General features: G+C 45.1%; 2 protein-coding genes across 2 annotated transcripts in view; one reads left to right on the top strand and one right to left on the bottom strand.

Moving 5' to 3' along the window:
• The window catches only part of rtf2 (replication termination factor 2), a 177,066-nt gene extending 149,558 nt beyond the window's left edge, over window positions 1–27,508 (bottom strand). Inside the window, exons 1-2 of the mRNA XM_078555501.1 lie at window positions 27,339–27,508; window positions 6,905–6,999 (exon numbers count right to left, since the gene is read on the bottom strand). Of these exons, the coding sequence (XP_078411627.1) occupies window positions 6,905–6,999; window positions 27,339–27,407 (164 nt within the window). The 5' untranslated portion in view covers window positions 27,408–27,508. The remainder of the gene's footprint in view (window positions 1–6,904; window positions 7,000–27,338) is intronic.
• A 16,966-nt stretch (window positions 27,509–44,474) lies between these two features.
• On the top strand, window positions 44,475–142,595 carry spo11 (SPO11 initiator of meiotic double stranded breaks). The gene is made up of 13 exons (XM_078554721.1): window positions 44,475–44,731; window positions 49,918–50,031; window positions 54,397–54,485; window positions 67,567–67,633; window positions 71,745–71,853; window positions 72,963–73,049; window positions 74,633–74,669; window positions 80,942–81,051; window positions 86,178–86,277; window positions 89,178–89,215; window positions 95,992–96,068; window positions 138,891–139,002; window positions 142,476–142,595. The coding sequence occupies exons 1-13, from the start codon at window positions 44,475–44,477 to the stop codon at window positions 142,593–142,595; spliced, it is 1,317 nt and encodes a 438-aa protein (XP_078410847.1).
• Window positions 142,596–144,179: the final 1,584 nt, after the last annotated feature.

The raw sequence follows: 144,179 nt of genomic DNA, 5'->3' as shown, positions 1-144,179 counted from the left end.
TCCTCAATCTGGCGTGACCATAAGACTGAGCTGCTAATAGAGACCAGGGCCTCTCAGTTAATTCTTTCACAGATTTACAGAATCCCAGAAAAAGCAAAACAGGACTCAAAAACACCCAAAAATAAAAATATATTTCTGAAAAGGTCTGTCATTTCTAAAATTTCTCTAATGGATCCTCACCCAATCTGATTCAAAGGGAAATTTACAGGTGCAGTCACAATGGGTAGGTTCTGAACCTATGCCAAGGAAAACATACAGATTAGAGTTACTCCTCAACTGATGACAGATATGGTTTGAGGTCTGCAGAGACTACAGCTCAAAACTGGATACCCATGAGGCAATGTGGCTATCAGCAGCAGCAGAATTATATTCAACCACAATCTGTAGCCTCATTTGCCTGGCATATCCTTCACTCTTCACTGCTCAATGAGGAGTGTAAGAGCATGCTAGGAGCAGCACTAGTCTTACCTAAAAATGAGGTGCCAATCTGGTGAAGCTACATGCATGTTAGACATCAGATGTAACATGCTACAGACATTGCTAAGTATACCTATAACCAATGGATCAGGCTCTGGAGTCCTGTCAGTCAGTTGTGAATGGTGGTGTACAATTAAACAACTAACTGGAAGAGGGAGCACAAACATCCCCATCCTCAATGATGGGCAAGTCCAGCACATCAGTGCAAAAGATGAGGCTGAAACATTTGCAACCACCTTCAGCCAGAAGTGCTGAAAGGATGATCCATCCTGATTTCCTCCCAAGGTCCCCAGCATCACAGATAACAGTCATCAGCCAATTCAATTCACTTGACCTGACATCAAGAAACAACCCATCAGACTGAATATGGCAAAGGTTATGGGCCCTGACAATATTGTGAGTACAGTGTTAAAAACTTGTACTCCAGAACTCCTATAACCAAGCTGTTTCAGTACAGTTACAACACAGACAAATATCTGAAAATGTGGAAAATTGTCCAATCACATCCAGTCCATAAAAAGACAAATCTAGTTTGGCCAATTACCGCCCCATCAGTCTATTTTCAATCATCAGAGTGATAGAAGGGTTTGTCAACAGTGCTATCAAGTGGCACTTACTCAAAAATAAGCTGCGCACCAATGCTCAGATTGGGTTTTTCCAAGGCCACTCAGCATTAGACCTCATTACAAACTTGGTGTACAGTCGACAGCATGGACAGAAGAATTGAATTCCAGAGGTGAAGTGAGAGTGACTGACCTTAGCATCAAAACGGTATTTGACCAAGTGGGGCATTAAGGAGTCCTAGCAAAACTGAAATCAATGGCACAAAGAAAAATGGTTGTGGTTGTTGGACGTCAATATCTAGACAACATTCAGACTTGAGCTGACAAGTGGCAATAGCATACACACCACACAAGTGCCAAGCAATCACCATCTCCAACAAGGGACATTCTAACCATCTCTCCTTGACATTCAATGGCATCACCATCGCTGAATTCCCCTCTATCAATATCCTTGGGGTTACCAATGACCAGGCACCTAACTGGACCCACCATATAAATACTGTGGCTACAAGGGAGTTCTGCAGAGAGTAATTCATCTCCTGACTCTCCAAAGCCTGTCCACCATCTACAAGGCACAAGTTAGGAGTGTGATGGAATGCTCTCCACTTGCCTGGATAAGTGCATCTCCAGCAAGACGCACAAAGCTCAACACCAAAGTTAAACAGCGCCCCATCTATCATCTTAAATAATTACTCTCTCCATCACCATTGCACAGTGGCAGTAGTGTACAAGTTCACAGTGCACAAGTAAATCTACAAAATCAGGGTTCAAAATACACTGGAAACGGCGGGCAAACTCACACTTAAAAGGCCCCAAAAAGACCACGAGAAATCAATGGTGGGGCGTCAAATGAGAGAAAATGTGGGAGACACAGGATCTGTGAAAGGTGCTCCTCAATCACAGATTTTGTCTCTCCTATGCTCACTGCCCCAGCTCCTCCAATCACAGGTTCTCTCTCTTTCACTATTGCTGCTCCTCAGGAGACAGAATCTATGATAGGAGGAGCAGCCGGAACAGAAGGAACCCGTGGTTGGGGGAGCTGAAGCAGTTATTCTGGCTGGTCTCACTGCCGTCATCATGCTGAAACTGAATTTGGTTGTGGGAGTGCAGGATCTGAACAAGCAGCAAGCGGCCTCACTCAGTGGCGCTCACCCAAGGTCAGCCTGGTTGGGTGTGGGACCTGGTTCAGGGGTGGACAGGCTAGAGTCGGGGATGCAGGTGGGGGAGGGAAGCAGCAGCTACAGGAGGGGCACTCACAGGTCGCGATGATTGAGAAACAGTGGGGCCTCCACCAGAATAGAATTCTACTGTCTCACTCTCAAATTCTTTAAAGACACCGACAGCTCCGCCTGCAGAGGCACTCTCAAGAGGACTACTGACTGTGACCCTCTGTGCCAGGTGGAGCAGGAGTGAAGCCGCATTTAGAAATAGAGGTTTTGAAAGGTTTTCTGTGCCAAACAAAGGGCAATAGTGAGTAATTCAAGTGATAGAAAATCTCACGGAAGTTGTGGCTGCCTGGTGATTCAATGGTGGTGCTGTTGGCTGCACTGCTGCCGGTGAATTTTCTCCTAACGTTTATTTTGCTTTTCTTTCTTTTTTGGTATTTTACTTGAATTAATTGTCAAACTTACCTTAATTCAACCTCTGACTGTGATGGGAGTTGATTTTAATAAATCACAGATAATAATACTTTGCAGCAAGGTGTGAAGAATTGGATAAATATCCAAAGGAAAGAAGTTTTGCAGCGCCATGGGGGAAGAGTAGACGGGAGTGGGGGACTAATTTGATAGCTCTCTCCCAAAGAGCCAGCACAGGCCCGATGGGCTGAACTGCCTCCTTCTGTGCCATGACATTCTATGATTTCAGATAGCCAGCATGCCTCTGACTGTTTTTACATTTCTGTATAGACTTTCAATGTCCATTATAAAAAGTATGGCATTGGAGGGTACAGTTAGTGAGTTAAACACCTCTAAAAATGGCATTCATCTTAAATGTCACTGGGGTGTTTCTGTGCTGAAGAGTTCCAATCTATGTTTCATTAAAGCATGGATGATCATGTAAGGAGGTGCATTAGCTTGGAAAAACAAATCACTGAAATGAAATATATGTGAATTACACCATTCATTATCTGATGGGTTAGCTTGGAGCTACAGAATTAATTTGTGTGTATTCCCCTTGTTGCACAGTTGGGCCTTTGGAAGTCAGTATCCTGACGTGTTTGTCAGTACTGACTTTAAGCAAAATTATTGAGGGGAAAGAAACTAGAAATTAGCGAAACAAAATCTAAGGATGCTGAAGAGTACTAAAATCTTGCAATTAATTTTTAAAAGATGCTGTAGAGGTGAGTTTCATTCCCAATAAATTACCTTTTGCCAAGTAGAATTTTAATTTTGTAAACTGAGTATGGGAGAAGTGAACAAAAATATTTTAGTTGTTTGGTGGAACAGAACTTGAGTATTGCTGAAAAAAAGTGACATGTCAAGCTTTTGGTCCTGCACTCATCAGGACACTTCACAAGTATGCCAACATAAGGGGAAAACAACAATTTATACTGTATGTGAAGAGAGTGCTGATTAGTTGGCAAGTGGACTCGGATTGGTAGAGGCTTTGCCATGGAGAATGCACCAGTGATGGTGACTGACTGTTAACTGCCAAGCATTGTTTGAAATTTAAACCAGGAAGCTTGATGCTTATTGGTCAAGGTATTGCCCTGAGGAATGAGTCAGCAAATGGCTTTCACTTATTTTGTGTCGTTGAAACAAGAGCAATGTATGTACACGTTCTTTCTGCCTTCAAGGGACAGGGCGTGTGTATTAATATATGTAGCTTCCAGTACACTTAAATGCGCCACACTGCAAGCCCGACTGACAATCTTAAATTGGTTGTCAGCGTAATTCTTAGCACCCTGAGGATTATTTAGCAAGCATTGTCCAGTTGCAGAAGCACATCTAATGTCAGACACCGTGTTTTGAGTTTTGCAAGCATGGGCTGGTTGGGTAGGGTTTGTACCTTGACCATTGCGAATAGGGACATGCTGTTTGATACGATCCGCCAGTCTTTGAGACACATGGCCTACATACCTAGCATCACACTAGCACTGAAATTCATATACCACGTTATTCATTTGTGTGATAGACAGGACGTCATTTTGGCTTGTCGGCAGCTTCCTGTTAGTGGCAAATACCAATCATGTTGCTACTGCTTAGTAGCAGCGTGAGACAGCTAGCTTCACCTGTTGCATTGTATATCACGCAAACTCATGAATGGGCCTAAGGCTGTCACTTTCGGCCCAGTCTACCTCAGATTACCCTGGAAGGGCAAGGTATCTCAAAAATTTGAGCAACACATGAAGCTAGCCGCTACTACGCAATAGTAACACAAGTGGTATTCGCCACTAGCAGGAAGCTGCCGTCAAGTCAACAAGACGTTCTGCCTTTCACACAAATGAGTAATACAGTATATGAATTTCAGTGTAATGCTAGGTATGGACGTCCCAAAGACTGGCGGATCGTATCAAACAGCATGTCCCAGTTGCTGTTCGCAACGGTCAAGGTACAGGTGGTACCCAGATAGCCCATGCTTGCAAAACTCAAAACAGTGTCCGACATTAGATGTGACATTAAATGTTGGACAACATTTGCTAAATAATCCTCAGTGTGCTAAGAACTGAGCTAACAACCAATTTAAGATTGTCAGTCAGGGTCACAATGTGGCACATTTACATGTACTGGAAGCTACATATATTAATACACAGGGCCCTCTTCTTTGCAGACAGAAAGAACATGTACACAAATTGTGCCTGTTTCAGCTAAACAAAATAAGTGACAGCCATTCGCAAGTTCATTCCTCAGGGGAATGCCTTAACCAATAAGTATAAAGCTGCCTGGCTTAAATTTCAAACAATGCTTGACAGTTAACTGTCAGTCACCATCACTGGTGCATTTTCCGTGGCAATGCATCTACCCATCAGAGTCCACTTGCCAACCAATCAACAGTCTCTTCTCATACAATATAAATTGTTGCTTTCCCCTTATATTAGTATTCTTTTGAAGTGTCCTGATGAGTACAAGATGAAAAGCTTCAGCAATACTCAAAAATATTTTATTTATAGATTTCAAGTTAAAAGATTTAATAATATATAGTCTTTGGTATTTATGCTACGTTATCTATCTGAAGGAGGAAACGTTAAAAATATTCAATATCAATACAGTAAATAATGTTACTACGTGACTGCTTTGCCTAATAAAGGGGTTCATGAGGATGAAAAAGGGGCATTCGAAAACCAAAAAGTAGCTCTCAAGAAAACCTCAAGAAGAGCCAAGGCTCCTTCAACAGCACCTTCCAAACTCCTGAGGAAAGGCTGAGCAGGTTGAGCCTATACCCATTGGAGTTGCCAAGAATGAGAGCTAATCTTATTGAAACATATAAGATCCTGAGGGAACTTGACAGGATGGAGGCTGAGAGGATGTTTCCCCTTTTGGAGGAGTATAGAACTAAGGGACACAGTTTAAAAATTAGGGGTCTCCCATTTAAGACTGAGATGAGGAGAAATTTTTTTCTTTCAGAGGGTTGTTAGTCTGTGGAACTCTCTTTCTCAGAGCTGTGGTGCTGGTTCATTGAATGCATTCAAGGCTGAGTTAAACAGATTTTTGATCATCTGGAAAGTGCAGTTGAGGCCACAATCAGATCTGTCATGATCTTATTGAATGGAGGAACAGGCTCAGGGGGCCGAATTTCCTATACCCGCTCCTAATTCTTGCATTCTTGTGACCTCTACCACCTAGAAGGAAAAGGGCAGCCAATGCATGGGAAACACCACCACCTGCAGGTTTCCTCCAAGTCACACACCATCCTGACTTGGAACAACATCACCATTCCTTCACTGTAATGAGTCAAAATCCTTGAACTTGTTGCCCACCAGCACTGTGGGTGTATCTACATCACATCAACCACTGTGATTCAAGTGAATCACCACTAGCTTCTCAAGAGTAATTAGGGATGAGTAATAAATGCTGGTCTTGTCAGCTATGCCCACATCCCATGAACAAATAAAGTTGTATTTTAACTCACCCAAAAGTTACCTCTAAATTTAATACTTTTCCCAGGACTCCACGAACAGTCTGCCAGCCAACCCTCATTACCACTGCCTGCCCACCCACCTAATCCCAACTAAACTCTCCAACAAACCCCTCAAGCACATCTCCATCCTTCGTACCACATTAGCTTCCAGGTCAAAAGGACGAAGTTTTACATTTTACATTTAGGGAATTACTTCAGACCACCACAGAGAAGCGTGTCTAACCTTGGCTGACTTTCTACATGCTAGGTGAAAGCTCCTGAACCTTTGGCTAACTTGGGTGAAGTTGGGGCTGGAAACAGATTATGGTGGGCCTCGGAATTTCAAAGAGATGGTAACCTTTCAGCTGCTGGAAAATCTCAGAACATTTCCTCAAAAATAATTCTGTTGCTGCTCCTGGGCCATACTTCAAGAGTGACTGCAGAAACTCATCTTCAAGAAAATTTCTTTGATTTTCACTCCTTGAAAGATCCATTTAATCCTGGTGTTTTTATATTTTAAAATCCCTCAGGAAGAGAAGGGGCTGGATCAGTGTTTCTCATTTGTGATAATATAAATTGATCAATGCAATGTGAACAGTATGCCAATTCTTGCCACCATTGCTAAAGAAATTCTATCCAAAATATCTGACCAAAAATTACATAGCGAGAAAATATTCACAGGGATGCATCATAGGCAGGTGTCAGTAAGTGTACAAAAATCTGCTGCCCACAAAAAGCATTTTGGATTATAAGATAATTCTGCTAAATACACCCAATTGATTATATTCTCCTAATTTAGCTCCTACCTTCCAAGCTCACAAGCGACAATGGGTTTCCTCAGTGGTCTCTGACTGATAGCACAGTAATTCCAGCGGGCAGCCAATGCGGCATTTTTATCAACCTGAAAAAGAAACACAAATCTATAAATATACAGAATGGCAAAGTTGTTTCACAATAGGAGAATGAAATCTATTACACAGGTCAACATGGATTCTTTGCAATAAAGGTATGAGAGAAGAGGCTTTGAATTGACTGAATTGAAAATGTCCTAAAATTAAAGGAATTGAAAACTCTAATGCAGGAAAATCATGTCAATTACGCATAACATCCCTCTCCATCTGCCTTCCCTGTTCCACTCCCAACCAATGTTCCCTCTAAGCTGTGCAGCAACCCAAAAGTTCTCTACAAGCCATGCACAAGTCGGCCTTTTAAGTGATCGAATGTTTGCATCTGCACAAAAGCCTTTTAAGGGACCATGCACTTAAACTAATCGTCCATGCACGCTAACGAAAAAAATTAGAGGGTACATCGTTTGCAGCCCAATTTCCTTCTGTATCTTCCTCTAGAAAAATCTCTCCCCCAAATTACTTACAAGTCACTTAGATCAAAATACTACAGAAAAGTCAAATACGCACAGAACCGAATGGACTACCCGGTATCAACCTAGGCACCAGGAACAGCAAATGCACAGCCCAGCCCAATCGATTCTACAGGCCCTTCTCACTAACATCTGGGGGCTTGTGCTAAAATTTGGAGAGCTGTTCCACAGGTTAGTCATGAAACAGCCCAACATAATCATATTTACAGAATAATCCCAGACAATATCCCAGTCACCACCATCACCATCCCTGGTGGGACAGAACATACTCATTAGGGGTGGCGGTACAGTGACATACATAGGATTACATGGAATGTACAGCACAGGAACAGGCTGTTCAGCCCGAACATTCCATGCCATTATTTATGCCCCACTGACAGAGTAAAGGGACGAACAGAAAGGGGACTATGCTGCAGTGAGGCATAGGCAGTGTGTGTCATTGGGAATTTGGTTCAGATGGGAATTTGGTGCAGAGGAGAAAAGAGGTGCCGTTTTCTACTTTTTTTTCCCGCCTCCAACAATTGGTGAGTTTTCTTCCTTGCCTCCAAGCTATAGGTGATTGCAACTTTCTATTCCTTTATCTGTATAAATTATTAACTAATTGACTAATTAAATAAATAAGGTTGTGCTGAAATGGTGTGCCATAACTGCAGCTTGTGGGATTCTGTGGAATGTTGCAGGCACTGCAAGGCATTAGGGAGGGGGAAAAGAGTTATCTGAACACCTTGCTCCAGGAGGCAATCACAGCCCATAGGTTAGGCAGAACCTTAGAGTTGGTCAATGGTCAGGGACAGGAGGGTGTGACTGCAAATCAGGCAGGTATAGGGAATCAGGAGCAGTGATGGAGGAGCCTCAGCCCTTGACTTTGTCCAACAAGTATGAGGTGCTTGCTACCTGTGTGGATGAGGAGAAGGACTGCAACGTGGATGAGTGGATTGGCCGTGGCACCATGGTGAAGGGTGCCATTCAAGTGCAGGAAGTGAAGAAGAATGTTGTAGTGATAGGAGACAGTATAGTCAGGAGGATAGATACTGTTTCTGTAGCTACAACTGGGAGCTCTGAAGGTTGCATTGCCTGCCTGACGCCAGGATTAAGGACAGCTTCTCGTGGCTGGACAGGAACTTGTCATGGACCATGTGGGAACCAACGACATAGGAAGAATCAGGAATTATGTTCTGCTAAGAGAATTTAAGAAGTTAGGGACCAAATTAAAACACAGAACATCAAAGGTAATCATCTCTGGATTGTTACCTGAGCCATGTGCCAATTGGCATAGGGTCAAGCAGATTAGAGAATTATTAAACATAAAGCCCAAAGAATGGAGTGGGAAGAAGGGGTTTCGAATCACGGGGCACTGGTATCAAACACTCAGGGAAGAGTGAGCTATTCCATGTGGATGGGCTCGACTTGAACCGGGCTGAGACCAGTGTCCTGGCCAATCGTATAACTAGGGCTGTGGACAGGGCTTTAAACTTTCGAGGGAGGTGCGGGGGGTGGGTCAGGGGAGAGTTTGGGTGAAAAGAGATTTCTAAATCCAAAGAGAAAGGTCAAGGCATCAGAACAGTATAGCAATATGGGTAAAGGCAAGCAAAATGGGGCAGGAAAGGAAAGTTTAACAAAAATTGTACATCGGCGAATAAGGACATTGTGGGGAATAAAAGTAAAAAATTGAAATTAAAGGCTCTTTATCTGAATGCACAAAGAATCTGCAATAAGATAGATGAATTAGTGGCACAAATAGAAGTAAATGACTGAAATTTACGGAAACATGGTTACAAGGTGATCAAGGTTGGGAAATAAATATTCCAGGATACACAATATTTCAGAAAGACAGAATGGCAAAGGTGGAGTAGCCCTGATAGTAACAGATGAAATAAGGACATTAGTGAGAAAGGATCTGGCCTCAGAAGATCATGAAGTAGAATCAGCATGGGTGGAAATTAGAAATAGCAAGAGTCAGAAAACATTGGTGAGAGTACTTAATAGGTCCCCTAACAGTGGTTATACCATTGGGCAGATCATTAAACAAGACATCACTGGAGCTTGTAACAAAGAAAATGTGTTATTTTGGGGGAGTGAACAGTGGGAACCATTTTAAAAACAATTCAAAATCTTTAACAAAAATAATTCCATTGAGAAACAAAAACTCAGTGATAAAGGCCCATCCATGGCTCACTCAGGGAGTTAGATTAAAAGAAGAGGCTTACAATGTTGCAAAAAAATAATAGAAAGTCTGAGGATTGTGAGTGTTTAGAAACCAGCAGAGGGCTATCAAAAATATGATAATAAGGGAAAAAATAGAATGAGAGAGTAAACTAGCCAGAAATATAAAAAAGATTGTAAGAGCTTTTATAAGTATATAAAGAGGAAGAGAGTAGCTGAAGTAAACTTTGGCCCATTAGAAGCACAGACAGGAGAAATTATCATGGGGAATGGGGAATTAGCAGAGGCAGTGAACCCTTTTTATACTTATAAAAGTTCTTACAATCTGTTTTTATATTTCTGGCTAGTTTACTCTCTCATTCTATTTTATGCATCTGCCTTCACAACAGAAGATAAAAGTTCCATACCAGAAATAGACAGTAACCTAGCAGCTAAAAAGAATTAGGAAATTAATATCAGCAGAGAAAAGTATTCGAGAAACTTAAGGGAATAAAATCCAACAAATCCCCAGGGGCTGATGATTACACCCTGGGGTTCTAAAAGAGGTAGCTGCAGAGCCAGTGGATGTGCTTCGCTATGATTCTGGAATGGTCCCATTAGATTGGAAGTTGGCAAATGTTACACCACATTTTAAGAAAGGAGAGAGAAAAGAGTGAATTACCGGCCAGTTAGCCTAACATCAGTTGTTGGAAAAATGCTAGAATCTATTATTAAGGAAGTCTTAATGCACTTAAAAAAACATAGTATGATTAGAATAAGTCAACATGGTTTTTTACTAAAAGGAAATCTTGTTTGACAAATTTATTAGAGTTTTTTGAGGACGTAACCATTAGGGTAGAAATAGGGGAACCAGTACATGTAATATACCTGGATTTCCAAAAGGCATTCAATAAGGTGCCAAACATAAGGTCAATAGGCAACATAAGGGCTCATGGAATTGAGGATAATATTTTAGCATGATTAGAGGATTGGTTAACGGATAGAAAGCAAAGAGTGGGCATAAACAGGGCTTTTTCAAATTGGCAGGCAGTGACTAGTGGAGTGCCGCAAGGATTAGTGCTGGGGCCTTTTGTATAAATTTACAATCCATGCTAATGACTTAGATGAAGAGACAGAGAGCAATGTATCAAAGTTTGTTGATGATACCAAGCAAGGTGGGAAGGTAAGCTGTGAGGACGACACAGAGAGGCTGCAAAGAGATATAGACAGGTTGAGTGTGTGAACAACAAGATGGCAGATGGAGTATAACGTAGGAAAGTGTGAAGTCATTCATTTTGGTCGTAAGAATAGAAAAGCAGAGTACTTTTAAAAGTTGTGAAACTTGTAAGTGTTGATGTTCAATGAAGCTTGGGTGGCATTGTACAAGGAACGCAGAAAGTTAGCATGCAAGTGCAGCAAGCAATTAGGAAGGCAAATAGCATGTTGGCCTTTATTGCAAGGGGATTGGAGTGCAAGAATAAAAGAGTCTTGCTCCAATTGTACAGGGTTTTGGTGAGACCACATCTGGAATATTGTGTGCAGTTTTGGTTCTCTCATTTATGAAAGGATATACTTGCATTGAAGGCAGGACAGCAAAGGTTTACTAGATTGGTCGCTGGGATGAGGGGCGTGTCCTACAATGAGAGGCTAAGTAAATTGGTCTTCTCTTCCCTAGAGATTGGAAGAATGAGAGGTGATCTCATTGAAACATTCAAGATTCTGAAGGGGCTTGGCAGGATAGACACAAAGATTGTTTCCACTGACTGAGGAATCTAGAATACAGGACACAATCTCAGGATAAGGGGACGATCATTTAGAACTGAGGTGAGGAGAAATTACTTCAATCAAAGGGTTGTGAATCTTTGGAATTTTCTACCCCACAGTGTTGTGGATGCTCCATCATTGGATACATTTAGGGCTGGGATAGACAGATTTTTGGTCTCTCAGGGAGTTTAGGGATCTGGAGAGAGGGCAGGAAAACGCAGTTGAACCCCAATGGTAGCCATGATCATATTGAATGGCAGAGCAGGCTCGATGGGCCATATGGTCTACTCCTGTTCCTATTCCTTATGAAGCTTTCTCCCATCTTTCCTCGCCTAAATCTATCATTGTAACCCTCTCTCTTCTCCCTCACATGTTTGTCTAGCTTCCCTTAAATGCATCTTTACTATTCATTTCAACCACTCCCTGTGATAGTGAGTTCCACATTCTCACCACTCTGGGTAAAGACGTTTCTTCTGAATTTCTTATTGGATTTCTTGGTGACTATCTTATATTGACGGCTTCTTCCCCACAAGAGAAAACATTCTCCATAAGCTTTCTTTTTTCAAGAGAAAAGAGACCCAGTCTGTCAACCCTTTCTTGATATATATACCCACGTATTTCTAGCACCATCTTTGTAAGTACAACCTGGAAGGCATCTACCCAACAATTTGGAAAATTGGCAAGGTAAGTCCTGTCATCTACTCAGCAATAATCTGCTCTTTGATACTCAGTTTAGATTCCACCAGGGGCACTCAGCTCCAGACTTCGTTAAAGCCATAGTCTAAAAATGGACAAAAGGGCTGAATTCCAGAGCTTCACTGAGGGTGACTGACCTTGACACAAAAGCAACATTGGCCAGAGTGTAGCATCAAGGAGCCCAAGCAAAACTAAAATCAATGGGAAACAGGGAAAACTCTCCATTGGTTAGAGTCACACTTAGCACAATCTCGGTCGTTGTTATCATCTCAGCCCCAGAACATTGCTGCACATGTTCCTCAGGTAGTGTCCTAGGCCTAACCATCTTTAGTTGCTTCATCATAAGGTCAGAAGTGGGGATGTTCGAAGATGACTGCACAATTCACAAGTCCTCAGATACTGATGCAGCCTGTGCCCACATGTAGCAAGGCTTGGACAACATGCAGGCTTGGGCTGATAATTGGCAAGTAACATCCACACCACACAAATGCCAGGTAATAACCATCTCCAACAAGAGAGAATCTAACCCATCTCCCCATAATGTTCAACAGCATTACCATCACTGAATCTCCCACCATTAACTCCTGGTAGTCACCTTTGAGCAGAAACTGAACTAGTCATATAAATACTGCACCCACAACAAAAGGGCAGAGGCTGGGAATTCTGAGGCAAGTGACTCACTTCCTGACTCCTAAAACCTATGCACCATCTACAAGGCACAAGTCAGGAGTGCAATGGAATCTTCGCCACTTGCCTGAATGAGAGCAACTCCAACAACACTCAAAAAGTTTGACACCATCTAGGGCAAAAAAGCCCGCTGGATCAGCACCCCACCCACCATCTTAAACATTCACTCCCTCCACTACCACCGCATCATGGTTCGAGTATGTCCCATCTACAAGCTACACTGCAGGAACTCACTAAACCTCCTTAAATAACACCTTCCAAATCCAAGGCCACTGCCAGCTAGAAAGATAAGGGCAGCAGAAGCTTGGTACACCACTATCTGCAAGCTCCCCTCCAAGCCACTCACCATGCTGACTTATAATTATACCGTTGTTCCTTCACTCTCACTGGTCAAAATCCTGGAACTCCCTCTCTAATAGAACTGTGGGTGTACCTACACCACATGGACTGCAATGGTTCAAGAAGGCAGCTCACCACCACTTTCTCAAGGGCAATAAGAGATGGGCAACAATTTTGGCCTTGCCAGTGATGCACAGATCTCATGAACGAATTTAAAAATAAAGGGAGTGTACCAGTCATAACATCTTGCAATCTGAACTGGATACTTGTATCTTTTGCACTTTGTGCTTCTTCAGTCTCTCTGAAAGCAGCCTGAGTAACACTGGAAAGACGATATTCGTTACAACTTATTGCAGTTTTATTTCAAAGCATATGAATATTCAATTCCCCACTTACGATTGAATTCAATTATTTCAAATCAGTAGAACTTGCCTACGTAATTATGCAAAACATTCAAAATGCCATGCTCCCCCAGATGGGTCATACTGCTGAAATTTTGCTACTCTCCTGTACTCCAAAATTCTCATAGCCTTCGCTAGACCTCATTATCCAAATAGTTGTCTGATAAAAAAAAAATGACTATCTTTGCTGCACCTTACTGGCTGCCTGTCTCTTGGTTTCTATTTTATCCCCCTCTACTGACAGTCCAAAAGGATCAGAGGCTTCTTAACACTAGGGGTAGCAGTGCTAACAAATTGGTTATTTACAGTACATGGACAACATCAAAGATTAGCATTTTAAAAACCTTACATCATTTAAAAAAAATTCTGCACTTTGCTCTAAGATTCCAATATTCGTTAATAATAGTTTTCGCCAAATGCTTTTGTGGAAAAACCTTTTTAAAGAATTGAAAACATGACAGTGGGGTTGATCGCTAAAAGGACATGTGTTGGGTCTAATGGTTCTAGCTCCTAAAAACTTTCATGCTTTGATGATTTTCAAAGAGCAATTGTGACTCAAGGAATCTACAGCTACAGGGACCTGCTACCATAAACTACACCTAGGCCCAAATAACACAGTGAATTTTTTTGTTGTTATTCACTTTTGAGATGTGAACATCGCTGGCTATGCCAGCATATATTGCCCATCCCTAATTACCCTTGAGAAGATGGTGGTGAGCTGCCTTCTTGAACTGCTGCAGCCCATGTGGTGTAGGTACATCCACAGTACTGTTAGGAACGGAGTTCCAGGATTTTGACCCAGTGACATTAAGAAATGGCATTATGGTTCCAAGTCAGGATGGTGAGTGGCTTGTAAGAAAACTTCACCGAGATCACCTTTCATTCTTCTAAACGCCAGAGAATATGGACTCAATTTACTCAGCGTCTCATCACAGGACAACTCTCTTATCCCAGGAGCCAATCTGGTGAATCTTTCTTGTACTGCCTCCAATGTAAGTATATCCTTCCTCAAACATGGAGATGAGAACTGTGCAGAATGCTCCCAGTGTGGTCTCACCAAAGCCCTGTAAAGTTGCAGCAAAACCTCCTTGTTGTGCTCCAATCCCCTTGCAATTGTTAGGGGGAAGAAAGTAAATGAGAATTTATGGTAAGGGAGAATTAATAAGGGAATGAATTACTTAAATTAGAATCATAGGCAGGCCAGTGCAAACCAGTAAATCAACAATTAAACAGTTAACCTTATACACTCTCAAACTTTGTACACCCTCAGGGTTTGCAATCACCAGCAAGGTGCTGGGAGTTAGACTGGAGACTTAGGTTGGAAAACAATGAAAATTAAGTGTGCTCTTCAACAGATAGGGGAAGAACAGATGGTCCTAGTTTAGGTAGGAGGAAAGGTCTCTAACCTGGGTAGAAAATATAGGGATGTACTGTGCACGTACTTGTTCCCAGAGATGTCTGTTTAATGTAAACCTATAAGTTGATGAGATCGGAATCTGGAAACTGTTCTTGTACGTGACCAATAATGTATAAATATACTGAACACTTGTAATTTAGCAGAGTGCTATCTCAAACTGCATTGAGATGGTTCTCCCCTTGCAATTGCTCGAATAAACGATCGTGACCTGTACCTGAGACTCCCATGGTCCCGTTTGTCAAAGTGACCACAACACAATAAAGGCCAATGTGCCATTTGCCTGCCTAATTACTCGCTGTACCTGCATGGTGATTTTCTGTGTTTTTTGTACAAGTGCACCCAAGTCTGATGTCAACATTTAGAAGTTTCACACCTTTAAAAAAAATTCAACGTCACTATTTTACTACCAAACTGAATAATCTCAAACTTCCCAACATTATACTCCATCTGCTACCTTGTTGCCCACTCATTTAACCTGTCTGTATCTATTTGCAGTCTCTTTGTGTCCTACTATGGCATTCCGCAGGGAGGATGACCCCAAGCCAGGCGGCCAGCAGCACCTAGAGGAAAGTGCGAGAGGAGGACCCCAAGTCAAGCAGTCAGCAGCACCTAGCACCTAACATCACAGGAGAAACATAAGTTAATTGGTTGGTGAAAAGCTGCTGCTAGGGAGTGTCATCAAGTAGCTGAGAATTAGAAAAACACATTCTTTTTAAATGAAGGGGCTACTTACATTTAAGTAAGAAACACAAGCAATAGGGAAATAAAGTTAAGTCGAGGCCAGGTAAAATAAAGTTGCATAAGTAAGCCAAAGTAAAATAAAGTTAATGCAAGAGAAGTAAATTGAAGCCATGGCAGGGCAGCTTGGCTGTGTCTTGTAACATGTGGAAAGTTGTGGATGCTACCAGTGTCCTGGACAACCACAGGCAGGATGTGTCACCAGCCAGAGGTTGTGGTCCACATTGATACCTATGACTTAGGTAGGAAAGGGGATGAGGTCCTGAAAGTAGGGAGCTAGGAAGGTGATTGAAAAGCAGGATCTCTAAAGCAGTAATCTCAGGATCAGTCCCAGTCCCACATAAAAGCAAGGATAGAAATAGGAGAACTGAGCAAATAAACACATGGCTGGAAATCTGGTGTAGGAGGGAGGGGATCAGATTTCTGAGGCATTGGGACCGGTTCTGGGGAAGGTGTGACCTGCACAAGCTGGACAATCTACACCTGAACAGGACTGGGGTGAATATCCTCACAGGGAGATTTGCTAATGCTGTTGGGGATTTTAAACTAGATTGGCAGGGGAATGGGAACCTGAGGGCAAATTCAGAGCAGGGAACAGGAGATGGAGAATTAGTGAGTGACTCTGAAAGACAGAAGCAGCACAGGTTACAAAGTGTACAGTATAGGAATTTGGCAGTGTTAAAAGGTATATATGTAAATGCAAGTAGCATAGTAAATAAAGTCGATGAGCTGAGGGAACAAATAGACACATGGCAGCATGATATCGTCGCCATAATGGAAACTTGGCTTAAGGAGGGGCAAAAATGGCAGCTCAACATCCCTGGGAGGGGGATAAAAAAAGGTGGGGGTGTAGCATCAAATAAGGCCATATGGGTTGAGCTCAGAAATAAAAAAGCAGCCACACTGCTAGGAGTGTACTATAGACCCCCAAATAGTGGAAGAGAGTTAGAACAGCAAATTTCTGAATGCAAAAACAATAGGGCAGTATCATTGGAGATTTCAACTACCCTAATATCAATTGGGATACGAACAATGTGAAGGGCACAGAGGGCACAAAATTCTAGAACTACATTCAAGAGAACTTTTTTTAGCCAGCACGTAACAAGCCCAATGAGAGGGGGCACAATTCTAGATTTAGTCTTAGGAAATGAAGCTGGGCAAGTGGGTGAACTAGCCGTGGGGGACCATTTTGGAGAAAGTAACTAATAATGTTAGATTTAGCATCATTATGGAAAAGGACAAAGATAGAACAGGAGTAAAAGTTCTAAACTGGATGAAGACAAATTTTACAAAGCTGAGAGGTGAGCTGATGAGAGTGGACTGGATACTGCCATTAGAAGGAAAAACTGTGTCAAATCAGTGTGAGGCATTCAAAGGCGAGATTCTACGAGCACAGTATAGACATGTCTCCATAAAGAAAAAGGGTAGCACTGCCAAATCTAGAGCCCCTGGTTATCCAGAAGCATACAGGCCAAGATAAAAGAGAAAAAGAAAGCTTATGGCAGTCACAAAAGACTTAATGCTGTGGAAAGCCTAGAGAAGTATATAAAGTACAGGGGTGAAGTAAAAATGGAAATTAGGAAAGTAAAAAGAGGTTATGAAAAAATATTGGCAGATAAAATCAAAAAAAATGTTTTATCAGTATTATGACACAGACGATAGTAAAGGCCGAGTTGTTTAAATCCCAGAGGAAAACTTGAATCAACTGTCATAGCCCATTTTTGCAATTTGTATGTTTCGAGATGCAGGTAATAAGACCACCGAGTCTCAAGAGGTTTTTTATAAAACTAAATTAAACATTTATTAATACAAGAAAGATTGTAAACACATACATACATCTACAAAATTGCTACTATAATAACTACAAAAATCCCCTAATTATTCTGACTCTCAGTTACACCCCCATTAAGGCAACAGTAAATCTCAGTTAAAGAGACACCTGGCAAAGCACACCCTGGACAGTCGCATTCAAAATTAGTTTCTTTCAGCTCTGGGTGCTTACAGACAGACTAGAGGCTTACAGGGTGGAGGCTTCTCACACTTGTTGGATCTTAAAATGCCTCTACCTTACACACAAACTTCTTTCTCCTTTACACATATCTTTCTCTTTGAATGTAAGTTTTCCATTGTATCATTAGGCTTTTGACTTTACCTCTTCTAACAATATCTTCAAGCAGAGCGGGGCTGTAAAGAGCGAGACTTCAGGGAGCAGAGCCGGGCTGTAAAGAGCGAGACTTCAGGGAGCAGAGCGGGGCTGTAAAGAGCGAGACTTCAGGGAGCAGAGCAGGGCTGTAAGGAGTGAGATTTCAGGGAGCAGAGCCGGGCTGTAAAGAGCGAGACTTCAGGGAGCAGAGCCGGGCTGTAAAGAGCGAGACTTCAGTGAACAGAGCGGGGCTGTAAAGAGCGAGACTTCAGGGAGCAGAGCGGGGCTGTAAAGAGCGAGACTTCAGGGAGCAGAGCGGGGCTGTAAAGAGCGAGACTTCAGGGAGCAGAGCCGGGCTGTAAAGAGCGAGACTTCAGGGAGCAGAGCGGGGCTGTAAAGAGCGAGACTTCAGGGAGCAGAGCCGGGCTGTAAAGAGCGAGACTTCAGGGAGCAGAGCGGGGCCGTAAAGAGCGAGACTTCAGGGAGCAGAGCCGGGCTGTAAAGAGCGAGACTTCAGTGAGCAGAATGGGGCTGTAAAGAGCAAGACTTCAGGGAGCAGAGCAGGGCTGTAAAGAGCGAGACTTCAGGGAGCAGAGCCGGGCTGTAAAGAGCGAGACTTCAGTGAGCAGAATGGGGCTGTAAAGAGCGAGACTTCAGGGAGCAGATCCGGACTGTAAAGAGCGAGACTTCAGGGAGCAGATCCGGACTGTAAAGAGCGAGACTTCAGGGAGCAGAGCCGGGCTGTAAAGAGCGAGACTTCAGGGAGCAGAGCCGGGCTGTAAAGAGCGAGACTTCAGTGAGCAGAATGGGGCTGTAAAGAGCGAGACTTCAGGGAGCAGAGCCGGGCTGTAAAGAGCGAGACTTCAGGGAGCAGAGCCGGGCTGTAAAGAGCGAGACTTCAGTGAGCAGAGCGGGGCTGTAAAGAGCGAGACTTCAGGGAGCAGAGCCGGGCTGTAAAGAGCGAGACTTCAGTGAGCAGAATGGGGCTGTAAAGAGTGAGACTTCAGGGAGCAGAGCTGGGCTGTAAAGAGCGAGACTTCAGGGAGCAGAGCCGGGCTGTAAAGAGCGAGACTTCAGGCAGCAGAGCGGGGCTGTAAAGAGCGAGACTTCAGGGAGCAGAGCAGGGCTGTAAAGAGCGAGACTTCAGGGAGCAGAGCCGGGCTGTAAAGAGCGAGACTTCAGGGAACAGAGCCGGGCTGTAAAGAGCGAGACTTCAGGGAGCAGAGCCGGGCTGTAAAGAGCGAGACTTCAGGGAGCAGAGCCGGGCTGTAAAGAGCGAGACTTCAGTGAGCAGAGCCGGGCTGTAAAGAGCGAGACTTCAGGGAGCAGAGCCGGGCTGTAAAGAGCGAGACTTCAGTGAGCAGAGCGGGGCTGTAAAGAGCGAGACTTCAGGGAGCAGAGCGGGGCTGTAAAGAGCGAGACTTCAGGGAGCAGAGCTGGGCTGTAAAGAGCGAGACTTCAGGGAGCAGAGCCGGGCTGTAAAGAGCGAGACTTCAGGGAGCAGAGCGGGGATGTAAGGAGCGAGACTTCAGGGAGCAGAATGGGGCTGTAAAGAGCGAGACTTCAGTGAGCAGAGCGGGGCTTAAATTTAAGGAAATAGTCTTTTAATTAAAAACAAACAAAAAGTATGACAAGGGATCTCAGCCCCGTGTGTTGTACGGCCTGCAGCATGTGGGAATTCTTAGACACTCCTTGCAGTCTGGATTACCACATGTGCAGGAATTGCCACTGGCTTGACCAGTGAGAGCAATGGGTTTCGGAGCTTGAGCTGAAGACACAGCGGTGCATCCACAAGACTGAGGGTTACATGGATAGCACGTTTTTAGATGTGGTCACTCCGCAGCTTAAGGAAGTGCAGTCATAGAGGGAATGGCTGACTACCAGTTAGAAGAAGGGAGGCAGGCAGGTAATCAGGAAAGCCCCAGAGTGCATCTCACTCAAGAACAATTTTTCTGTGTTGGAAAACGGTGAGGGTGAAGGTTCCTCTGGAGAGTGCAGCCAGAGCCAAGTTCACGGTGCTGTGGGTGGCTCAGCTGTACAAGGTGGGAGGAGTAAGAGTGCAAGAGTAATAATGGTAGGATACTCAATAGTAAGGGGTGCAGACAGGCACTTCTGCGACCGTGGATGTGACTCCAAGATGGTGGGTTGCCTCCCTGGTGCCAGGGTCAAGGATGTCACAGAACGGCTGCAGGGCATTCTGAAGGGGGAGGGTGAACAGTCAGAGGTCGTGGTTCACATTGTCACCAATGAAATAGGTAGAAATAGGGATGAGGTCCTGAAACAAGAATTTAGGAGCTAGGTAGCAGAGTAAAAAGCAGGAACTCAAAGATTGTAATCTCTGGATTACTCCCTGTGCCACCTGCTGGTGAGTATAGGAATAGGAGGATAGAGAGGGTGAATGCGTGGTTGAAGAGATGGTGCAGGTAGGAGGGCTTTAGTTTCCTGGATCACTGGGTCTGCTTCTGGTGAAGGTGGGGCCTGTACAACTCAAACGGGTTGCACCTGAACCGGAACAGGACCAACACCCTTGCAGGGAGGTTTGCTAGTGCTTGGGAGTTGGGGGGGGGGGTGGAGTGGTTTAAACTAATTTGGCAGGGGGATGGGATACAGAGTGGAGGTACTGTAGAGGGTGATGCACAGCCAAATATAGAAGAGAAACTAAGTCAGTCTGGAAAGCAGAGCAAATATAGACCTGTTAAGGCACAAGGGAATAATACAAGGCTGGATTGCACCTATTTTAACACAAGGAGTCTTACAAGATGAACTGAGAGCACTGATTAACACATGGGAATATGATATTGTTGCTATCACAGACACATGATTATGGGAAGGGCAGGACTGGCAGCTCAAAATTCCAGAGTATAGAATCTTCAGGTGTGACGGGGTGGGGTGTAAAAGAGAAGGTGGCATTGCATTATTGATCAAGGAGTCAATTACTGCAGTAAGGAGGGATGGTATCTTAGAAGGTTCCTCAAATGAGGCCATTTGGGTAGAACTTAAAAACAAAAAGAGGGCAAACTTCGCTGGGAGTGTACTATCGGCCTCCAAAACAGTCAGGGGGAGATAGAGGAGCAGATATGTAGGCAAATCTCAGAGAAGTGTAAAAATAATAGGGCAATAATAATAGGGGATTTCAACTTACCCAATTTTAACTGGGATAGTCTTAGTGTGAAAGGCTTAGAGGAGGTGGAATTCTTAAAGTGCATCCAGGAGAGCTTTTTGAGCCAACATGTAGAAAGTCCTACAAGAGAAGGGGCGGTACTGGACCTAATCTTCGGGAATGAAGCCAGGCAAGTGGTAGAAGTGTCAGTGGGGGGACATTTCGGGGATAGTGACCATAACTCCGCAAGATTTAAGGTAGTTATGGAAAAGGACAAAGATGGACTGGAAATAAAGGTCCTGAATTGGGGAAAGCCGATTTCAATATGTTAAGACAGGATCTGGCCAAAGTGGACTAGGAGCAGCTACTTATAGGAAAGTCTACATCAGACCAGTGGGAGTCATTCAAAATGGAAATAGTGAGAGTTCAGGGCCAACATGCTCCCGTAAAGGTGAAGGGTAGGACCAACAATTCCAGGGAACCCTGGATGTCAAGGGATATAGAGGATTGGATAAGGAATAAAAAATGGAGGCTTATGGTAGATACAAAGGGCTGCAAACAGCGGAAACCCTGGAGCAGTATAGAAAGTGTATTAAAAAAATAATTAGGAGAGCAAAGAGGGGGCATGAAAATACGCTGGTGGGCAAGGTAAAGGAAAATCCCATGGCATTTTATAAATATATTAAGGGCAAGAGGATAACCAGGGAAAGAGTACAGCCCATTAGGGACCAAAGTGGCAATCTGTGCGTGGAGCCAGAGGACGTAGGTGAGGTTTTGAATGATTACTTTTCATCTGTGTTCACTATGGGGAAGGACAATGTAGGTGTAGAAATCAGGGAGGGGGACTGTGATATACTTGAACAAATTAGCATTGAAAGGGAGGAGGTATTAGCGGTTTTAGTGGGCTTAAAAGTGGATAAATTCTCAGGCCCAGATGAGATGTATCCCAGGCTGCTATGTGAGGCAAGGGAGGAGATTGCAAGGGCTCTGACACTAATTTTCAAATCCTCTCTGGCCACAGGGCAGGTGCCTGAGGACTGGAGGACAGCGAACGTGGTACCATTATTCAAGAAGGGTAGTAAGGATAAACCAGGTAATTACAGGCCAGTGAGTCTAACATCAGTCGTAGGAAAACTATTGGAAAAAATTCTGAGAGACAGGATTAATCTCCACTTAGAGAGGCAGGGATTAATCATGGATCGTCAGCATGGCTTTGTCAGGGGGAGATCATGTCCAACAAATTTGACTGAATTTTTTGAGGAGATGACTAGTTGTGTAAATGAGGGTGTCGCAGTTGATGTAGTCTACACAGACTTCAGTAAGGCTTTTGACAAGGTCCCGCATGGAAGAGTGGTAAAGAAGGTAAGAGCCCATGGGATCCAGGACAATTTGGCAAATTGGATCCAAAATTGGCTTAGTGGCAGGAAGCAGAGGGTGATGGTCAAAGGTTGTTTTTGCGATTGGAAGCCTATGACAAGTGGTGTACTGCAGGGATTGGTGCTGGGACCCTTGCTGTTTGTAGTGTACATTAATGATTTAGATGTGAATGTAGGAGGCATGATCAGTAAGTTCGCAGATGACACGAAAATTGGTGGTGTTGTAAATAGTGAGGAGGAAAGCCTTAGGTTACAAGGCAATATAGATGGGCTGGTAAGATGGGCACAGCAGTGGCAAATGGAATTTAATCCTGAGAAGTGTGGGGAGTACTAACACGGCAAGGGAATACACAATGAATGGTAGGACCCTAGGAAGTATGGAGGATCAGAGGGACCTTGGTGTTCATTTCCATAGATCCTTGAAGGCAGCAGGACAGGTAGATAAATTGGTTAAGAAGGCATATGGGATACTTGCCTTTATTAGCCGAGGCATAGAATATAAGAGCAACGAGGTTATGCTGGAGCTGTATAAAACATTAGTTAGGGCACATCTGGAGTACTTTGTGCAGTTCTGGTCGCCACACTATAGGAAGGATGTGATTGCACTGGAGAGGGTTCAGAGAAGATTCACCAGGATGTTGTCTGTGCTGGAGCGTTTCAGCTATGAAGAGAGACTGGATAGGCTAGGGTTGTTCTCCTTAGAGCAGAGAAGGCTGAGGGGGGACCTGATAGAGGTAACAAAATTATGAGGGGCATTGATAGGGTAGATAGGAAGAAACATTTCCCCTTAGCAGAGGTGTCAATAACCAAGGGCATAGATTTAAGGTAAGGCGCAGGAGGTTTAGAGAGGATTTGAGGAAAACCTTTTTCACCCAGAGGGTGGTTGGAATCTGGAACACACTGCCTGAGGGGGTGGTAGAGGCAGGAACCCTCACAACATTTAGGTGAGCACTTGAAATGCCATGGCATACAGGGCTACGGGCCAAGTGCTGGAAAATGGGATTAAAATAGATAGGTGCTTGATGGCCAGCATGGACATGATGGGCCAAAGGTCCTGTTTCTGTGCTGTATAACTCTCTAACATCCTTTCATCCCACCAATTTTATTAGTAAGCTGAAAAAAAATAAACACATTGCTTAGCATCTTCTAGCTAGGTGTAAGATTTCACCAGCAGTCTTAAATGGTTTCTTTTAACAAATGCAAATTTATAGTTTACCTTCTACCCTCCTTACGTTTATCTATTTAACATCTCAAAACTACTATACATCACAGCACCCAGACTAGCTGGCTTTAATCCAATTAAGACACACATAGACACAGATCCCACTAGAACAAAGCATTAAAATAATTTCCAGTAACATTCTTATATCTTCTTGACACCAATACATTAAGAGCAAGAGAATAACTAAGGAAGAGGTAGGGTATATCAGCCCTACAGTACATGGTAACTTGTGCATTGATGCTGAAGATGTGGGCAGGGTTCTCAGTGAGTACTTTGTCTCTGTCTTCACTAAGGAGAGGGATGATGCAGACATCCTAGTTAAAGAGGAGGGGTGTGAAATATTAGATACCATAAACATAGTGAGAGGGAAAGTACTGGTGGGACTGACATCCTTGAAAGTGGATATATCACCAGGGTCAGATGGATTGTATCCCAGGCTGTTGAAAGAAGCCAGGGAGAAAATAACAGATACTCTGAGGATCATTTTCCAATCCTCACTAGATACAGGCGAGGTCCCAGAAGATTGGAGGTCTGCAAACGTTGTGCCATTATTTAAAAAGGGTGAAAGGGATAGGCCAGAAAATTATAGGCCGGTCAGTCTGACTTCAGAGGTAGGAAAATTATTGGAAACAGTTCTGAGACAGGATAAACTGTCACTTAGGAAGGCACATATTGATCAGGGATAGTCAGCATGGTTTTGTTAGGGGAAGATCGCTTCTTACTAACTTAATAGAATTTTTTGAGGAAATAACAAGGAGGATTGATGAGGTTAGTGCAGTGGATGTTGTCTACATGGATTTCAGTAAGGTATTTGACAAGGTCCCACATGGCAGACTGGTCAGGAAAGTGAGGTCTCATGGGACACAGGGGAGGTTGGATCCAAAATTGGCTCAGTGACAGGAAACAAAGTGTAATGGTCGATGGATGTTTTTGCGAATGGATAACAGTTTCCAGTGGTGTTCCACAGGGCTCAGTGTTGGGGCCCTTGCTGTTTGTTGTATATATTAATGATTTAGACTTAAATGTGGGAGGCATGATTAGGAAATTTGCAGATGACACAAAAATTGGCCATGTCGTTGATAGTGAAGAAGATTCCTGTCGACTCCAGAATGATACCAATGGTTTGGTTGAGTGGGTGGAGAAGTGGCAAATGGAATTCAATCTGGAAAAGCATTTGGGGAGGGCAAACAAAGCAAGGGAATACTCAATAAACGGGAAGTTATTGAGAGGGGTTGAGGAAGTGAGAGACCTTGGAGTGCATATCCACAGCTGCTTGAAGGTGGCAGGACAGGTAGATAAGATGGTAATGAAAGCATAAGGAATGCTTTCCTTTATTGGGCAAGGTCTCGAATACAAAAGCAGGGATGTAGTGCTAGATCTGTATAAAATGCAAGTTAGGCCACAGCTGGAATTGTGTGCATCGTTCTGGTCACCACATTCCAGGAAGGACATAATTGCGCTGGAGAGAGTACAGAGGATATTTACAAGAATGTTGCAAGGGTTTGAAAATTGCAGCTATGAGGAAAGATTGGATAGGCTAGGGTTGTTTTCCTTAGAACAGAGGAGGCTAAGGGATGACCTAATTGAGGTGTATAAAATTATGAAGGGCCTAGATAGGGTAGACAGGAAAGACTTGTTTCCACAAGCTGAGGGGTCAATTACCAGAAGGCAGTTGGTAGAAGGATTAGAGGCGATGGCATAGTGGTATTGTCGCTGGACGAGTACTCCAGAGATTCAGGTTTAAATTCCGCCATGGCAGATGGTGGAATTTGAACTCAATAAAAATCTGGAATTAAAAGTCTACTGACCATGAAACCATTGTCGATTGTTGTAAAAACCCATCTGGTTCACTAATGACCTTTAGCAGAAGGAAATCTGCTGTCCTTACCTGGTCTACATGTGACTCCAGACCCACAGGAATGCGGTTGACTCTTAAATGCCATCTGAATTAGGGGGCAACTAGGGATGAGTAATACATGCCGGCCTGGCCAGAGACACCCACATCTCACGAACAAATTTTTTAAAAAGGCAACAGGAGGAAGGATTTTTTCACTGCCTAAATTAGTTGAGGCTGAAACGCTCAACTAATTTAAAAGGTACCCGGATCTGTATCTGAAGTGCTGTAACCTGCAAGGCTACGGACCAGGTGTTGGAAAGTGGGATTAAAATGAGCGGCCAGTTTCTTTTTTCGCTTACTGGCCGGCACAGACATGATGGACTGAATAGCCTCTTTCTGCATCATAACTTTACTATGGTTCTAGTCACAGCTTGCCAACTTCAAAATGCCCCATTGATCCCTGCTCTCTGCTGCCTGTCTGTTAGTCAATCCTCTATCCATGCTAATATATTACCCTCAACTCCATGAGCCCTTATTTTGTGTATTAGCCTTTTATGTGGCACCTTATCGAATTCCTTTTGGAAATCTGAGTACGCTACACAGACTGGTTCCCCTTCATCTGCCCTACCAGTTACATCCTCAAAAAACTCTAATAAGTTCAAGAACCATGTTGATTACATCTGATCATACTATGATTTTCTAAGTGCATTGTAAGACTTTCTTAGTAATAGATTGCAACCTTTTCCCAACAACTGTCCAGTGGCTCCACACGGTCTGGGGTTTCCAACATAGGCATGAAGCTGCAACTCTACATGTCCATAGTAGTACCAACTGCAATCTATGCCAGTGAGACGTGGAAAGGTGTCACACAAGTTGGACATCTTTCACCAGTGTTGTCAAAGTAAGATCCTAGGAATCACATGGAGAGACATCACCAACCAACTAAGAGAACTGATCAGAAGCGCCTACAGGACATTGTGTCAGAGAGACAACTGAGACTGGCAGGACATGAATTTCACCTCCTGGATGCATGTCAGAGTGGCAGTAGAATAGGGACCACCAGATGGAGAAAGAGGACAGGGTCGGCCAAAGAAAACCTGGTGAAGTACATTTAAGGAGAACACTAAAGTGCCGGACTGCACTTGGGCTTGAGTGAGAGAAACTGCAATGGACTGGGAATGGTAGCAAAGTCTTGTTGCCCATAGTTCCTCTGATTCTGTGTGGGACAAAGTCTAAGTAAAAGAGATGTCAGGCTAACTGGCCCAGTTTTCTCTCTCCCTCCTTTCTTGAATGACAACGGGGCTTCCAATTTGCTTGGACCATTCTAGGATCAAGGGAATTTTGGAAAATCATGACCAGCGCATTCACTATCTCTGCCTACCTCTTTTCAACTGCTAGGCTATTTTCCATTGCTCCAATGTCCTACCCACAACAGGGTGCTCAGAACATAAACCACAACTGTGGAGTTATAACTAGACTCTGGCTCCCATACTCCCAAAAGATTACTCAATTTAAGATGACAACACCACACATAACAGTGTCAGCGTCCTTGCAACAAGTTAAATCGCGAAACTAGGAGCTCTAAGCTCACTACCGTTGCCTTCCAGTCTCAAACATCTAGACCAACACTAGAGCTGAGATGGGCATTGGGAAAAATTCGAAAATGTAAACCCATAACATCTGATTGTTCACTCACTCCTTCCCCTCTAGTCTAGTCTCTCCCCTACAACCTTCCCTATCTACGTAACCCCCTCCAGCTCCTATACCTGAGGCTTCACCTTAGGTCCAGGCCTTTATTGAGCTGATTCAGCAAGCGGAGAGCACGGGCCCTGTCCCACCCCTGCATCGGGCTAAAACTGTCACCTCTCGCCCGCAGCCAAGCCCTGGAATCATGGCAGCTCCAGCTGGCGGACCGCTCTGAAAGCCTGGCGTCACCAGGCCTTGCCCAGCACTGGCAGCTGACGGGGGTTCAGTGGGTGGGGGGGGGTGTTATTGCTCACCTGCTCCACCTTCTTGGGCCCTTTCACCAGCTCATGCCTCTTAGGGATGGTGCCTCCATCACAACCCATCGCGTCCCGGACACTCGAAACAGAGCGGAAAGACAACGGCAAAACAATCCACTGTGCGCATGCGTGCTCCGCTAAAACACGCACTCTAACCCCGCCTCCCACTGACCACGCCCCTTACTGACCCCGCCTCCAACTGACCACTGTCCGCGCCTCCCACTCTAATCCGCCTCCCGCTCTGACCCCGCCTCCCACTGACCACGCCCCCTACTGACACCGCCTCCCACTGACCGCGCCCCCTGCTGACCGTACCTCCCACTAACCACGCCTCCGACTTACACCGCCAACTGATCGCACCGCCCACTAACCTCGCCTCCCACTGACCCCCATCTACAACTGACCCCGCCTCTCACTGACCCTACCTCCCACTGGCCCCGCCTACCATTGACCACGCCCCCTAGTGACCACGCCTTCCACTGACCGCGCCACCAATTGACACCTCCTCCCACTGACCACACCTCCCACTAGCCCCACCTCTCATTGACAGAGCATCCCACTGACCCCGCCTCTCACTGACCCCGCCTCGCATTGGCCGTGCCTCCCACTGACCACGCCTCCTACTGACCCCGCCTCTGCTCTGACCGCGCCTCCCGCTCTGACCCCGCCTCCCTCCACCGCTAATCCCCAGTTTCCAATTCTATTCCCATCCCACAGCGGTGGAACTAACCACACCTGGTGTGGTATTTTATGCCCTCGTCCATGGTAATTTTGGAGGCAGGAAGGGCATTTAATCAAACAGGATGGTGACAGACCAGGGGGTGTATTTCCTGCAGCAGCCACTCACTCGGTGTGGCACTGCTGAGCACAGGAACTGCAGCCTCTGATTGGCTGACAGCTCTCAGCGGGTGCAACTCTGTGACTGTACTCGAAAGAAGTTGCAATCTGTGACTGTTGGTAACTCGAAAGAGTTTCCTGCTCCCAAAGGGCCAGATCCCATGAAAGGCACATCTATGGCCTGTTAATTGCCAGATTAGGTTGCAATTCGATGGGTCATCCCCAAAGGAGGCAATGTCGGCCTCTCACTAGCTCTCCAGCTGGCAGTCGAGTCCCAATCACCTCCATAAAATTCCCCTCACATTTGCAATATACAAGTTTTAGACTGTTTCTCCTGCTGTGACTAATGCTCTCTTTCAATCCATATAAAAGTCTTCGTGGGAGTTGATATTCATGTAATACCTTATACTTAAACAGAAAAAAAACAAAACAAAAATTCTGAAGTAACAAAATCCTGGATCAGATCTCTGTGCATTTGAACAGTTTAGCATTTCTATGCAAAGATACATAGACACAGGAGTAATCCTTCAGCCCTTGGAGTCCATTGTGCCATTCAGTTAGGTTGTGGCTGAACGAAAGGGTACAATCTTAAAATCAGAGCTGGGTCATTTAAGAGTATAACTAGGGTTCACATTTTCACACAATGGGTACTGGAACCATAGAGCCCCCTCCTCCAAAGGAATCATAGAATCATGCAGCACAGAAAGGCCTTTCATGCCTGAGCTATTTTTCTGGAAGAGCTACTCAGTCAGCACTACTTCCAAATTTCTTGTCCATAGCCCTGCAAAGTTTCCCTTTTCAACAATATATCCAATCCCTTTAAAAAGTTACCAATGAACCACCCCTCACCACCCATTCAGTGAGTACATTCCAGGTCAGAACAACTTGCTAAAATATGTCCCCTCTTCTGGGGAAGCGCAGTCTGTCCCCATGCACATCTGGTGCTTGTGAACAACAATCATCATATTTATATTAGGCAAAGGTATTCATATATGGTTAATATTGTTGCTGGCCAGATAATGTTAAAACTAGAGGTATTAGTGGTGATGCATGCAGAGAATTATTTTTCAAGAAAATATATTAAAACATGCTAAAGAAGCCAAATTTTTCAGTCTTATTTTAGATTGTTCTCTAGATTAAGTCATACTGAGCAACTTTCATTTACAATAAGATTTTTAGATGTAGAAGATACTTTAGTTAAGGAGCATTTTCTGAGCTATAAGCCAGTTATAGATACAACTAGAAAATGATTGCATGATAGGATACTTGATTTCTTAAGAGAATGCAAGTTGGACTTACAAAACCACAGTGGTGAGGGATATAATAACAGGTCCAATATGAAAGGAAAAAATAATGGAGTTCAGGCACGAATCTTAAAAGAAAATCCACGAGCAGTTTATATGCCGTGTGGATGTCATTCTCTGAACTTAGTAGTTGGGGCTAATGGTGCTAGTTGCCTGGAATCGACTTCATTTTTTGGAACTCTCCAGGGCATATATGATTTGTTTTCTGCCTCTGCTGTGCAATGGCAGAGACTAAAAAAAAATGTTTAATGTCTCACTACCAAACCTTTATGAGAGAACTGATGGGAGTGCAGAATAGAATGTCTCAAAGCTATTAGATATGAAATTATTGGAATCTGAGATGCACTTTATGAGCTTTCAGAAATGCCAATTTCTGGTCGTGTGATGTGACATGAAGCAGGAACTCTTATATCACAAATAGAAGATTTCAATTTTTTAGATATAATGTGTCTCTGGTATGATAACTTACTCACAGAAAAAGAACACTTGGCTAAGCTAGAGGAAGTCCTGAAACGATTTTTAGAAACAGGAGTGCACCTGAAAAGGGAAAAATGCACTTTTCAAGCAAATGAAGTTATTTATTTGGGCCACCAGGTAGATGCCCAAGGGTTACACCCGGTTGAAGAGAAGGTTAAAGCAATAAGAGAGGCACCTGCACCCAAGAACACCTCTGAACTTAAATCATTTTTAGAGATGATACATGATTATGGGTTATTTCAACCAAATGTACCTACAGTTCTAGCCCCTCTATATTCAATGTTAAGAAAAAAACTGTGTTGGTTTTGGGAGACACTCCAAAAAGAAGCCTTCATGAAAGTAAAACAGCTCTTACACTCTTCAAATTTGTTAGTGTATTATGACAGAAAAAGGAATTGGTGCTAACCTACGATGAATCCCCCTATGGAGTGGGAGCGGTACTATCTCACAAAATGGTCGACGGCACAGGAAGGCCGATAGGCTATGCATCCAGGACATTTACCACAGCTGAGAAAGGATATTCTCAAATCGAAAAGGAAGATCTGTCGATTATTTTTGGTGTAAAAAAATTCCACCAATACGTGCATGGGCGACATTTTAGGATAGTATCAGACCACAAACCACTTTTGGATCTATTTAGAGAGGAAAAGGCTATGCCTCCCATAGCTTCTGCACAAATTCAAAAATGGGCCCTAATTTTGGCAGCATATCAATACACCTTTGTACATAGACCAGGGATTCATATAGCAAATGCCGATGCCCTAAGTCACCTTACTTTGCAAGAGAATGATGAACATGTCCCAATCCCGCAGGAACTTGTATTAGTGATGAATTTTCTAGATTCCTCACCAGTCTATGCCAGGCAGATAAGAAACTGATCCAGTCCTGTCTCGAGTGAGAGACCAAGTGTTACATGGTTGGTCCCAGGAACCAGTATCTGATGAATTGAAGCAGTTTTTGAACTGAAGATACGAGATGAGCAGTCAAGATGGTATTCTATTATGGGGTTCATGGGTAGTAGTTCCTGCACAAGGAAAGGAACCACTTTTAGTAGAGCTACACAGTGCCCATCCAGGGATCTCTTGAATGAAGATGATAGTGCAGAGTTATCTTTGGTGGTCGGGGATGGTTGGTGATTTTGGAATGTGGTAAAACACCGTGTGCAATGTCAACAGCTACAAATGTCGCCGGTGGCAGCTCCATTACCCCCAGAGGAATGGCCTGGTAGACCCTGGGTGTGAGTGCACATTGACTACGTAGGTCCTTTCCTTGGAACAATGTTTCTGCTGATTATAGATGCTCATTCCAAGTAGTTAGACGTTTATGAGGTAAAGTCGCCAACATCAGGCGCTACTATAGAAAACTACACCAGAGCTTCACCATCCAGAGATTGCCAGAGGTAAACGTCTCAGATAATGGTACTGCATTTATGAATGCTGATTTCCAACAATTTGTCAGCATCAATGGTATCAACCACGTGAAGACTGCACCGTACCATCCGTCATCAAACGGACTGGCAGAAAGGGCAGTGCAAACTTTTAAGGCGGCAATGAAAAAGTTAACAGGTGATTCGTTGGAGACCAAACTTGCTCATTTACTACAAAAAACTACTGCGGATGCTGGAAATCCAAAACAAAAACAGAATTACCTGGAAAAATTCAGCAGGTCTGGCAGCATCGGTTCAGAGCTGGAAAAACTCAGCAGGTCTGGCAGCATCGGTGGAGAAGAAAAGAGTTGACGTTTCGAGTCCACATAACCCTTCAACAGAACTGAGTGTAAAGTGTTCTGTTGAAGGGTCATTTGGACTCAAAACGTCAACTCTTTTCTTCTCCACCGATGCTGCCAGACCTGCTGAGTTTTTCCAGGTAATTCTGTTTTTGTTTTGCTCATTTACTATTTCACTACAGAACAACCCCCCACACTATGACAGGAGGAACACCTACAGAATTACTGATAAGGCGCCATCTTCGAACAAGACTAAGCCTGATACTTCCTAATGTGGAGGAGAAGGTGGAGAAAAGTCAAGGGAACTAAAAAGCGACTCATGATTTGCATAGTTGTGAGCAGCAGTTTACTGTTGAAGAAGCAGTATATGTAAGGAATTTTGGTGGAGGACCGAAGTGGTTACCTGGTACAGTGAGTTCTGTGACCGGACCATTGTTGTACCATGTGGAAGTGGAGGGTCGGATCACCCATAAGCACGTGGATCGTTTAAGAAAAAGAGAGATCCCCAATAAAATGATGTAGCAATTGCTGAACCTGTGGTTCCTGTTGAAGTTACTCAACCAAGGACAGACACGCCCGATGTCTCTATCGGAGTGGAAGACAAACTGCCTGTGCCTAATGAGGTACCTAATGTTAATGCAGTTCCAGAGAATGTGTTTCCTACAAAAGAATTGTAAGTCATGGAGCTATAACATTCCACACAGATCAGGAAACCACCTGAAAGACTGAACTTGTAATTTCATGATCTGTGTAAATATTGTAATGTCATGAGATAAATATCCTTGTAAATACAAAATGTACGGAAAAGTTAAAGGGGGAGGGATGTAGTAATTATAGTTTTGGGAAATGTAGGACTGTAGCTTTAAGAATAATCCTGTGTTGTAAGATCACATGATCTGTGTAAACCAATGTGTTAGCAGCATGGGGAACCTCTGTAGGAGAGAGCTCTTCTTTAGTTATAGAGTTTGATGCACACGTGTAGTTGCTGCTGCTGTCTTGTAAATAAAATTAAATGTTTCCACTAAAAAAAAATTGTCTGAAGATCAACTCTATAACAGTGTCGAACTTCTTGAGTGTTGTTAGAGCTGCACTCATCCAGGCAAGTGGAGAATATTCTGTCACACTCCTGACTTGTGCCTTGTGGATGGTGGACAGGCTTTGGGGAGTCAGGAGGTGAGTTACTGTCCGCAGAATTCCCAGCCTCTGACCTGCTCTGTTAGCTAATATTCATATGACTGATCCAGTTCAGTTTCTGGTCAATGGTTGTTGATAGGATGTTGATAATGGGGGATTCAGTGATGGCAATGCCATTGAATGTCAAGGGGAGATGGTTAGATTCTCTCTTGTTGGAGTTGATCATTGCCTGGCACTTGTGAGGTGCGAATGTTACTTGCCACTCATCTACCCAAGCCTGGATATTATCCACGTCTTGTTGCATTTGGACAGGGACTGCTTCAGTATCTGAAGAGTCGTGAATGGTGTTGAAAATTGTGCAATCATCCCCGAAAATCACCACTTCTGACCTTATGATGGAGGCAAGGTCATTGATGAAACAGCTAAAGATGATCGAGCATATGACACTGCCCTGAGGAACTCCTGCTGTGATGTCCTGGAGCTGAGATGATTCACTTCCAAAAACCACAACCATCTTCCATTGTGTTTGATTTGACTCCAACCAGCAGAGAGTTTTCCCCCTGATTCCCATTGATTTCAGTTTGCTAGGGCTCCTTGATGCCACACTCAGTCAAATGCTGTCTTGATGTCAAGGGCAGTCACTCTCACCTCACCTCTTGAGTTCAGCTCTTATGTCTGTGTTTGTACCAAGGCTGTAATGACCTCAGGAGCTGAGTGGCCCTGGCAGAGCCCAAACTAAGCATTAGTGAGCAGGTTGTTGCTGAGTAACTGCTGGTTGATAACACTGTCAACGACACTTTCTATCACTTGGCTGATGATTCAGAGTAGAGTGATGGGGCAGTAATTGGTTGGGTTGGATTTGTCCTGCTTTTTGTGGACAGGATATGCCTTGACAATTTTCCACCTTGCCGGGTAGATGCCAATGTTGTAGCTGTTGTGGAACAGCTTGGCTAGGGGAAAGCTAGTTTTGGAGCGCACTACTTCAGTACTATTGCCGGAATGTTGTCAGGATCCATAGCCTTTTCAGTATCCCATGCCTTCAGTCATTTCTTAATATTAGGTGGAGGGAATTGAATTGTCTGAAGGCTGGCATCAGTGACACTGGCGACCTCAGGGGGAGGTCAAGGTGGATTATCCACTGGGCTCTTCTGGCTGAGGATGGCTGCAAGTGCTTCAGCCTTGTCTTTTACACTGATGTGCTGGGCTCCCCCAACATTGAGGATGGGAATATTTGTGGACCCTCCTCCTCCAGTTTGTTGTTTAATTGTCCACCACTATTCACAACTGGATGTGGCAAGGCTGCAGAGCTTAGATGTGATCCATTGGTTGTGGGATCACTTAGCTGTCTATCACTTGCTGCTTCTGCTGTTTAGCATGCAACTAGTCCTGTGTTGACACCAGGTTGACACCTCATTCTTAGGAACGCCTGGCGTCTGGAAGATATAGTAATTTTCATAATGTTATTGGAATTTATTGTGAAGTAGTGCAATAGTGGGGTCTGTGTCTATGGGTCTGTGTGTGTGACTTAATTGAATTAAAGGCAGCTGGCCTGAAGGCTTTGCTGTATCAGAAGATAAGCTACGTTTGAAATGTTAAGTAGGTAAACATGGGTGAAGTTTTAATGTGAGGTGTAAAGGGAACATTTGCATATTGAAATAAGCCAGACAAACTTGAATTCAAAAGAGGGGGTGAAATATTTCACCTAGCCAGGAGAAGTTAAGAAACAGTGGCCAGAATATAACGCTCGTCGGGCGGGCGGCACCAGACCCGACTGAGTGTAAAACGATGTGCAATGACGTCAGGCGAGCATCCCAACATCATCGTGCACTTGTACGATATTTTGGTTGGCGGGCGCTCATAGGAGTCGGCAGTGCGCCCGCCAACAATTAAAAGGTTTATTAAGGCCATGAAAGTTAGAATTGAAAGAAATTTTTCACTGCCCATCCAACCTTACAGTTGGCGGGCAGGCAAAAAGGCCATGCGGCCTTTGCATTTTTTAGGAAACGTCATCCATGGGCAGGTTGAGGTTTCCGACAGAAAATAAAAATAAAATATAAATTTTAACATTTCATTAATAACTTGTCCCTGCTCATGTGACAGAGTCACATGAGGGGACATGTTTTATAACATTTTAAAAATCTTTATTTTTAGTGTTCAAAACTCTTCATCTCCCGAGTCAGCTCTGTGCCTCAGAGAGCTTTTCCAGCATGCACCCTAGCGCATGCACTTCCCCCTCACACAGGCAGCGCTGAGTACTGCCGCACGCGTTTCACGCTGGGTGGGCCTTAATTGGCCGGCCGTCGTGAAATCACAGTCCGTCCCCGATCGCGGGCGGCGGTCTGCTCCCTGATCACCCCCGTCCATCCCCGCCGAGCCCGTCTGATAAGGGAAAAATCTTCCCCAGTGTGTTTATTTTTACCAAAGATTACTGGTAAAATTGTTACCGTGATAGATTTTTATTATTAGAGAGGTAATGTCCAAAGTCATAGTGAAACAATGGGAATTTGCATTCAAAGGGGAAAATATGTATGAAGTAGAAAAGGCTGTGTGTAAGGGAAGGCATTCTAAGATCTAACAAGTGTGAAAAGCCTCTAGCCTCTAAGCCTCAAACTGCTGTCCTCAAGAATTGAAGTTAAAAAAACTCACTTTGAATTCGACTGTTCATGGTATCGTGTTACTTAGCCTGGGTCTTTTAAAATATACGTGTTTTACTGTTGCCTTAATGGAGATGTAACTGGGAGTTAGAGTAATTACGGGAGCTAAGAGTTACTATAGTGGTAATTTGTAAACCTATCTATATGCTTAAAATAATTTTTTTTCTATTTAATAAAGGTTTAACTTAGTTTTGTAAGAAACCTATAAGACTCAGTGGTCTTATTACTACAGAATTCAAATCACGCATTTCGAAATACATACAAATTGCAAAACAGTTGTGGCAGTTGTTTCAAGATTCTGTTTGGGATTTGAGCAGTTCAGTATTTACCATCAGTTGTGTCATAACATGGTGCTGTTCCTGGCTTGCCCTCTTGCACTCTCACTGAACCAGGCTTAATCCTCGGCTTAATGGTAATGGTGGAGTGGGAGATATGCCAGGCCATGAGGTCATAGATTGTGTATGCATACAAATCTGCTGCGGCTGATGGCCCGTAGTGCCTCATGGATGCCCAGTTTTGAGCTGCTAGGTCTCTTCAAAATCTATCCCATTTAGCATGGTCGTAGCGCCACACAACACGATGGAGGGTATCCTCAATGTGAAGATGGGACTTCAGCTCCACAATGACTATGCGATGATCACTCCTACCATACTGTCATGAACAGATGCATTTATGACAGGTAGATTTTTGAGGAAGAGGTCAATTAGGTTTTCCCCTCTTGTTGGTTCCCTCACCACCTGCCGCTGGCCCAGTCTAGCAGCTATGTCCTTTAGGATTCGGCCAGTTCAGTCAGTGGTGATGCTACCGAGCCACTCTTGGTGATGGACATTGTAGGTCCCCCACCCCCCCCCACTAACCCTGAGTATTTTCTGTGCCCTTGGCACCCTTAGTGCTTCCCCCAAGTTGTGTTCAACATGGAGGAGCATTGATTCATCAGCAGGTGGTGGGGGGATAGTTGCTAACCAGCAGAGGGTTTCCTTGCCCATGTTTTATTTGATGTCATAAGACTTCATGGAGTCTAGAGTCGATATTGAGGACTCCCAAGCCAACTCCCTCCTGTCTGTACATCACTGTACTGCCACCTCTAGTGGCAGGGATAATGATGGTGGTGTCTGGGACATTGTTTGTAAGGTATGATTCCATGAGTATGACCGTGTCAGGCTGTTGCTTGACTAGTCTGTGAGTCAGCTCTCCCAATTTTGGCACAAGCCCCCAGATGTTAGTAAAGAGGACTTTGCAGGGTCAACTGAGTTGGGTTGAAGAAATTGCGAGGGGACAGGCAGTCAGCAACACCTAGAGGAGAGAGTGAGAGGAGGACCCTGGAAAAAGCAGTCAGCAGCACCTAGGGGAGAGTGCGAGAAGAGGACCCTGGGACAGGCAGTCAGCAGCACCTAGAGGAGAGTGGGAGAGGAGGACCCTGGGTTAGGCAGTCAGAAGCACCTAGAGGAGAGTGCGAGGGGAGGACTCTGGGAAAAGCAGTCAGCAGCACCGAGAGGAGAGTGCGAGAGGAGGACCCTGGGTTAGGCAGCCAGCAGCACCTAGAGGAGAGAGTGAGAGGAGGACCCTGGGACAGGCAGTCAGCAACACCTACAAGAGAGATTGAGAGGAGGACCCTGGGCCAGACAGTCAGCAGCAGCTAGAGGAGAGAGTGAGAGGAGGACCCTGGGACAGGCAGTCAGCAGCACCTAGAGGAGAGTGCGAGAAGAGGACCCTGGGACAGGCAGTCAGCAGCACCTAGAGGAGAGTGGGAGAGGAGGACCCTGGGTTAGGCAGTCAGAAGCACCTAGAGGAGAAAGCGAGAGGAGGACCCTGGAAAAAGCAGTCAGCAGCACCTAGGGGAGAGTGCGAGAAGAGGACCCTGGGACAGGCAGTCAGCAGCACCTAGGGGAGAGTGCGAGAAGAGGACCCTGGGACAGGCAGTCAGCAGCACCCAGAGGAGAGTGGGAGAGGAGGACCCTGGGTTAGGCAGTCAGAAGCACCTAGAGGAGAGTGCGAGGGGAGGACTCTGGGAAAAGCAGTCAGCAGCACCGAGAGGAGAGTGCGAGAGGAGGACCCTGGGTTAGGCAGCCAGCAGCACCTAGAGGAGAGAGTGAGAGGAGGACCCTGGGACAGGCAGTCAGCAACACCTACAAGAGAGATTGAGAGGAGGACCCTGGGCCAGACAGTCAGCAGCAGCTAGAGGAGAGAGTGAGAGGAGGACCCTGGGACAGGCAGTCAGAAGCACCTAGAGGAGAAAGCGAGAGGAGGACCCTGGAAAAAGCAGTCAGCAGCACCTAGGGGAGAGTGCGAGAAGAGGACCCTGGGACAGGCAGTCAGCAGCACCTAGGGGAGAGTGCGAGAAGAGGACCCTGGGACAGGCAGTCAGCAGCACCCAGAGGAGAGTGGGAGAGGAGGACCCTGGGTTAGGCAGTCAGAAGCACCTAGAGGAGAGTGCGAGGGGAGGACTCTGGGAAAAGCAGTCAGCAGCACCGAGAGGAGAGTGCGAGAGGAGGACCCTGGGTTAGGCAGCCAGCAGCACCTAGAGGAGAGAGTGAGAGGAGGACCCTGGGACAGGCAGTCAGCAACACCTACAAGAGAGATTGAGAGGAGGACCCTGGGCCAGACAGTCAGCAGCAGCTAGAGGAGAGAGTGAGAGGAGGACCCTGGGACAGGCAGTCAGCAGCACCTAGAGGAGAAAGCGAGAGGAGGACCCTGGAAAAAGCAGTCAGCAGCACCGAGAGGCGAGTGCGAGAGGAGGACCCTGGGACAGGCAGTCAGCAGCACCTAGGGGAGAGTGCAAGAAGAGGACCCTGGGACAGGCAGTCAGCAGCACCTAGGGGAGAGTGCGAGAAGAGGACCCTGGGACAGGCAGTCAGCAGCACCCAGAGGAAAGTGCGAGAGGAGGACCTGTTTCTACCTGTCAGAGCTGAAGTGTGACGTCAAAGGAAAACAGGTAGGTGATTGGTGAAACATCGGCGTGACATTAGTCGTCTCAATTTCTCTGCTCCTCTCACCTACTCTAACCTGTCTCTCTCTGAACTTGCTACACTCCATTCTCTCAGGTCCAACCCCAACATTGTCATCAAACCTGCTGACAAGAGTGGTGCTGTTGTTGTCTGGCGCACTGACCTCTACCTCGCAGAGGCTGAGCGTCAACTCACAGGCACTTCCTCCTACCTCCCCCTGGACCATGACCCCACCACTGAACATCAAACCATTGTTTCCAGGACTGTTACTGACCTCATCTCCTCTGGAGATTTTCCTTCCACAGCTTCCAACCTCATAGTCTCCCAACCTCGGACAGCCCGCTTCTACCTCCTACCCAAAGTCCACAAACAGCACTGTCCTGGCAGACCGATCGTGTCAGCCTGTTCCTGCCCCACGGAACTCATTTCTCGCTATCTTGACTCCATTCTCTCTCCCCTTGTCCAGTCCCTTCCCACCTACATCCGTGATTCCTCTGACACCCTACATCATATCAACAATTTCCAGTTCCCTGGCCCCAACTGCCTCCTCTTTACCATGGACGTCCAATCCCTCTACACCTCCATCCCCCACCGGGATGGTCTGAAGGCTCTCTGCTTCTTCCTCGAACAGAGGCCCGAACAACCCCCATCCACCACCACTCTCCTCTATCTGGCTGAACTTGTTCTCACACTGAATAATTTCTCCTTAAACTCCTCTCACTTCCTCCAAATAAAAGGTGTGGCTATGGGTACCCGCATGGGCCCCAGTTATGCCTGTCTCTTTATGGGGTATGTGGAACATTCCTTGTTCCAGTCCTACTCCAGCCCCCTCCCACAACTCATTCTCCGGTACATCGATGATTGCTTCGGTGCTGCTTCATGCTCTCGTCTGGACCTGGAAAAATTTATTAATTTTGCTTCCAATTTCCACCCCTCCATCATTTTCACGTGGTCCATCTCTGACACTTCCCTTCCCTTCCTTGAGTTCTCTGTCTCAATTTCTGGTGATAGACTGTCCACCAATATTCATTACAAGCCTACCGACTCCCACAGCTACCTCAACTACAGCTCCTCACACCCCGCTTCCTGTAAGGACTCCATCCCATTCTCTCAGTTCCTTCGCCTTCGTCACATGTGTTCTGATGGTGCCACTTTCAAAAACAGTTCCTCTGACATGTCTTCCTTCTTCCTTAACCGAGGTTTTCCACCCACGGTGGTTGACAGGGCCCTCAACAATGTCCGGCCCATCTCCCGTGCATCAGCCCTCACACCTTCCTCTCCCTCCCAGAAGCATGATAGGGTCCCCCTTGTCCTCACTTATCACCCCACCAGCCTCCGCATTCAAAGGATCATCCACCGCCATTTCCGCCAACTCCAGCATGATGCCACCACCAAACACATCTTCCCTTCACCCCCCCTGGTGGCATTCCGCAGGGATCGTTCCCTCCGGGACACCCTGGTCCACTCCTCCATCACCCCCTACACCTCAACCCCCTCCCACGGCACCTTCCCATGCAACCGCAGAAGGTGCAACACTTGCCCCTTTACTTGCCCTCTCCTCACCGTCCAAGGGCCCAAACACTCCTTTCAAGTGAAGCAGCATTTCACTTGCACTTCCCTCAATTTAGTCTCCTGCATTCATTGCTCCCAATGCGGTTTCCTCTACATTGGAGAGACCAAACGCAGACTGGGTGACCGCTTTGCAGAACACCTTCGGTCTGTCCGCAAGCATGACCCAGACCTCCCTGTCGCTTGCCATTTCAACACTCCACCCTGCTCTCATGCCCACATGTCCATCCTTGGCCTGCTGCAATGTTCTAGTGAAGCTCAACGCAAACTGGAGTAACAGCACCTCATCTTCCGACTAGGCACTTTACAGCCTTGCGGACTGAATATTGAGTTCAGCAATTTTAGATCATGAACTCTCTCCTCCATCCCCACTCCCTTTCCGATCCCCCCTTTTTTTCCAATAATTTATATAGATTTTTCTTTTCCCACCTATTTCCATTATTTTTAAATGTATTTCCATCCATTGTTTTACCTCTACCTTTTAGCCTATTTCGATCACTTACCTTCACCCCACCCCACCCCCACTAGGGCTATCTGTACCTTGCTTGTCCTGCTTTCTACCCTTAACTAGCACATTCCTTAGATAATATCACCACCTTCAACACCTCTTTGTCCTTTTGTCTATGACATCTTTTGGCTATCTCCACCTATCACTGACCCTCTATCCAGCTCTACCTGTCCCACCCATCCCCCCCTCCCCCCTTAAACCAGCTTATATTTCACCTCTTTTCTATTTTTACTTAGTTCTGTTGAAGAGTCATACAGACTCGAAACATTAACTGTGTTCCTCTCCGCAGATGCTGCCAGACCTGCTGAGTTTTCCCAGGTATTTTTATTTTTGTTCAGGTGATTGGTGAGTATATCTTCCCTGTCTCTTTTGCAATGCCAAGTGGTTTAAATCAGGAGATGTTATTACAGCTTAAGAGTACAGTTAAGAAATTCACTTTTAAAATATTTAACATCCAAATTAATTAATTAAATAGAATAGAGATGGCTGGGCAGGCGATGTGTTGCAGCTGTAGTATGTGGGAGCTGGTGGACACCGGTGTGACCACATCTGCAGCTCGGGGCATTTCTGCTCAGAGTTGATGAGCTGAAGTCCGAGCTGTGGACACTGCAACACATCAGGGAGGGGGAGAGTTTCCTGGACACTGTGTTTCAGGAGACAGTCACACCCCTTAGATTAATTGCGTTAAAATTTGGACCATAGTCAGGGACAGGAGGGTGTGACTGTGAGTGAGGCAAGTATGTAGATCCAAAATTTAGCTTTGGAGGAGCCTCAGCCAGTGCCCTTTTCCAATAGGTACAAGATTCTTGCTCCCGGTGTGGGCAAGGGCACAAACTGCAGGGAGGATGAGCGAACTGACCACAGCACTGTGCTACAGCGCACCATTTGATTTGGGGGAGAAAAGAGAAAATTGTAATATGGGATAGCACAGTTAGGGGAATAGATACTGTTCTCTGCAGCACAGACAGAGAGTCCCGAAGGCTGTGTTGCCTACCTGGTGCCAAGGTTAAGGACATCTCTTCTGGGCTGGAGAGGAACTTGGAGCAGGAGGGGAAGGATCCAGTTGTTGTGGTCCATGTAGGTAGGGGTAGGAAAGAGGTTCTGCTGAGGGACTACGAGTAGCTTGGGGCCAATTAAAAAGCAGAACCGGTCCTCCGGATTACTACCTGAGCCACGTGCAAATTGGCAGAGGGTAAATAAGATTAGAGAGGTAAATGCGTGGCTCAAAGATTGGTGTGGCAGAAATGGGTTCTGATTCATGGGGCACTGGTACCAGTGCTGGGGAAGGAGAGAGCTGTTCCATTGGGATGGGCTTCATTTGAACCATGTTGGGACCAGTGTCCTGGTGAATCATATAACTAGGGTTGTAGATAGGACTCTAAACTAATTAGTGGGAGGGAGGGTTCAATTGAAGGGAAATTTTAAAAATTAAAAATAAATAAGAGAGCAGTGGTGAAGGGTAGTGAAGTGGTGAACGATAATCAAAGTGCAACAGGAAGGGGCAGAAAATATAAGCAGAAGAGTGCAACAGAAATCAGAACCAGATGAGTAATAATGCTAAAAAGTCAAAGCTTAAGGCTCTTCATCTGAATGCACACAGCATTTGTAATAAGATAGATGAGTTGATGGCACAAAAAGAAATAAATGAAAATGACTTGATAGCTATTACAGAAATGTGGTTGCAGGGTGACCAAGGCTGGGAATTCAAAATATAAAGGTATTTGACGTTCTGGAAAAACAGGCAGAAAGGTAAAGGAGGCGGTGTAGCTTTGTTAATAAAGGAAGGTATCACTGTGGTGCTGAGTAATGATCAGGTGCAATAGATCATGATGTGGAATCAGTTTGAGTGGAAATAAGGAATAGCAAGGGGAAGAAGTCACGGGTGGGAGTCGTCTATAGGCCCCCAAAGATTTGCCTCACTGTAGGACAAAGGATAAATCGGGAAATAATGGAGGTATGTAAGAAGGGAGCTACAATTGTCATGGGTGATTTTAATCTGCATATTGACTGGACAAATCAGATTGGCAGGGGTAACATGGAAGATGAATTGGTAGGGTACATCAGGGATTGTTTTTTAGAGCAATACATTGCAGGACCTACCTGGGAACAAGCTATTTTGGATCTAGTAATGTGTAATGAGGTGGGGTTAATAAGACATATCGTAGTTAAGGATCCTCTAGGGGATTGTGATCACAACATGGTAGAATTTCAAATTCAGTTTGAGGGCAAGCAACTCGGGTCTCAAACCAGTGTCCTCAACTTAAATAAGGGCAATTACAGACGTATGAAGGAAGAGTTGTCTAAAGTGTGCTGGGAAAATAGATTAAGGGGAAGGTCAGTGGATGAGCTTTGCCAGACATTTAAGCAGATATTTCATAACGCTCAGCAAAAATTGATCCCGGTCAAAAAGAAGGGCTCGATGAGAAGGATGAACCACCCGTGGTTAACAAAGGTGGTCAAGGAGAGTATCCAATCAAAAACTTAGGCATACAAAGTGGCAACAACTAGTGGTAGGCCAGAGGGTTGGGAATGTTTTAGAAATCAGCAGCGGGTGACTAAAAAGCTAATAAATAGGGAGAAAATTGATTATGTAAGTAAATTGGCAAGAAATATAAAAAAAAAGAGCAAGAGCTTCTATGTGTATATAAAAAGGAAGAGAGTGGCTAAAGTGAGCGTGGGACCCTCGGAGGATGTGATTGGGGAATTGATAACGGGGAACAGGGAAATGGCAGATAATTTAAACCAATATTTTGCATCGGTCTTCACAGTAGAGGACACTATAAACATCCCAAAGATATCAGGTAAGCAAGGAGCTAATGGGAGGAAAGATCTTGTAACAGTCTCTATCACAAAGGGCAAAATATTTGACAAACTACTGGGACTAAAGGCAGACAAGTTGCCAGGACCAGATGGCCTGCATCCAAGGGTGTTAAAGGAAGTGGCTGCAGATACAGTGGAAGCATTGGTCAAAATATTCCAGATGGATTCTGAGAGGGCCCCAGCGGATTGGAAAACTGCTAAAACTGACGCCCCTGTTCAAGAAGGGAGGGAGACAAGAGTCAGGAAACTATAGGTCAGTCTGCCTTTCATTTGTCATTGGGAAAATGCTAGAGGCCATTATTAAGGAAGAAATAGCAGGACATTTAGAAAAGCTTAACGCAAACAAACAGAGTCAACATGGTTTTGTGAAAGGGAGATCATGTTTGACAAATTTGCTAGAGTTCTTTGAGGATATAACAAGTAGAGTTGAACTGGTAGACAAAGTGTATTTGGATTTCCAGAAGGCATTTGATAAAGTGCCACGTAAAAGGTTATTGCACAAGATAGGAGCTCACGGCATTGGGGGTAATGTATTAGCATGGATTGACGATTGGTTAACACATAGAAGACAGAGAGTTGGGATTAATGGGTCTTCTTCAGGTTGGAAAGACGTAACTAGTGGGGTGCCACAAGGATCAGTCCTTGGGCCTCAATTATTTACTATCTATATTAATGACTTGGGAGGAGGGGCAGGGTGTAATGTATCCAAATTTGCTGATGATACAACAATAAGTGGGAGGGCATGTTGTGATGAGGACATAAGGAATCTGCAACGGGATATAGATAGGTTGAGTGAGTGGGCAAAAGCTTGGCAGATGGAGTTTAACGTAGGAAAGTGTGAGGTCATGCGCTTTGGTAAGAAGAATCAAAAGGCAGACTATTATTTAAATGGAGAGAAATTCCAAACAAGTGCAGCACAGAGGGATCATATTCTTATGGGTGTGCCATTGTCATTCCTGGTGCCTAGGTCAATGCCTGGTGGTCCATCTGATTTCATTATTCCTTTTAGGCTTTGTAGCAGGTTGATCCAACTGTGAGGCTTGTTTGGCCATTTCAGAGGGAATTTAAGAGTCAAGCACATTGCTGTGGATCTGGAGTCGCACGTGGGCCAGATCAGGGAAGGATGCCAGATTTCCTTCTAATTGAGGCCAGTTGTGCGCATGCGCAGTTGGTTTGGCGGGAACGGGCCGACTGCCGCGCATGCGCAGTTGGTTTGGCGGGAGCCGGCCGACAGCCACGGTGCCATTCCTGGATGTCCCTCGCGTTGTCACCGCCCTTCAATGGAGCGTTTGCTGCAAGTCGCCGACTTCGGGGTGATGGAGCGGCACCAGGCGGTTCTGCTGCAGTCCTTGCGGACGGGGACTGAGGTTCCCGGCGCCGGGCAGCAGCAGCTGGTGCGGGCGAAGCCACTGGGCAGGTAAGGGGATTGGACCCGGAGCCAGAGCAAAACCTTTCCCTTCAGCAATCCCTGTGATTTGAACAAGTGATTGCAAATTGTCAAAAGGCCAATCTCCACAATAACTGGACACGGCGGCCCTTTCTGCATTGAGGGGGTGAGGATTAGACTTTAGAGTTGTTAGTGACTCGGATCAGAACTAATGGTTTGGATCCACAGTTAGTTTTTAAAGAAATGCAATCTGTAGTCAATCGTGTGACTTTACTGTGGTGGGTCATCTTGACTTAAACAGACCAACTCTTGTCTGTCTTGCATTTTCATGGCTTTCTGACCTTTTGCTGCCAGGCTACCTTATTGTCTTAAATTCTGACTTTAACTTGGTGTCAAAACGCCCTCCAGTAATCATGGCAGATTTTAATCTTCATATAGTTTGGATGAATCAAATTGACGAAGATAGTCTGGAGGATGAGTTCACAGTGTACACTGGGGACCGTTTTTTAGAACAATGGGCCATAACTTCCTCAGAGTGGCAAGCATCGTCGGATTGCCACTCCTTGCCCACTTACCTACTCCAAATTTCTTCCGTGCCTGTCTCACCCAAACTTCCGACTCAGGCCAGGCAAGATCCAGGCGGTGCATCTGCCTGTGAAGCCCAGCGTCGCAGTCCAGCACTGTCTAATTAAAGGAGGACACGCCCCCTTTTTACGGCACTAGCTGCTGTAAAATGGGTAAGTTTAAAGGTCTGAAATTGACAGGTCATGGAGAAGGTAAGTGGATAGCATTTTGGGGATGGGGGGGGTCAGACATCGGGAGTGGGTGGAGAGTTTCACACTTCGTTGGGGAGGTAGGGTTGGACATTCAGGAGGGGGTGGGGGTGTCGAACATTGGGAGGGAGCTGGGGGGGTCGGACATTTGGGCTGGTTTGAATTTCATGGGGTGAGGGGGTTTGGGTGAGGAGTCCCATGGGAGGTCAGGGAGTAGGGAATACCATGATGGGGTGGTGGTAGTTAGTTAGGGGTGGGGGAGTCCAGTGGGGGGCTCGTTCTGAGTGTTTACAATTGTTACCCAGACGTTCGAAGAGGTTTTAATGCTTCTAACATTTTCTGGGTAACTATTGCCGTAACCCTGTCGGAACCGCCTGAGATTTGAGTTTATAATCACATTTTTGGATGGTTCCCAGCGCAGCGCAATTGCTTAGAGGAAGTGTGCACTTCTGGCCAATTGCCGTGCAAATGCTTACCTGTGAAGTTCCGAGAGGGATTCCTCGCCGCATTTTTGGGGTACTTCCCCAATCCAATACCAGAGAGCTTGGAAGTTATGGCCCGATATGTTCTGGAACCAACCAGTGAACAAGCTGTACTATGCCTGGTAATGTGTAAAGAGGCAGGATTAATTAATGACTTCATGAAAGATGCTCTTGGTAAGAGTGACCGTTACATGATGGAATTTCACATTCAGTTTGGGATGAGAAATGTGGGTTTCAGAGTCTTAAACTTAGAGATAATTACAATGGTATGAAGACAGAGTTGGCTAAAGTGGATTGCAAAATAGGTTAAAAGGTAAGATGGTAGAGAAGCAGTGGAAGACATTTAAGGAGATATTTCATAATTTTCAACAAAGATTTTTTGTTACAATTATGAGGTTTATAAAAGTGTTGTGCTTTGGGACTGTCTTCAGTTTTGGGTTAAATGAAGGGGTTTTGTGACCTGTGCTGAGGTTTGCCTGACAGCAAGCCTGAGTGGTTTGATTTTTAGAGATTAAAGGAGCCCCAGATTGTTTTACTGAGAAGGTACAACATATTTACACTTGGAGACAATTGCAGCAGCCTGTATGCTAATAGTGGAGACTGTGAACCTCCAAAGCCCCAGAAAAGTGTTGAGAATGTCATATTGTAAACAGTTGTGCTTTAAACTGTCCATGTAGTTCTAAGATGACAGTTGTGCTCTTGTGGAAAGCTAATCAACATCTCTACCTGGATACGTGAGCCATGTGATTCATTTTGCCATGGAAATGGGCTTTGAGAGGGGATGGATTTCTAAAATATCTTTGAGAGGGGATGGATTTCTAAAGTATTCCTGAAAGCTCACAGACACAGTTAGTCTGCTACTGTCTGGGAGAGAGAATGCGGCTTGGGGCTGAAGGTCTCTATAGTTCACTGCACTGGAATGCTTGCACTCGGATTGGAAAGGCCAAATTTGTGTGGAGTTAAAATGTTTTGCCTAGCTTTGTCCAGAAGAATTTTCCAGGAAAACTTGCACTGTGAAAGACAGTACTGGAGTTAAAAGATTCTATGCTGAGAAAGGAAAAGAACAGAAGCTAAGAATCATTTTGAACTGATTCTGGGAGAATGCAACGTCTAATTAAAGGACAGCGTAACATATAACATAGTGTTTTTTCCTGGTTGTGGTGAAAAGTTTTGTTCTATAGTTTAAAGTACAAGTTGCCTACAAAAATAGTGTTTCGTCAACAGTGCTTTTAGTCTGTTATTATCCTTTCAGCTATTAACTGGCTGTTCAAATTTCTTTTCTTAAATGTTATCGGTATCTATGGAGATCATAACATATTCTATTGAGGAAGAAAGACTCTTTGAGAAGGATTCATCATCTGTGGCTAACTAAGGAAGTTAAGGATGGTATTGAATTGAAAGAAAAGATGCACAATGCTCCAAAGATTTGTGGTGGGACACATTATGAGCTCGACTGATTACCTTAAATTGGTTTGTTTCTCATTTATGCTTGCTCAAAGTGACATACATTCATACACGGGGGCCTGTTCTCAATAAACGAAAGGAATATGTTCAAACCTTGCACCTTTTTTGAATTACCTGGGAGCTTGGGGAGCCTATGGTTCCCCGTGTCCTACATTGCTCTCTCCATGGCAAAGCCTCGGCCAATCAGTTAACTTGCCAACCAGTCAGCACCCTTTTCTCCTGTAGTATAAATTGTTATTGTTTGAAATTTGGCATTCTTTGTGTTGTCTTGATAAATGCAAGATGAACAGCTTCAACAACACCTCTCCCTTTCCAGCAGTCGTCAAGTTCTGTTTTACCAATTGACTGTTTATTGCTGGACTAGTAGTTCAGAAGCCTGGACTAATGGTCCAGAGGCAAGAGTTGAAATCCCACCTCAGCAGCTGGGGAATTTAAATTTGATTAATTAAATAAATCTTGAATAAAAAGCTAGTATCAGTGAATGTAAAGCAATAAAATTGTTTTTCAAACCCATCTGGTTCACGGGTGTCATTTGGGGAAGAAAATATGCTGTCCTTACCTGGCCTAGTCTATCTGTGACTCTAGATGCACAGCAATCTAGTTGACTCCTAACTGCCCTCTGAAATTGGATCCAGCCGCTATGACAGAGTCTAATAAAAGTGAAACAGGACAGATCAACCTAGGCAATGGACATGAGGAAAGGCACAACCACCCTAGTCAACATTGCAAAGCCCTTCTCACTAACATCTGGGGACTTGAGAAAATTTGGGAGAGCTATCCCAAAAACTCAACAAGCAACAGCCTGGCATTGTCATACTCATAGAATCATACTTTACAACCAATGTTCCAGACTCCTCCATCACCATCACTGGGTACATCCTGAACCACATGCCTACCAAAGGTGATGGCACACGGGTATATGTTGCGAGGAGATGACCCTAGGAGTATCAAGATTGACTCCAGATGCCGTAATGTTTTGTGGCATCTGATGAAACATGGGCAGGGAAAGCTCCTGCTGATTCCACCTAACACCCTCCCTCAGTGATGAATAAACCCCCATTTGGAGAAGCATCGAGGATCGCAAGGGTACAAAATGTACTCATTGTGGGGACTTCCAATGTCCATCACTAAGAGTAGCTTGGTAACACCACAGCTGACAGAGCTAACTTAGTCCTGGAGGACCTAGCAGCCAGAATGGCCTGTGGAAGATGGTGAGAGAAACAATACGATAGAGAAACCTACTTGATCTTGTCCTCACCAAGCTACATCTGCAGATGCACCTCTCCACAGTAGCATTAGGAGTGTTCAATGCACAGTCCTTATGGAGATTAATCCAGTCTTCACAGTGAGAACATCCACCATCATGTGTGCCACTGCCACCGTGTTAAATGGGTTACATTCAGGATAGATCTAACAATGCAAAACGTGGCATTTATGAAGCACTGTGGGCCATCAGCAGCAGCAGTAGGATTGTATTCCACCACAACCTGACTTTATGCCCTAGCATGTCCTTCACTCTACTGTTATGATCAAGCCAGGGAACCAATCCTTGTTCAATGAGATGTGTAGAAGTAGCACCAGGGGTTCCTAAAAGTGAGGTGCTAACCTCGTGAAGCTACAATACAGGACTGTATGTATTCTAAACAAAAGGAACATGCTTTAGACAGAACTAAGCGATCCCACAACCAATGGATTATATCAAAGCTTTGTAGTCTTGCCTTATCGAGTTGTGAATGGTGATGGATAAACAAGATCGGGAAGAGCAGCCTCCATGAATATCCCGATACTCAATAATGGCAGACCCTATCACAACTGTGCAAAAGTCAAGGCTGAAACATTTAATTGCTAAATGGATGATGCATCTTGGCCTCCTGAGGTTCCTACCATCAAAGATTCCAGTCTCAAGCTAATGTGATTCACTCCACCTGATATCAAGAATAGCTGAGAACACAGGATACAGCAAAAGACCCCAATCACATCCTTTCTGTAGTGCTTTAATGTAGCCCCACCTGTAGCCAAACTGTCACAGGTACAATACGGATCTACTTGACAAAGTAGAAAATTGCCCAGGCAAGTCCTATTGTTAGGTGCAGGACAAATTCAATCCAGCTAGTTATTGTCCCATCAGCTTATCTCAAATTTCAGCAAAGTGATGGAAGCCACCATTGACAATAATATCAAGTGTCACTTAACTGCTCATCAATCATTAGTTTAGTTTCTCCCACAGCCATTTGGATCCAGGCCTCATTACAGCCAAACATGGACAAAAGAGCTGAATTCTCGAGATGAGGTGAGAGTGTTAGCACTTGATACAGAACGCTCAGGAGTGCAGAAGGTAATACAGAGCTGATGCTTTATAAGATCTTGACAATACACCAGATGGCACTTTTGAGTTTTCATACCTTATTCAGAGTATTGCAATTTCAGTATGACAATTCCATTGCTGAGCACCGTTTCTATACAATAAACTTACTAATTAATGTCACATCTCTTTCAGTTCAGATGTTCTTAAAGCAATTGAAAACATTATCAAAGAGACACTCACCTACCTTGCGAAGGGAGAAGCCCCAGTTATTACTTTTGGTAAACGATCATCCTGGGAAAATATTCGGTATGTTTTTATTTTATTCATGTAAACCTCCCAAGTATTAAATGCACATCTGAAAAATGAAATGTCCTATCTGAAGAATCCTGCTTTGGACATCATGAAGTAGGCTTCCAGTCTGGAGTATATTAACAACATGTCTTTATTAACAACTCATGACTATGTACATATTTACAGTGGAAGGTACAGGTTTGGAGCTGACCCCATTCTAGGTCTTAACCCAACTGTGTTCATCTCCAGACTGACCCTGGCTCTGGGTTAGGTGTCTTCTTACAACAATGTATGGGCGGTACTGTACTCAGTCCCACAGTAACCCTTTATTTACCAGACCCTTCTACTACACCTCCCTCCAATTCTCTATCCCATAGATATAGAGTTACTTTAGTTACTTCAAGTCTTACATTGTTAAGCCTTGTCCATTAACCTTATTGTTACAGCCTTGATGCTATTCTAACATTATTGCTATTAAAATATTAACATTAACAACATTCTCACTACCCCATCTCCCCCCTCCAAGTCCTTGAAGTTAGAGGTTCGGGCAACCTGGAGGCCTTAAATTCCTTCCACATCTCGTTCGCCATTCTGTCAGGAGAATGGTATGCTCTGGTGTTGCTTGTCCTTGTTGTTGGCTTGGAGGTTGGATTGGTGTTTGGGTATGGTTTCATCTTTCATTGCTTGAGATTAAACCATGCCTGGTTGGTTTGGTAGAGTATGGATGTTGTCACTCTTGACTTTCTTATGGAGTGATGAAAAATGTGTTCATCTACTTGGCGGTGTTCTTTCATCCTTCTCTGTTTAGGCCATCTGGAAGCTCGCTGAGGCTGAGGAAGCGTGTTCCTGTGGCAAAAAGATTGAGTAGCATGCTCACCTCTGCTTTTTGTTGTTGATGGTACGCAACTGCTACCAGGTTCCAGCAACCCTCGTGGTTTTAGCATGCTGGCTCGAAGTTGCTGTGTGTTCACAGTGGTTGGTATGCCTACTGACTCTACTATCATCGTAGTTGGAGGTGGAGGCTGCTCAGACTGTTGATCCTTCTCTGGTACCACTTCCACTGGAGGCAATGGTAATCTCGTGTGCAGTAGTTTGGTCTGACCGTTGGGGATTTTCCAAGACCTGGAATGAAGATGAGTAAACCTGCTCCACAAAAGAAAAGAAAGATCACAGGTGAAATCATAGCCTGAATAAACTTTAGTGTTCGAGGACTCAGGACCATGCTCTTCTGGCCAACTAATTACTGGTAGTCTTGACATCTTCTGTTGGCTGGATAAGGTCGAGGGCTACGCAGACGCTACTGCTCAGAAGAGAGGATGGCTGATTGTGGACAACATACATCAGCTCAAAGATTTGTTTGTCACCATACCTCAATAGTTCAAGGATCATGTCGATGATCGGGAGTCGGACTCCTCCTTCTCCATACAGTAGAGTGACTATTGTCCAAATTCAATGACCTTGTAACCATGGTTCCTCGTCTGATAGGACTGTCACGCTGGCACCTGGATCTAATTTAAAATCGGTGAGATAACTGTTTACCAGGATATCAGCATTCCAAAATGAAGAGCCACATTCTCTGATGTCCCCCAAGAAGAATGGCTGGGGCTTCGATCTCGACCTCATGGATTATCTTTGGAATGTCTGTGCGGAGATGGGATTTTGACTTGCACAGTTTACCAAAGTGTCTCTGCCTTTGTAGTGGAAGCGTTAGGCAGTGGTTGCAGGACACTGATGTTTCCTGTGAGGGCGCTTCGCACCGCAGTGCAGGCAGGGCCGTTCTGCTGGGCAGTTCAGGGGTTGTTTTGCCTGACTTGGGTGGTCCCTGTGTTTCTGTGATCTGATATGGGGGATTGAGGTAAAAACAAAATGCTGGAAAGAGTCAGCAGGTCTAGCAGCATCTGTGGAGAGAGAAACAGAGTTAATGTTTCGAATCTATATGACTCTTTCTCAGCTCTGATAAAGAGTCATAGGGATTCGAACCATTGACTCTGTTTCTCTCTCCACAGATCCTGCCAGACTTGCTGAGTCTTTCCACCATTTTCTGTTTTTATTTCAAATTTCCAACGTAGGCAGTATTTTGCTTTTATTATTATGGTGGACTGAAGGCTGGTTTCTTCCCCATGAAGTGTTCCCTCCACTAGGGATGGTTCTGTGTTGTTCACGTAGCTCAGACCGTCTAGCTAGCTGGATTGCCTTGTCGAGGTTAAGATCATCTTTAGCTTGTTGGAGGTCAGAGAGTGAATCGTCTGCAACACCCACCACAATTCTGTCTCAGCTGAGCTCAAACATTAAATTGCCATATTCACATCCTTCAGCCACCCTAAAATGAAGTAATTGACAGGTTCTGCAGGGAGCTGGACCGTCTTATTAAATTTAGCTTTCTCCAGTATTTTATCGCATCTCAAGTTGAAATAGACATCGAAAGATTTCAAAACGTCATCAAATTTGGCAGATGATTCATCAGTAGCTTGTCATGAAATGAATTTGTCTGCGATTGGCCCAATCGAGTAAAGAAGTGTACTTGTTCTGCCTCAGATTTCTTTATTGGGACCTGCAGCAACACTGTATCTTAAAAATCCTCTGCTACAAAGACTCCACTTGTGTGACTGGTGTGGGTCATGGGTGAATCCCAGTTGAGCTGGAAGTGTGGAATTGCAATCCATTTTTGAAGATTTAAAAATGTGTGGGTACAGCTTAAAGAGATTACAGACTTCAAAATGGCATCGCCAGCTACTGCTGAACAAAGAATCTTCTTGTGCTTGCCGGTTTTTGGCAGGCTTTTCAAAATGGTGGTGGCATGCTTATGCCTGAAGAAAAAGGGACCACAGTGGCAGTGGAGGTTGGTTGGTTGCCAACTTAATTAACTCGGCAGTATCATATTATGTGTTGGGGCTCTTGGAAAAGAACCGCAGGCTTGCTGATTCTGAACCTGGACAGCTGCGAGGTACCTGGAGTGGACGAAATGAATTATTAACGATGATTCCTTTTTTCTTGCTGCGCCAGACTCTGGAGCCATGTGCCATGACTCGGAGCCTGGAATCGGGTTTCGTGACAAGTTGCTTTCAAATGGCGCTTATGACTGAACAACTTGAAAGGGGTTTGTTAGGACTAGCTGGACTGGAATTTTAAAAATTTTCTCCCACCCTTGCAGGCTGTGAGCGCTGGACTTCCAAGGGGGATGCAACGGAGTCTTCTGCTTGAGTAAAACTTCTACCCATCTTATCTGCATCCAGGCTCTTGTGTATCTGGAGCTTTTTCTTTCTGGTGAATTTTCTCAGCGTCTGTAGCTTCATTTGGAAGTTAGGATCAGTGCAGAATGCGTTGAAGGTGCCCTTCTTAGTTTCTCAACATTCTTGTGAGGATGGGGTTTGTAATCCCGGGGCTTCCCTCATGAAGAATCCTGCTTCGGACATCATGAATAGGCTTCCAGTCTGGAGGATATTAACAGCAAGTCTTTATTAACAACTTATGACTATGTACATATTTACAGTAGAAGGTACAGGAATGGAGCTGACTCCATTCTAGGTCTTAACCCAACTGTGTCCATTTCCAGACTGACCCTGGTTCTGAGTCAGGTTTCTTCTTACATGACTCTGTGGGTGGCACTGTACTCAGTCCCATATTAACCGGACCCTTTTACTACAGATCAATCTTATAGAAGTGAAGCAAGTCACACTGATTTGGGGCTTCTCATGAATGCTTAAGTACTTAAGGAGCTCTAATCAATAATCCTTTTTTTCAGTAAACATATTCTGAACTAGTTACCTTATCTTTCTTTAGAAATGCAATCAAAAGTAAAATAAAATTTGTTGATTACAAAGTGAATAGCAGTACTGGGGTGTGGTGAGATTTAAACAAGGAGGTCACAGTAGAGTTGGGTGCAAGTCTAGTAGATGACAACACATTCAAGGAATTTTGAGATAAAAGGGAGGTTAAAGATGAAGTGGTAGATGATAACATGAGCTGTTGGTGCGGTGGGTGGAGGGTTGTAAATGAAGGCAATTTTAAAAAGGAGAGGGACATTGCCTGACAAGAGGGAACCGCTTAAAATATCCGATAATATAGGGATCAGAAAATGAAGTTAAGTGGTCATCATGATAGACATGATGAGTTCAGAGAGGGCATATGGCAAGAGAGAAATAAGGGTTTGGGGCTGTTGTGGCATAGTGGTGAATCTTCACATGACAAGATTCTGATTTTACTATCTTCCACCATGTGACACTGAATGGGGAACATTAAGGAGGGAGGTGGCAACTAAACATTGTGATTCGCAAAAGGCTGGGGGCTTGACATTTTGACCTGAAAAGGTGTGTAACATGGGAAGTCATCAGAGGAGGCTAATAAAAAGCAACACCTAATATAGATTTTGCATTTTGACAGATTTGATGATAATGTTGGCTTGCAGATGGTATCTGATTGCACTGTCAGCAAAGTGAGGTGTGAGTGCTCCAAATCGATCCACAGGTTTGGTAAGTAATTATTGCAGTGATTACTGCTGATATAAATACGGACTGATTACTTGCAAGGCGTTAGCAGCCCTTTGGTGCAACCAAATGGGAATCATCCTGCTCCCTCACACCAGAGCTGCACATGCGTGTCTCATTTGTGGCTGCCCATGTGCCTAGCCAAAGCCTGCGGCCTGAACCACATCTTCCCAGCTACCTTTTGGCCTGATGGAGACATAAAAGTCTGGGGAGTTGTGGGGTGAGAAGAGAAGGCCTGTAAACTAGAGGGAGGGGAAGCTCAGGAACTTGGAGGTGGGTGGTGCAGGTGAGGTAGGAAGAATGAGGAGAGGCAATATAACTCAATAGTACAATTTTAAAAGGGGTGCAGGAACAGTGAGGCCTGCAGGTGTACCTAAGCACACCTCTGAAGATGGCAGGACAAGCAGAGAAGGCTGTTAAAAGGCTTACAGGATCCTTGCTTTAATAGAACCATAGAGTACAAAAGCAAGAAAGCTCATGCTAAACCTTTATAAAAACTGGTTAGGCTTTAGCTGGTGTAACTGAGGCCAATTTTGGGAGGATGTCAAGGTATTCGAGGGAATGCAAAGGAAATTTAGTAGAATTGATTTGAATAAAAGATATCCGTTATATAGAGACTAGAGAAACTAGAATTTTTCTTACATAGATTACATCGGATATATGGCACAGAAACAGGCCAAACCCATCTAGTTCACTGATGTCCTTTAGAGAAGGAAATCTGCCATCCTTATGTGGTCTGGCTTACATGTGACTCCAGATCCACAGCAATATGGTTGACTATTAACTGTCCTCTGAAATGTCCTAGCAAGCCATGCAGTTCAGTGGCATTCAGGGATGGGCAACAAATGCTGGCTTTCCCAGCAAAGCCTATATCCCATGAAAGAATTTTAAAAAGCCCATGCTCCACTTGGACCTCCTCCCATCTTTCCTCTAAATCTATCATTGTAACTATCTATTCCCTTCTCTCTCATATGCTTGTCTACCTTCCCCTTAAATTCATCCATACTATTTGCTTCACCCACTCCCTGTAGTAGAGTTCCTCTTTCTTGCCACATGGTTTCTTCTGAATAATCCTCAGAACTTAAGGGCTTATTCTGTGTTTTACCAACATGCATTTCATTACATTTATGTGTTATTTTCCAGATGTGACTATTCCAGTGTTCCCCTGGTCAGTGCCCCATCTTCCACCCTCAAGAAGCGAGTTCGCCTAAAGTTCTGCGACACGTGGCTCAAAGATTAGTGTGGGAGGAATGGGTTTCTGTTCATGGGCCACTGGCATCAGTACTGGGGTGGAAGGGAGCTGTTCCAGTGGGCTGAGCTTCACTTGAATCGTGCTGGGACCAGTGTCCCAGCGAATCGAATAACTAGGGCTGTAGAGAGGGCTTTAAACTAAATAAGGGGTGTGCGGTGGGGAGGATTCTGGAGAGGGGATACGTAGGCTTACAAAACAAAAGTATATGGTGGCATGGCAGGGCAGCTATTTAGGTAAAGCTACCCAAAGTGTGACAGGAAGGGACAGTGTGTACAAACATAAAAAAAGCAGCAAATAGGGTCAGAGGGGGAAAAATGGTAAAAAGGCAAAATTACTGGCTCTTTACTTAAATGCTCATAGTATTCAGAACAAAATAAATGAATTAACGGCACAAATAGAGGTTAATGGGTATGATCTTATAGCCATTACGGAGTCATGGTTACAAGGAGATCAAAGCTGGGAACTAAATATTCAGGAGTATGTGACTTTTCGAAAGGTCAGGCAGGAAGTGGGGTAACTTTGTTAGTACGAGATGGAATACGTGCGATAGCAAGAGCGGATCTTGGATCGGAAGATGTGGAATCCACATGGGTGGAGGTAAGAAATAACAAGGGGAAGAAGACACTGGTGGGAATAGTCTATAGGCCCCCTAACAGTAGCTATACTGTAGGACAGAGAATAAATCAGGAGATAATGAGGGCATGTAAAAAAGGCAGTATATTAATCATGGGTGACTTTAATCTTCATGTAGATTGGGAAAATCACATTGGCAGAGATGGCCATGAGCAAGAAGTCATAGGGTGTATTCGGGACTGTTTCTTCGAACAATATGTTGTGGATCCAACCAGGGATCAGGCTATTTTGGACCTGGTAATGTGTAATGAGGCTGGTTTAATAAATGATCTCAGAGTAAAAGATCCCCTAGGAAACAGTGACCATAACATGGTGGAATTTAGTGTTCAGTTTGAGAGTGAGAAACTTAGTTCGGAAACAACTGTGCTAAACTTAAATAAGGGTAATTAACAAAGGAATGAGGGCAGAGTTGGCTGGAGTGAACTGGGAAAGGAGTTTAGCAGAAAAGACGGTTGATAAACAATCGCAGACATTTAAGAAAATATTTCATGACTCACGACAAAGATATATCCCAGCGACGAAGAAGGATTGTAGGAAGGGGATAAACCAACTATGGTTAACCAAGGAAGTTAAGGATAGTATCAAAGTGAAAGAAAAAACATACAATGTGGCAAAGATTAGTAGTAAGCCAGAGGATTGGGAAAGTTTTAAAAACCAACAGAAGATGACCAAAAAAGAGGGAGAAAGTAAACTTTGTCGATAAATTAGCAAGTAATATAAAAATGGACAGTAAGAGCTTCTTTAAATATATAAAAAGGAAGACGGAGGCCAAAGTCAGTATAGGTCCCTTAGAGAATGAGGCTGGGGAAATAATAATGGGGAACCAGGAAATGACAGAGGAGTTAAATAAATACTTTGCATCAGTCTTCACAGTAGAAGGCACTACTAGCATACCAAAAATACTAAATAATCATGGGGCAAAAGGGGGACAGGAAATAAATACACTAATTATCACTAGAGAAAAAATACTAGAGAAACTAATGCGGCTAAAGGCTGATAAGTCATCTGGACCTGATGGGTTGCGTCCTAGGATATAAAAAGAATTAACTGCAGCAATAGTGGATGCACTGGTAGTAATCTTGCAAAAATCCTTAGATTCTGGAAAAGTCCCAGAGGATTGGAGAACTGCCAATGTAACACTCTTATTCAAAAAGGGAGGGAGACAAAAAGAGTTAACTATAGGCCAGTTAGCTTGACATCTGTCATTGGGAAAATGTTATAGTCTATTATAAAGGATGTAATAGCAGAGCGTTTATAAATGCATAATATAATCAAGCAGAGTCAGCATGGTTTCATGAAGGGGAAATCATGCCTGATAAATTTATTAGAATTCTTCGAGGAGGTAACAAGCAGGATAGATAAAGAGGAACCAGTAAATGTAATATATTTGGATTTCCAAAAGGCGTTCGATAAGGTACCACACATAAGGCTACTTAATAAGATAAGAGCCCATGGTGTTGAGGGTAGTATATTAGCATGGATAGAGGACTGGCTAACTAATAGAAGACAGAGAGTTGGGGTACGGGGGCATTTTCAGGATGGCAACCTGCAACCTGGAGTGTCACAGGGGTCAGTGCTGGGGCCATAGTTATTTATATATTAATGACTTGGATGAGGGAAATGAATGTATTATCGCCAAGTTTGCAGATGACACAAAAATAGGTGGGAAGGCAAGTGGTGAGGATGACACAAGGAGTCTACAGAGGGATATAGACAGGTTAAGTGAGTGGGCAAAAACATGGCAGATGGAATATAGTTTGGGAAAATGTGAGTTTATGCATTTTGGCAGGAAGAATAGAGGAGTTGAACATGACTTAAATAGAGAAAGACTGAAAAATGCAGCAGCACAGGGGGATTTGGGGGTCCTCTTGCATGAATCACAAAAAACTTGCATACAAGTTCAGGTAATAGGTAAGGCAAATGGAATGTTGGCCTTTATTTCAAAGGGAATGGAGTATAAAAATAGGGAAGTCTTGCTAAAACTATACAAGGCACTAGTTAGACCACACCTAGAATATTGTGAACAGTTTTGATCCCCTTATCTAAGGAAGGATATACTGGCATTGGAGGCAGTCCAGAGAAGGTTCGCTAGGTTGATCCTGGGGATGTAGGGATTTTCTTATGAGGAGAGGTTGGGCCTGTACTCATGCAGTTTAGAAGAATGAGAGGCGGCCTTATTGAAACATGTAAGATTCTCAGGGGGCTTGACAGGGTAGATGCCGAGAGGTTGTTTCCCCTTACGGGAGAGTTTAGGACTAGAGGGCATAATCCTAGAGTAAAGGGGTGCCCATTTAAAACAGAGATGAGGAATTTCTTCTCTCAGAGGGTAGTGAATCTGTGGAATTTTTTAGCACAGAGGGCTATAGAGGCTGGGCCGTTAAGTACGTTAAAGGCAGAGATGGATTTTTAATTACTAAGGGAATCAAGGGATATGGGGAAAAGGCTGAAAAGTGGAGTTGAGGATTATCAGTTCAGCCATGATGTCAATGAATGGTGGAGCAGACTCAATGGGCTGAATGGCATACTTCTATGTCTTATGGTCTTATGGTATCCTAACTCACAGTAAGTCCTATTCACCCATTGCCTTTGTGCTCAATGACCAATATTGGCTCCTCCAGCAATGCTCCAATTTCACAGTTCTCTTCCTCGTGTTGAAATCTGTCCATCCCTCACCCTTTTGTATCTGAACTTGGAAGTGTAGGAAGGACAGGATGCAAATACTGCGGAGGACAGCATGCCCAGGAAAAGAAGGATTGTCCAGCATGGGGAAGCAGTGTTTTAACTGCAAGAAGCAGAATTATTTCGCACACAGGGGTTTGGCTAGAAAGCAGAAAAACAAGCATATGCAGATGGCCACTGGAGAGATATCAGCAGACGAGTCTGATGAAGAACTATATACCATATAACAAGTTGGTTCAGTAAAGTCTATCGGTGACAAATGCTTTGTGGCCGTTATGATGATGACCACAGACGGAGAGTATCAAGCAAACATGAAATGCCAAATAGACACAGGTACGTCATGCAATGTAATGATCTTCACAGATCTGTGTGAAATCGCTCAACATGGCGATCCGAAAATGAAGCCCTCTAAAATAAGATTGAGGCTATATGATGGCACAATACTCAGACTGAAGGGACAAATTAGTCTGACAACCCAATGCAATGGCAAGAAGGAAGACCTGGAGTTCCAGATATAGGTGGGACTCAATGGCCACTCATCTCAGCTGAAGCAAGTCTAAAGCTTGGACTGATAACCCTAAACATGCCAACAGAGAAAGGGAAACAAAAGTTTCCAGAGCGAGGGAGACAATATGTAAGTAATCCACAAGATGGTTGCCAACCATGCCAGTGCAAGGAAATGCACGAGCAGAAGGTAAATGAAGCAGTTCTACAGGAAAATGTACACCTCAGAGCTGAACTGGAAGATTTGAAGAGCAAGATTCCAGCTGAGTATACACCATTGAAAACGCATGATAAACTGAAGACTTCAATGAACCAAGCTGTGCAAGATCAGAACAAACAAATTTCAGAGACAACACTAAGGTACCAAGAGGAGAGAATGACCCACAATTCCACAGTTGGCATTGTTGAAGCGGGAGTTGAAAAAACACAACCAGATGTACAGCTAGGTAAAACAGCAGGCAGAAAAGGCACAGAAAGATGTTGCGACCTTGAAAGACTCCTTGAAGAATCAATATGTAGCCATGGAAAGACACGAAGAGCCAGTCAGGGTACAAACTCTCAATGCTCTCAACAGGAGACAGCCTACGTGTAAACTTGGAAGCGAAGCTGTTCCTTTACTACGATCGGCCGGTAAGGGAGTAGAGATCTCATCAGCTGTACTGAGTACAGAGCTACCATTAATACCAGAGGTCCACGTGTCCCCAACAACCCCAATGGAACAACAAGAGTCACCAAGGCAACAAGGGCCATGGGAACGACACTCTCCAAACAAAGAACATCACCCAGACAAACAGCCAATGTCAATGTGCACAGGCACCATTAAGAGACCTGCACGATTCTATGGACTGAATTTTCCCAGAATTACACTAAGTGTGGTAGCGGGCGGGTAAAATGGAGTCCTACCTGCCGATGAAAATGGTGGGTTTTCACGCTGTATCTTCCTGAGCCCGCCTCATTATATATTCACTCCTGTGAAAAATGCTGTTTCCATGGCGACGGGCTCCCATTCGCCTGCTCGCCATCACCCTGTTGTTGCATCACGCCGGCTGCCATCTTTAAAAGGCAGCCACCAGCAAAGCGCTCATCACCACCAGCTCACCATCGCTGCCTGGGAGACATGGCCAGCAAAGAAAAAAAGACTGCAGCCCCCACTTCAATGACGGGACCCTCGAGTGACAGCTGGATGCTGTAGAAGCCCGCCAGGATGTGCTCTACCCCCGCTCTGGCCACAGGATGGGCAGCAACGTTACTAACCAGGCTTGGGAGGTGGTGGCAACGGTGGTCAGTGCGAACACCCTGCAGAGGACAGACACCCAGTGCCACAAAAGGATGAAAGCTCTCCTCCATTCTGCCAGGGTAAGTCACTCTTTTCATCACTCCCAACTCACACACAAACCCATCACACATACACACACACACACACAAAAGGCCCTCACCCCCTGCCAGTGCAAGGGACATCACCGTTCACTCTTTCACACACACCATCATTGTCCTCATCCCGTCCATGGGATCACTTACCACCCACACAGGCCAGCCATACTTATCATCTGGCCCAGCAGGCGTCATGACACGCTCTCCCCATCTCTATCCATGCAGAACAAACTGGCTCACAACAGGAGGGAAAGGTGGAGGGTTGCTGGAATTCAGAGTTCTCTCAGAATCTGAAAACAGAGCCATCCAGCTGGCCGGCGATGACCGGGACCATTCCTGTGCTGACGGTGAGGTCGGCATTGGTCTACCAAGTGAGGATTCAGCAGTGCGACAACCATCAGGCAACCGTGTGTGAGTGATGTGTCTTTCACAGGCCACTGCCATGCACTAATTATCTCCCCTTGCTTTCGCAGGCACATCTGGGACACAGCTGATGGAGTCCACGACCCAGGGTCTCCAATCAAGCCCCGAAGAAACCTCCGAAAAGGAATCTGAAGTCCCCCCCTGAAGTCCCGTCACAGCGTTCACCTGCACCCTCCACCAGTGCAGACATACACCTTGGTGGGACCTAGCTTTAGAGTAGCCTCCGGATCACAATCTGGTGAACACATCGCACTGTCTGATCCACAGCAGGTGGAAACAGGGACTTTCAGGCCCCCGGCACTCGGAGGACTGCTGGAGGCAATTGCTGAGTCCGAGTCAGATGACGAGCCTCTGGACTTGGTCATGTCACAGTCGTTGGAGCTGCAAAGGCAAGCTCGGGAACATCAGGAAGGGATGTCCACTGCACTCCTCAGATTGCAAGGCACAATGGAGGAGTCCGTCCGTCTGCAGGCTGAGGTGATAGTGTCGGCATTGCAACGCACCGAGGTCAACACTGGCAGGATGGCGGCCACCATGGAGACCTTGGTCCAGGACCTCACTCCTGCACTGCTGCGTGGGCTTAACTCCATTGATGATGCCACAGTTGGCCTCCAACATTGTGTACACGAGAGGGATGCTGGGCAGCTCGATCTCACCCCAGCTACCCCTTCCGCTCATGGAGTCAGCCAGTGGCCCTCGGGCACCCATGCGAAGGAGGATCAGTAGGTGCACACTCCGGGACCACCCACCCAGGTGACTCTGGGAGTAATTGGCGCACCTGACTCCCCTCCTCCTGTGACCTCCGCAAATCCAGCTTCACAGGCCGAGGAGGCTGCCACTGCCACACAGCAGGACCCTGAAAGCAGGCCGACGCCCTCCAAGTCTCAGCTCTCCAGAGGAGGCCCACCAAAGTCATCTTAGACAGGGCGTCACAGTCAGCAGGCTGCCTCCACCTCCGCTGTGGATGTCCGGGGAGCACCAAGACGTAGCGGCAGGGTTAGGAAAGTTAAAGAGAGTTAGTTGCACAGCCTGGGCATGGGTGTTAATCACTTGTACATAATGTTCACTATTGTCAATAAACTCCCAAGAATGTCTCCCTGCCTATGGCTCCTTGTTCTGATGAGCAGTGTTATTGCACCTTTCTGCACAAGATAAAAGGCAGGTGTCTCAGTCCAGGGCCTCTTCCCTGTGCTTTGTGCAGCCTTCAGACCACAGTGATGGTCCAGCCTCACACTCCCTGGAAACATTACTGATGCCTGCACCTCGGCAGTGCTGGTGATTGCTGCCAGAATGTAGTGGGCAGGCACCACAGAGTTCTCTGTGTGCTCTCAGCACCTTTAAGGTAGGGCTGGCCCCCATCACACAGGCATCTGCGACCAGTGATGCTGTGCACCAGCTCCTGAAGGGCTAAGGTGCTGAAGGCGAACACAGAATCAGATGCATTTAAAGTTTCATGGCTGCATCTCTGAGATGGCCCTGATCATGGAGCGAAGTTGAAGGGTCAGTCAAAGGGGGCATAAGTTCAAGCTGAGGGGCAGGAGGTTCAGGGGGATGTGAGGAAAAACTTTTACCCAGAGGGTGGTGACGGTCTGGAATGCACTGCTTGGGAGGGTGGTGGCAGCGGGTTGCCTCACATCCTTTAAAAAGTACCTGGATGAGCACTTGGCACGTCATAACATTCAAGGTTATGGGCCAGGTGCTGGTAAATGGGATTAGGTAGGTAGGTCAGGTGTTTCTCACGTGTCGGTGCAGACTCGATGGGCCGAAGGGCCTCTTCTGTACTGTGATTCTGTGAAAGCGAGCTGCCCTTGGCCAGACAGGAATCAGACATTCTCAGAGGCTATGTGAAGATCTGTGGAATGTCCTCACTGCATGTTGTCATCATCCTCCTGTAATCAAGCGACTATTAGGTCCTCCACTGCAACTCCATGACAGGAGCATTCTCAAAAGAGGGTAATAAGCCAGACTGGAGTCAAACGTTCACAACTGCGATGTGAAGATCTATGAAGTCACCTCAGTGCATGTCGTCGTCATCCTCCACAAATTTGGCAGCTATGAGGGCCTCCCAAGTGCGCCTGTCTTGTCTAGCCAGTGCGAGAGTCTCATCCCATTGTCTTCAACACCGAGGACCCCCTCACCCTCATCCCTGTCGATGTCCTCCTCATCAGAGGAGACATGCAGCACTTCCATCTCTTCCTCAGCCAGCTCCTCGCCCTGTTACAGCACCAGGTTGTAAAGGGTGCAGCAGACGGCGATGATGTGTGATACCATCTGCAGACTGTATTGTAGGGCTCCACCAGACTGGTCCAGGCACCGGAACCGCTTCTTCAGCATCCCGATGGTCTGCTCTGCGAAGTTGCAAGCTGCTGCATGAGCCTCATTATAGCGTCGCTCTGCTGCAGTCTGAGGCCGCCACATGCGTGTCACCAGCTACAGCCTCTGCAAGTAGCCCTTGTCCCTAAGGAGCCAACCCTGCAGCCTCTGTGGACCCTGGAAGACTGCAGGGATCTGCGAACGACTCAGGATGTAGGCGTTGTGCACTGTTCCTGCAAACTGTGTGCATACCTGCAGGATGCGTTTCTGGTGGCCGCATACCAGCTGCACATTCAGTGAGTGGAAGCCCTTGCGGTTGATGAAGTCCACTGAGTGTAGCAATGGAGACCTGAGCACCACATGAGCTCAGTCAATCGCACCCTGCACCTGTGGGGATCCCAAGATCAGGGCAAATCCAATGGCCCTTGCATCCTTGCTGTCTTGGTCCTGGGCGAAATGCACAAAGTTGTGTGCCATGGAGAAGGTGGCATCCATGATCTCATGGATGCATTTGTGGGTGGCAGATTGTGAAATCCCACAGAGGTCACCTGTGGAGCCCTGAAAGGAGCCACTGGCATAGAAATTGTTCACTTTCACAGCCACTGACAGTGGATGCCCTCCATGTCCCTTTGGCGCCAAATCCTGCAGTAAGTGGCAGATGTGAGCCACCAGGTCCCTAGACATGTGCAGTCGTCAGCGATACTAGTTCTCAAGGAATGGCAGGCGGTGTCTACAGAGCCTGGGTGTCGCTAGGCACCGACTAGCCATGGCTTGCTGTCGCTCCTGGGCAGCGTGTGCAGGAGCCCCTGCTGCTCCTTCTTCATGAGGTTGCTGCTCGTGCCTCAGTCGCTCTCTCCTCCGTCTTCTACGGTCTCTGTAGGCCATCAGGCATACAACTAGGTCACCAGGGTCCATGATCCTGACGTGGTCCTCCTGCAGCATGAAAGAGAGAGAGACGTGGTTATCAGGCTGGACTTAACACCTTTCCTGGCCCTGTGTGACCACCGCTTAATGCTTCCCAGAGAGGGCTGGTCACCCCCTCGGAGGGCAGAGATGTGCGCTGCATGGCTGCCCTGTCAACCTGCGACATGGGGGTCACTGGTCCAAACTGGGATGCTGAGATTGCAAGGGGCTGTGAGCGCCTCCACCAGTGACTGCTATGTGGCCAGTGTTGGCGAGGAGATTGTACAACGTGTGCAGTCCAACTGCTCCACGGTCCAATAAAGTGGTGGCAGACTCGAAGTCTATGGGGTGGGTGGGGGGGGTGGGGGGTGGGAGTAAGGTATGGAATGCTTGGTGGCCCTTTGGTGCCTCCGCATTGCCTGCATGGGCAGGCAGCTAGGAGCCTGACCCCAATCGTATCACTGTGGCTGAGCCTGATCTGTCTCATTTGCGGAGGCATGGCCAGTTTATGCAGGTACCCCTAATACGTGGCCGCTTCACTTGCTTAAAAGCTGGCCAGCACTTGCCCCCGGACAGCCCCACTCCCCAGCAGTTGCTCCCGGACACCCCCACCCCTCAGCAGTTGCCTCCGAGGCTGGCCAGCACTTGCCCCCAAACAACCCCCATTCCTCAGCAGTCGCCTGTGGGGCCAGGCATCAGTGTCCCCCACCACCATGGTGCTCCTGAGGCCTGTAAACAACGGGCAAGCTGTGGTGAACGCTGCTACTCACTCAACCTCAGTTCACCCAAAGCGAAGGCCGCCAAGTGCACATCGCCTGTGTGCTGTTGTGAAACACGTCGGCGTGCTTTCACGCTGACGTGGACGGACGATACAGTGGGGTTCCAAAAGCCTGGTGGAATGGCCTTTTAATTATGTGCTAATGTATTACAATTAGTTCCCCGCTGACCGATGGTGGGAAACGTGGCCCGTCGTTGGCGGGCTGATCGGAAGATTACAACCTGCCTTCACGCCGTTGTGAAGTGGGACCCGCCATATTTTCCAATTATCACACTTGGAAAATTCCACCCTATGTCTCCAATTCACATGCAGTGACTGACTATTAGAACAAAATGTGGTTAGTGCAGTGGTTAATGAGGGAGTTCCAGGGCGTCACTGGGTCAAAATCTTGGAATCCCTTCCCCAACAGCTCTGTGGGTGTACCTACACCACGTGGAGTGCAGCAGTTCATGAAGGCAGCTCACCACCACCTTCTCAACAGCAATTGGGAATGGGCAATGAATGCTGGCCTAGCCAGCAACGCCCACATCCTATAAATAAATAAAAAGAAACAAAGGGTGTATAGTGGGTAATGTGGGTAACTCACAGTCACACAGGATTGTACATGTGAAGGTGTCTTTTGTTCACTAGGAAAAGGGGGATGTTTGTATCTTTTGTTCAATGTATAAAGGGGATGTTTGGGTTTTGAAATGTAATCTCCGTCACACCTGTCTTTCTGTAGTCATGTGGCTGTTCCATGAGGCTCCTTCTGGAGGCAGACACCTTAGAGCAGTTCAGTAAAGCCTCTCACAGAGACAGACACTGATAAAGACTGCTGTCCTTATACATGAAATACTTTAATCTCCATTTTCCTGTCTGTCCCTCATAATCATTGACGCCCTTGTCTACCAAAAATCTCTTCAACTCTGCCTTGAATAAATCCAATTACCCAGCTCATGGATTTGCAGATGATTTATTAGCATGGACAGAGGGCTGGTTAATGGACAGGAAGCAGAGAGGGGGCATAAACAGGGCATTTTCAAGTTGGCAGGCTGTGGCTAGTGGAGCGCTGCAAGGATCAGTGCTGGGGCCTCAGCTATTTACCATCTATATTAATGATGAAGGGAATAATATATCTAAGCTTGCTGACAATACAAAGCTAGGTGGAAAGGTAAGCTGTGGGGAGGACGTAGAGGCTGCAAAGCAATTTAGACAGGTTAGTGAGTGGGCAATAAATGGCAGGTAAAGTATAATGTGGGGAAGTGTGAAGTTAAGTGGTTTGGTTGTAAGAATAGAAAAGCAAAATATTTTTTTAAAATGGCGTGTTGGCCTTTATTGCAAAGGGATTGGAGTACAACAATAAAGAAGTTTTGCCACAGTTGTACAGAGCTTTATTGAGACCACATCTGGAATACTGTGTGAGTGATTTGGCCTCCATTATTTAAGAAAGGATATACTTACATTGGAGACGGTACTGTGAAGGTTCACTAAATTAGCCCCTCGGATGAGGGGTTGTACTGAGAGGCTGAGTAAGTTACGCCTATATTCTCTGGAATTTAGAAGAATGACAGGCAATCTCATTGAACCATACAAGATTCTGGAGGGGCTTGATCAGACAAATGCTGAGAGACTTTTTCCACTGGTCAGAGCACCTAAAACATGGGGGCACAGTCTCAGGATAAGGGGCTGATCATTTAGGTCTGAGATGAGAAATTACTTCAATCAAAGGGTTGTGAATCTTTGGAATTCTCTATCCCGAAGAGTTGTGGATGCTCTGTCGTTGAATACGTTTAAGGCTGGGATAGACAGATTTTTGGTCTCAGGGAATCAAAGGATACAGGGAGCAGGTGGGAAAGTGGAACTGAAGCCGAGGATTAGCCATGATTGCATTAAATGGCGGAGCAGACACAACGGGCCATATGGCCTTCTGCTCCAATTTCTTGTGTTCTTGTATTCTAAAGGTACTTATATAAATATATGTTATCGTTTATGTGTGAAGCATTGAGATGTTTTGATGCAATGTGGTCCCAAGCTGTCAAGAATCCTGTTCCCAGCTCAGAGGTAGTAGATGTGAAGGACTGATCTGGAGTGCCTTCTCTTGATAACAGCCAAGATTTGAGGATGATTGTGTGGGGAGTATGAACCTATTTTTGGCTAATATAAGATGCAGGCAGAAATGATGGATTTTTGAAGATAAAAATTTCTTGGACTGATAATTTTTTGTCTTGCAGCTCTAATATTTAAGACCCTGTCGATGATCTACAAGTTGGTGCAGAGCAATACTTATGCAACTAAAAGGTGACAGAACGTTAAGATGATATTTCAAAATAGATATGACATGGAAGGTAGCAAATGCATGTTCGTACTGGAATTTGTACTGAATAATATACTTGCCATCATTTATTGTAAATTGACATCATAAGATAAAAGCTGGGCACCAATATCGATATTACTCAAATCCCATTCTGTGAAATTGAAATTCCTCTATGTGTTAGAATAAGCGGATTAATGATTTCAATCATGTAATCCATACAGGAATTTGATCATTGGATACAATGAATTTGACTCTGCACAAATTTGCTCAATGTTTTTGTTTTATTTGTATATTCTCCACTAGCCATCCCACCCATTTATTTTCCACTCTTAGTTGCCTTTGAGAAGATAGTGATGAGTCACCTTCTTGAAATGCTGCAGTGCCAATGAAGGAGCTACAATATATGTTCAAATCAGAATGGTCTGTGACTTGGAGCGGCACTTGGAATTGATGGCACAGGCTGTCCATACCCTCTAAGTGGTAGATATCACAGATTTGGGAGGTGCTGTTGAAGAAGTTTTGATGAATTGGTTGCCAGTGGTATTGGAAGTGGATGTTTAATGTGGTAGTTAGGCTATTAATTAAGAAGACTACTTTGTCCTGTGATGGCAGGTTTCTTGAGTGTTAATACAGTATTGTTCCTTCATTATTTTTATTTGTTCCTGGGATGTGAGGGGCCGAATGGTCTACCCCTGTTCCTATTTCTTATGTAATATAACCCAATACTGCTTGATGTAACACTGAGCCATATAGACCAGGAAGGTCCCAGGTTTAACCTCTGGTTTGCTTAGGTGCTTGATCTTATTTGAAGCAGCAGTGAGGTGCTATGACTATCTGCAGCAGACCTTGGTGAGATGGGGAAATTATTTACTCCTCTCTTATAAGAGCTATTTCAGTGTAATTATTTTCACTCCCCAGACAAGCATGGTGATGCCACCTTTCGGTTCATATTGATATCTCTACCTAGGAAGAAATGCAGAGCAGTATCCTTTCCAGTGCTGGGTATTGATTGGGAAGCATTAGAGCTAGTTAGGTGGAAATTGTTCTGACTTGAACAGCAATGTTTGGCAAACCTTCCCATAGCTAGGGTTGCAAACTCTTTAGGATTGTGCTCCAGGAATTGAAGATTCATCCCTGAACACTGCTGTGATTTCTTTTTGGTTTTTCTTGAACACTCCTGTTTATTAATTATGAAAATACTGAAGATGGGGAAAGAAGGATCATTGAATTGGGTAATAGAAAATCAATGCTTACAAATTGCAGTGGGAATGTGCTGTGCCACAAGATGAACATGTTAGGTGACCAATGGTGGCACAGGGTGGTTGGACATGAGAGGTCGCGAGATGGAACCTCCCAGAATACATCCAACCAGAATTGTCAACCCTACCTATAACATGGTTGAGATCAGGAAATCAGTATCTGGAAGCTAATGGACATAACACCCATAGCATACCTCAGCATGACAGGGTGTGCTGTGGCTGTGATAAAACAGAAATGCTGGAAATGCTCTGCAGGTGCTGTGGCTATAATATACTTCTTAGATCTGTCTGATTGAATTTGGCTTGAATTGCCAGCTCGTTTTCAGGAAGGCATGCCCACCTTAAATTCATAGAATGGTTACAGCAAAAAGGAAGTCATTTGGCAAGCTGAGTTCATGCCGGGTTTCTGCAAGAATAATTTAGCTGTTCTCACTCATCTAGCCCTCCCTGGTAGCAAAGTTTTTCTCTTCAGATGCTGGTCCAATTCCCTCTTGAAAGCTATGTTTGAAAATACCTCCAGGACCCTCTCAGACAGTGCATTCCAGATCATAACCATTTGCTGTATAAAAGGTTTTTTTCTCATGTTATCTTTAGTTTTTTTGTTAGTCACCTTAAATCTGTGTCCTTTGATTTCGACTCTTCTGCCAATAGGAACAGTTTCCTCTATCTACTCTGTCTAGACCTCTCATGATTTTGATAACCTCGATCAACCTTCTCTTTCAGGAGAAAACTCCAGGTTCTCCAATTTATCCACATAACTGAAGTTTCTCATCCCTGGAACCATTCTCATGAATCTTTTCTACACCCTCTCTAAAGCCTTCACATTCTTCTTAAAGTATGGTGCCCAGAATTGTTACAATACTCCACTTGAGGCCGAACCAGTGTTTTATAAAGATTCATCATAGCTTTCTTGTTTTTGTACTCTATACCTCTATTTATAGAACCCAGCATCCTGTATGCCTGGTTAACCACTTTCTCAACTGGCCCTAGTGCCTTTAACAATTTGTGTACCTATGCCCTCACTTCACTCTGTTCCTGCACCCCCCCTAGAGTTGTACCCTTTAGATTATATTGCCTCTCCTTATCCTTCCTACCAAAATCTATTCCTTCGCAATTATCTGTATTGAATTATGGCCCAGATTTTTGCCCCCAGGTTGGGCTCACAGAGTTCGGAGATATCCTGACTTGGAGAGCCCAGCCTTTGAAAATCTCTGCCCTGGAGATCAGATTTTTGGTCGAGGGATGGAGGCGGGCTTTAATAGGAACCAGGGCGAGCAACCCCGGAGTGAGTGCAGAGGCGGGCTAGGTGCAAGACCTGCCTCTGCACTTCAACGCTGTGTTTAAATAAATTAAAAATAATAATAAAACAAAAGACATCCTCCAGTCCTCACTGCCCCCTCCCCACACACTCCCTACCACCATTCATGCCAGTCGATGCCCCCACCAACTATGGCCCCTCACAACCCTATGCAAACCCATCCCCATTGCCTCATATCCCCAATGCCGACTTAGTGTCCCTTTACCCACCTCAATGCCCCACACACCCATGTCAATTTAGTGCCAATCCATGCCCCTTACCCATGCCCTTACACCCTCCATGCCAACTCAGGTAGTATCCTTGGACAGTTCCTTGACAGCTTTGATGCTTCCTTGACAGCTGGACAGCTATTTAATGGTGCCTTGACACCTGGACAGCTCTTTAACAGTTCCTTAATAGCTGGACAATTCTTTAACAGCTTGACATTTCCAATAAGTTTGTGTGTAAACAATGTGTAAGCATGTTCACTTTTAACAATCCCAAAGGGTGCCTTACCTGTGTCAGATGTGTCCTGGAACCCTGTCCAAAGATGTACCTTACCTCTCCAAAGGGTACTCTGGCTATCCACAAGGATCTGCCAAATTCAGACATCTTCTTACATGTTCTAATCTGTTCCGGATTCCACACTTCCGGCCTTTCAAAATCCCATTTTAGTGAAGGCAGCTGGTGATTTAAATATCCTGCTGCCTCCGTGTGTCGTGCATAGGTGAACCCCACCCCAACTCCATTCCTGCCCCTGCAAAGATGGGAAATGCTGGGTTTGGGGGTGGACTTGGAAATTTAGGCCATTTCTGGGATTTTCGACAGGATGTAGAGGCTCTCCATCTTCCTCTGGGTCTGCATCTGCCCATTCCACTAGCCTGTCTTCTTGAAGTCTTTCGCTATTTTCCTTACATTTCACCATACTTGCAAGTTACATGTCTAAGCCAATAATATAGTCAAGAGTAGTAATCCAAGTATCAACCCCAAGGGAACCCCACTGTATATCTTCCCTCAGTCTGAAAAACAACCTTTCACCACTACTCTCTTTTTCTGTCGCTCAGCCAACTTCATATCTATGCTGCCACTGCTCCTTTTATTCCATGGGTTTCAACTTTGCTGGCAAGCCCGTTATCAAACTTTATCAAATGTGCCCTGGAACTCCATGTGCACCACATTAACTGCATTACCCTCATCAGCTCTCTCTGCCCCTCATCAAAAAAACTCAGCAAAGTTAGTTAAAAACGATTTGTCTTTAACAAATCTGTGCTGGCTTTCCTTAATTAATCTACACATGTCAAAATAAGTCTTAATTTTGTCCTGGATTATCGTTTCTAAAAGCTTTCCCGCCACCGAGGTTACACTTACTGGCCTGTTGTTACAGGATTTATCCTTACACCCTATTTTAAACAAGTAACGTTTGAAATTCTCCTGTCCTCAGGCACCACCTTGAAAACCTGAGAACATTTCTTTGGTAAAGCAGCATATTACGTTTCAATGCATCATCACCTTATTTTATCATGGTCATTTTTATTTCAGAGACCTGTATTACAATGAAACACAGTTGTTTGGGTCACAGATGATTCTTGATGGTATTATCAATGATATATGCTGCATGTTAAAAGTGCCACGCAGATGTCTTCACATAGTGAGTACTTACAGCACATATTTTTTCCCTGCAAAACCTAATGTCGTAAGGTTGTTTGGTGTCTCACTAAGAGGTCTGGAGGCTTGTTATGGTTGGACATAAACTGTTTATTAACAACTCATGACTATGCACATTTCCAAGGTACTGCCCTGCTTGGGTGCTGCCTCCATGCTGGCTCTTTCCAGACTTTACTACACACAATCTACTATCACATGACTTTCTAAATCACTTTGGGCGGTACTGTTTCCCCAGTCCCAATTAACTCTTGCTCTGCTCGAGCACCCTTATACAGCACATGAGGATGTACATTTGAAACAAAGAAAACCTGGATGCATTGCTAAATTAACTAAATTAATTAATCAAACCTGAAGATTTGCAGCATGGTGATCAACTCTGTGTTATGCATCACCTGGTGTAGCTCAAGAGCCCCACTCTGCTAGGGCAGTCTCTGCTGTATTTGCAGCAGAGGAAAACTGGTCTGAGAAGGTGCACAATTCACCAGCCTCTGTTTTCCCTGAGTCCTCTTCTCGGCCAGCTGAGCTTCTTGTTTCTGCTGGCCTCTTCCAATGCCCCTCCAGGCAGTCAGCCTTCAGAGATCATGGCTGTCAGTGACTGTCTCCCAATTGTCAGTGTCAATGGCTGCCATCTCACATCTTGTTTGCAGGAGTCCTTGTAGTGGAGAAATGGACACTCAGGAGGTTGTGACACAGTGGGCTAGTTCACTGTAGAGAAGATGTTTGGGTATATAGCCATCCAAGGGATAAATTGAAGCATTGGAGTATACTGATATACAAATACATCCCAGAGTAGTGTTGGTTACCCTCAGCTTTTGATTCAAAGTACTAAAAATGGAAGTGGGAATTCTGCTCTCATAAAAGGTCTTTTATGATAAAGACAAATTATTTGGTCATTATCACATTGCTGTTTGTAGGACCTTGCTATGTGTTGATTGGCTGCCATGTTTCCTACATTGCATGAGTGACTATGCATCAAAAGTAATTTGTTGGTTCTAAAGTGTTTTGGGAGATTCTGAGATCACAGTAGGTGCTATATAAATGTAGATATTTCTTTCAGAAAACGTTAGAATTTTTTTCTCCTTTTTTTTTTAGCTGTCTACCTCTAAAGGCTGCATTGCTGGTGATCTATGCTATACTGAGGAAGATGGCAACAGAGTGAACTGTGCTTGCAATTCTGCTGTATGTGCCAGGTTTAAAAATCTACCAAATTAGTCTTCAAGCTTTTATCAACAGAAAAAATAAGGGGCAGAAAAACAAGAAATAAGCATATGAAAATACAAAATGATGGACAGGAAAAGATCTGCTGCCCCATCCAGCCTGTCTCAAATAGTTGTAATACCTAAGTATACAAGTATCTCCCAAAAAAGGATTTAGGGATTATATAGGTCAACTGAACAATCGTCAGTTATTCTGCAGTTTTTATTGTAGTAATTGTTGTGCTACAAAAGTGTGATGTGCAGCAAAATTATTTTAATGACAATAGGGGATGTGAAGCTAGGACCTAGGGTAAGGTGCAGGACCCATGCTAAATTGAAAACTTCAGAAAGAAACTTCAAATTGCCTTCTTCCCATTTAATTTCCTCTAATGCCTTAACAATTTATTTAATAACCATAAGACAGGATGGTGAATAATCAAAATGCTGGATTGTAAGATGATTTGCCCTCTATATCTTTTGTATTCAGAGGTGTTTGGGGTTTTATGATTTTGCTTTGCTCCCAATGTGAAAGCCCTTGGGTAAAATTTCACATTTGTGGATCTTCCAGTTACACTTAGAATGAACTTTGTCAGTGATGTTGAGTTACATTGCAACAGCATAGGACTGCAAATCCAGGGCAGATTATGTACCATTTCTTATGAAACACACTGAAACAGATGGTGACTGAGTAAAGTCCATGATCTTACTACCAAAGTACTATGCAAAGACACACACAAATGTGTGCAGCACTGGGTGATAATTTAACACTTCCCTGGTGAAATTAGGGATAAGGGCTCATGGCAGGAGAACTAAGAAAACCGTTTGACCAATAAGCACAAAGTCAGAATATACTGATGTTCGCCTTCATATAGGGAATGATGCAGAAACATAGGGCTGAATTTTCCCCCCGTCCGGGGCGGTGGGGGGGGGGAGGCGAGAACCCGATCGGGGATGCGCCGCCATTTTATGTAGGTGGGCCAATTAAGGTCCGCCCAGCGTGACACTTGCCTGGAAGTGCTGAGTGCTCCCTGTGCAGGCGGGGGGGTGGGGGGGTGGTTGGATTCCCTGTGCTCTTTCACACAGGTTTGACATGTGCAAATTTAAATAAAGGGAAATAAAAACTTTTAAAACATGCCCCCTCATGTGACACATGAGCTGGGACATGTTAAAGAACTATTTTTAAAATTTTTATTGACTTTTAAAACACTTCGCGAAACCTCATCCCTCCCGTGGGTGAGCTTTCGTGAAAAATGTGAAGGCCGTCTGGGCTCTTCGCCTGCCCGCTAACTTTAAGGTTGGACGGGCAGCTCAGCTAATTGAATTAATTACTATTTAAATGGCCTTAATAGGCCTTTGACAGTTCGGCGGGCGCACAGCCGACTTGTCTGCGCGCCTGCCGAACTGAAAACCTAAATGACGCACGGTGACGACCGGAGAATTCTGCCCTTAGGGAATGATGCAGCAGCATATGGAAGATGCAGGAATATAGGGAGTGATTCAGGAGCAGAGGGAATGATGTGCTTTAAAGTCAACTAAATAACTGTTCCTTTTCCTTTAATTCCACAGGCAGTTCTCGTGCCGTCGAATGTGGATGGGATAAAAAGTATCCTTCTAAATGTTCAGGAAAAGTATATTTTTGTTTTACTAATCAGAATAACCCATTGATATTAAATTTGTTACGATGTACAGTTATGGTATTGCCGAGCTTTAGAAAATCCGTTCTAAAGATTACATTTTAAAAAATGGATTGTAAGTCAGTGACCACATGGAAGAGGTCACATGACTTCTCTTGTGGATTTCAGCCATCTTTTCTTTATTCATTTATGGGATGTGGGTGTCGCTGGCTAGGTCAGCATTTATTGCCCAAGCCAAATTGTCCCTTGAGAAGGTAGTGGGTAGAAGGTAAAGCTGCCTTCTTGAACCCAAGGGCATTTAAAAGTCAACCATATTACTGCGGATCTGGAGTCATGTAGGCCAGACCTAGTGAGGACGGCAGATTTCGTTCCCTAAAGAACACGAGACAAGGATACGTTCCCAAACGTGAAAAGACTTCTGAAATTCAATAAGTGCTTAACTATAAGTGTTAACTATACTGTATAACTAAGATCCATGAAAGCAAAAAACTGCGGATGCTGGAAATCCAAAACAAAATTACCTGGAAAAACTCAGCAGGTCTGGCAGCATCTACGGAGAGCAGCACAGTTAACGTTTCTAGTCCGAATGACCCTTCAACAGAACTAAGTAAAAATAGAAGAGAGCTGAAATATAAGCTAGTTTAAGGGGGGGTGGGACAAGTAGAGCTGGATAGAGGGCCAGTGATATGTGGAGATAACCAAAAGATGTCACAGACAAAAGGATAAAGAGGTGTTGAAGGTGGTGATATTATCTGAGGAATGTGCTAATTAAGGGTAGAAAGCAGGACAAGCAAGGTACAGATAGACCTAATGGGGCTGGGGTGGGGAGAAGGAATCAAAAAAGGCTAAAAGGTAGAGATAAAACAATGGATGGAAATACATTTAAAAATAATGGAAGTAGGTGGGAAAAGAAAAATCTATATAAATTATTGGAAAAAAAAGGGGGGAATCAGAAAGGGTTTGGGGATGGAGGAGAGAGTTCATGATCTAAAATTGTTGAACTCAATATTCAGTCCGGAAGGCTGTAACGTGCCTAGTCGGAAGATGAGGTGCTGTTCCCCCAGTTTGCGTTGAGCTTCACTGGAACAATGCAGCAAGCCAAGGATGGACATGAGAGCAGGGTGGATTGTTAAAATGGCAAGCAACAGGGAGGTCTGGGTAATGCTTGTGGACAGACCGAAGGTGTTCTGCAAAGCGGTCACCCAGTCTGCGTTTGGTCTCTCCAATGTAGAGGAAACCGCATTGGGAGCGACGAATGCAGTAGACTAAATTGAGGGAAGTGCAAGTGAAATGCTGCTTCACTTGAAAGGAGTTTTTGGGCCCTTGGACGGTGAGGAGAGGGGAAGTAAAGGGGCAGGTGTTGCATCTTCTGCGGTTGCATGGGAAGGTACCGTGGGAGGGGGTTGAGGTGTAGATGCTGATGGAGGAGTGGACCAGGGTGTCCCGGAGGGAACGGTCCCTACGGAATGCCGCCGGGGGGGTGAAGGGAAGACGTGTTTGGTGGTGGCATCATGCTGGAGATGGCGGAGGATGATTTTTGAATGCGGAGGCTGGTGGGGTGATAAGTGAGGACTAGGGGGACCCTATCATGTTTCTGGGAGGGAGAAGAAGGTGTGAGGGCGGATGCGCGGGAGATGGGCCGGACACGGTTAAGGGCCCTGTCAACCACCGTGGGTGGAAAACCTCGGTTAAGGAAGAAGGAGGACATGTCAGAGGAACTGTTTTTGAAAGTGGCATCATCAGAACAGATGCAACGGAGGCGAAGGAACTGAGAGAATGGGATGAAGTCCTTACAGGAAGCGAGGTGTGAGGAGCTGTAGTCGAGGTAGCTGTGGGAGTCGGTGGGCTTGTAATGGATATTGGTGGACAGTCTATCACCAGATATTGAGACAGAGAGGTCAAGGAAGGGAAGGTAAGTGTCAGAGATGGACCATGTGCTCACTTATCACCCCACCAGCCTCCGCATTCAAAAGATCATCCTCCGCCATTTCCGACTACTCCAGCATGATGCCACCACCAAACACTCTTCCCTTCACCCCCCTGACGGCATTCCGTAGGGATCGTTCCCTCCGGGACATCCTGGTCCACTCCTCCATCACCCCCTATACCTCAACCCCCTCCCACGGCACCTTCCCATGCAACCGCAGAAGGTGCAACACCTGCCCCTTTACTTCCCCTCTCCTCACCGTCCAAGGGCCCAAACATTCCTTTCATGTGAAGCAGCATTTCACTTGCACTTCCCTCAATTTAGTCTACTGCATTCGTTGCTCCCAATGCGGTTTCCTCTACATTGGAGAGACCAAACGCAGACTGGGTGACCGCTTTGCAGAACACCATCGGTCTGTCCGCAAGCATTACCCAGACCTCCCTGTCGCTTGCCATTTCAACACTCCACCCTGCTGTCATGCCCACATGTCCGTCCTTGGCTTGCTGCATTGTTCCAGTGAAGCTCAATGCAAACTGGAGGAACAGCACCTCATCTTCCGACTAGGCACTTTACAGCCTTCCGGACTGAATATTGAGTTCAACAATTTTAGATCATGAACTCTCTCCTCCATCCCCACTCCCTTTCCGATTCCCCCCCTTTTTTTTTCCAATAATTTATATAGATTTTTCTTTTCCCACCTACTTCCATTATTTTTAAATGTATTTCCATCCATTGTTTTATCTCTACCTTTTAGCCTTTTTTGATTCCTTCACCCCACCCCACCCCCACTAGGGCTATCTGTACCTTGCTTGTCCTGCTTTCTACCCTTAATTAGCACATTCCTCAGATAATATCACCACCTTCAACACCTCTTTATCCTTTTGTCTGTGACATCTTTTGATTATCTCCACCTATCACTGGCCCTCTATCCAGCTCTACTTGTTCCCCCCCCCGCCCCTTAAACTAGCTTATATTTCAGCTCTCTTCTATTTTTACTTAGTTCTGTTGAAGGGTCATTCGGACTAGAAACGTTAACTGTGTTCCTCTCCATAGATGCTGCCAGACCTGCTGAGTTTTTTCAGGTATTTTTGTTTTTAACTAAGATCCATTGCCTTGATAGTTTCCCTCCAAGAACAAAGACAATAACTGATAAAGACTTTAAGGTGTGAAAAACCTTGGCCCTTTTGAACATGCAAGTGCTAAAAAGAATTCAAAACATGTCATGGAATCATCATTTGTTTTATAAGGAATGGTGACTCAGCATGACAGCAGCCATCGTTGCTTCATGCTGTAGGGCAGGAAGCTGCCTACAACACAGAAACATCTAAGAAACAACACGCGAGAGACATCTTGACCAGACATTGCTTCTCAACAGGGAGAGAAGGAAAAAGGTGTGCAGAAACAGCCAGTGGTTCTGCTGTAAGTAATTGGGCAGTTTTGAAAGTGCTGAACCTGCAGAACCAGTGAAGGAAGCAACCTTCTCTCTTCCCTGTAAACCTGATTCCATATACTGAGCTTACCTGTAAAAGCAACCTCTGGCCATTCGAAGGCATTGCAGCTGCACAGACAATCCTGCAACCTTAGAACCTTCACTTCAGACAATGCAACATCTCAACTTCAAAATACCAGGCCTGAACCGTACAATAGAGACTGAACTGATTCAATTTTTATAAGTATTGTTATTATCTTCCTCTGTAACTAATCTTCATGTGTATATGTGTTGGTGACTATCTTCTTAGATAATTTCCAGGACAATAGTGTGAAATAAACTAACCTTTTTTAAGTAAAAAGGCTTTGCTACTGGGTTACTTTTAAATTGAATTACTCACTTCAAGGGTAAAATGTACACCCTTGCCTACAAATACAATATCATGGGCAATTTGGGGAAACACCTTAAAAGCGTCTGTGACAATTTTACTGAACATTGGCAACGCTTTTACTGCCTTAGAGAATAGTAGGTTCTCAATTAACGTTGCCTCACTTAATGTTGTTTTGCTTTAATGTTGTTAACAAAATAGTGTCTGAATATCCGATTAGCGATGCCAATTCCACTTTAACAACGTTTGCCACAGGTTTCCTCTTCTCACCTGCCTACTCAGAAAAACTTTCCCCAGTGCTTCCACCCTCGCCCTCTTCCCCCGCTGCTGGCCTTGCTCTCCAGCCTCCTCAATTGGCCTCGCCTCCCGCCCTTCACCCTGGGCCTCACCTATTGATCTTGCTCCCCAGCCTCACCTCTTGCCCTCGCCTCCTACCCTCACTGCCAGGCCTCACCTCCCGCCCTCACTACTAGGCTTCGTCTCCTGTCCTCGCTCCCCGGCCTCACCCCCCACCCTTGATCCCTGGCCTCCCCTCCAGCCCTTGCTCCAGGCCTCGCCTCCTGCCCTTGCTCCCCGCCTCACCTCCTACCCTTGAACCCCTGCCATATCCCCCTGCCCTTGCTCCCCGGCCTGGCCTCCCACCCTAGGACCCAGGCCTCACCTCCCACCCTTATTTCCCATCTTTACTCCATGGCCTTGCCGCCTGCCTTTTGTCCTTGCCTTAAGACCCGGAGTCCGCTATTCTTCTCCTGGCTGATGCCTGCACACTTGGCTTCGCTCAGTGCTGAACTCCCTCTGAAGTCCTGGGCTCTGCTAGTGGCAGAAGTTGGTCAGCGCTGGTTGTTCTGAGACTTCAGCTGCTAACTGCACTGACCAACCTCTGACACTAGACGGAGCCTGGTCAATCTGAAAGACTATGGGCAGGAACTTCTGGTCGGCGAGCGGGGGCAGGGTCCGCTCGCCGACACGTAAAATGACACGGGATGACGTCGGATGGAACTCCCGATGTCACCCTGCGTCATTTCCATTTTCAGGTAGGCGGGGACACAGCCGATTCAGCTGCACGCCCGCCGACCTGTCAATGGCCTATTGAGGACATTGAAAGACTAATTAAAATCATTAATGGACCTGCCCGTTCAACCTTAAGGTTGGTAGGCAGGCCTGGAGCCCAGGCGGGCCTCGGAAAAAGCGTGAAACCTCATCCACGGGCCGGGTGAGGTTTCAAGAGGGCTTTTAAATGTTTATCAAATCTTTCAATAAAAGTTATGGACATGTCCCAACTCAAGTGACAGTGTCAATGTTAGAAATTTTTTTTTTATCATTTGTATTAAAAATTTTAATTCCGAGCCGATCTCCCTTAGGCAGCACTTAGCCTCAGGGAGATCTGTGCGCTCTTTCGTGCGCATGCTTGAAAGAGCACACTCCTGGCTGAGGGAATCCCCCCCCCCACCGCCCGCATAGGGAGTGCATTGCGCTTTCAAGTGGACATCATTTTGGGCGGGCCTTAATTGGTCCGCCTACGTAAAATGGTGGCGTGCCCCCGATTGGGGGAGCTGATCAGAGACACGCCCGCTCCTGAACTCCGCCCCCCCCCCCCCCCCCCCCCCCCCCCCCCCACACACAACGGGTGGGGGGAGAATTCTTTCCTATAAGTACGGGTACCTTTATGGTGAATGTATTTTTTTATTGTATGCTGGATTGTATCTCTTTTATATTTTGTTTTGTATTCTTTTTTGCAAGTTATTTCAGTTAGAAATGCACAGTGCTACAGATGTACGGTACAGTATTTCGACTCGTACATTAAAACTTTCTGGGCGAGACAGAACCTAACTCTGGCTTTAACATTGATTCCTATGGGAACCTATGATTCATTTAAAGTCATTTCACTTAAACATGCGATTTTCAGGAATGCAACCACATAAGTGAGGACTTTCTGTATTACAGAATCTACTGAGTTGGTAATACCATAACCTGATCATTGATTTATCAGTGTAATATGATCTTAGGTGATTTATTATGTGTTATGATATCGATGTACTTCCTTTTCTTCTAAATTTAATTCTACATTTTTTTCTATTTCCATATATGGACATTTCAAATGAAAATATTTCATCCATTGTTTTGATAGAGGCATTAACCCACATATTAAAAGGAAGAAAAGAGGTAAAACAAAAAAATGTAAAAGATATGAGGAATGAAATAAAGAAAGGAGTGTAGCGGGGTGGAAAGCCAAGAAAAAATAAATTTAAAAATCTCAGAGCATAATTACATGGCCTAACAAAAATCATGGGGACAGAACTCATTAGTGCAGTATCTATAGTCTAGAAAATCTTGTACTTGATTGCTTTGCTCTGTACACAACTATAATGCAGATTTTGACATGTCAATTTTAATCGAATTAATGCTACCATAGAGGACAGAAACAGAAGAATTCATTTGCTAATACCATCCAACAGTAATTTCTAGGTTTGTATGTTAATTCACCTTAACTTTTAAGATTTAAATTCTGCTGCTAAATTTGTACTTGTAGTGGAAAAAGATGCCACCTTCCAGAGGCTATTGGATGATGACTTTTGCACCAAATTGTTCCCGTGCATTATTATAACTGTAAGTGCCAGAATATTTCTGTTTTTTTGTTGCTGATTTTTGCAGTAAGCTTGGTAATTATTGTTTCAGCACTCTTAAAATGTTAACACATTGTTAATTAATGTCTTTGAGTTTCAGTAAGTATGCCCATTAGTCCTTATTTAACTATTTCATGGAACTGTGTTAAAATGTGCATTTTAACCCCTGCACACCAGACCATCCCAGAAAACAGCAGGATCAATTATAGCAAATGAATAGATGTTAACTAAAATAATGAGCCACTTAAACCCCTGAGATAGCTGGGAAGATCAGCAAAGGACTCATCAATTTTCCTCAAATGAAACCTTCCTGAATGAAGAAAGCAAGTGACAGGAGGGAATGCAATCTACCAGGTAGAAAGACAACTCCAGCCCCCATGTAAGTATTTGGTACAGTAGATATGTGAGAAAATAGCAAAAATGTTTACTACCATTGGCAGAACTCCCAGGTTGTAGAAGGGTATTAGGGAAAAGAAAAGCCTTAAGGGATCTGCTGAAATAAAGCAACATTACTGTTAGGCATGGCGGAAGCTTTCAATGTACTTGCAATATCGACCATGCTTGCAGGGAGGGATGGGGTACAGTCAGTGAAAACAGCAGTACACGAATGATGACAAAACAATCTTATTCCTCCTATTTAAGATCATGAGATTGTTGAAGGACTGAGTGATGACGAAGGTGCGGGAGACTATAAAGTCGGAAACTTCTCTCGAGATCATTACGTTGTCATGTAATGTTGTTTTCCTAAGTGACTGTCACACAAACACATATTCAAGTTGACTAACATCACAGAAAGTATCCTGCATGAAAACCTCTTAAAAAGTGGTCATCGCTTAAATGTTTTAAGGTTACCACTGTAGATGCTTTTCACTTTGGTTAAAAGTGTAACTGAGGCAGCTTCTTAACATTGGGCAGAATTTTCTGTGCCTGCTGGCATCGGGCATCATGGCAGACGTGAGTGGACAATATGGCAGGAAGCCCAAAAACCGGTTTCACGCCGTCATGAAACCAGTTTGCAGTTGTCCGCTCGGCCTGTCAATGGCGGGCCGTGTTTCTTGCTGCCACACATTGGAAATTTCATTTTAATACATATGCATATCATTATAAGCCCAACTTGCCGGAATAATCCCCCCACATTGGATAATCCAGGTACCACGCTGATTTGTTTCATAACTGAACATAAGCAATATGTACCTAGCGAGCTGCACTTCGCTTGGGACTTTGAGGCTTGTTTGCCTACCTTGCTTCAGGCAGCACTTGTGGTCATCAGTGCCAGGCTACGGAGGCAGCACCACATCACTTTTAGGGGGCTCACGGCAAGTCTCTACCTACAAGACCGGCCGGAAGGTGGGGCTGTCTTTTCAACAGCTGGAGAGCTATGGCTTGTTTGGGGAAAGGGGAGAAGTGGCCTCAGGCAAGGGAAGAGGCTGCAGGGCCTGGGCATTACTGGGAAAGGGGGGGGTGGTATCCCAGGATGTGTGTAAGGACATTGTGGAATCTCACACCCCAATTGAAAGGACATTATAATCACGAAACTAGGGGACTTGTGGATCAAAACTCGTTATGCCCGCAGAGTTGTTAACAGACACATCTCACACCTGGGTCTATCCAAATCCATTTAAAAGGGGACCATTGAGGGGACAATGGACATCTTTTGCATCTTGATAAGTTTACACCTCTACTGGAGGTGGAGGATCTACCCAGACAATGGCTTCCCGACGCAAGAACCTTAAAATAGATAGTAATGCTTTCAAAAACTAATGACGGAGGCACTATCAGTCCTGAAATCAATGCCAGTTCCAGACACTAGATAAGCATTCCTTTTGAAATCATTACGTGGAAAGAAAGTCATATGACTCGAGTGACCATTTTGAAATCTCTATATACTTTGAGAACTGAGGAACCCTCAGGCTGCTGTTATAACACCAACTGGAAAGGGCTCCAGCAGCCCAGCTAACCAGACAGCCGGCCACCATTTCTCAACTCTGCAAAATCTGTTTGATTTTAAAAGACTCTCATCAACACCTGCCAAGCAGTCTAAGCACAGAAATCCCATTGTGTGCAACATCCTTCGCTTCAAGGATTTTTCGTGTTGCTGTCTCCAACCAGGAACTCATCTAGACTGAATTCTGCCACAAAGGAAACACACCCTGGACTTTGACTTCTCTGACTCTTGAAATCACGTGAACTACCATTCACTTCTGTGGTTCCTATACTGTTGTTGCCCATAGTTGTGAATCTTCCTCTTTTCTATCCCCCTTACTGTATATGTGTATGTGTGGGAGTGAGAGGTTGCGAGCATTCCTCCCGCCTCCCGGGTTTCAATGTGAATAAACTAACCTTCTGAGTTAATCATAACGTGAGTTTTCTGCAAGTTGTTATTAAATTGGATCATAAAAACTGAGGATTTGAGGAAACACACCACAGCCAACTTTAATAATAATTCAAAAAACACCTCTGCTTACGGACAGACTGGAAGAGGATAAGGAAGTACAGTTTCTCTCTCTCCTGGCTGTAACAAAACTCCAAATTGAGGTAGGGATTCAGACTTTGTACGTCCCAAAGTTTTGTTCTGAGCTCAATCAGTGAACGTGTTGAGACAATGCCCCAGTAATATGCAGATCAGGCACATCTAGGGGCAGGCTGTTGAACATCCTTGCACCTTACAGTGGAGTTGTCAGAAAACAGGCAGAATAAGACAACCCCATTGGTCTTGACTGACTGAGAGAGGGTCAATACAATGCAGACTACAATGAAGCTTAAGGACATGTAGTCCAGCAGGTTGAAACCCTCCAACCAGCCATCAGATCTACTGCTTCTAGGAACATAAGGTTTAGGAGCAGGAGTAGGCCAACATTCAGCCCTTCGACCTGTTCCGCCATTCAATGAGATCATGGCTGATCTGGTTGTGGTCTCAACTCCACTTTGCTGTCTGCCTCCATAACCCTTGATTCCCTTGTTTTCAGAAATCTGTCTAACTCAGCCTTGAATAAATTCAATGACCCAGCCTCCACTGCTTTCTGAAGAAGAGAAGTGCCTCAGTGGCACTTAATTCAGCAAGCCTTCCCTAAAAGAGGCAACATGGACTCCTGCTGGCTCTCCAGCTGTCAGGTGAGACTCCATTAAATCCAGCCAAACCTCTCTCCAATTCCATCCCTCTAAAAATAAAACTCAGTGCTTGGTTTGCTTTTTCAAATGGTCTTATCAGCCTTTGTGTCATATTTTAGAGATTGTGCTCTTGTACTCCTAGATCTCTTTACTCCTCCACCTCACTTATACTGTTAAAATCCAAGCATTACGTGGCTTCCTTATACTTCCTACCAAAATATAACTCCTCACAATTGTCAATTGAAATGTATTTGTCAGTTCCATCTCATTATTGACTTCAGTTTTACTAGCACCCCGTGCCACACTAAGTCCATCTCTGCCTTGAAGTTAAGAGCAGTCACTCTTACCTCTGCAGTTCAGTTCATGTGTAAATATTTGGATCAAGTGATTCTGGTGGAACCCAAATTGAGCATCAGTGAACTGGTATTTGGTGAGTGACGGTGATTGAAAGTGAGCTAATAAGGTGGTATTTTGTTGAGATTAGATTTTTCTGGACAGGACATAGCTGGGTGATTTTTGATAATGTCAGGTAGATTCCAATGTTGTTGTATACTGGAGCAGATTGGCTAGATGGTACAGCCAGTTCTTGAATCTAGGTCTTCAGAACTACAGCCAGAATGGAGCTCGTAGCTTTTGCTATACCCAGTGCTCAGTCATTTCTTGAATACAATTTGTTAAAGACTGGCATTTGGGAAAGTGGGTTCCTCAGGAAGAAACGAAGAATCATTCATTCATCATTTTTAGCTGGTTAAAAACACTTCAACTTCAATCCTGTCTCTTGAACCACATGCTGGTGTTCACCATTAAGCTTAAGGAGCCTCCTTCTCCCTTGAGTTGCTTAATTGTGCACCACCGTATATGACTGGATGTGTCAGGGCTGTAGAACTTTGACTTGACCTGTTGGTTATGGGATTGCTTAACTCTGTCTATAGTTATTCTGTTTTTGTATGCATATAGTTCTGTGTTGTAACTTAACTTAGGTGGTCCCAGCAAGGACTGTATGGTGGTCACTCCTACCATTACTGTTATGGAAAGATACATCTACAACAGTTTAGATGGATGAGCAGATGGTCAAGTAGGTTGTTGCCTTGTGTTAGTCCTCTCAGCACCTGTACTAAAACAATGATCAGAGTTTCATTATCACTTCTGGGCTTAAAACTGAGATGCAGTCCACAGAATTTTAAGATGGTTTAAAGCTCTAAAATTTCTTCTCAGTTGATTGTTTGTTTATATAATTTACTTAATCTTTATTTTAAACTTAAAAGTACCAGAAAATACAGAGTGCAAACACATAACTAACCTGTTAAACCTGCTTGATCCAGGATCTCGTATGCGATTATCCTGTTAAGGGCTTCCTGTGTGCCCATCTGCTGATTAGAAATAGGTGGGGTTGTGAGCCTCTTATGTAGACCGTCTGTTCTTGTAATTGGAGATAGCAGTGGAAAGACAGAGGAAAAATTCTGGATGGCACAGTGACATATTTTCTTTTCCCCCTTTCGAGTATGGCTGAAGTCTGACCCTGACTCATGGCATGAAAGTTTCTTTCCATTTGTGGCAATAAAGGATTCCAATATGAAATGAGCGTCGACAGCCTGAACCTAAATCCTCCTAGACATGAATTCATAGCACAGAACTGCTACTAGTAGTTCCTCAGTCTAACTCTGAGAGGGAAAATAGGACAGTTGGAATGCAGGTTTGCTAAATCCATTGTGGTGCTTTTTCTGAAGTGCAGGGTAAATCTCACTATTGAGCTGTGGAACATGTGAGATATGGGTTCTTGACGCTAACACTAGAGACCATAAGTAGGACAGGCTTTCATTCCCCATCATTGGTATCCATTGTTTCAATGAGAAAAAAGGATAATGTGGTGTATCACAATCACTTGACCAGAAAGGATAATGACAAGTAAGTTGCTTACAAGATGTTAGCCACATTATTCAGTGAGATATATTTATTTATTTTTTATTTTTTTCACACCCTATTATCTTAACTGACTTTCAGGGTAAAGGAGTACCAGATCTAAACACCAGATTGATGGTGCGGAAACTGTGGGACATGCTGCACATCCCGATTTTTGCCCTAATGGATGCTGACCCACATGGTAATAACTCTTTCAGAGTAAATTTGCTCAGACTCAACATTATTCAGTTGTTTACTTTTTCCAAATTTTTACCTTAGCTTTTCTCTCCTGCTTTCCTAAAGGTGCTAAGTCATGGTGGATAGGCTGGGGAAGGTTTTCCTGTTTAGCTATTTAATGATCACCTGTATTATCCCTGTGATACTTAAGCAGCAGCTAGTCAGTGAAGACCCAAGTAATGTGCATGATGTCTCAATGCTAAATGATAACCGCGGTTTTCCCTTAAGACCCTGCCTGTTGTAAGAAATCTGGTAGAAGTACGACAAAGATAACTGATTATTTTTTGGACAGATGAGAAAAGAAAAGCTTCCATTTATATAGCTCTTTTCATGAACACTGAATAACTAAAAGGTGCTTCACAGCCAATGAAATATTTTTGAAGTGTAGTCAGTTGTAATGTAGGAAATGCAGCAGCCAATTTGCACACAGCAAACTCCTACATACAGCAGTTATAATGTCCAGATAATCTTTTTTATGACATTGATAGACGGATAAATATTGGCCAGGACACTATGGAAACTTTCCCGCTCTTCTTCAAAATAGTGCCATACGGGATCTTTTACATCCGTCTGAGATTGGCAGGTTTAACATCTCACCCGAAAGACAAAAGATAGATAAACTTGACTGAAATGAAGCGGCATACTTTGCTCTTTGGCAAGTTTAATATAGAATTAATTATGAATAAGCAGGTGGGCAAAACTTCCAGGTAGAGCAGTAGTTCATTTAAGAAACAATTGATGCCATACTGAAGGGTCCAATAGGATCTTTGGATGGGTGAATAAAATGGACTGCTTGTTGTTTTGCGAAGAGTTGGTAGAAAGCAATAATACAGATCTTTCTGATTTTGTTCGGATTAATGCTTGCTGAAGTACAGAAATACAAATCTGATATGAAGGTACAGGAGTGTGGTGGTTACATTATTGGAGTAATGTGAGTTCAAACCCCACAACGCTGTTTGAAAATTAAGAACTTGGTGTTAAAAAAACCTGGATGTAAAAAAATCTGGTAAGTCAGACTGTTGTATAAAAAAACAACTGGTTCACTGACGTCCTTTAGGAAAGAAAACCTGTTACCCTTATCAGATCTGCCAATATGTGACTCCAGTCCCACAATGTGGTGACCCTTAACTGCCCTCACAAGTTCTGTAATAAGCCATTGAGTTTTACCAAACTGCTCCAAACAATATGAAGAATGCCCACTGCCATCTTAACAGGGAACTAAGGATTGGTAATAAATGGCAGTCTTGCCAGTGACACCCATGTCCTGAGAATGTTTTTTTAAACTACCTTGCAGAATCCTGGATTTTTTTTTCAATCTTTCATTCTGAGGCATGTCCTGATAATCTTTTCCCCATCGAGACGAACTCCCATCTCTGAGACCCGGCAGCTCTCTGGTACTAGAAGCACCACCAGGCGTAGTGTTCTTGAGGGAAGCATGCTGTGATGGAACCCAGAACAAAAATGTGCGTCCGGGATCTCACTGGTGCCAGGCTAACGGGTGTAGGGGGCCGTGGTGGACAGGCTGGTGGGGAGGGGTAGCCTTTGGAGGGTGGCCTCCGATGGTCACATAGGGCTTGAAAAGAAGGCACCTTGATCTGCCACCAGCCCACCCAGTGAAACATGGCAGGCTGGACACTTGGCGCCGGCCTCCCTCCTCCATAGATACAATCCCAACGGTGGCAGGGCAGGCCCTTAAGTGGCCATTAGTTGACTGCTTAAGGGCTTCAATTGGTCCAGCGGCAAGTGGACCACCCAATGCCTCACCTGCTGCTGGCAAAATTGTGGTGGGGCAGGTAGGTAGGTGACAGAAACAGTGCCCCTGATATGCATCCAATTTTAAAGCCCCGCCCCCAACGCCATCTGCCACCTGGGGGAGTCATAAAATTCAGCCCTTTGGTGTAATGCACCAAATATGCCAATTGAGCAAATATTTTATAAGTAGACTAAACCTTATCCAAGGCGTATGTAAAAGCAAGGTACAGTTACTAAAGGTGCTAGAAATCTGAAATAAAGGCAAAAAGCTTCAGAAATACTCAATAAGGCAGGTCAGGCAGCATCTGTGATGAGGAAAAGAGTTAATAGGCGGTATCTTATGCTCATCCCAATGGCAAGTTTGGAGTTGGGGGCATTTAATTAGATGGAGACGCCACTACCTGTCTGCCTCCACCCGATGAAGTCTGTGGCGGGAACGCCTGAGGATGGCCTTTCCATCCCTGCCGCTAATTGAGCCTGTATAAGGGTAATTAATGTCCAATTAGGGGTGCCTTCCCCACTGGTATTAACCCAGCCGTGTGTACGCCATGTGGGAAGCACGACAGGCAAACCTGTGCATGTTGCACGTGGTCTTCCAGGGGGAATCCCTCGTTCACAGTGCCTGATCAAGGGAGCTGGCATCGAGAAGAGGGAGCCACTGAGACCCACACTCCCTGTCTTTGCTACCGACCTGCTCTGCCCACTTCCTGTGACGCCCTACCCCATGAAGCCCCTCCCTTCTTCATTTATGTCTGGCCTGGGTGTTGTTCTAGCAGCAGCCACCGCCTCCCCGGTGGCACTGCTGAGCAAAAGAGCTGCTGGCCTCTGATTGGCTAGCAACTCTCGGCGGGTGGAATTCTCCACCCCTGGGGTCCTGATCCTGTGAAAGGCCCTTCGGTGGCCTGTTAACTGATTAACTTGTAATTCAGCAAAGGTGGCAATGCGGATCTCTCATCACTCTCTAGCCGGCGGCCAAGAGCCCACCGCCTCCATAAAATTTCCCCCAACATTTCAGATCTGTGACTTTTCATCCATTCCAATGTTTTTCTCTCCACCAGGTGCTGCTTGACCTGCTGAAATAATGTGTTTTATTCCTGCTTTGGTTGTATTCAGGTATTGAGATCATGTGCATCTACAAGTATGGGTCAATGGTATGTATATTTGAAATTTGCCTGTTGTGCTATTACTCAATATTTGTAAATTTATATCTGAATTATACAGTGCCCACATAAAGATAGTACGGAGTGAAATATTTATCAAAGTGGCTGCAAAATCAGCAAATCTACAAAATGTAATTTTTAACCTGTTCCCGTGTACAGAGTGCACTTATATTATTTGTACCCAATTTATTTAATTATGATAAAAAGGCTCTGAAAGAAATGTCACTGAATTGGTTATCAAACAATTTCATGCCTGAACAAAAATATGTGTAAAAACAGCTTAACATAATGTTTGGCAAATAAAAGGCTCAACACATGGGCTTTAGGGAGATAGTACAACACTTAAATAAAAAATTCAGATCTTTGCAATAAATTCAAATGTTTTATTTGTTTTAACAGCTATTAATTTAACAGGGACAGCTATCTTTGGAAATGATATAAAAAGGGATCGAAATGTTATTCTCTAAATGTTTTATCCTTTTATCAGTTGGCAGTGATTTACCAGCTCTTGATAAAAGTTGTTGTTTTTTGTGACTTTGCATCCACAAGAACACTTGGCCTTGTGACCTAATCAAATTTCAACAGGGGTTTTCTGGTGGGAGGTAAGAGGAGCCTGCAGGGAAATTATGTAAATGCCTCAAAACATCAGTTTACATTGGTTCTCCATGGATTCCACTGATCTCCCACCAAAGGTAAGGCAGCAGAGCTCTTCTGAATTCATTGTGTTTATCAATATTGTTCTTAGTGTTATGTTGTGAATATCAATTAATATATTTCTTACTTTGCTGAATTATGCCTTTGATCTGTTATATTGTTATTGTTCAGATAGCCTTTGGAACAGTGGGGCCAATATGTGGTATAAAGGAGTAGTATTCTTATGGACACAATATCTCTTTATCATGTGTATAGGGAATATTCCATGTCTAGTTGAGAAAAGAACTTTTTGGAAGAAATGCTATCAGGAAGGCAAAATTATTTTAATAATATTATGCTGTCAGTTTTGTACCATTTATATAACGAAAAGGAAACCTGATTAAAAACACCATGGGCTGGATTTAACCCTGCCAGTTTGTTCGAAGGTGGGGGCCCTGTTAAATCCAGTGGCTGCTTTGCCCACCAGCAACCTACCCACCCCTGAGCCCATCACAATTTTACCAGTGGCGCTGTGGGTGCCCACTTAAGGGCCTCATTCTGCCAGCGGTGGGAGAGGTCCATGCTATGCAGCCAGCCCTGCAGCTTTTCCTGCACGTTCTAGAGGGCTCTCCCCTGGCCTTCTTACTCTGCCCCCTGCCATCACCCCCCCTCAATTGGGCCTGCCAGCTTGGTCCTGGTGAGAACCCAGACCCTACTGTCGGGCTGGATCCAGCGCTGCATGCCTCCTCCCGGCATGTCAGCAGTGGCTACCGTTGGCACTGCCTGTACTGGAGAACTGCCGGCCGCTGATTGACCAATTGCTTTCTGAGGCAAGACTTCCTGTTTCTGAGGGTGGAAGTCCCACCTCCATTCAATTAATGCTTAGTCAGCCATTTACTGGTTGCTGGAATGGGAGTGTGGCAGGCTCCCTACTGATATTTCTGCTGGGCAGGCGGGGATTATGGCATCCCGTTAAATCTTGCCCATAAGATCGTTGTAGGAGAAAAGTAGAAGTTACTTCCAGCCTGATTCATTATCTCAATGAGAATACATAGAATCCTAGAAACCACAGCACAAAAGCAGATCTGTCAGTCATTTGGTTCTATCTCTTCAGCAGGAGCTATTGCCAATTCCCTGCCATACCTTGTACTTTCTCTTATCCAGTTTATTGGGCCTAATCTTCCCCTTTGAGGCTGGAATCGGGAGTCGAACCATTTCCCGACATTGTGATCCTGCCTCTTGTGTTTGCCATGTCTGCCCACTGTATTTTCACCTCTGAGTTGGGGATGGAGTTGGGGCTGCTACCTCCTGAAACAGGGTGAAGGAGTAATTGCAGCTGGAAATGGTATTGGGCACGGTGGTGAACCCATCCTGTCCAGAACCCATTAAAAGGGCCCCCACCGACGCTATCTTGCTACTACTGCACTTCAAGGAAAATGGTTGCGGAAGGGATGGGAAACGCTATAACAGGTGGCTGAACTTTGGCCTTGTGAGTACATACTAACATTTCTGATATATTTGCTGGCTGATATATTGTTGGCCCATGAAATTAGGCCCAGCGTGAAGATTCCTTTAGTGACCCCCCAACCCATTGTAAGCCCCATTGCCGTCTTCATCAGCTGCCTGTGGAGATTTAACTCTGAGGACTCTGCTGGACCAGCCTTTTGCTGCTCACCCCTACAAGTGGCTGCACTCCACGAAATGAACATGCAGCAGCTCATAGCACAGCTCTGCAAGTGGGCACTGCAGCCCAGCTCTGGTGCTGCATCCGACACTCAGACCAGAACTCCGCTGCCCCTCACATCTTCGCTTTGCCTGAAGCCTCAACAGAGGAGGCCGAACACTGAGCAAATCCATGGCTAATTACCTCATGCCAAGGCATGTGTGCCCCTCAAGGAGCTCTGGCCTCTTACAAAGTATTCGCGCAGTCTCAATGCATTCCACCCTAGCACTCGTACAATAACAGTGAAGCCAACAAGCCTTTACATGGCGAACCCATCACTGAGGTGTCAGACCGTTAAACCCATCCCCTCACTGTCATGGCATTTTGACAAGCTGATGTTGCACTACGTACTTGAATAACACACCTACTAACCCATGTGCCTCTTCTACTCCTCTGCCAGGATGGCTAAAAGAGACAGATGCCAAGAGATTCCAGCACCAAGGTTTACAGACTGAAATCTCAATATCCTGGTGGAGGTGGTGAATGCGAGAAGTGGTATATGCTTCCTGCCTGAATACAAAATGTACCTCATCATACCCAAGAGGGCACACAGTTGTGAAAGTGGTCAGTGCCTCAGGGGAGCACTGGCGAACCTGGGTGCAGTGCCCCAAATGCTTCAGTGACCTGCTGTTTTCTGGTAAGGTGACTAAGACTTCCAACTACTCGGATTTTTCCCCTTGGATCATAGCATGCAACATGCGAAGCATCTGGTTGCCACCGAACACATGCAGTTCCTCAACCTTGGAGGAGCGTGTGCCCAGGTCATTGACACAGCAATCACTGCTAATATGAAAGGCTGGCAAAAGGAGATGCTGTTTCAAACCAGGTGGAGGAGGCTCACTTCTCCACATTGCATGGAAGCACCTCATCACCCTCTCCCTCTTGTCCATGCACAACCCCTGAGAAAGGGACAAGTCCAAGGGTGGGACTCCAATGCTGCAATCAGTCCGAGCCGTGGAGGAGGGGGCCATTGAAATTGTCAGGTTGGCATTGGGGGAACGTATTGGTAATGGTGAGTTCACCCTTCCAAGTGCAGAGGGCCATGGAGGAGGCATTCTCAGGAATAATGTTGTCTTGGTTGTCATTGTGGTGGATCTTGGGGAATGGTCATGTTTTCGGGAGAGGGGTGCCTTTGGACAGTGGAAGGGTGGCGTTGAATCTGTGAGGGAAGCCTAACATGTTGAGCACTTGGCACAGTGTTTAGAAACGTCAAAGAGGAATTCCGAGGATCTCCATGAATTCCTCCACTAAGCCCCTCTTGTTCCTCTCACAGGTCCCAGCATTGTCCCACCCCCAGGAACTGAGCAGTACCCTGGACAACAGGAAGAGGAAAACTTGTCCGAGGAAGCAATATCGCACCGGCCCAGCTTACTAGGCACCAGTTCAGATACTTACACATTGGTGTCTCCATGTGGGGTTTTAGATTCCAGGACACTGGGTGAAGAGCATGGCACTAGAGTGCAGAATGAAGTGTCAGAGGCAGGGAGGACAGTCGCAGTGATGCTATGTGGGACAGTGAGATAGGGCTTAAGGAATCACAATTTGGAGCTCAATATTTGGACCTACAGTAGCAGATATGTGGCCATCTGGCAGAGCTCCCTGAGGCACTGAGAGCTCATGTTCTGCAAATGAAGGAGTCAGTGGCGGTTATGAGCTCAACCATGTCTCAGGCTCTTGAGCGCATGAGCTCCACCCATGAGAGAGCGGCTAATTTCATGGAGAGCGACATGCGGCAGCACCTGGAGTGTGTGCAGTAGCAGCGAGATCTCCTGAGCAAAGTACATGGCTCTGAATCTGAAGTGAGTGTGGAGCTAAGGGTCCTGAACAGATCAATCTTGCAAGTGGCCCAATTGTGGCTGGAGGGGATGCCAACTCCACCCAGTGGCAGACCCCTTCAAGCTAGCGGGAAAGCGCACCAAGGGCTGAGGATTTTCCAGGGGAGGATGAAGGTTCCGTGCACTTTGAGGGAATTTCACCATCCTCAGCTTCCTCGTACTCTCTGTCTGTGGGAGCATCAGTGAGCTGCCGATGGCTGCCCCTACAGAGAAGCAGGCAGTGTAGTCGCAGGAAGGGTTCCAATGGGTGCCCCGAATGACAAGGCTTCCCGGTCTTCCTTCTCCATGGGCATGGGGCCTCCCTTGTACACTTCCTCTTTTAGCTGCTAACCCCTTTGCTGCGCCATTGTGTGCAGCACACGACAACCATCCAGGATCCCCTGGCAGGCGAATATTGAAGCATTCCACTAGAGTGATCAAGGCATTGGAATCTCATTTTTAGCAGGCCTGTGGCTTGTGAGTGACCTGGTGTGGAGGTGGCTCTCATCGTATCTGCGTTGGGCCTCTGTCTGAGGATCCCTGAGTGGGTTTAACAGTCACCCCTTCAGAGAGTAGCCATTGCGACTCAGAATCAATCCGCATAGCTAGAGTGTGGGGTAGAAGAACTGAAGCAACCTTGTCTTGCAAAGTATAAATGTGTCGTGGCAGCTCTCTGGAAAGCTTGCATAGATGTGCAGGAAGCTCTTCCTATGGTCACACACCAGCTGCACATTTATTGAATAGCACTGCTTCCTGATGATTAAACAGTCAGGGCTGTTCGTCAGTGCCTTGATGGCCAGATGTGCAATCCATGATGCTCTGGACTTGAGAGAATTGGCTATGGAAGTGAATCCAGTAGCCCTCTGCAGTTGTGAGGCTGCATCCATTGAGAAGCTGATGAAGTCAGCCACCCTTGCAAAGAGTGCATCTTAATGGCATGGATGCATGGGTGAGCAGCTGACTGGGATATCCCACACAAGTCAGCAGCAGACCCTGAAAGGAACATGAGACAAAGAAGTTGAGGGGCGTAATGACTTTGAGTGCAACAGGAAGGGCATGGCAATGGGTGGATCTAGGGGTCAGGTCATCATTCTGAAATGCACAGAGGTCAGTTACTATCTCCCTGGACAACGAAAGTCATCTCCTGCACTGATGCTACATGGTGAACCTGTCGCGGTATACTTGCTTTGGGTATTCCCTGGTCCTTCTCCTCAGTGCTGGCTGCTGAGGCTGTGTCTCTTGCAGCCTGAGGTCCCTTCTTTTGGCACGTAAGGCCGGTACTGTTATTGCTGGTGTGCCTGGATGGCCTGCAGGTGTTTTGGAGCTGCATCCATGTCCAGTTGTAGGCATCTTCTTGGAGGATAGACTAGACTTGGCATGAAGCCTGGCTGAATGGACTAATGCCCTGTTGGTGGCCTATTTATGCTCAGACTCTGTGTGTTCAGGGACCATACCCCTGCCTCCTCCCCCTCACAGTATAGATTCAGGACCTTTCCTAAGGCTTTTCCAGTCAAGGTAGTGCAGAAGTATCTTTACTTTCAAAGCTGACAAAACTTCCCAGCACTTCCCAGAAGAAAAAAACAATTGGGACCAGTATTCCTATTTCCCAGTTTTTACTGGTGTTCCATTTTAAGGTATACAAGACCAGTTCAGACCAGTATTCTTATTTCCCAGTTTTTACTGTCTTTTCCCCCTGGCTTGTGAGGGCCCTCCCACTGTATTCACAACTTCACTGCGCTGACGTGATTCACACAAGTTTCCAAACCCCACCCAACTTCTTCAAATTCTCAAGTTGTCTGAATTTGATGTCTGCGCAATGGCACTCCTGATGTCAGTCAGCATGCGTGTTGTGTTGCGACCCGCCCCATTTCCTGCAGCAGTCAAAATGGCCAGCGGTATAAATAACGTTTGGACTTGTGCATATAGGACCCATCTGCCTGCCCGCACTGGGACGGGAAAATTCCTCTACCTTGATATGCCACTTGAGGGAATACATTCCATGTGATAACAATGATCTATGTGAAACCAGTTCTAACTCCTTCGTTCATTCTTCTATTGCTAACTTTTAGCCTCGGTCTCCTTGTTAAACCAGAAACATTTTTTACAGCATTTACCCTCTGAAAACCTATCAATTTTGAAAAGCACTGTTAAGATTTTCTTATCTTTCTCTATGGCACAAAAAGTTCCCTTCATAGCTATAACCTCTCATCATATCATACTAACTGTCACCTAACCCAAGTTCCATGGAAAATCATTATCACTTCGTTAACTTTGTATTCAGTAATTTTAAATATAAAACCTGAAGCCCAAATATATTTTAAGACCTTTCTACCTCTAATCTTCACTCTATAGATTTCTTTACACCCTGAGACCTCTCTGCTCCTCCATTACATTAGGAATCATACTTTTTAGAATATACTCCCTTTCCTTACTCTTTTTCCAAAATGTTATTTCCTTCATTGAACTAATTTATATGCCACTTTTCTGCCCACTTGACTAACTCCCCCTTCTGCACTTTTCCTCATATAACCAAATTCACTCAAGACAAATGTTTGTGACAGAAATGTTTATACTATTTTGTTCTCTTTACATATCAGTCTATGTCCTTTGATGCTCACAGACTGACTGTTCCCATTATTGGTTGGTTGGGCCTACTTCCATCTGATATTCAAAGGTTAGTAGTGAGGTTAAAATAGCATGTCTGCTTATTTTGGTACAATAACCACTATTCTTATTAGGATGATACAGTTTGTTTGGTTTTCTGATTTTTTTAAATGCTGAATCTTTATACACATTAAGAGAAATTTAGCCTCATCCCATTTAGAAGGATGATCCTTCTCCTGTAAGAATACTGCTTTGTCTGAACCTTAGTGGAATGGCAAGATGTATTAATTGTTACTAAAACAAAATTCTTGTGTTGTTCACTTAAATAGTAACAAAGCAATTCGGTGATTACATTCATTTTATTCTTTAATATCAGCATAAAAAACAATTTACGAACAGAGTATTGTCAGCAGATAGGACAAACTTGAATGTACCATGCATTCTTTCCTGTATGCCGTGAACAAAAGAAAAAATGCTTAGGGCCAGATTTTTGCTACTAAGACGAGTAGCTTGAGTCAGGAAATTTCCAAACTCGGCACACCCGTCTCGGTTTAAAGGGCCCGGTTACACCCTGTTATGAGGAGGCAGGGGCAAGGTAGACCTGGGCCCACCAACCCTAGAAGCAGATTGTAGCTGGCCACAGAGGGGGGCAAATGCTAAGAGGGCCGGTAACAAACACTCCTTTTCAAGCTGTAAACAGATGACTGTTGAGCTAATCCATTAGTGAGTCTTGGAGCTCAGCGAAGCATTCATAGTGAGGTCATCTGGGAATTGTACCAACCGAAACAGGTGGCTAAACATCTGTTTCTCCAGATGGCCTCATTATTATGAATACTTGGCTGAACTCCAAGACCCAGCTCAGCAGGGATCTGTTTAGACAGCTTGAGGAGGGAGTGTTAGCTCTGATTGATTGACATCTTTGTGAAGTTGTAATTTATGTATGTTTATTTGGACATGATTAAAAGATGTGAAGTGGCATTTAGCTTCTGTTATTGGTACTATAAATGACAATGTCTGATTGACATGAGCAGCAGTTTTTTTTCAAAGCAGATTCCTGAATGTATTTTTCATGAAGGTTTCAAGATTTGCCATTGTTATTATATGGCTCATTGGTTCTTCATAGCGCATACTGTGTGAATGGGCATGGAACTGGCATGAAGATGGCATTGAAGACATGGAGGTGGTATGGGGGACATGGAGTTGACAAGGAGAGCATGAAGAGGGTATGGGTAAAACCTTTTAAGCATATCGTATCTTTCAAAAGAACACTGAATCCAGACGATGGTTCACGCTCCTCTGAGGGGCCATGAACCAGGAGTCTTCAAAAAGATAGCCCTACTCCATGAAAATAGCGGGGGAGTATGTGGTGCCACCCTGTAATGGAACTGGCTAGGTTGGGAGTGCAGGCTTCGGGCAACCTACCGTAGGCTTATCCTGCACTAGCGAAAATTGCCGGCACTGGGAATGGGGGCAGGAATCCCAGATTTGGGTCTGACCCAGCCGCCATTTTTAAAGGCCTCCAGAGTCAACCTGACTCCAGAAAATCCAGCCTAGAGCACATGCGTTCATAGTAGAAGACCCGTGTTGCTTACCAGAAATATAGGCTAACATGGGTGCTAAAAAGACTAGGGAAATTAAGGTAATTAGAGCCTTCCTTTCTCACTGGAATGTACCTTTGCTGAGTGTCATGAAACATCTCCTTAAATGTCTTCATTACTGACTTATCCCTTAATTTCCTAATTTCCCAGTTCACTTTAGCCAGCTTTGTATTCATACCCTAATAATTGCCCTTACTTAAGTTCAAAACACTAGTCCTAGACCTACCCTTCCCTTTCTTTGAACTGAATGTAAAATTCAATCATGTTATGATCGCTGCTACCTATGGGTACCTTTACCATACGGTCATTAGTTAATCCTGTCTCGTTGCACTTTACCAGATCTGGAATAGCATGCTCTCTGGTTGGCTCTAGCATGTGCTGCTCTATGACCACAGGCATTAGAATATAAAAACAGAATATTTTTTTAAAAGGTGTGGAAATTGTAAATTTTGATGTTCAGAAAAACTTGGGTGTACTCATACAAGGAAATCGGAAAGTTAACATGCAGTTACAGCAAGCAGTTAAGAAGGCAAATGGCATGGTGGCCTTTATTGCAAGGAGATTGGAATACAGCAATAAAGAAATGTTGCTACACTTGTACAGTGTTTTGGTGAAACCACACCTTGAATACTGTGTGCAGTTTTGGCCTCCAGTTTTAAGGAAGAACGTACTTGCATTTGAGGCAGTACAGCAAAAGTTCACTAGATTGGTCCCTAGGTTGAGAGGGATATCCTACGATGAGAGGCTGAGTAAATTGGGCCTATATTCTCTGGAGTTTAAAAGAATGAGAGGTGATCTCATTGAAACATTAAATATTCTGAAGGGGCTAGACGCTGGAAGATTGTTTCCACTGACTGAGGAATCTAAAACACGGGGGGCACAGTCTCAGGATAAGGAGACAATCATTTGGAACTGAGGAGAATTTTCTTCACTCAAGGGTTGCGAATCTTTAAATATTGGAACTTTCTATCCCAGAAAGCTGTAAATGCTCCATCGTTGACTATATTTAAGGGTGTGGTCAACAGGTATTTGGTCTCTCGGGAAATCAAGGGATGTGTGGAACGGGCAGGAAAATGGAGTTGTGGCAGAAGAATAGTCATGATCGTGTTGAATGGTGGAGCGGGCTTGAAGGGACGTATGATCTAATACTGCTTCAAATCTTGTGTTCTTGTGTGTTAATGTTGCCAATATGCAATTCTTCTTATCATGTCCACGGACAGTCTATACATGGCCCAGCCAGAACTGGACACATTTTTGCGCCTTGTTGTTGAATTCGGCAAGATCTGCAACAATGCAGGGTTCCTCTAGCGATAGACATTGCAGGAGATGTTGCATAGTCTGTGGCTCAGTTCCACATTCACAAGTTGTCGGGCAGGTTGTATATCCCCATTTGCTTAGTGACACCTTTGAACGACCTACACCAGTCCTAAGTCTGTTAAGGCACTTCCAGGTTGCCCAGTTGCAATTAGCTTCTGGGGGAAGGCTTTCATCTGGTAGAATTTCCATCGCTATTTCAATCGCTATGCAATTGAGGGTAATTAAAACAGAAAATGCTGCAAATACTCAGTAGGTCAGGCAGCATCAGTGAAGAAAAACAGACTTAATGTTTCAGACAATGACCCAGCATTAGGACAGCAATTGTCCTAATGAATTGAAGGGGAGAATGGCCATTTCCATCAAGGCCCCTTTTCCTCCTGCTCCAAATAATGGCTGAGCAAGGCCTGTGTTAGGGAAATCTTCATTATGAATGATTGGCCAGGGAAGCTCTTGTGTCCACTAGAAAATTGGCTTGGTGGCCTTTTATCAAGAATGATACACAAGGTCTGCCCTCTTGGTCATATTGAAGCTGACTCACCGCTGCTATTAAGGCCAGTTAACTTTAGTCTTTTTTAAAAAGGACTTGGACTTGTGGTTTTGTCCTGATTCTTTCTGTCCCCCATATTTTGTAGGGCCCAAATTGCTTCTGAGCACACATTCTGTTTATCTGAAAGGGACAGGAATGAGGCTCTCTGTCCTCCTTTCAGCTTAGGTGCTTGCTTGTAGGAACCTCCTCACTTAGATGACATGTGCTGTCCTTTAACTGGTCCTGACTTACTACAGTGAGCACAGGTCTTTTGCACACAAGTCCCCCTGATTTCCACGGTATTTTTTAAATATGTTCATGGGATTTGGGCATTTTGGGCACCATTGATGCTACTTGCTCCTTATGGAATCCACAGTTTTGATTATAACTTCCACAGAGTCTCTCACATATTTGGTTGGGTGCTCATCCATGGGCTTTTGGTCCATTATTGCCCCATATCTGCCAGTACTCTGTACCCCACTGCCTCACAAAGATGACTATGTGCTCTCTGTAGTCTGGAAATTCAACCTCATCACCCACTGCAAAATTATCAGGCAATATTACACTTGAAGATAAGGCAGCCTGAAGCAGTCAACAAGTATCCTTGTCTGTCAAGGTAAGTGCCTGTTGTAACAATTGAACTTTATTTAATAGCTGGGTTGGATCTCCTAGTCCCACATTTTCAAGCCGTTGGGCACATAGTTGACAACATTCTAAAAGGGTCAGATCTCCATTTATTTCTTTACCTTTGAATTCATCCCACCATTACGCAAGTGTTTGGTAACTATGAAGGGCATCTTAACTGACCCATGTGCACCTATACAACCACTTGCTTTAGATCAGGTCTATATGGTGATGCTCTCTATATATTCTATAGGAGAAATAATTGGGCTAAATTTTTCGCTGAGCGGGCGGGTGTGCGCCCAACCCACTCTAGCGTAAAATGACTCACGATATTTCGTTTGGCAGGTGCATGCCAGAGTCGGTAGCGCATCCGCCAGCAATTAAAAGGCCTTTTAAGGCCATTAGCAATGTAATTAAATGTTATTTTTTGCTGCCCATTCAACCTTTTTTCTTTCAATTTGATACTATCCTTAACTTCCTTGGTTAACCATGGTTAGTTTATCCCCTTCCTAGAATCCTTCCTCCTCACTGGGATATATCTTTGTTGTGAGTCATGAACTATTTTCTCAAATGTACGTCATTGTTTACCAACCATCTTTTCTGCTGAACTGCTTTCCCAGTCCACTGCAGCCAACTCTGCCCTCATTCCTTTGTAATTACCCTTATTTAAGTTTAGCACAGTTGTTTCCGACCCAAGTTTCTCACTGTCAGATTAGATACTAAATTCTACCATGTTATGGTCACTGTTTCCAAGGGGATCTCTTACTTTGAGGTCTTTTATTAAACCTTCCTCATTACACATTACCAGATCCAAAATAGCCTGATCCCTGGTTGGATCCACAACATATTGTTCTAGGAAACTGCCCCGAATACAGTCTATAAATTCTTGCTCATGGTTACCTCTGCCAATGTGATTTTCCCAATCTACATGAAGATTAAAGTCACCCATGATTAATATACTGTCTCTTTTACATGCCCTCATTATCTCCTGATTTATTCTCTGTCCTACAGTATAGCTACTCCTATAGACTATAGACTATTTTGGACTATATCCTATAGACTACTCCCACCAGTGTCTTCTTCCCCTTGTTATTTCTTACCTCCACCCACATGAATTCTACATCTTCCAATCCAAGATCATTTCTTGTTATCATACTTATTCCATTTCATACTAACAAAGCTACCCCGCCACCCTTTCCTTCCTGCCTGTCCTTTCAAAAAGTCACATACCCCTGAATGTTTAGTTCCCAGCTTTGATCTCCTTGTAACCATGTCTCCGTAATAGCTATAAGATCATACCGATTAACCTCTATTTGTGCCATGAATTCATTTCTTTTGTTCCGAATACTACGTGCATTTAGGTAAAGAGCCATTAATTTTGCCTTTTTACCATTTTTCCTCCTTTGACCCTATTTGCTGCTGGTTTTTTTGTGTTTGTACACGCTATCCCTTCTTGTCATACTCTGGGTATCATTACCTAAATAGCTGCTCTGCAATGCTGCCATATCCTTTTGGCTTTGTAAGCCTACATATCCCCTCTCCAGAACCCTCCCCTATTTAGTTTAAAGACCTCTCCACAGCCCCAGTTAACCAATTCGCCAGGACACTGGTCCCAGCATAGTTGAAGTGAAGCCCATCCCACCAGTGCCAGTGCCCCATTAACCGAAACCCATTCCTCCCACACCAATGTTTGAGCCACGCATTTAACTCCTTGACTTTATTTACCCTATGCTAGTTTGGTAGTAATCCCGAGGTAATTACCTTGGAGGTTCTGCTTTTTAATTTAGCCCCTATCTGTTCAAAGTCTTTCAGCAGAACCTCCTTTCCAGTCTTATCAATGTCATTGGTACCAACGTGAGCGACGACAACTGGATCCCTCCCCTCCCACTCCAAGTTCCTCTCCAGCCCTGAGATGCCCTTCATCCAGGCACCAGGCAGGCAACACAGCCTTCAGGACTCACGCTCATGGCAGCAGAGAACAGTAACTATCCCCCTAATTATACTGTCCCCTACCACTACTACGTTTCTATTTCCTCCCCCCAGTTGAATGGCTCCCTGTACCACAGTGCCATGGTTAGTTCGCTCATCCTCCCTGCAGCCCCTGCTCTTGTCCACAATTGCAGGGGCCAAGGCTCCTCGAATGGTACCTCCTGGGCCCCCATACCTGCTTCACCTGCAGTCACACCCTCCTGTCCCTGATCACAGACCAAATTTGAATTACCTAATCTGAGGGATACTTCTGCCACCTGGAGCAAAGTGTTCAGGTAACTTTCTTCCTCCCTGATGTGGCGCAATGTCTGCAGCTTGGACTCCAGCTCCTTAACTCAGATCCAAAGTTCCTCAAGCTGCTAATGCTACAGATATGTTTGCTCTGGATCACCTTGGTATCTAGCAGCTCCCACATGCTACAGTAGCAACACGTTGCTTGTCCTGCCATCACCATTGTATTTTATTTAATTTATTAATTAATTACTCTAGTATCCCTGCTCTTTACACTTGAAGAATCCCCCACTTTTTACACTTTATTGTAATTCATTTTTAAAATTGTCTTTACACCAGTATCGATCTTATACTTAACAAGCTATTTTTAAGAAAAAGAGAGAAAAAAAAGACTAGGCACCCAAACACAAATTAAAGACCTTACTTTTACTTGAAAGACTAGAAATACTCACCAGTCCTACTCAATCAGCTGCTTTCCCTGCACTCGCATCACATTGTGGTTCGTGACATCACTCCGCCACTGGTCTCACTGCAGGTAAGCTTCTCAATCCGTGCCTTTTATCCTCTCCCACTCACCTCTCACTCAGAATATACTATATTGAGCCTTAGGAATAGAATAAACCTTAATCATTGACCAGATACTCACCAATTAACCAACATCTTCTACAGCAAAGAATCTATTGCTGAAGGCTGAAAATATTAAGGCAAAAGCAACCAAACACCTCTTTCCCTTCTTCCGCTTAACTCCCTGAACGCTCAGCTCCGGCATTCTATTGTAAGTTGCACTCAAGTCTGCCCTGCTGATCGTGTCCACATCGTATCCATGGCACTACTCACCAGCCACACATGCCAGGCATCAAAATCATCTGGTCTGGCAGGTGTCCTGCTTGCATTGTCTCCCACCTGTATTCATGCAGGACAAGCTGGCACACAACAAGAGGGAGGGGTTGCAGACTGGTGGAGGAACAGACTTTGAAAATTGAGTCTTCCAGCTGCCGGCATCAATCTGGACCATTCCTGTGCTGACAGTGAGGTTGGCAGTGCTCAACCAAATGAGGATCCAACAGTGCAACATCCATCAGACAACCATGGTGTGAGTGAGTTCCTGTATTCCACAGTCCCCTCCTTGCTTTTGCAGGCACGTCTGGGAAACAACTGAGGGGGCCTGTGACCCAGGTCTTCGACTCAAGCCCTGAAGGAACCTCAGAAGAAGAATCTGATGACACCCTCATTGAAGACCTGTTCCAGCACTCACCCATTCCCTTCACCAACGCAGAAACATACACCTCGGTGGGACCTAACTCTAGAGTAGCCTTGGGGTCACAATCTGGTGAGCACATCTCACTTTCTGATCCACAGCAGGTGGCGGCAGGGACTTTACAGATTTCCAACACTCGGAGGATTGCTGGAGGCCAGAAACCTGCTGAGACCTAGTCAGATGAGAAGCCTCTGGACTCGGTCATACCTCAGTTGCTGGAACTGCAAAGGCAAGCTTGGAAACATCAGGAAGGGATGTCCGCTGCACTCCTCAGATTGCTAGGCACAATGGTGGAGTCCATCCACCTTCATTCGGATAGAGCCAGAATGCCAACACACTGACGTCTACACTGGTAAGTTGGTGGCCACCATGGAGACCTTGGTCCAGGACATAGGTCCTGCACTGCTGCGCGAGCTGAACTCCATCGCTGATGCCATAGTTGGCCTCCAACAGTGTCAATGCAAGAGGGGTGTGGGGCAGCTCGACCTCACTCCAGCTATCCCTTCTCCTCAAGGAGTTAGCCAGGGGCTCTCGGGCACCCCTAGAGAGGAGGATCAGCAGATGCATACCCCAGGGCCATCCACCCAGGTGACTCTGGGAGTGTCCAGCCCATCTGAGTCCCCTCTTCTTGTGACCCCAGCAGCTCCAGCTCTATAGGCTGAGGAGAGTGGGACCGCCACACAGCAGGACCCTAAAAGCAGACCAGGGCCCTCCAGGTCTTGGCTCTCCAGAGGACAGCCAGAAAGGTCATCACAGACAGGGCATAGCAGTCAGCAGACTGTCTGCACCCCTGCTGTGCATGTCGGGGGAGCACCAAGACGTAGCGGCAGGGTTAAAAAGGTTAAGAAAATGTCCTGCATGGGCATTAATCAGTTGCACACAATGTTGACTATTGTAAGTAAACTCCCAACTATGTCACCCTGTCCATGGCTCTTTGTTCTGATGAGCAATGTACGTGTCAGTCTGAAGTGGAAGCCTGGTTCCTCTGCAAGATAACGGCAGGTGTCTCCATTCAGGGCATCCTCTCTGTGCTTCGTGCAACCTTCCCAGCAACCAAGATAAAAGCAAAATACTGCGGATGCTGGAAATCTGAAACAAAAACAGAAAATGCTGGAAAAACTCTGCAGGTTTAACAGCATCTATGGAGAGAAAAACAAGTTAATGTTTTGAGTCCATATGATTCTTCTTCAGAGCTAAAGAGAAATAAAAAATTGATGAAATTTATACTGCTTAAGGAAGGTGGAGCAGGTGAAGCTGGATAGATATGTGGGGGCAAAGGAGAGATTGACAAAGATGTCATGAACAAAAGGACAAAGGGGTGTTAATGGTAGTGATACTGACTAAAGGAGATGCTGATGGTGGCATTAAGGTAAGAAAGCAGACTAATAATAGCAGGACAAGGGTAAGCACTCTGAAAGGAACAACATGAACAAGTGACAGATGGCCCTTGGGGTGGGGTGGGGGAGGGAATAGTGGTGGGGAAGAAAGATCGAAAATAGGAAAAAAGGTGGGGATAAAACAATGAATAAAAATGAAAATAAATAAAAATAATTGGATAAAAAATAAAAATGAACATTGAAGGGGGTGAGGACTGAGGAGAGAGTTCATGGTTTGAAGTTGTTGAACTCAATGTTAAGCCCGGAAGGCTGTAAAGTGCCTAATCAGAAGATGAGGTGCTGTTCCTCCAGTTTGCATTGGGCTTCACTGGAACATTGCAGCAGGCCAAGGACGGTCATGTGGGCATGAGAGCAGGATGGTGTGTTAAAATGGCAATAGACAGCAAGGTGTGGGTCATGCTTGTGGACAGACTGAAGGTGTTCCGCAAAGTGGTCACCCAGTCTGTGTTTGGTCTCTCCAATGTAGAGGAGACCGCATTGGGAGCAGCGAATGCAGTAGACCAAATTGAAGGAGGTGCAAATGAAGCACGGTTGATGGTGCCACTTGCCAAAACGGCGCTTCTGACATGTCTCCCTTCTTACTTCACCGAGGTTTACCACCCACTGTGGTTGACAGGGCCTGCAACCATGTCTGACCCATCTCCTGCACCTCTGCCCTCACCGCTTCCTCTCCCTCCCAGAACCATGATAGGGGCCCCCTTGTCCTCACTTTTCGCCCCACCAGCCTCCGCATTTAAAGGATCATCTTCCACCACTTCTGCCAACTCCAGCATGATGCCACCACCAAACACATCTTCCCTTCACCGCCCCCCCTGTTGGCATTCCATAGAGACCGATCCTTCCGGGACACCCTAGCCCACTCCTCCATCACCCCCAACACCTCATTCCCCCTCCCACGGCACCTTCCCATGCAATCACAAAAGGTGCAACATCTGCCCCTTTACCTCCTCCCTCCTCACCGTCCAAGGACCCAAACACTCCTTTCAGGTGAAGCAGCGCTTCACTTGCACTTCCCTCAATTTAGTCTACTGCATGTGCTGCTCCCAATGCGGTCTCCTCTACATTGGAGAGACCAAATGCAGACTGGATGACCGCTTTGCCATCTGTCACTTGTTCATGTTGTTCTTTTCAGAGTACTTATCCTTGTCCTGCCATTATCACATTCTGCTTTCTTATCTTAATGCTATGATCAACACCTCCTTTAGCCCTTACCACTACCATTAACGCACCCTTTGTCCTTTTGTTCATGTTGTCATTGTCAATCTCTCCTTTGCCCCCACCTATCGCTGGCCTTCTATCCAGCTTCACCTGCTCCACCACCATCCCCCCTTAAACAGTATAAATTTCATAACATTTTTTCTTCCATTTAGTTCTGAAGAAGAGTCATACGGACTTGAAATGCTAACACTGTTTTTCTCTCCACAGACGCTGTTACACCTGCTGGGCTTTTCCAGTATTTTCTGTTTTTCTTCCCAGCACACTGATGGTATGCTTTCACAGTCACTGCACACACCAATCATGCCTGTATCCTGATGGGGCTTATCATTCCTGCCAGAATGTCTTGGGCCGGCTGCACAGAGTTCCGTCATTTTCTCTATGCACTCTTAGCACCTTTGAGGTGCGGCTCGCCCCTCATCTGATCTGCATCTGTGTCTGGTGACAGTGTGGCCTTGAAGGGTTCAGCTCATGGAGGGTGCATGGGATCAGGAGAAGTTAAAGTTTCCCCGCTTCATCTCCATAATATGACCCTGTTCACAGAGCACAAGCGAGGTGCCATTAGCCAGACAGGAGTCAGACATTCACATAAGCTATGTGAGGATCAATGGAGTGTCCCTACTGCGTGTCGTCATCATCCTCCTGGAATCTAGGGACTATGGGCATCGGCTGCGTCTCCATAACAGGTGCCTTATCACAGAGGGTATGTGCGCTGCCATCAGCCAGACAGGAGTCAAACATTCATAGATGCAATGTGAGGATCTGGGGAGTCTCCTCGCTGCATGTTGTCATCTAGCGGCTATGAGGGTCTCGCGAGTGTGCCTGCATCATCTGGACAACGCGATGGCCTCATCGTTGTTAACCTCGCCTTTCAGGACTTCATCACCCTCATCCCGGTTGACGTCCTTCTCATCGGAGGAGAGGTGCAGATCCTCTATCTCCTCCTCAGGCAACTCCAACCCCGTTGCAGTGCTAGGTTGTGAAGGGCGCAGCAGGCGACAACGATGCATGACACCCTCTGGGCTGTATTGCAGGGCTCCACCAGACCAGAAAGGGCTCCACTAGACAGTCTTCGGCGACACTACTTCTCGGCCATAAGCATAAATGACAAGCGCCATCTGTAGACCCCATGTCTAGCTAGACGCCGACCCGCAACGGCTCACCATCCAAAACTTAATGAAGATGTTGCAAAATGTTATGAGCGCCTCTACCTGTGACTGCTCCATGGCCAGCTTTTGCAAGGGGATTCTACAACTTTTCCAGTGTCCAATTATTCTGCAGCACCATAAAACGTTCATTAATTTGCAGTCTGTGTCCCGAGGGGTGCAAAGTTCAGGAGCTGGTACTTTCATGCCTCTGTGTTGCTTGAGTGGGCAGATAAGGTAGAGGCCCGCTCCAAAGATGTCAATGTAGCTGCGCCTGAACTGTCTCAGCTGTGGAAGAATGCTCACTTTATACAAAGTTTCCCTAATGCGTGGCCGCTTCCTTCCTTCCTTCCCCCCCCCTCGCATGTGCTTGTGCACTACAATCAGACTATGTTGCCTTGCCCTGGTCCCAGCTGCAGTGCAGCCCTTGCCCCAGCACCACACTGTCAGCCAGCTGGGAAAAGGTGACTTGCCTGTGCCTTCGCCTGAATGTGCAGCGCCTATTCCTTGAAGTCGAATGGGCGACCCTCGAGTGCTGCGCATTGTTAGTGTGCACTCACCTCCAAGTTCCCCTTGAAGCTCAGCTCGCGAGGTGCACGCCTTTTAAATGCTATTGTGAATCATGCCGATGTGGGAGGTAAATTCGACATGCAGGGATGATTCCGGCAGGCAGGCAAGATGATGAGATGCAAATGCATCGAAATTAGGTTTCTGACGTTGGACGGCGGGAAAGGCGGCCCGCCATTGATGACCACAAACTGGTTTCACAACGGTGTAAAACAGATTTTTGGCCTTCTCACTATATTGTTCCTCACCATGACACCCGCTGCCAATGGGGGCGGAAAATTCCAGCCTAAATTTTTCTATCATATACACACATCAACAGCTTTATCCATTATCATCAGATCACATAAGTTGCAGTGGACCTGTTAATGGCAGGGCTTCCAGCTTCATCTCCAATACCTGACTTGAACCTTGAACCTGAACAATTGACTGTGGCTAGGCTAGTTCTCTCTCGCATGTCCCCACAATGTTGAAAGATATATAATAATTGCATTAAACTGTCATCTTCAATTTTCAAGTGGAAATATGCTACATATGTCACCCTCATTTTTCCAACATAATATTAGAGTTGGTGGTTGCAGCTGCTTAATTACCATTTTGCCCATTTCACCACAAGTTTCTTCACTTTGCCTGCAGGAAAATGAAATGATACCTAGGAATGGTGAGCAATATAAGAAGTGATACACTGACACCATTATGTTATCAGCATCAACATTGTTTTAAAATAATTTTTCCCTTGCAATTCTCTCTGTGATGCGCTAAGCTACTCCTTAGTAACATCCTGGTTATATGTGAACAATATTTTTATTAAAAGAATGAAGGCCCAATGGGATAAGTAACATAACTTCTTACTTGGTTTATACCATGCATGCATAGGATTTAACAGTCACATCATGCTTGTAAAGCTAATTGGGAAATGGACACTACTTTTTAAAAATAAAAGAATAGATCAACATGGAATATTGACTTTGTACCTTTACAAAATGGACACCAGAAAGTCAGGTGACTCCTTTTGTGGTTTCTGGACAGACCAAGAAAGACATGATAACATACCTCTGGGAAGTTACTTAAAATGCAAATGGTTTCACATACAAACATATGAATTAGGAGCAGGAGTAGGCCACTCAGCCCCCCCCGAGCCTGCTCTACCATTCAGTAAGTTCATGGCTGATCTGATTTTAACCTCATATTCCTGCCTACCCTGTTAACCTTTCACCCCCTTGGTTATCAAGAATCTATCTACCTCTGCTTTAAAGATATTCAAGGACTCTACCTCCACCACCTTTTGAGTAAGAAAATCCCAAAGTCTCACAACCCTCAAAGAGAAAAAAATTGTCCCCATCTCTGACCTAAATGGGTGACTCCTTATTTTGAAACAGTGATCCCGAGTTCGAGATTCTCCCACAAGAGGAAACATCCTTTCTGCATTCACCCCATCAAGTACCCTCAGGATCTTAATATGTTTCAATCAAGTCACCTCTTACTCTTCTAAACTCCAGCGGATACAAGCCTATCCTGTCCAGCCTTTCCTCATAAGACAACCTGCCCATTCCAGGTATTAATCTAGTAAACCTTCTTTGAACTGCTTCTAATGCATTTACATCTTTCCTTAAATTAGGAGACCTATGTCGTACACAGTACTCCAGATGTGGTCTTCCCAATGTCCTCTATAACTGAAGCATAACCTCCCTACTCTTGTATTTAATTCCCCTTGCAATAAACAATAACATTCTATTAGCTTTGCTAATTTCTTGCTGTACCTGCATACTAACCTTTTGTGATTTGTGCCCTAGGACACTCAGATCCCTCTGCATCTCAGAGCTCTGCAGTCTTTCACCGTTTAGATAATATGCCTCTTTTCTTAATTCGTCCTGCCAAAATAGACATCCTCACATTTTTCTGCATTATACTCCATTTGCCAGATCTTTGCCCACTCACCTAACCTATCTATGTCCTTTTGCAGCCTCCTTATGTCTCTTCAAAACTTACTTTCCTACCCATCTTTGTGTCATCAGCAAATTAGGCGACCATACCATCGGACCCTTCATCCAAATCATTTATATAAATTGTAAAGAGTTGAGGCCCCAGCGCTGATCCCTGTGGCACACTACCCATCATATCCAGCCAACCAGAAAATGGGCCATTTATGCCTACTCCATGTTTTCTGTTAGCTAGCCAATCTTCTATCCATGCCAATATGTTACCCCCTACACTATGAGCTTTTATTTTCCGTAATAATCTTTGATGAGGCACCTTATCAAACGCATTCTGAAAATCTAAGTACAGTACATCCACCCGTTCCCCTTTATCCACGCCACCTGTTACTTCTTCAAAGAAGTACAATGAATTGGTTAAACATGATTTCACCTTCACAAAGCCCAGGTGCTAATTCACTACCTCTCACCATTTCAAGATGACAATGTCTGCTAAATCTGCCGGCCTTATGAAATGGGATTTCAAATAGTCATTCAATGAGCTGATCATAGCTGGAATGTTGATAGGATACCAAACAATTTCCCATTGTGTGGCGAATGGGGAATTGTATCAATTGTGTGGCTTCAACCCATTGTGTGGACAATCGAATGCACCAGTGCTGCTATCACATGATGGAAACTGACTGGAGAGGAAGCTGAAGCCTTATTAATTGACAAGGACAGACCAACAAAGCAGTCTGCGGCCAGCAGTTCTGTGGGAGAGATTGCCCAGCAAAAGGAAAGAACCATGCCTCAAAATGACAGTCATCTCAGACAATAAAAGGGGGATAATTTGTTTTATCTGCTAGATTATACTGTTCATTACAGGAGCTCGGCCATAATTTCAGCTGAAAAAGCCAGAAACCTCCAATTGTCTTCAAGGAACCAGCAAATAATGCTTCAGGTCTGCACCATTTCCAAACCCACCTTAAGAAATGAAACAAGTGAAACAATTTTTTGTCATCTGTTAGTATTGTAAGTGCATGTTACATCTCTAGTAATCATTTTTTGTGTGTGTGTGCACGCGCGTGTTTGGGGAGTGGGTATTTGTTGCATTTTCATTTCAGGTGTTTTGAAAATAAACGTTTATCCTTCCTTTTGATTTAAACACAAGAAAGCCTGTTCATGTCTAGTCTTTAAAGTCACGGCACTCAAAAAGGTTAAAACACTCCTCAAAATTACATCTTGTCATGGTCAGCCAAGAGGTGAAAAAAGGGGAATTATCTATCAAGAAATCCCAACTTACCTGATTCCAGAGTGGATGCCAGGAGCTACAAATCCCAGCATGCCCCAGGAGTTTCTGCACAAGGATTGGGAGCAGGTTACACATGTGCAGTCCAACATTTTAAAGATTTTGGGTTGGGGACAAGTGCCCAGAATGCCTGCGTGGAAAGAAACTATGAAAATGTGATCACAGAATCCAGGAGCAGGATGCAACACCAGAGAGGAGTCCTGGGACAGGGAGAGGTCCCAAAGAGGAAACTCAAAGAGGGAACCCAGGGAGCAGGGAGAGGTCCCAGAGAGAGAGAACGAGTCAACAGGAGGAGGAGACCAACCTTAGGAACCACCAGGAAGAGGAGCAAAGAGTAAAGGACCAAACAGTAAAGGTGCTGCGGTTGGCAGGCTTCAACTAATGAGGGTTTGGGGAAGCCCTGGTGAGTGAAAAGACTGCGGAATGTTGGTGACTCTGTGCTGCGGGCTGTTGGGGCAAAGGTAACCCTTTGGAGCCGTGGTGTTCTGCTCAGCTTGGTCCAAGAGCTGAAATTGTGCCTGCAAGTTGGTGCTGGAGTGCAGACTCAGGAATCCAAGGGAATGGAGTCTCTGGAGACGAGATTGAAACCCTGCGAGGTGAGCAGTCATTGAGGCAGTCCAAGTGGGAGCTGCTTTTGAAGGAAATTCTGAGACTAGATCTTCAAAAGGGAAGAGTGAGAACTTATCCCTCATAAGGGAGACAGAGTTTTAACAAGATTGTATAACTCACAGTGAATACTGACATCTGGGTGGGCTGCTGAGAAATCTGTGGGATCGGTCTTCACAGAATCTGTACAGTACAAAAGGAGGCTATTCAGCCCATCGAGTCTACACTGGCTCTCTGAAAGAGCATTCTACCTAGTCCCACTCCCCTGCCTTATCCGTGTAACTTTGCACATTCTTTCTTTTCAGATAGCAATCCAATTCCCTTTTGAATACCTCGATCGAACCTGCCTCCACCACCCTCTCAGGAAGTTCGTTCCAGGCTCCAAAAATCCTCTGGGAGAAAAAAAATTTCCTCACATCACTTTTACTACTTTTTCCAATTATTTTGAATCTGTGCCTTCTAGTTCTTGATGCTTTCTTGAGCAGGAACAGTTTCTCACTATTTGCCTTGTCCATACCCCTCAGGATCTTGAATACCTAGAACCATAGAAAAGTTACAGCACAGAAGGAGGCCATTCGGCCCATCTTGTCCATCCCAGCCCGAGGACACACAGGTGCCCTTTCTAATCCCACCTTCCTGCACCTGGCCCATAGCCCTGCAGTTTACAGCACTTAAGGTGCAGATCAAGGTACTTTTTAAAAGAGTTTAGAGTTCCTGCCTCCACCACCAACTTGGGCAGCAAATTCCAGACACCCACAACCCTCTGCGTAAAAAAGTTCTTCCTCATATACCCCCTACACCTTCTGCCACTTATCTTGAATCTATGTCCCCTGGTTCTAGAATTCTCCACCACCGGAAACGATTTTATCCTGTCCACTCTATCTATTCCCCTCATAATTTTGTACACCTCAATCAAGTCACCTCTCAGCCTCCTTTGTTCTAAGGAAAATAACCCCAACCTATCCAATCTCTCCTTGTAGCTACACTTTTCTAACCCTGGCAACGTTCTTGTAAACCTCCTCTGCACTCTCTCCAGACCTATTACGTCCTTCTTGTAATGTGGTGACCAGAACTGCACACAATACTCTAGTTGTGGCCTCACCAGTGTTTTATACAATTCCAACATTATATCCTTACTTTTACATTCTATACCTCTGCCAATGAAGGAGAGCATTCCATATGCCTTCTTTACAACCTTGTCTACTTGAACTGCTGCCTTCAAGGACCCGTGTACTTATATGCCAAGATCTCTCACTTCATCTACCCCTCTTAGTATATTCCCATTTATTTTGTAATCCCTGTAACTGTTTGACCTCCCTAAATGTATGACCTCACACTTCTCTATGTTAAAATCCATCTGCCACTTTACCACCCACTCCACCAACCCATCTATATCGTTTTGGAGATTATGGCTATCCTCTACATTATCTACTACTCGGCCAATCTTTGTGTCATCTGCAAATTTCCCAATCGTGCCCCCCACGTTCACGTCCAAATCGTTAATATATAACACAAATAGCAAGGGTCTCAACACCGAGCCCTGTGGAACACCACTTGAGACAACTTTCCATTCCCAAGGGCATCCATTGACCATTACCCTTTGTTTCCTGTTACAAAGCCAACCTTTTATCCAGTTTGCCACATTACCTTGAATCCTATGGGCTTTTACTTTCCTGACCAATCTGCCATGTGGGACCTTGTCAAATGCCTTGCTAAAATCCATATACATAACATCCACTGCACTACCTTCATCAACCCTTCTTGTCACTTCCTCAAAGAATACAATCAAATTTGTGAGGCAAGACCTTCCTTTAACAAATCCATGCTGACCATCCCTGACTAGTCCATGCCTTTCCACATGATAGTTAATCCTGTCTCTCAGGATTGATTCTACTAATTTGCTCACCACCGATGTAAGACTAACTGGCCTACAATTGTTTGGCATTTCCTTTGATCCCTTTTTAAACAATGGAACTACGTTTGCATTTCTCCTATCCTCTGGTACCTCCCCTGTATCTAGTGAATATTGGAAAATCATTGTCAGAGCATCTGCTATCTCCTCCCTGACTTCCTTCAGCAGCCTCGGAAACAATCCATCTGGCCCTGGTAACTTATCAACTTTCAAGAATTTCAACCCTTCGAGTACTTCCTCTCTCTTTATGACTATCCCGTCCAATATCTCGCAGTGTTACTCCTGGACTACTATATCTACATCCTCCCTTTCCTTTGTAAACATGGAGGCAAAATATTCATTTAAAACCCATCCCACAGCCTCTGCATCTACACACAAGTTTCCATCTTCATCTCTGGTAGGTCCCACTTTTTCCTTAACTAACCTTTTAGCATTAATGTATTGGTAAAACATCTTTGGGTTATCTTTAACTCTACTTGCTAACCTTTCTTCATGCCCTCTCTTTGCTTATTTCCTTTTTTACTTCGTCCCTGCACTTCCTATATTCGTCTAGGCTATCTGCAGTGCTTAGTTCTTTGTGCCTATCGTACGCTTTCTTTTTCTGTTTGATCTTCCCTTGTATTCCTCTAGACAACCAGGGAGTCCTAGATTTGGCAGTACCTCTATCAAGTCTGCTCACAATCTTCTTTTCTCCAAGGAAAACAGTCCCAACTTCTCCAATCTATCCTCATAGCTACAGTTCTTTATCACTGGAAGCATTCTTGTAAATATCCTCTGTAATCTGCAATGCCTTCACAGCCTTCCTCAAGTATGGCGCCCAGAACTGGATGCAGTACTCCAGATGAGGCCTAACTAGTGCCTTATACAAATTCAACATGACCTTCTTTCTTGTACTCACTGTCCCTATTAATAAAGTCTAAGATACTATAAGCTTTATTAACTGCTCTCTCAACATGCCCTGCCATCTTCAACATTTGCAATTCTCCAGTCCTCTGGTACCACCCCTTTGTCTAAGGGAGACTGGAAGATTACCACTAGTGCCTCTGCAATTTCCACTCTCACTTCCCTGAGTACCCTCGGATGCATCTTATCCGGTCGTGGTAACAAATCTATTTTAAGTAAAGATAGCCTTTCTAACACCTCCTCCTTCTTAATTGTAAATTCTTCTAATGTACCAGTCACCTTCTCTCTCACTTTGGCCTGGGTAGCATATTCTTCCTTTGTAAAGACAGATACAAAGTACTTGTTTAATACCTCTGTTATTTCTCCTCCCTCCATGTGCAAGTCCCCTGTTTTATCCCTAATTGGTCCTACTCTTTCTTATACCAACTTTTTATTATTTATATGCTTATAGAAGACCTTGGGATTTCCTTTCATGTTAGCTGTCAGTCTCTTTTCATGCTCTCTCCTTGCTTTTCTTATTAGTTTTCTCACTTATCCTTTGATCCTTCTTATTCAGCCTGATTCTCCATTGTATTTTTTACCTGACATCTGTTGTATGTGCACTTCTTCCTTTTCATCTTCACCTCTATCTTTCTTGTCATCCAAGGTACTCTGGATTTATTTGTCCTACCTTTCCCCTTCTAGGGAATATACCTTGACATTGTCTGCAAGACTGTTTCTTTAAAAGTAGCCCATTATTCAGCCACTGCCTTCTCTGCCAACATTTGATCCCAACTCATTCGACTAAGATGCATTCTCATCCCATCAAAGTTGGCTTTCCCCCAACTAATTATCCCTGCTCTGGATTGTTCCTTATCCTTTTTCCATGACCAACCTAAATCTTATGATTGTCACTGTCCACTAAATGTTCTCCCACTTGCTCTCCCGCTGATATTTGATTCTCTCGGGCCAATTCATTCCCCACTACATGGCCCAACAGTGCCTGACCTCTCGTTGGACTGGAAACATATTGCTGCAGAAAATTATCTTGAACACAAACCAGGAACTCTCACCCCTTGTGTCCGTTTGCACTATTCCCATTCCGGTCTATATTTGGACAATTGAAGTCCCCCATTATAATTGCTGTATATTTCTTGCACTTCTCTGTAATTTTCTTTGAAAATTTGACAGTGCTGACTTTGTCTGCACTGGAGTGTTGCTTTGGGCTGCAGTAAAGTGCTTAAGTTGGAGTTTGGTGACTGAGGGAATTTAAGGGTTAATTTCTATCTAAAGTTTATTCTTTCTTTAATTTAGTAATTAACTAAAGGTTGCGGTTTGGGTTGGAAGAAGGTGAGTTTTAGTTTAGTCCAGCTTTAAAATGGTTTATATAGGCTCTGCTTGCAGCTACAATTTGTTAATTAGATAACTGGCTTAAACAGGTTTTCAGAGGCTAGATTCAGAGAGTATAACAACACTATCTTACAGTGCTGACTTTTTCTGCACTGAAGTGTTGCTTTGGGCTGCAGTAGAGTGCTTAAGTTGGAGTTTGGTGACTGAGGGCATTTAAGGGTTAATTTCTATCTAAAGTCTAGTCTTTCTTTAATTTAGTAATTAACTAAAAGTTGTTGTTTGGGTTGGAAGAAGGTGAGTTTTAGGCCAGCTTTTAAACGGTTTATACAGGTTCTGCTTGCAGCTACAACTAGTTAATTAGATAACTGGCTTAAACAGGTTTTCAGAGGCTAGATTCAGAGAGTATAAAAGCAGGCCATCTTACAGTGCTGACATTGCCTGCACTGGAGTGCTGCATTGAGCTGCAGTGGAGTACTTAAGTTGGAGTTTGGTGACTGAGGGAGTTCGGTGAGAAGGGAACGAGGTAAACCTTTGAGTCCCATGAGTACAGTCGGGTAAGTATTTACTACTTTTATCGCTTGTAGTTTTTAAGGACTTATTTTGTGGTTCATTGTTTATAAGGGCTATATTCTGTAACAACGAGGAGCAGGGAAGAAGGGCCCAAGATATTATTTGATATTAAGTATCCTCCAAAAGATTTAATTTAATGGGGTAAGTCATGGCAGGAGAGCTCAAAGACATGATGTGCTCCTCCTGCTCTATGTGGGAAGTTGGGAACACTTCCAGTGCCTGGGGCCAGCATGTGTGTGGGAAGCGTCTCCAGTTGCAGCTCTTGGAAGCCCAAGTTTCGGAGCTGGAGCGGCGGCTGGGGACACTGTGGAGCATCCGCGAGGCGGAGAGTATTGTGGATAGCACATATAGAGAGGTGGTCACACCGCAGGCTAAGAGTCCACAGGCAGGAAGGGAATGGGTAACCACCAGGCAGAACAAGAGGCAGGCAGTACAGGAATCTCCTGTAGCTATTCCCCTGCAAAACAGATATACCGCTTTGGATACCATTGAGGGGAATGGCCTCTCATGGGAAAGCAGCAACAGCCACGGTTGGCTCTGCTGCACAGGGAGGAGTAAAATGTGTGGGAATGCAATAGCTATAGGGGATTCAATTGTAGGGGACTAGATAGGCGTTTCTGTGGCCACAAACGAGACTCCAGGATGGTATGTTGCCTCCCTGGTGCTAGGGTCAAGGATGTCTCAGAGCGGCTACAGGACATTTAGAGGGGGGAGGGTGAACAGCCAGTGGTCATGGTACACATTGGTACAAACGCCGTAGGTAAAAAAAGGATGAGGTCCTAAAAGCAGAACGTAGGGAGTTAGGAAGTAAGTTGAAAAGTAGGACCTCAAAGGTAGTGATCTCAGGATTACTGCCAGTGCCACATGCCAGTCAGAGTAGAAATAGCAGGATATATTGCATGAATACATGGCTGAAGAGATGGTGTGAGGGGGAGGATTTCAGATTCCTGGAACATTGGGACTGGTTCTGGGGGAGGTGAGACCAGTACAAACTAGATGGGTTACACCTGGGCAGGACCGGGACTGATGTCCTAGGGGGAATATTTGTCAGAGTGGTTGGGGAGGGTTTAAACTAAAATAGCAGGGGGATGAGAACCTATGCAAGGAGTCAGAGGAGGGGGAATCAAGGACAAGAACAAAAGACAGAAAGAAAAATAAGAAAAGTGATGGGCAGAGAAATCAAGGGCAAGAATCAAGCAGGGCCTCAGTGAAAAATAGTGAGAACGGGACAAGTAATGTTAAAAAGACAAGCCTTAAGGCTTTGTGCCTTAACATGAGGGGCATTCGGAATAAAGTGGATGAATTAACCGCGCAAATAGATGTAAACAGGTATGATATAGTCAGGATTATGGAGACATGGCTGAAGGGTGACCAGAGATGGGAACTGAATATCCAGGGGTATTTAGGAAGGACAGACAAAAAGGAAAAGGTGGTGGAGTTGCATTGCTGGCTAAACAGGAAATTAATGCAATAGTGAGGAAAGACATTAGCTCCGACGATGTGGAATCTGTATGGGTAGAGCTGAGAAACACTAAGGGGCAAAAAGTGTTAGTGGGAGTTGTATGTAGACCCCCAAGTTGTAGTGGTGATGTTTTGGGAATGGCATTAAACAGGAAATTAGAGATGGATACAATAAAGGAACATCTGTAATTATGGGTGACTTTAATCTACATATAGATTGGGCAAATCAAATTAGTAACAATACCGTAGAGGAGGAATTCCTGGAGTGTATACGGGATGGTTTTCTGGACCAATACGGTGAGGAACCAACTAGAGAACAGGACATCCTAGACTGGGTATTGTGTAATGAGAAAGGAATAATTGGCAATCTCGTTGTGCGAGGCCCCTTGGGGATGAGCAACCATAATATGATAGAATTCTTCATCAAGATGGAGAGTGATATAGTTGATTCTGAGACTAGGGTCCTGAATCTTAATAAAGGAAATTACGATGGTATGAGGCGCGAGTTGTCTATGATGGATTGGGAAATGTTACTTAAAGTGATGATGGTGGATAGGCATTGGCAAACATTCAAAGAGTGCATGGGTGAACTGCAACAATTGTTTATTCCTGTCTGGCGCAAAAGTAAAACAGGAAAAGTGGCCAAACCATGGCTTACAAGGGAAATTAGAGTTAGTATTAGATCCAAGGAAGAGACATACAAATTGGTCAGAAAAAACAACAGACCTGAGGATTGGGTGCAGTTTAGAATTCAGCAAAGGAGGACCAAGGGATTGATCAAGAAGAGGAAAATGGAGTACAAGAGTCGGCTTGCGGGGAACATAAAAACTGTCTGTAAAAGTTTCTATAGGTATGTGAAGAGAAAAAGATCGGCGAGGACAAATGTGGATCCCTTACAGTCAGAAACGGGGGAATTTATAATGGGGAAAAAAGAAATGGCTGACCAACTAAACACATACTTTGGTTCTGTCTTCACAAATGAGGACACAAATAACATACTGGAAATGTTGGGGAACACAGGGTTTAGTAAGAGGGAGGAACTGAAAGAAATGGTGTTGGAGAAATTGATGGGATTGAAGGCTGATAAATTCTCAGGGCCCGATTATCTACATCCCAGAGTACTTAAGGAAGTGGCCCTAGAAATAGTGGATGCATTGGTGGTCATCTTCCGAGATTATATAGGCTCTGGAATAGTTCCTACAGATTGGAGGGTAGCTAATGTAACCCTACTATTTAAAAAGGGAGGTAGAGAGAAAACAGGGAATTATAGACCAGTCAGCCTGACTTCAGTAGTGGGGAAAATTCTAGAGTCCATTATAAAAGATTTAATAGCTGAGCACTTGGAAAACAGTGGCAGAATCGGACAGAATCAGCATGGATTTACGAAAGGGAAATCATGCTTGACAAATCTACTGGAATTTTTCGAGGATGTAAGTAGTGATGAGGGGAAGCCAGTGGATGTGGTTTATTTGGACTTTCAGAAGGCTTTTGACAAAGTCCCACAAATGAGATTAGCTTGTAAAATTAAAGCACCTGGGATTGGGGGTAGTGAGATGGATAGAAACTGGTTGGCAGACAGGAAACAAAGAGTATGAATAAATGGGTCTTTTTCTGAATGGCAGGCAGTGACTAGTGGGGTACCGCAGGGATCGGTGCTGGGACCCCAGCTATTCACAATATATATTAATGATTTAGATGAGGGAGCTAAATGTAATATCTCCAAATTTGCAGATGACACAAAGCTGGGTGGGAGGGTGAGCTCTGAGGAGGATGCAGAGATGCTTCAGTGTGATTTGGACAAGCTGAGTGAGTGGGCAAATGCATAGCAGATGCAGTATAATGTGGATAAATGTGAGGTTATCCACTTTGGTAGCAAAAACAGGAAGGCAAATTATTATTTGAATGGCTATAAATTGAGAGAGGGGAATGTGCAACGAGACCTGGTGTCCTCGTACACCTGTCGCTGAAGGTAAGCATGCAGGTGCAGCAGGCCGTAAAGAAGGCAAATGGTATGTTGGCCTTCATAGCGAGAGGATTCGAGTACAGGAACAGGGATTTCGTGTTACAATTATACAGGGCCTCGGTGAGACCACACCTGGAATATTGTGTGCAGTTTTGGCCTTCTTATCTGAGGAAGGATGTTCTTACTATGGAGTAAGTGCAGCGAAGGTTTACCAGACTGATTCCTGGGATGGCGGGAGGACATATGAGGAGACATTGAGTCGGTTAGGATTATATTCGCTGGAGTTCAGAAGAATGAAGGGGGTCTCATAGAAACCTATAAAATTCTAACAGTACTAGACAGGGCAGTTGCAGGAAAGTTGTTCCCGATGGTGGGGGAGTCCAGAACCAGGGGTCACAGCCTGAGGATATGGGGTAGACCATTTAGGACTGAGATGAGGAGAAATGTCTTCACCCAGAGAGTGGTGAGCGTGTGGAATCCGCTACCACAGAAAGTAGTTGAGGTCAAAACATTGTATGTTTTCAAGAAGGAGTTAGATATAGCTCTTTGGGCGAAAGGGATCAAAGGATATGGGGAGAAAGCGGGAGCAGGCTATTGATGATCATCCACGATCATAATGAATGGCGGAGCATGGTCGAAGGGCCGAATGGCCTACTCCTATTTTCTATGTTTCCTTGCAAACTTATTTCTCTACATCCCTTCCACTAATTGGTGGTCTATGTACTACACCAATGAATGTCATTGCACCTTTTTCATTCCTTACCTTTAGCTGGAGAGATTTCATCCTTGACCCCTCTGGTTCATTTTCTCTCTCCAGTTCTGAAATGCCATTTTTAATCAATACTGTCACTCCCCCCACCACCCCCCCACCCTTTCTTTCCTTTCCTGTCTCTCCTAAACACTTTGTACGCAGGAATATTTAACGCCCAATCCTGCCTTTCTTTGAGCCAGGTGGCTGTATAGCAATAATATTATAATTCCATTTGTCAACCTGTGCCCATAGTTCACCAATCTTATTAACCACACCCCGTGCATTCACATACATGTACATTAACCCTAATTTAGGCACTTTAACTTTTCCCCTTACTCTGTCCTATCCAATGACTTACTATTGCCTACTCTAATTCTATCAAACTCTCCAAGTATTCTATTAACCTTGATACTATCTGACATGTCCTCCTTATCTGTTAATACTTCTCGACTTCCCACTGCCAGTTTTTCACTCCACTCTGAATGTTTCCTTCAGGTTCCCATCCCCCTGCCAATCTAGTTTAAACCCTCTTCAACAGCACGGGCGAAGCTCCCCACGAGGACACTAAGCCCAGTCCTGTTAAGGTGTCACACCTCCTTATACAGATCCCACCTGCCCCAGAACTGGTCCCAATGCCTTAGAAATCTAAAGTCCTCCCTCCGACTCCATTTCTCCAGCCACATGTTGAACTGCTCAGTCTTCCTATTCTTATGTTTACTGGCACATGGCACTGGGAGTAATCCTGAGGTCCTGCTTTATAATTCCCTTCTGAACACCCTAAAACCTGCTTTCAGGATCTCATCCGTTTTCCTACCAATGAACCAATCAACACCAGGGAGGCAATATACCATCCTTGAGACATATCTACAGCCTCAGAAACACCTGTTGGCTCCCCTATGGAATTCCCTACTCTTCCATTTCCACTCTTCCTCCTCCCCTCCTGTGCTGCTGAGCCACCCATGATACCGAACTTGGCTCTTGCTACAGTCTCCTGTGGAACCATCTCGCTCACTAGTATCCAAAATGGAAAAGCGGTTCAAGAACAAGATAGCCACAGGGTATTCCTGTACTACCTACCTGTTTCTCTTAGATACTCCAGTAGTCACCCATTCCCTCTCTCCCTGTGTACTTCTTAGCTGCGGTATGACCGCATCTCTAAACGTGCCATCCAGTTAATCCTCAGCCTTGCGGATGCACCACTGTGCCTCCAGCCGCCACTCGAGTTCCTCAACCCGGAGCCCAGGTTTCCTCGATTGATGACACTTCCTGCATATATAGTCATCGAGGGTACTTTGTGCCTGCACGACTTCCCACATCCCACAGGATGCACATTTCACCGAGCTGCATGAACGTGCCTTAGACTTTATATAAAGGGTGGAATCGTCCCAGATTTGCACTAAGTACAGTAGCAGGCAGGTAAAATGACGTTTTACCTGCCAGCCGCGATGGCAGGTTTTCACGCCGTATCGTCCCAAACCCACCGCATTATTTATGCATTTCCGGGAAACATGCCGTTTCCATGGCGGGTGGGCTCTCATTCACCTGCCACACCATCACCTCGCCGCTTCACGCTAGGCACCATATTTGAAGCCCAGCCGCGTGCATATATTTCAGTGCTTCCAGCCCACGAATGCTGCAAGGAAGATGTCCACGAAAGGCTGCATCCCTCAGGTTTAGCTACGCGTCACTGGAACGTCTTTTGGATGCTGTGGGCACCTGCCGCAATGTCCTCTACTCCCGCTCTGGCCGCAGGATGGGCAACGGCATAACTAACCAGGCTTGGGAGGCAGTGGCAGCTGCGGTTAGCGCCAATGCCCTTCAAAAGAGGATAGCCACCCAGTGCCGCAATAGGATGAATCTTCTGTTCTGCCAGGGCAAGTCACTCTCAACTCTCACACTCAAACCCATCACACATTCACAGGGATCCCACACTGCCAGTTCAAGGGCCATCATAAGACGATATGCATAGGAGCAGAAGTAGGCCATTCGGCCCATCGAGTCTGCTCCACTATTCAGTGAGATCATGGCTGATCTGATAATCCTCAACTCTACTTTCCTGCCTTTTCCCCATAACCCTTGATTCCCTTACTGATTAAAAATCTGTCTATCTTAGCCTTGAATATACTTAACGACCCAGCCTCTACAGCTCTCTACAGTAAAGAATTCCACAGATTGACTACCCCCTGAGAGAAGAAATTCCTCCTCATCTCTGTCTTAAATGGGTGACCCCTTACTCTGAGATTATGCCCTCTGGTTCTAGACTCTCCCACATGGGGAAACAACCTCTCAGCATCTACCCTGTCAAGCCCCCTAAGAAACCTATGATGCAATCCATCAGAGTCAGCATGGTTTTATGAAGAGTAAATCGTGTTTGACTAATTTGCTAGAGTTCTCTGAAAATGTGACAAGCAAAGTGGATAATGGGGATCCTGTAGATGTAGTGTATCTGGTATTCCAGAAGGCCTTTGATAAGGCGCCGCACAAAAGATTAATACACAAGATAAAATCACACGGAGTTAGGGGTAATATACTAGCTTGGATAGAAGATTGGCTAACCAACAGAAAGCAGAGAGTCGGGATAAATGGGTCTTTTTCTGGATGGCAAACTATAACTAGTGGGGTGCCACAGGGTTTGGTCCTTGGGCCCCAACTATTTACAATCTATATTAATGACTTGGATTCAGGGATAGAAGGTACTATAGCTAAATTTGCAGATGACATCAAAATAGGTGAGAAAGTAAGTTGCAATGAAGAAATAAGAAATTTACAAATAGATATAGATAGGTTAGGTGAATGGAAGGATGTAGTTGCATTGGAGGTGGTTCAGAGGAGGTTCACTAGATTTATTCCAGAGAAGTGGGGCTTGTCTTATGAGGAGAGATTGAGCAGTTTAGGCCAAAACTCGCGAGAGTTTAGAAGGATGAGAGGAGATCTAATTGAGGTATATAAGATGCTAAGAGGGATAGCCAAAGTAGACGTGGAGTGGATGTTTCCCCTTGTGGGGCATTCTAGAACGAGAGGCCGTAGTTTTAGGCTAAGGGGTGGTAGATTTAAATCAGAGATGAAGGAGAATTACTTTTCTCAAAGGGTTGTGAATCTGTGGAATTCACTACCTCAGAGTGCAGTAGATGCCGGGATGCTGAATAGATTTAAGGAGGAGATAGACAGATTTTTAATTAGTAATCTTTAATTAATTAAAGGTTCTGGGGAGAGGGCGGGAAATTGGAGTTGAGGCCAAAATGAGATCAGCCATGACCGTATTGAATGGTGGGGCAAGCTCGAGGGGCTGAATTGCCTACTCCTGCTCCTGATTCTTATGTTCTTATTTGTTTCAATAAGGTTGCCTCTCATTCTTCTAAACTCCAATGAGTACAGGCCCAACCTACTCAACCTCTCCTCATAAGAAAATCTCTCCATACCTGGGCTCAACCTAATGAACCTTTTCTGGACTGCCTCCAATGCCAGTATATCTTTCCTTAAATAAGGGGACCAAAACTGTTCACAGTGTTCTAGGTGTGGTCTAACTTGTGCCTTGGATAGTTTTAGAAAGACCTCTCTATTTTTATATTCCATTCCCTTTGAAATAAAGGCCAATATTTCATTTGTCTTCCCTCATACCTGCTGAATTTGCTAGCTTTTTGTGATTCATGCAACAAGGACCCCAAATACATATGTGCTGCAGCTTTCAGCAGTTTTTCTCCATTTAAATAACATTCAGCTCTTCTATTCTTCCTGCCAAAGTGCATAACCTCACATTTTCCCACATTATACTGCATCTGCCAAGTTTTTGCCCACTCACTTAACCTGTCTATCTCACTTTGTAGATTCCTTGTGTCATCCTCACCACTTGCCTTCCCACCTATTTTTGTGTCATCCACAAACTTGCTGATAGTACATTCACTTCCCTCATCCAAGTCATTAATATATATTGTAAATAATTATAGCCCCAGCACTGATCCCTGTGGCACGCCAATAGTTTCAGGTTGCCATCCTAAAAATGTCCCCCTTATCCTAACTCTGTCTCCTATTAGTTAGCTAATCCTCTGTCCATGCTAATATACTACCCCCAACACCAGGGGCCCTTTTCTTATTAAGTAGCCTTATGTGCAGTACATTATCGACTGCCTTTTGGAAATCCCAATATATTACATCTACTGGTTCCCCTTTATCGATCCTGCTTGCTACCTTGTCAAAGAATTCTAATAAATTTGTTAGTCGTGATTTCCCCTTCATGAAGCCATGCTGAATCTGCTTGATTACATTTTGCATTTCTAAATGCTTTGCTATCACATCCTTTATAATAGGCTCTAACATTTTCCCAATAACGGATGTTAAGCTAACTGGCCTATAGTTACCTGTTTTTTGTCTCCGTCCCTTTTTGAATAAAGGTGTTACATTGGCAGATTTCCAATCCTCTGGGACTTTCCCAGAATATAAGGATTCTTGGAAGATTACTACCGGCGCATCCAATATTTCTGAAGCTACTTCCTTTGATATCCTAGGATGCAACCCATCAGACCCAGGGGACTTATTGGCCTTTAGCCCCATTAGTTTCCCTAGTACTTTATCTCTAGTGATAGTTATAGTATTTATTTCCTCCCCCCGCACATTCACTCTCTCACACACACCTCCATTGTCTGCATCCCATCCATGGAACCACTCACCATCCACACATGCCAGGCATACTTATCATCTGGCCTGGTGGGCATCCTGCTTACACTCTGTCCATCTCTATTCATGCAGGACAAGCTGGCACACAACAGGGAGAAGGGCGCAGGCCACCTGAAATCAAGACCCTCACGGACTTTGAAAATAGAGCCATCTAGCTGGCCGGCGCCGATCTGGACCATGCCCGTGCTGACGGTGAGGTCGCCGGTGCTCTACCAAGTGAGGGGCCAGCAGTGCAACATCCATCAGACAACCATTCTGTGAGTGCTGTGTTTCACAGGCCACTGCCATGCACTAATTATCTCCCCTTGCTTCTGCAAGCTCATCTGAGAAACAGCCGACGGAGTCCATGACCCAGGGCCCCCAATCATTCCCCAAAGAAATCTCTGAAGAAGAATCTGAAGGCTCCTTGAAGTCCTGAATGTGGATCTCTGTTAATAAGCATACTCCATCATTAGCCAATCTCAAGACATTTAAAAGAGCCCACATCAGCACTCCACCAGTGCAAAGACACACTCCTCGTTGGGACCTAGCTTTAGAGTAGCCTCAGGATCACAATCTGGTGAGCACATCGCACTATCTGATCCACAGCAGCTGGCGGCAGGGACTTTCCAGGTGTCCAGCACTCAGAGGACTGCTGGGGGCCAGAAATTCACTGAGTCTGAGTCAGATGATGACCCCCTCGCCAGGCCACAGTTGCCAGAGCAGCAAAGGCAGGCTCGGCACATCAGGAAGGGAAGTCTATTGCACTCCTCGGAATGCAAGGCACGATGGAGGAGCCTGTCCACTTTCAGGCTGAGGTGATATCGCCAGCATGCCAACGCACCAAGGTCAACACTGGTAGGATGGCAGCCGCCTTGGGGACCTTGGTCCAGGATGTCGCTCATGTACTGCTGTGCGGGCTCAACTCCATCGCTGGTGCCATAGTTGGCCTCCAACAGTGTGTATGCGAGAGGGGTTCCAGGCATTTCGATCTCACTCCATCTACCCTTTCTCAAGGAATAAACCTGAAAAGTTAATAAAATGTAGCTGCACAACCTGGGCACGGGTGATAATTACTTGTACATACTGTTCACTATTGTCAGTAAACTGCCAAGAATGTATCCTTGCCGATGGCTTCTTGTTCTGATGGGCAGTGTCCTTGTCACTCAGATGTAAAACCTTTGCAAAATAAAGGCAGGTGTCTTGGTCCAGGGCCTCTTTCCAGTGCTTTGTGCAGCCTCAGACCAAAGTGATGGTTCAGCCTCTCACTCCCTGTGCATATTACTGATGTCTGCACCTTGATGATGCTTGCCATTGCTGCCAGAATGTAATGGGCAGGTGTCACAGAGTTCCATCATTCTCTCTGAGTGCTCTCAGCACTTTCAAGTTGGGGCTGGCCCCCATCTTTTCAGCATTTGTGACTAGTGACACTGTGCTCCTGAAGAGGTCAGGTGCTGAAGGTGGACAAAGAATCAGGTGTATCTAAAGTTTCATGGCTGCACCTCCGTTGCAGTGCCAGGTTGTAAAGGGTGCAGCAGGCGACAACAATGTGTGACACCCTGTGTGGACTATATTGCAGGGCTCCGCCAGACCAGTCCAGGCATCAAAATCGTATTTTCAGCATCCCAATGGACTGCTCCACCAAGTTGCGAGATGCAGCATGAGCCCAGTTATACCTTCGCTCTGCTGCAGTCTGAGGCTGCTGCACAGGTGTCATCAGCCACATCCTCTGCAGGTAGCCCTTGTCCCTGAGAAGCCATCCCTGCAGCTGGACCCTGCAATACGTCAAGGATCTGTGACTTACTGAGAAAGTAGGAGTCGTGCACACTTCCTGGAAACCTTGCTCTGATTTGCAGGATGTGTTTGTGATGGTCACACACCAGCTGCACATTCAACGAATGGAATCCCTTGTGGTTGTTGCAGTTGACTGTGTGTTCTGATGGAGATCTGAGCACCATGTGAGTGCAATCGATGGCACCCTGCGCCTGTGGGGAAACCCAATATCTGGGCAAATCCTATTGCTCTTGCATCCTGAGATCCACACTCAGTGCCATGCGTCGCCATATGAACACACTTGACCTCTCTCTCCAGCAGCACCGACTCACCCTATCTCAAAGCTGTCCTTGTCCCCAGTTCCATTTTATTCTTCGTCTCATCTGACGCTGTAACAAGAAACTTTTTTCTCTTCCTTGCAGGTGTAAAGGAACACAAGCTCCAACAACTTATTGATACCAGCACCCACCCAGGACCCTCCACCCATTCCCGTCCCTCTGACCTCATCCCTTCTTCTAATCCCAGCCCTTACCGTGTATTCACCATACCCTCTGACCTTCCCCTCTCTGATGTTGAATGTCATGTGCTCAGCAAAGGACTAAGTTTCATATTCTTATGCCCTCACCTCAATGAATTTCGGGCTTGGCACAATGCTGAACTTGTCTTCTGCCACCTTCATCTCCGTGCTCACTTCTTTGGGCTCACCCGCCTCCAGTATTCTCCCTCCACCTGTATCCCTCCCTCTAGCCTCTTACCTGCTCTTGATCTTTTCATTGAGAACTGTCGGCATGACATCGGCCATCTCAATCTCTCTGCTCCTCTCACCCACTCCAACCTGTCTTCTTCTGAACTTGCTGCACTCCATTCTCTCAGGACCAACCCTGACTTTGTTATCAAAGCTGCCGACAAGGGTGGTGGTGTTGTTGTCTGGTGCACTGACCTCTACCTTGCGGAGCGCCAACTCTCAGACACTTCTTCCTACCTCCCCCTGGACCATGGCCCCACCACTGAACATCAAGCCATTGTTTCCAGGACTGTCACTGACCTCATCTCCTCTGGAGATCTTCTCTCTACAGCTTCCAACCTCATCATCTCCCAACCCCAGACTGCCCGCTTCTCCTTCCCAAAATCCACAAACAGGACAGTCCCAGTAGACCCATCGTGTCAGCCTGTCCCTGACCCACGGAACTCGCTTCTTCCTATCTTGACTCCATTCTCTCCCCTTTTCCAGTCTCTTCCCACCTACACCCACAATTCCTCGGATGTCCCACATCATATCAACAATTTCCAGTTCCCTGGCCCTAACCGCCTCCTCTTCACCATGGACGTCCAGTCCTTCTACACCTCCATCGCCCACCAGGATGGCCTGAGGGCTCACCACTTCTCCCTTGAACAGAGGCCCGAACAATCCCCATCCATCACCACTCTCTGTCCGGCTGAACTTTTTCTCTCACTGAACAGTTTCTCCTTAAACTTATCTCACTTCCTCCAAATAAAAGGTGTGGCTATGGGTACCCGCATGGGCCCCAGTTATGCCTGTCTCTTTATGGTGTTTGTGGAACATTCCTTGCTTCAGAGCTATTCAGGCCCTTTTTTTCAGTACATCGATGACTGTATCAGTGCTGCTTCATGCTCTCAGCTGAACCTGGAAAAAATTATCAATTTTACAATTTTCACCCCTCTTTCACCTTCACATGGTCTATCTTTGACACTTCCCTTCCCTTCCTTGACCTCTCTGTCTCCGTTTCTGGTGATAGACTGTCCACCAATATTCATTACAAGCCCACCAACTCCCACAGCTACCTCGACTACAGCTCCTCACACCCTGCTTCCTGTAAGGACTCCATCCCGTTCTCTCAGCTCCTTCACATCTGTTCCAATGATGCCACCTTCCAAAATGGCGCTTCTGGCATGTTTTCATTCTTCCTTAACCGATGTTTCCCCCCCCCCAACTTTGGTTGACAGGGCCCTTAGCCGTGTCCCACCCAACTCCCGCGCTTCTGCCCTCACACCTTCCTCTCCCTCCCAGAACCATGATAGTGTCCCCCTTGTCCTCACTTTTCACTCCACCAGCCTCCATATTCAGAGGATCATCCTCTGCCATTTCCACCAATTCCAGCATGATGCCACCACCAAACACATCTTCCCCTCACCCCCCGTCAGCATTCCATAGGGACCGATCACTCTGTGACACCCTGATCCACTCCTCCATCACTCCCAACACCTCATCTCCTTCCCACAACACCTTGCCATGCAATCGCAGAAGGTGCAACATCTGCCCCTTTACCTCCTCCCTTCTCACCATCCAAGGGCCCAAACACTCAAGCAGCACTTCACTTGCACTTCTTCAATTTAGTGTACTGCATTCACTGCTCCCAATGCGGTCTCCTCTACGGTGGGGAAACTAAATGCAGACTGGGTGACCGCTTTGCTGAACACCTTCGGCCTGTCTGCTAGCATGACCCAGACCTCCCTGTCGCTTGCCATTTCAACACCACCCTGCTCTCATGCCCACATGCCCATTCTTGGCCTGCTGTAAAGTTCCAGTGAAGCCCAATGCAAACTGGAGGAACACACCTCATCTTCCGATTAGGCACTTTACAGCCTTCCGGACTTTACATTGGGTTCAACAACTTCAGTCCATGAACTCTCTCCTCTATCTTCACCCCTTTTTTAATCTCCTTCTAAAAAATGTGTTTTTATTTTCCATTTAATTATTTTCATTTTTATTCATTTATTCATTGTTTTATTCCTTTTTTAATACCCTTTTTTATTCTTTTTTCCCTACCACCATCTCCCGCCAACCCATGTCACTTGTTCTATGTTTGTTCTTTCACAGAGTGTTGACCCTTGTTCTGCCATTAACACATTCTGCTTTCTTACTTTAATGCCACGATTAGCACCTTCTTCAATCTTCCCCACTACCATTAGCACTCCCTTTGCCTTGTATCCATAACATCTTTGTCAGGTCACTCCTTAGCCCGAACTTATCGCTGACCTTCCATCCTGCTTTACCTGCTCCGCCACCCTTAAACTGTATAAATTCCGTCATATTTCTACTTCTGTTTAGCTCTGAAAAAGAGTGATACGGACTCAAAACATTAACTCTGTTTCTCTTAACACAGATGCTGCCAGACCTGCTGAGTTCTTCCAGCATTTTCTGTTTTTATTTATGCTCTTGCATCCTGGCTGTCCTGATCCCGGGTGAAATGCACAAAGTTGTGTGCCCTTGTGAAGATGGCATCCATGACCTAATGGATGCATTTGTGGTGGAGGCTTTGATATCCCACAGAGGTCACTGTGGAGCCCTGAAAGGAGCCACTGGCGTAGAAATTGAGCGCCGCTGTTACTTTCACAGCCACTGACAGTGGATGCCCTCCATGTCCCCTTGGCACTAAGTCCTGCAGCAGGTGGCAAATGTGACCAGCCAGATAGACATATGCAGTCTTTGGCGACACTGGTTCTCGGTCATCTTGACGAATGAAAGGTAGCTTCTATAGACATTGGGTGTCGCTAAGCCCTGACCAGCGATGGCTCATTGTGGCTCTTCAGCGGCATATGCGGGAGCCTCAGCTGCCCCTTCTCCCTGAGGGTGCAGCTCCTCCTCTGAGCAGCCAGGCGCATCAGTCACTCTGTCCTACGTCATCTTCGTTCTCTGTACGCCACGAGGCATACAGCTAATTCACAAGGCTCCATGATCCTAATGTTGTACTCCTGCAGGATGAAAGAGAGAGACACGTGGGTTAGCATGGGTGTACTAAGAACCTGTCTTGGTTAAGTGTAAAGGCCCCTTAATGCATCGCGGAGAGTGGATGGCCAGAGATTAATGCATCGCGGAGAGTGCATGGCTGCCTGAAACCCCATCCACCTCTGATGCACTCCACCCGACCGATTGTCAGCAGGTTTGCCCATTGCACTGCATGCTGTGCTTTCAGCTCAGGTGCACGCATTCTCCTAACTCGCGCTGCAAGGCTGCACTGTTAGCTTGAACCATCAGGGAGACGGGTCCAAACCGGGATGCCAACATTGCAAGCGGCTGTGACCGCCTCCACCAGTGACTGCTCCATGGTGAGCTTTAGCAAGGAGATTGTACAACGTGCGCAGTCACCAAGCTGTTCTGAAGCCCAAAAAAATGCTCATTACTTTTCAGCCTGTGCTCGAGTGGTGAAAAGCTCTGGCGCCAGATAAGCTAGATGCCCATTTCCAGTCATATCAATGACTGCACCTGAACTGTCTCAGTTGCAGAGGACTGGTCACTTTATATAAGGTGTCCCTAGTGAGTGGCTGCTTCCCTCGCCCACCCTACCCTGCACCCCAAATGTTTGTGCGCTACATTCAACTGCAGGGCTGCCCTTTCCCCTCCCCCCCCAAGTCACCTCAACCACAAGACTGCCCTTGCCCCCTCCCCCAATGCGCCTCAACTGCAGGGTGCCCTTGCCCCTCTCCCCCCCGCCCCCCCTCCTCAAGTATCCTGAACAGCAGGGCTACCCTTGCCCCCCCCCTCAACATGCTTTTGGTGCAGGGCTGCCCTTCCTCCCCCCCAAGTCACCTCAACTCCAGGGTTGCCCTTGCCCCCCCCTCCAACGCGCCTCAAGCTTAAAGTCCAACGGGTGACCCTGGTGAGCGCTGTGTAACGTTACTGTGTACTCAGCTGCGAGTTCTCCTCAAAGTGCAGACCACCAAGTGCACACCTTTTATATGCTGTTGTAAAACACGTCAGCATGCTTTCCCGCCAACATGGGTGGACGATCCTCCAGGAGGGGAACAATTCTGGTGGGCAGGCCCAATAATGATATGCAGATGTACTACAATGAGGTTCCCGACATCCAATGGTAGGAAACGGGGCCTGCCATTGGCGGGCTGAGCGGACGATCGCAAACTAGTTTCACGCCGTCCTGAAACCGATCGCACCACATTGTCTCTCTCTCTCTTCAAACTCCTGCTCCTTCATGGGCTCGCTCTCTCTCCAAACTCCTGTCGCTTTATGGGCAACCAATGAACCTAGCACACACAAATAGACATACAACTTACTTAAAGCTATCTCTAGTTCCTAATACGCATTAAATAGCAAATGCGATCAAGACATTTACCTGGGAGAGAGGCAGAGAGCAAACCTGATTGGAGAATGCATCGGGGACAGTGAGGACATGGCTTTCCTGCGATGTCACTATTTGAGTTTTCTTTTCTTCAAACCCAGCATTCTGGAGCAGAAGCAGCTGTATGGGAAGCAGCAGTTATTGCAGATGGGTATGATATATCACATAGGCAGCTAGGAGGCAGTAGATCTCTATTTGTAAGCCTGCAAGAAAATAGTCTAGCTTTCGGGCGAGCTGTTTCAGTTAATGAAAATAACAATATAGAGGCTAAAAGCAATGTAAAGAAAGCAGTATGCTTTTATTGCCATTTGCAGTACCAGTAAAAGAAATGGGTGTTAAAACAGTGGCACTGGTGCAAGTGATAGGAATTTCCACAGGGAAAGCTGCTGCAGAAAGTGAAACTTGTGAGAAGCCCATTGCTTTACATTAGGGATAGATAGAACCGAAAAGGATTATGAGGGTTTTATATTGGAAGGTGAGGTCACTCCATTTTTGTCCAAGAAAGACCCTAGAAATATTGTAATCCTAAGAGATAATGGTTTGGCTCAGAGCTTATTGTTAGCAAAGGATGTAGATCTTTCTTCAAAAAGTTTGCTGAGTAAAAATGTATTAATATAGGGTATTGATGGAAAGTGTGTGCCTTCCCATTGCATAAAGCAAATTTAAACTGTGCTCTTATGAAGGGGCCTCATGTGGTTGGAATTGTTTCTGAATTACCCGTTAAAAATATTGACTTTATATTGGGCAATGAATTAGCGGTCAGTATAGTTTTTCACAAAGTGGGATGGAGTGGCCCTGTTCCAAAGTTGTTCCTGTGAGTGAAAAAAGGGAGCCTGTTTGTGATCCAGTTGAGCCAAGAATTGACTCGAGAAAATACTGATGTATCTATCTCAATAACAAATGGTACATTGGTTGTACAAGGGTCTGCAGAATTGCTACGTGGAGTTTTTTCAGCAGAAAGACTGAGGCCTCAAAGTGACCCCAAAGGGTTAATGATACTTGACACAATCAAAATTACTGGCCAGTGTTGAGACACCACATACAGCATCAGGAATCCAGGCAATTCGACAGTTAACAAAAGGCCTTTTAAAACCCTAAACTGACTGGAATTATGTATTTTGTAACTTGCATGGAACTCTCCAAGTATTGGAAAGAAAAATGAAAGCCCAGAATGAGGAAACAGTTGATCTCACTCGGAAAGAATTAAATGAGACTTGTTTGGAATGGGAACAGGAGAAACTGAAAGATCTTAAAATGTTCAAAGATCAAACCAAGCAAAAATACCAAGCCCATTGGTGTGAACATAAAAAGCATCTCAATAACATCCTTGAAAAAGCCAAAAGAGATTTAGATGAGAGGAGAAACGAGTTGTTGGCAAGCAAAGAAGCCATTTTCACCTTATTGTCTCAAAATGGGAACTTACCACATGTGAGTTTAGGAAAAGAACTTAAAAAGGGAAATGAGACCACAGCTAATAAAAGGGCAACATTTGGGCTGTGAATTTAATGGAAACATTCTTTGCCAAGTTAAAGGAAGGGTCTAAGAAAAAACACAGGCTCTGAGTTACGATGGTTCTAAAATGTTTAAATCTTGCTAATCCTACTTGCCATATGTACTTGCTTTTGTTTCTGTTAAGCCTTTATAACTTTATAGTAAGATATGTATAATTATGGCACAAAATGAGAAGGTTATCTGTACAGTATATAGTAAGTTATTTGTTAGAAGTTGCAAAGAAATTTTAAAGCCATTGTAAAGAAACCTTCACAATGCTGGAGCTTTCTTTCTCCCAAGGTGATAAGTGTCAAGAAATCCCGACTTACCTGACTCCGGAGCGAAGGCTGGAAAATACAACTCCCAGCATGCCCTGGGAGTTTGTGTGCACGGATCAGGAGTGGACTGCGCATGTGCAGTCCAGGGTTTTAGAGTTCTTCAGGTCAGGGACAAGTGCCCAATGTACCTGTGGGGGGTGGGGTGGTGGGACATGGTGCAAAAACCCAATCATGGGATCCAGGAGTGGGCACCATAATGAGAGTCCGGGGACATGGGGCAGGGAGAGGTCCCAAGAGAGAGAAAACCGGGATAGGAACCACTGGGAGGCGGAGACCACGGGTAGGAATCACTGGGAAGAGGAGCAAAGAAAGTGGCTCCACGGAGGCTTTGAGGAATGAAGGTTTGGGGTGGCCCTGAGAGTGAAAAGGTTGGTGACTCCATGCTGCAGACTGTTGGGGCAAAGGTAATCCTTTGGAGTAGTGGTGTGCTGCTCAGCTTGGCCGAAGAGCTGAAACTGTGCCTGTGAGTTGGTGCTGGAATCCAAGGGATCAAAGCCTTGGGAGATGAGATTGAAACCCTGCAAGGTGAGCAGTCATTGAGGCATTCCAAGTCAGAGCAACTTTTGAAGGGAATTCCGAGACTAGATCTTCGAAATGGAAGAGTGAAGACTTACAATCCCTTATAAGGGAGACAGAGTTTTAACAAGATTGTGTAGCTCACAGTGAGTACTGATTTTTGGGTGGATTGCTGAGTAATCCGTGGGATTTGTCTTGGTCATATTTACAATTTAATATGTAGTGTGGTTGTTAGCCAGTTTGCCTGCTATTTCACAATTACCCCATATAGAGTACAAGATAGGTATTGTCAATAGTATTATCTTTCTGATCTTGTGTAGTAAAGTTTATTATGTTTATTCCAAAAACCATGGAAGCTTGTGGCTTTATTCTCTTAGTAAGTGCGTTGGATCTCAAACTGTAGGTGGAATTGCCCCAGGGTTGCATTAAGTGCGGTAGTGGGCAGGAAAAAGGATGTTTTACCTGCCGGCGGCAATGTCAGCTTTTCACGCTTTATCATCCCAATCCCGCCTCATTAATCATGCATTCCCGGGAAACATGCCGTTTCGATGGCGAACGGGCTCTCATTTATCTGCCACACCATCACCTTGCCGCTTCCTCACTGTGCAGCCGTGCACACACCTCTCAGTGCTTCCAGCCCAGGCCTGCTGCACAGAAAACATGGCCCTGAAAGGCAAGAAGACTGCAACCCCCTGGTTTAATGACGCGTCCCTTGAGCGCCTTTTGGATGCAGTGGAGGCCCGCCGTAATGTCTTCTACCCCAGTCAGGCCGCAAGAGGGGCAGCAACATCACTAATCCAGCATGGGAGGTGGTGGTCAGTGTCAGTGCCCTGCAAAAGAGGACAGCCACCCAGTGCCACAACAGGATGAATGGTCTCATCCATTCTGCCAGAGTAAGTCACTCTTCTGATCACTCTCAACTCACACACAAACCTGCCACACATCCACAGGGATCTCACGCCTCAAGGGACAACACCACTAACTCACACACACCCTCACATCTCCATTAGGCTCATATCCTCTAGAGCTCACATCCTCATCCCATCCATGTCTCTGCTCACCACACAAACATTCCATGCAGTGCCATTTGTCCTCACACTCCTGTTGTCATGCAAGAGAAGCTGGCTCACAACAGCAGGAAGTTGTGACCGGGGTTGGAGTGGCCCGCATTCGGCCCCTCAGTCACTTTGAGGAGCGTGCCATCGTGCTGACGTGAGGATGTGCACCATGCCTGTGGCAACGGTGAAGTCAGTGGAGAACACCCTCGTGAGGATCCTGCAGCACGTCATCCCTCTCTCAACGCAAATGTGAATGCTCTCTTTTCTGCTTTTGACTTTGCTGCCATGCACTAATTATTTCTACTTTGGTTCACAGGGAGCTCTGCCAAGCGTCCGACACCCTCAGCCAGCCAGTCCCTCAGCTCCATCCACGTCCTCAGCTCCAGCCAAGAAGACACCATCTCCATTGAAGAACTGGAAATAAGCAGCCTGGAAGACCCATCACAGCGCTTACTTACACCCTGCACTAGTGCAGAGATACACACCTCGGTGGACCTAGATCTGGAGCAAGCTCAGGTTCACAATCTGGGGGTCACTGCATGGACATGTGTCCGCAGCAGGAGTAGGCAGATTCAGCCGAGCTCCCGGGTACTCGGACGACTGCTGGGGAAGAGGCATCTGTGAGGCCCGAGTTAGATGACGAGCCTCTGGATTTGGCCTTCCAACTCATCCAGGAGAGTTAGTGGAACATCACGCAGAGCTGCTGGAAGCCCTCAACAGAGCAGCACGCAAGTCATAGGAGTGCATCTACCTGCTCTCTGATGAAGTGGTGCCCACATGTGCACGTATGGAGGTTTCCATGGGGAGGATAGCGGACGCAATGGAGACCCTGGCCCAGTGGAACGCAGAGATTTGTGCAGACGTGCACTCCATTGCGGTAGCCATGGGTGAGTTCCTGCAGTGGCAACGTAAGACGGAAATGGGGCACCTCGATGTCCCCCCAGGTGCTTCTTCCCTTCAAGGAGTCAGGCCAGAGCTGTCAGGCACACAAAGGGAGGAGGAGCGGCAGCTGGACACCTCTGGATCATCCACTCAGGAATCTTAGTGCCTGTCCACTCCCTCTGAGTCCCTTTTGCCTGTGATCTCCTCAACTTCGTTCTCTGTCACTGCAGAGGGAGCAGCTGGCCCACAGGAGGACAGCAAAAGCAAGCTGGGGCCCCCAAGGCCTCGGCTCTCCAGAGGACCCACGCTGGAGGCATCAGAGACAGTAGGGCCAACCATTACATAGGCTGTCTCCACCCTTACTGTAGATGTCAGGGCAGAAGTCTAAGGCTTTCAAAAGTTAAGAAATTCTGATCAAAGCTGGTTGAATGGGTGAACACATTTTGTCACTTTACAATCTGGAAATATGTTATAATGGTGTCTTTCAGCTTCATTGACAAGCTTCGCGAGTCCTCCCACTACATTGCCCCCCACTAGCAGTTCAGCTGCATGCAGCTGGCCCACAAATGATTCCAGAGGGAGAAGTGTGTGTGCGGCAGGGCCTTTCGGAGCCTCGTGCAAGCACTCTCCCTCGCACGCGGATCCTTCCTGCATCACACTCGGGTTCGCTTTCAGTTGACCATCAGATCTGACCCACACCTCTGCCCGCCCACTGGTCACATTCCCAGGCAGCACCTGATCTCGCCCACCATGACTCTCGTTTGACTTTTGATTTGGCAAGCATGGTGGTGCTACTGTTTTTCTTGCGGTCCCCCATCCTTTCCCTCCCCAAGTCACCCATTTCCCTTCCCCTCATCATTGTTGATTCCCCCGCCCCCCCACCCGGCTTCACCTTCCACCTCTCCTCTGTGACCTGCCAGCCACAACCCTTTTCGTTCAGGGATGTCCAGGTGAATGTGCACATTCCTTCCCGAAAATCCCACCCCAACCACATTAACAACCCCAACCTCCTCCTTCCCACTCCCAGGGTCTGTGTCTGCCTTCGGGTCCCCACCAACCACTCTCGCTGTCCCTTCTATCAATATCATTGCACCATCACCCTCACCCTTCTTCCCTACCGCCTCAATCTGCACTCAGTCATTCTCACCATTCCCTCATACCATGGTCACCCTCAGTTCGCTTCTCAGGAGGCAGTTGTGGACTCATCAGAGCCCTCCCTTGCACATTCACCTTGACATCACCCCCTCTGGACTTCTTCCCCCCTTGGAACTCTTTATCCCCCCCCCACCTTAGTCCTTCCTCCCACCCTGCTAGACTTCCCCCCACCACCCCCCGTTTAGTCCTACCCCCTCCTGACTCCTTCAGACACCCTTAATCCTTTCGCCACCCTTACTCCTTCCTCTCTCCGCACTCCTCCTTCCTGCCCCCACCCCCAGGCTCCTTCTTCCCCCTGGATTCCTTCCCTCACTGGACTCCTTCCCCCCATCTAACTCCTTCCCTCACACCTTCCACCACCCCCCCTTACACCTACCTCCCCAATTGCCGCCATCTCCCCCGTTACCCTCTCTTTCTGTAGTCCCTCCCAACCTCACCCACCCGCCCCTCCCAACACCTGTGCTGCTCTCAGTCGACCCTAGACCTTCCTTTCCCACCTCCCGGTACATCTTCCTCTCCAGCCCCTCGACCATCATTTGTTGTGAGCAGACCCTCAATGGTGACTTTCCATCTTCCGTTAGCTGCTTCGCGGCGAAGCCATGTCCATGAGAATCCACCCAGCATGTCATGGACGTTCCTCCAGGGTCCCGTTGCTGGCGGGCTCAAGCATCTTCTGCTCCTCAGATGTCCACGATGTGAGCAAGGCCTTGGCAGTAAGTCCCAATTTCTGCACATGACACTTGTCAAGATGTGTTCTGTATCGGCATGTTTTTCCACCGGCTTGGGCGAATGATCCAGCGTGGGAGGTGATTCCGGCGGGGTGGCCTTATAATAATATGCATATGTATTACAATGCAGCTTCCAACATCCGACAGTGGGAAACATGGCCCACCATTGACATGCAGAGTGGACGATTGCAAACTTCTTTTACGATGACATGAAACCAATTTTTGGCCTTCTCGCCATATTGTCCCCTCATGCCGCCAAACATGCCCGACACCAGCGGGCACCGAAAATTCCGCCCTTTGTCTACTTTAAACAAAAAGTTACTAGTCCCTAAACGGATTGTACCCAAAACCTAGAGGGTTTGTTCCAGGATCATAACATATCCCACAAATCTCCCTGTCCATAACAAGGATTTGATACCAAGATGCACATAAATGGTTATCTTTCATCATTTATTATGGTAAAATATGCTTTGCATCCAATATTAGTTCTCGCTATAATCAAACGTAATGTAGTGACTGTCTATGTTCACCAGACTACTCTTTCATATTAAATTGCTATCTCTATTTAGATTAGAAATTACTGTCAAGCAAATGACGTGTTTTCTTTGCACCTGTTTTTAGGTTAAATATACCTAAAGAAGCTTTGATTCCTCTCACTAACAATGACACGAAGAAGCTAACCAAACTGCAGAAGAGACCCTACATTAACTGCCAGCCTTTCTGGAAGAAAGAAGTATGATAACATCAAGATTAGTTTGCCTAATTTCTAGTAATACATCAGTAGCCATTTTAAAAATCAATATACAATGACTAAGCATGTGGAAGTTGTACTAAGAAATACATGGAACACAAGCATTCTGTGGAGCGAGACTGCAAGAGAAATGCACATAAAAATAATACTGCACCACTTGTGTAATTATACTGTAACAGAAATATTAATTAAATATACTTGTGTACTTGGATAGATATGCTATAAAGAGCAACTTCATTCTGTGGTGCCAAATGACACATGCCAACGGATAAGCTTTGCACCATGATTTTATATGAAATAGTAGCCCTGTCTGTTTTTCAACTCTGAATTACTTACAGTTGACAGAAGGAAAATAAAGCAAAGCTAGTAATAGTTCTCATTTCAAGCAATAACCTGATAGCCACATGCCAGAAGCACAGAGGAAAGTGCATAAGCTGTCAATTCATTGGGTGCCATTACCACATTGGGAAATGTTTTGGGTTGACTGATTGTTTAGAAAGGTTCGAAGAATTTTTTCTTGATTTATAAAATACCTGTAGTTTGAAAAAACTTGCAGGCACAGTGATGAGCAGTGATGCAACAATATCATTACAACACTGATTGTATAATTACACCGCTTTACAAAATCAGTATAGCATATAAATGATAACAGTGCCTCTTAGAATGTGACAGATATTCAGTAGAAATAGTTTTTGAACTGAAATCATAATGTAAACAAATATCCAAGAACAAATTCATAATGCACCAGTGATAAACAACAGAATTACTATCCTATACCAGATATAATAAATATCCCCCATTTAGTTCATGCTAAAAATGTGTCCATTGAATGTCAAGCTGCTAGTGAGATTCATTATAGAACAGAACAACAACCTGTATTTATATAGCACCTCACAGGAGTGTTAACAAAGCAAAACTTGACAAGGAGCCACAATAGGAGCTATTAGGCTAGATACCAAAAGCTGGTTTGAAGAGTTAGATTTTAGGGAGTGTCTTAAAGGACGTTGAGAGTCAGAAAGGTTTAGGGAAGGAATTCCAGAACTAAGCCTTCGCAGCTGAAGGCACAGCCACCAATGGTGGAATAATTAAAATTAGAAATGCTCAAATGGCCAGAATTAGAGGTGCACAGCTATCTCAGTGGGCTAAGGAGATTATAGAGAAAGGGAGGGGCAAGGCCATGGAGGCATTTGAAAAGAAGGGTGAGAATTTTAAAATTGACATGTTGCTTAACCAGGAACCAATGTAGATCAGTGAGGACAGAGGTGATGGATGAATGGGACATGGCACGAGTACAACACGGGCAGCAGAGTTTTGGGTGACTTTGAGTTTATGGAGGATAGAACATGGGAAGCTGGTGAGGAGGTTAAAAAAGGCATAAATGAGGGTTTCAGCAGCAGATGAGTTGAGGCAGGGTGGAGTCAGGTTATGGAGATGAAAATAGGCCCTCTTAGTGATGGTGTAGAAATGTGGTTGGTTGTCATCTTTGGGTTAGATATGGTACTCAGGTTGTAAACAATCCAGTCCAGTCTCAGACAGTGGTAGGGAGAGGGATGGAGTTAGTAGTTAGGGAGCAGAGTTTGTAGTGGGGACCAAAGATGATGGCTTTCATCTTCCCAATATTTAACTGGTGGAAACTTCTGCTCCAATGCTAGATGTTAGACAAGCAGTTTGACAATTTGGAGACATTGGAAGAGTAGAAAGAGGTGGTGGTGACATAGAGATGGGTTTTGTCAGCACACGTGAAAACTGACACTGTTTTTGGATGGGACCTACATGGGCAGCACTTATATAAACAGTAAGAGGGGGGAAAAGGATAAATCTTTGGGGAACTCCAGAGGTAGCCATGTGGGAATAAGAATAGAAGCCATTGCAGGTGATTCTCTGACTATGATTAGGTAGATGAGAATGAAACCAAGCGAGTGCATCCCATCCAGCTGGAAGACAGTGGAGGCCGTTGGAGGAGGACGATGTGGTCAGCCGTGTCAAAGACTGCAGACAGGGTGAGAAGGACAAGGAGGAATAGTTTACCTTTTTCACAGTCACACAGCAAGTTATTTGTGACTTTGGTAAGAACTGTTTTGGTACTAAGCTAGGGTGGAAACTTGATTGGACATTCAAAGACTCAAGGTTAATATGGGGGCCAGGAAAGGAAATTGTATTAGCAGTTTAGTGGAAATAGAGTCGAGGAAGAAGGACATGGGTTTCATGGACAAGATTAGCTCAGAGAGGGCATGTGCGGAGATAGGAAAGAAATTAGAAAAGAATGTGAGTTCAGTGCTAGGGACAAGGAGGAATCTTAGAGAAAGTTTTGCCCAGTGGGCTGGGAGAATGGAGGGAAACAGCAAGGCTGTTGATTGGATGGTTTCATTCCTATTGAGAAAGAAGAGCATGAGCTCCTCACACTTGTAGGTGAGGGTGGAGGACATTGGAAAGGGGCTTGAGAAGATGGATAAGGGTAAAAGACGATCTAGAAAATAAATAACAAAGCCCCGAAACTTTTAGTTAGGGTCACCTGCTCAGGTAAACCTTTTAAATCGAATACTACAAAAGTAACAAGAGCTTCACATTGCTGTTCCTTCACCTTCCCTAGATAGAAACTTTTTCCCAGGGTGGAAGAGTCAATTACTAGGGGACATAGATTTAAGGTGAGAGGAGAAAACTTTAGAGGAGATGTGCAGGGCAAGTATTTTACGCAGAGGGTAGTGAGTGTCTGGAATTCGCTGCCAGAGGAGGTGGTGGAAGCAGGTACGATAGTGGTGTTTAAGAGGCAGCTTGACAAACACATGAATAGGATGGGAATAGAGGAATACAGACCCCGGAAGTGCAAAATGTTTTAGTTTGACAGGCAATATGATCGGCGCAGGCTTGGAGGGCCGATGGGTCTGTTCCTGTGCTGCACTTTTCTTTGTTTTTTTCTTATTAGTTGGGTTAACCACAATCAAAATTCTTCATGACTGAAACTAATAACCTTAGAAATTAGTACTATAAGTTTTATTAATTTTCATTAGTTTAGGGTTTTAAGGGAGGGGTCATTAATGGCCCACTCGAACTATATATCATCTAGCCCAACATCTTCCCTGAGTTTAGCTGTGGAGGCTTAAGGTCACTTAAGAAATAACTGCAGCAGACTTGTGTTGGCAAATTTTTCTTAATTAAAATACTATTGGCCCAGTAAATTTTGTTACAACTGTGATTTATTACTTGAGGATCCAGTTCAAGCATGGATGTTCTATTGAATTCATGTCAATCTCCCTGACTCTCATTGATTTTATTCAATGTATTATTGACAAAGGCAACTATAAAAAATATTCAGCAAGTTAATCATTCCATCCAAAGTGATAAAATAGCACTGCTTTATTCAGATACGACATGGCATTCTGCAAGTATTTGAAGTATGTTACAAATATGTAAATTGCTGCAGCAAATGTGCTGATATAAATCTTTAATCTTTTCAGATGGAAATAATGGAGACATGTAAAGTGAAGGCTGAAATACAGGCCCTGGCATCCATTTCTTCAGACTACCTTACAAGAGTGTACTTGCCAAACAAACTCAAGTTTGGTGGATGGATATAAGAAAACTGTCACTATTATTTTGACTAGATTTTAGTGAAATGCATTTCTGATTGAGTTGATGTGTCAGCTATTTAGCGTCCATGTTGTTTGATATATCACATATTGATTACTAGTTGTGTTGGTGCCAGTTGTTGTCAGCTCTGGCTGAGTTGGTGTGTCAGATGTTTAGTACTTTTGTTGCTTGGGTTGGTAACTGCTGTTTGATTTAGTATTCCAATCCAGTTATTCAGCCTTTTGTTTGCCAGCTGTTTTGATTAATTTGATGTGCTGGCTGGATATATCTGTTCATTTGGTGTGCCAGAATTAACCTATTAATTTTGTGTGCAGACTGGATTTACCTGTTCAGTTGATATGCCAGCTGAATATACCTTTTCAGTTGGTGAGACTGTGCTAGATGAACATACCTGTTCAGTTGGTGTGGCGGCTGAAAGAGTTCTGGCTTTGTTGGTGCACCAGTTATTGAGTGTCCTGGTTAAATTGGTGTGCTTTCTGTTGGAATTATAGTTGAGCAAGTATACCAAGTTTGAGTGTCCTGATTGACTTTTTCATTTGCTGTTAAAGTTATGGTTGACTCTATCAAAATTGTCACTTGCGTTTTTTATGGTAACCTCTTCCATTGCATGCTTTAACTCACCTTTCACTTAACAGTTTTATGGTCTACACACCTGAAGATGTCCTCCATAACCAAATATTTGCAGTTTCAAGTGCGTAATTAAATGCCAAAATAAATAGAATATGCAGAGAACAGCATTCGGTCACTTAGGGACTCAGATTATGTTGTGAACTGTGAAAACAAAGTTGCAATGGTTTCTAACTATAACAGAACCAAAAGATTAGGTTACAGCCAGTAAAACACTACCTCATCATTGTTATGGTTTATAATCTCTAATTAATTTTCTGTGGAAAGTTTATTCTTTCGCAAGTTGGCTGATTATCAGTGTGCTCCTTAATTTTGATGCACAACAACATTCATATGAAAAAATTAATGGTTAATTACTGAATGTGATGTCATTACTGTAGCTGACAACTTCATTACTTGTTAGCACATCTAAATTGTTTATGTAATTAGATCAATTTGCCACTGCAAAATTTAATTAACTATTGAAATCAGTTTGGAATGAATTGGGATGTATTTTATCTTGGAAGTAAAATGTCTAATAGTAAATCAGCAACCCATTTTTTACTCTGTTTAATTTTATTTTCTAGCACCCATTTACCTACTATCCTAGATAAATTTCACCCAAATGACTGCAAAAGGGAAGGACAGCACAGGCTAGATGAAATGGTCAGTGTGAAATATGCCATTTGTACAACCCCATGGAGTCATCTTGAAATCTTGCACCTTTCAGGCAGTATCATACAAGAAGGAGCCATGCTCTTGATATAAATCCCCAGGTCCGCCAGGAGTTGTTCCAATGCAAAACCCAGTACTCAGCAATTGTCACTGAACTGACTCTTGATCATGAGCTTCCTGAACCTTGAAGAGTTAACTAGCTGGAAGTAACTTTCTTTAAACGCCACTGAGTATTTCTAGGTTGAGCACCACTGTACCTCTATCCTAGATAGGGTGTCCAGTCATCCCAG

Source organism: Cetorhinus maximus, chromosome 13 (assembly GCF_964194155.1).
Source record: "Cetorhinus maximus chromosome 13, sCetMax3.hap1.1, whole genome shotgun sequence".
NCBI classification, from domain to species: domain Eukaryota; kingdom Metazoa; phylum Chordata; class Chondrichthyes; order Lamniformes; family Cetorhinidae; genus Cetorhinus; species Cetorhinus maximus.
Note: the sequence above shows the minus strand (reverse complement) of the source record. Positions and strands in the feature narration are given on the sequence as shown.

What these genes read in the sequence shown, in the direction of transcription:
- spo11 (XM_078554721.1), top strand. Translation starts at nt 44,475, where the DNA reads ATGCGCAGTTGGTTTGGCGGGAACGGGCCGACTGCCGCGCATGCGCAG. An exon ending in AATACTTATGCAACTAAAAG is followed by an intron (nt 67,634 to 71,744) that starts GTGACAGAACGT and finishes TTTTTATTTCAG; the next exon opens with AGACCTGTATTACAATGAAA. An exon ending in TCTACAAGTATGGGTCAATG is followed by an intron (nt 89,216 to 95,991) that starts GTATGTATATTT and finishes TTTACATATCAG; the next exon opens with TCTATGTCCTTTGATGCTCA.